This window comes from Chrysoperla carnea, chromosome 3 (assembly GCF_905475395.1).
Source record: "Chrysoperla carnea chromosome 3, inChrCarn1.1, whole genome shotgun sequence".
NCBI classification, from domain to species: Eukaryota; Metazoa; Arthropoda; class Insecta; order Neuroptera; family Chrysopidae; genus Chrysoperla; species Chrysoperla carnea.
The window spans coordinates 92,681,466-92,807,579 of NC_058339.1; the positions used below are offsets into that span (position 1 = coordinate 92,681,466).

Sequence of the window (126,114 nt, forward strand, 5' to 3'; positions counted from 1 at the left end):
ATATATGCCCTAAAGTATTTTGGTATACATTTATTTATCTTATTGAAGCTTTGAAGCTGCTTACATAACTAAAACTTCATTGCATATAAACAGCAAATAACAAGATGTCGTTTTCTTTTCATAACAAAATTGAGTTTTCCCGAACATTGTAAAATGTAATAATATTTATAACAAAACAAATACATAAACCTACGTGTAGAAAAATAGTCAATGGATAAAGAAAGGTCAAACTTTTACAAGACTATACCTGCCACTCCACCACTATCTACGAACTAAGAAGATTCAACCAAGCAAATATAGATGTATACAAGCAAGTGTGGCTATGGACCTTTAGTGACCTGGGCAATATCTTTCTAATACAATAACTTTATACCTCAAAGCTTGCGTCAAATCTGGTAGTTTTTGTTTATGCTGTTTGCCCAATAAATAATCCAAGTTTGTGACCTCAAGCGCCAAAAGCAACTTTGTCAAAGATCGAAAAAACCGTGAAAATTTTGAGTTTTTTTCCAGATTTTGGCGAATATAACCTTAAAAGAATAGTTTTTGAAAGTACCTTTTCAGGACTTTTTTACAGTAGAGTAAATTTTTTATATGAGACTTGTCTCTGTAGACCCATTAGTTTTTCAAGATAAAGCTTTTCAAAGTTCAACCACTAAAAGCATGACTGAAAAGGAAATTCTCTGGTTTCAATGATCTGGAATCTCTGGAATACATGGTATAAAATTCATCTTTTTATTATTCATTCATTTTTTCACTACCGCGGCGCTGAAATCTTAAACTTATTCTCGGATAATTTGTTTGGATAATTACATGTAAACAATTGAAAATGAGCCATCATTTTAAACAAAACGCATGATTTATTGCAAATTTTATAAGATAACAGCGCTGCAAACTACATTCCCCGCCAATACGTAGCCAAACTCGTTTTTTTAACATTATTTTAAGATTAGAACTATCACAAAAACCAACGATATTTTAAAATTTTTGATTTCGTTTCGATCGAGATGAAAAACAACAGCTTCCTATCAGAAAATTGAATACACAAAATACACTTATGTAACAATTTTCGTATTTCACAAGCAAAAATATACAATACATATGTTTCTTTCCATATTATATTGAGAAGTTTTATTTAAAATAACATTTTTCTTTCCCATTTTCAAAGAAGAGTAGAAGCGTGAGTGATTCCCTAGGGATAAAAAAGGCAGGCAGGCAGGCAGGCACTGCTGTTCAATGGATAAAAAAACAGCTTTTCCTTGTTCGTCCACAGCATGCAAACATTACTTTGTATAAATAAATATAGTTATATATACATTTTTATTTTTATTTTTGTGAAGAAGATGTAGAAAAGAAAATTAACCCTCCCACTAAAAACATTTTCATTTCTTCTGTGTATTATTTATATTGTATAGTCAATATATTATGTAAGCAACATTAGGTGGAGAAAAAAGATTATCATAGCGTGATGTCTTCTACAATAATATTTATATTTCTTTTCAATTTTTAGTACTTAAAAATAAACGTTTTATCTTTTGAAGGTTATCTCAATCTAATATTGTAAGTTTAAATATTAAATAATATTTTTATTTGTTAAGTTATACAAACAATATTCAATTTTTCTTTTTTCTTTTTGCATACCAATTTTTAAAGCTATTATTTCCTAGTTCTTCTCTGTTTGCTTAAACCGTTTTCATACCAAAACGAAAATTTTACCAAAAATTTGAAATATTATATCTTTATAAATTACTTTAATTTTTACTTTACGTCTTTATAAATTTTAAGTCGATTCTTTGTACGGTTTGCAAGAAAGTAATTATTATGTAGGCGTTATTAAAGAAGGAATTTTTCAAAATTTTCCTACCAATGATGCAAAATAGGGCATACAACTTTTTAAAATACAACAACACTACCTAGCCTTTTTCTGTAGTAATAATTTTATACTCATCAAGTAAAAACAAACAATGAACTGAGCTAATTGTTTAAATATCATATATAGACAGTGTTGACTATGGAATCTTTTTTTTTTCTTTTGTACGTCATGTAAGTAAAGAAAGATAGCCACTCTTACACACAAATCGCACTCATATAACAGTTATTCCAATACAATGCATTCTATAAAATTTGCGCCCAAGACTTATGTTACTCAATTACGAACTCAACATCACTTTTCACGTCCTAAGCACGCTATAAAAATTTCAGCTTGATATCCCTTTTGGTTTTTGAGTTATCGTATCAGATGAACGGACAACCGGAAATGATTTTTATGAACACCTATACAAAAATTTTGTTTGCAGCATGAATATTTTTAAGCGTTACAAACTTGGGACTAAACTTAATATACCTTGATATATATTACATATATACATGGTATAAAATCGTTTCTGTATGAAACTTGAGGCGATGTTACCAAAATACTTGAAAAATTTGATTATTTATTTACCAATACAAAATATAAAATAAAATATCTTAAAATACGATTGATTATGTAAAATTGAATAAACAATTAAGTGGAAATAGCATGAGCCATTTAAAAACAATTTTATTTGGATGCCTTAGAGAGAAATTGATTTTGTATTCAAAGTATGATTGATACATTTTTATATATATATATCATAATCTTTTATTATAACATATAAAAGATATGATAAAAAACGCTTGAGGTGTTCAAAGACCTCAAAGGTCAAATCAATCTCTTGTCTATATAATGTGCACATTTGATCACACAAACACAGATACACACAGAAGATACACAGCAGAGGGTGGATGATAAGTATAAAAATGTGTAGTCACAAAACACAAGATAGCATCATCTATTTTGAGGGGTTGTTGATGATTTTTTTTTATATTCCTATTTTATTATTTACCCCTAAATATAAAAAAAAATTGTACAGTATTTGGAATTATTACTCTTGAATATGATTACTTATTACTTATTATAATATGATAAGCGCGTCCAGTTTTTAGGCGAGATACACTGTAACGTTTGAATTAAACATTCAAGTTCTGAGTGTTGTATTTAAAGCATGTAATTGGGTTCAAGCAGCACTCAAAGCGCTATCAAACTGTACAGTGTCATCGCGACTCGTCAATGGGACTAGAAACAGTCTAAACAACCTGGCGAGGCACAATAAAGTCAATATTACCTGGATCCCCGGACACTCTGGTTGGAACGGTAATGAAAGAGCTGACAAGCTGGCCAAACTGGAAACCACCATGGCTCCCCACTCAAGAAAAGCTTGCGAGGATGCCATACCAAGAAGGTCTTAACAGATTAGGAGATAATCTGAAAAACCAATAATTAAAGGCATGGACCAGCTACGAGGTAGGACGAATCGCCAAAAGTCTGTTGGGTGAAGTAAACTCGCTCGGTAACAGAGCCAAGGAGATCTTGAAACTAAACAGAGCTGATATTAGAGTCATCGTAGAGTTACTTACAGGGCATGATAACCTGAACAAGTTCCAACATCAAATTGGAAAAAGACAATCTCCCGCGTGTGACAGATGCGAAGAAAATTCAAAAGAAACATCGATCCACTTTCTCTGTTACTACCCCCCGCTCATACAGCAGCGAAGGAAATGGTTTGGTCCGGCCATAGACGAACCAGACGAAATTAGGAAACTCAGCGCTAAGCAAATCCTGGGTTTCAGTACATCTGTTGGTTATAATAGCCACTGAAAAGCGTAGCGGGGATAGAGTACAAGGGTCAATTGGGCTAGGTGCTCTGAACCATTACTTCGAGGCGTGATGCTCGAGCATGGCCCGCTAACCTCCATACCATACTATACCATACCATCTATATTCTATAATACATAAAAGTTGCAAGCAAACAACTCACAAATTAATATCGACCAAGAACAATGTTATGTCTGCCATCTCTACATTCATAAATGTACTACTCACTCTATAAGTATATCAAATAGCATAGGCGTACATTCAATGCTTTTATAGAGAAAATTTTTATAATTTCAATAATCAGTATTTTATTTACTTTTTTTTTTTAATATTTTAATGTACTTTCCAATTTTGTTATTTTTAAACATATATTTTTAAAATTCATTTAAATTATTTTTATGTTTTATTATTTAATAATTAAAAGCGTTTTTCATAAATAAAACGCATTACAAAGACCCTAATGTATTTCCAACATGAAATCACTTGTCGAGAGATTTAGTCTATTTTTTTCACAGAATCAGAAGAATGTTAACTGTGAGATCCCGAAGTTACAGAATTTTTTTTCGCTTATTTCGTTTGTCGATTATACTAACTACGGTTTCTGTATTCAGTACTTAAGGTGAAATTTTTTAACCGAATCAAGAAGTTCGGCTTTAAAAGAAACTTTTTTCCGTATTTCGAATCAAAAAATATATTAAAATTAAAAATTTATTGTTTATGCTGCTTGACTGTTTTTTCATACCCACCCAAGAAAAACTTTGAATACTTTGAAATAAATTCAATCAGGCGGTTTTTGTCTTTTTAATATTAATTTTTCAATAATTCGGAGGAAATATTTGGATTAAATTTTTTCGTAATTTCTAATTTTGAGTTAAAGCTTCAAATTTGAATAGATCTACTAAATATATTTTGATAAATCTTCATAATTCAATGATTATAGCCAGATATTGTTAATTATAATAATTAATAAGATCTCAATTACTTAATAAAGCTTTTTTTTGGTATACTTATTTATATAAAAAACAATTTAGTTCGAAATTTATTATTTTTTATATAAAGTAATATTAATTTTATATAAGAAATACTGCGTCCTTTCAGTCAAACTATTTCAAATTTTCAATTTTAATTTAGAAAAATTTTCATTATGATTTCATGATGAATATTTGATTTATTTTCATTCAAGGAAAAAATTATTTTAAGGAAAACATACCTGTTTCTATTCAAATATTTTAAACCATTCAGTAATTTTATCCACTTTGAAACTTAATTCACAAAATTTTCTTTAAATTATAAGGAAAGGAAACTCATTATTTAGTTATTCACTAATTTTAAAAAAATAATTTGAACTTTTTTTTTTTTGGAAGAAAAAATTTTAATTTTCTTACACTATTCAATTTTAAATTCGAATAAAATCGTTGATGCTTAAATTTTCCACTCATTTTACTTTTATAATTAAAAATAAATTTTAAAGAATAGACAAACATAATGAAGTATATTCAAAAAATTTAATAAAACATTAGATTTTAATTTCTTTTCTTAATTAATTTTTAATACAAATAATTTTTTCTATTGAAATTAAAACAGTTTTTCGTCACTTTTTTCAAACAAAACAAATTTTTAAGAAAAATCTTATTTTTAATTTTCTAATCGCTATAAATATTAATTAATTTTTCATCCAAACAAATTTTTCCAAGCATTTAAACAATTTTTCGTCATTTTTTTTTTATAGAAAATAACAAATTTTTATAGAAAACACCTGAAATAAAATTTTCTTAAACGATACAAATATAAATTAGAATTGAAAACAAATCTTTTTTGCGTAATGATTTAAATAAAACTTTTCTTTCCTTGTAAAATTGTTCACCTCCAATTGATTGTTGAAGCAAATGAAAAGAATGACGTAATACCCATAAGTAAAATTCATATAAGATGATTGTATTCAAACTGTTTTGCATGTCTTCAACCTACGCAGTTTTCTTATGATAAAAAAGGGTGGAAACACAAAATGGCGATTCTTGAGCTAATAAATCCATCTCTGTCACCTTGTAAAAAAAGAATCAATCTACAAATGGTTTAAACAAGGTAAGAGAATACCATATACCTACATAAACTTTTCCACAATTCAAACATAGATACTGTAAAAGAGAACCCCTAATTTAAATATTTTAAAATTGATATTTACATATATGATCGCGCATACGAATATGCGCATTTGTTGCCCATTTTCCGCGTTGAAATAGTCAATAGAATTTTTCACTTTTATTTTTTGAATTAAACTCTACGAAATTTCTATTAATTTCTCATTCTAATAACAAAACACGGCACAAAAATTTAAGGAAGAAATTTTTACATCACATATTTTATGCTTTTCATGTCCTAACAGCAGAACAACTAACAACAAACAACCCTTTCACCTAAGATATCACCCCAAAAAAATTTTTTATGATACAATTTTTTTTAGTCAAAAAAAAAATTGTTTTTATCCTTGTTTAAAATTTTCAACTGAATAAACATCTATCTCTGTTTTTTGCTCTATGTTACGCCTTTTTCTAAAAGGACATGTGCCAAAAAAGTAAATAGCACTGTGATTTTTTTTCCAACCCTTTTTTAAATAAAAAAAAAGGGTGAATATTAACCCCTTTTTGCACAAGCAAAGTTTTTTTTTGTAATAAAAAATAAACTTTAATAATTTTTATTTTATTTATCATGTATATAATTCATATGATTTTACCCCAATATGTTAACGCCATTGGAAAGTAAACATAGATGAAAAATACAAGAATAATGTATAATTTTTAAATTCCTAGATTGTAAGAAATTTTGAAGATGTAATTTAAAATTTTAACTTTTTATAATTTTTTTACTTGTTTTAAGTCTGTAATAATTTTTTATTCACCCTTTTTTTAGCAATTTATATTTATAAAAAAAAAAGGGTGATTTATATAAAAAGACTATAAACCCTTTTTATTGACGTACGACAATTCAAAATATCTCTCTTAGATATAGTTTTTAAATATACCTCGGGTCGAAGTATCTAAAAATGAAAATTGTAAAAATTGTATTGATTAACTTTGTTTAATATTCTATATATAGTCGCATCAATGAATGTTTTTACTCGGAAGTCCTCAATAACAGCTCCGATTTGTATGACTTTTTTTCAAAATGATTGATTTTATGTATATTATTTAAAATCAGAAACATTTCAGATGGGGGAAATAATCTGGAGGGGGAATATGCAATATCGCGACTGATATATCGAGGCCCAGTTTAAATCGCTAATAATAGAAGTTTCGAGAAGATATTGATTTTATACTGTAGGTGTCACATAAGAAAAGATTTTTCGAAATTCATTCCCTAAAAGGGTGAAATTTGGGGATAAAAGTTTGTTTGAAAATATATAAAAACAGTCATTTTTCTCAGCTTTTCTTTATAACTGTAACAAAAGATAATTCATAAAACATGTTAGAGGTTTCACTGTAAAAGTACAGTACCTACCTAAGTACTTAAGTACTTTTCAAATCTCTAAGGTAAATAATAATTATTGACGTTCATATAAACAACAAAGTTATCTTAAACAATCAAACTTGTATATAATGTCACATAAAATTAATAACAAAAACCGTATGTATTTATACACATATACCATATACACATATACAGCGTGTTCTCAAGTTTTAATCTGAAAATTTTTTCAGATTAAATTTCTGAATTTCGTAACATATTCTTAAAAAAAACACACAAGAATTAAAAAACAACACCCTTACATTAAAAAACACACGTATGCATGTAGTTATACATATCTGTATATGTATTTGCCTATACACACATAGGCATATATTATACAAATATAAGTACATTTTCCAACTTTAATTTAGCTATAACATGAAATCCTGTCATTTCCATGACTTGTGACCATGGGAACTTTTCTTTAGAATAACTTAAACTATCATTTGGGAGAAGTATAATTTAGGAGAAGTCTTTTAATTCTTGCACTCTTAATACAACATCCTTTATACACGTATAGTCAGTATATTTTATCTTATTACTTTTTACAAAAGTTTTCGCAAACATTTCTTGGCTACATAATAGATAGACAGATAGATAGATAGACTACAGTTTAATGTACTTACTTACCAAAATAACATTTAATTGAATTAGTACTAATATTTAATAAAAATATTATATTTAATAAAATTTATTAACACGCAGATTTGACTGTTTTGATCCTATATTGATTATAGACAATAAACATTTTTATATCTACCATGTATACAGAGTGTTTTTTTTTAAGTTGACATATGCTTGAAACTCGATAAATAAACTTAATCGAGGAAAATACTTCGGACGAAAAAAAAAAAATCTCATTCTGATTCGTAACTGACAAACATTAGATAAACGCTTCAAATTAGAAAGTTGTTCTTTATGAATACGCAAAACTTTTTTTCTAAACCGAATAGTTTAGACAATAATTGCTAACAAAAATCTAGCTTTTAATTCAATATGAACAAAAATGGTCTTTATAGAAAAACAAACCACTTTTATTAGATTCATAAACATCACTGTTAACTCCTTGGGGACGCAAATTAGGTTAGAAACATTATATAGTATGTATCCAGGTCCAGATATTGTATATATTTTAAATTTATACGTACCATATATGTTTGCTTATAGTATTATACTATATCCATTGAGGAGTAAGATAATAGATAGGTACTCTGATTACTTTGTGTGTAATAGTGGATATCATTCTTTACTCACATGACGTAAAAAACAAACAATTATTTAATCAACACTATCCATATATGATATTTCAACCATTTGTTCAGTCAATTGTTTGTTTTCACTTATTTAGTTAGTTTTGTATATTCTTTTTTATATTATTACATCATGTCAATTTTCATTAACGTATAAAATACGTATCTACCACCCCCAGTCTAACTAACAAATGTAACAAACATCTAATAAGTCATATACTTAAAAAGGGTGTCCATAAAGATTAACGCAAGATTTTAATGTTTGCCCATTTGCGTGATGAAGTATTGAAGTAACATCTGGTGGTTTGGGGTTTTATTAAATGAAGGAAATGCAGCGTGGAATTTTAGCAGCTACAGAACCCGATAGTATAAACAACTATGATTGAAATGATGATATACCTTCATCAAATAGTTCTGGTCCTCTATTAAGGAAAAAAGTTTTTTGAGGTACATACTTCGTGACCATAGGGGTGGTTCGAAATGTCATCAAAAAACAAAAACAAAAATCCATCAATGTTTAGCTTTTTACGTTTTGACGCTGCCGAAGATTTTTATTTCATCCAGATGGCAAAACGGTCTAAACTGACTTTTTATCATAAAGTACAACCAAAGAATACAGAATACCTGACACCCTATTTTTTTTTATCAGGATTAATTTTGAGAGTAGTGGATAAATAAATTAATAATACATATTTTTTAATGTTTTAAAAAAACGAGAATAAAGGTTTAATTTTAAAAATTTTATTTTCAATTGATTGCCCCATTTCCATGGAATTTTTTTGAACAGTTGAAAACCATGTTATGGATATAGTTGTTTATCATCACCATGTATCTGATTAAAAATGAGATAAACTTTTTTGTTTTTTATCGCTCCTTTTTACAATTTGACGCTGGACATAGTTCTATTTTTTTCAACCAGGTGGATTCCTAATTTGACGCTTAAAGCCAGCGTCAAGCATCATCATGAAGTTACATCTTTTAAATTTGACGCTCCACATAGTTCTATTTTTTCAGCTAGATAGCATCCTAATTTGTCGCTCAAAGCCAGCGTCAGGCGTCATCATGAAATTACATCTTCTCTTGTCAGGGTTACCAACTTAGGGGTTTTCCCCCCAAATTTAGGGGTTTAAAAAGTCTAATGGGGTTTTTTTAGGGGTGTTATATTTTTAGGGGTATTTTTAGGGATTTTTTTTCAACTTCGAATATTCACTTTTTTAAGGTTTTCAGGTTAAAAAACGAATAATTATATTATTTAAATAATTCAATTTGGTATTTGATTATTGATTAATTATTTATAAACGATTATGTAATTAATGTAATAATACTTAATTGTTTATTTTATTAATAACATTTATTTAATAATGTTTTTTTTTTTTTTTTTTTTTAAGGGAATCTCGCAGCAATTGTATTTTAGGGGATTTTAGGGGTTTTTGGTTGGAGCTTTAGGGGGAAAAAATTTTGAGAGTTGGCAACACTGTCTCTTGTTGCCATTTTAACCATAGAGATAATACAGATCGATTGTATTCATATCTCCATGCTTTATGATTTGGGCACACTGTGATTTTAAGTACTTGGCACGATATGAATGAATTTTTATTATCTATGAGGCTTGAGCATGTTTGGATAATGTTGTGAAAATTTGATTAAAACAAATATTATTCCATTTTAATAAATTTTATTTTTATTTCTATTGAACATAAATAACAGATTTCTCAGTCAGTCAGTTAAATGTTAACAGAACTGGTCAGTCTGTCCTAATCCATAATATAGTACATTTTATGTCATCCTTTTTTACAAATCTACAATTCCAGTATGAATCTTTTTATGTCGAACTAAACTACTTTGTACTGTAAATGTTTTATTACAAAGATCACAAGAAAATGGTTTTTCTTCAGTGTGAATCCGTTTATGAATAGTTAAAGCGTCTTTTCGACTAAATTTTTCATTACAAAAATCACATGAAAATGGTTTTTCCCCGGTGTGAAGTATTTTATGAGTAGCTAAATTGTCTTGTCGAGTAAAATTTTTATTACAAATATCACAAGAAAATTTATTTTCGTTTGAGTAAAATGGTTTTTCTCCGGTATGACTTCGTTTATGTTTAACTAAATGATGTTGTTGAGTATATTTTTTACAACAAATATCACATGAAAATGGTTTTTCACCACTGTGAACCCGTCCATGCCGAACTAAATTGTTTTTATCAGTAAATGTTTTATTACAAAAATCACAAGAAAATGGTTTTTCACCGGTGTGAATTCGCTTATGAGTAGTTAAAGTGATTTGTTGTGTAAATTTTTTCATACAAATATCACAGGAAAATGGTTTTTCACCACTGTGAACCCTTTTATGTTTAATTAAATTACCTTGAACAGTAAATTTTTTATTACAAATATTACAAGAAAATGGTTTTTCACCAGAATGAATCAGTTTATGTCGAACTAAAGTATTATTTTGAGTAAATGCTTTATTACAAATATCACATGAAAATTGTTTTTCGCCGCTGTGAATTCGTTTATGTAAAACTAAATTACTTTTCTGATTAAAAGTTTTATTACAAACATCACATGAAAATAGTTTTTCTTGTTTTTCTCCGGTATGAATTCGTTTATGAAAATTTAACCTACTTTTTCGAGTAAATGTTTTATCACAAAAATCACATGAAAACGCTTTTTTTCCAATTGGATCTTGTTGGGTTTCTAACAAACTTTCATCTATTACTTCATCTTTGATCATTAATTCTGAATGTAATTCTTTTTCAAGTTCACTGCTATCATCTTCCCGTATTTCGTTTTTAATTCGTCCATCTTCCATTGTGTCCACTTCATCTTTTAATTCTGTATTTAAATCATTTTCAATTTTGATATTTTCGTAATTTATTGTAAATATTTGTTCTTTATTTTCATCAATGCTTTCATGTTTCATTTCTAGTAATATTTCTTCCATTCTATGATTATCATTGCTAGTATTTTCGAATAATATTTCATTTTTAATTCGACCATCTTCCATTGTAACATTGTCATCTAATTTTTCATTTTTGATGATTATGTCTGAATTTGATTGGTTTTCAAATTTAATTCTTTCTTCATTGATAAATAAATTATTATATTTAAATGAAATATTTTCCATTTTTGATTCTATATAAAATTTATTTGTCAAACTTTCCTTTTGAAGGAATGCTGGATTTTCATTAAAAGAAATAGGAATTGTTCATTTCTTGTTAATCGTGATTTGTTCCATTTATTATTTTTTATGGTTTGTTCACTTTGGACGCTCATACACTTTAAACCACGGTCCTTTAAACTAAAGTTCGAATTCGGACACATTCATCCAAGCTTGTAAGCTGGAGTGAGAACTGCCTCTCCTTCATTGGGATCTGATCATGAAGCATATAGGCAGGAGAACAATCGCTATAGAAAATATTGTACCCGAAATATGGATAAAATAAGTGAGGCGCTGCGATCAATACGTAGTATCAATAAAAGCTGGCTGTTGTGCGCTAATTTCAAATGATATATCAATTTGTACATTATGCTAACAACAACAGCTAACTTCACAGATACTACTTCTTGATGACAGCGCGGCTGGTGGCTTAAAAATGAACTATAAATGCTACAAATTTTTAGGGACAGGTACGCTAATGCTTTAGTACATAGCGATCTTTCTCCTGTTCTATAACCTTCATGGTAAAATACTATGACTTGTGCTCCACTCCACAAGTCATAGTAAAATACTATGACTTGTGCTCCACTCCACAAGTCATAGTAAAATACTATGACTTGTGCTCCACTTCACAAGTCATAGTAAAATACTTGACTTGTGCTCCATACCACAAGTCATAGTAAAATACTATGACTTGTGCTCCACTCCACAAGTCATAGTAAAATACTATGACTTGTGCTCCACTTCACAAGTCATAGTAAAATACTATGACTTGTGCTCCATACCACAAGTCATAGTAAAATACTATGACTTGTGCTCCATACCACAAGTCATAGTAAAATACTATGACTTGTGCTCCACTCCACAAGTCATAGTAAAATACTGTGACTTGTGCTCCACTCCACAAGTCATAGTAAAATACTATGACTTGTGCTCCACTCCACAAGTCATAGTAAAATACTATGACTTGTGCTCCACTTCACAAGTCATAGTAAAATACTATGACTTGTGCTCCACTTCACAAGTCATAGTAAAATACTATGACTTTTGCTCCACTCCACAAGTCATAGTAAAATACTATGACTTGTGCTCCACTCCACAAGTCATAGTAAAATACTATGACTTGTGCTCCACTTCACAAGTCATAGTAAAATACTATGACTTGTGCTCCACTTCACAAGTCATAGTAAAATACTATGACTTGTGCTCCACTCCACAAGTCATAGTAAATTACTATGACTTGTGCTCCACTCCACAAGTCATAGTAAAATACTATGACTTGTGCTCCACTTCACAAGTCATAGTAAAATACTATGACTTGTGCTCCATACCACAAGTCATAGTAAAATACTATGACTTGTGCTCCACTTCACAAGTCATAGTAAAATACTATGACTTGTGCTCCATACCACAAGTCATAGTAAAATACTATGACTTGTGTTCCACTCCACAAGTCATAGTAAAATACTGTGACTTGTGCTCCACTCCACAAGTCATAGTAAAATACTATGACTTGTGCTCCATACCACAAGTCATAGTAAAATACTATGACTTGTGCTCCACTTCACAAGTCATAGTAAAATACTATGACTTGTGCTCCATACCACAAGTCATAGTAAAATACTATGACTTGTGCTCCACTCCACAAGTCATAGTAAAATACTGTGACTTGTGCTCCACTCCACAAGTCATAGTAAAATACTATGACTTGTGCTCCACTCCACAAGTCATAGTAAAATACTATGACTTGTGCTCCACTTCACAAGTCATAGTAAAATACTATGACTTGTGCTCCACTGCACAAGTCATAGTAAAATACTATGACTTGTGCTCCACTTCACAAGTCATAGTAAAATACTATGACTTGTGCTCCACTGCACAAGTCATAGTAAAATACTATGACTTGTGCTCCACTTCACAAGTCATAGTAAAATACTATGACTTGTGCTCCATACCACAAGTCATAGTAAAATACTATGACTTGTGCTCCACTCCACAAGTCATAGTAAAATACTATGACTTGTGCTCCATACCACAAGTCATAGTAAAATACTATGACTTGTGCTCCACTCCACAAGTCATAGTAAAATACTATGACTTGTGCTCCACTTCACAAGTCATAGTAAAATACTATGACTTGTGCTCCACTTCACAAGTCATAGTAAAATACTATGACTTGTGCTCCATACCACAAGTCATAGTAAAATACTATGACTTGTGCTCCACTCCACAAGTCATAGTAAAATACTATGACTTGTGCTCCACTTCACAAGTCATAGTAAAATACTATGACTTGTGCTCCACTTCACAAGTCATAGTAAAATACTATGACTTGTGCTCCATACCACAAATCATAGTAAAATACTATGACTTGTGCTCCACTTCACAAGTCATAGTAAAATACTATGACTTGTGCTCCATACCACAAATCATAGTAAAATACTATGACTTGTGCTCCACCCCACAAGTCATAGTAAAATACTATGACTTGTGCTCCATACCACAAGTCATAGTAAAATACTATGACTTGTGCTCCACTTCACAAGTCATAGTAAAATACTATGACTTGTGCTCCACTGCACAAGTCATAGTAAAATACTATGACTTGTGCTCCACTTCACAAGTCATAGTAAAATACTATGACTTGTGCTCCACTTCACAAGTCATAGTAAAATACTATGACTTGTGCTCCACTTCACAAGTCATAGTAAAATACTATGACTTGTGCTCCACTGCACAAGTCATAGTAAAATACTATGACTTGTGCTCCACTTCACAAGTCATAGTAAAATACTATGACTTGTGCTCCACTTCACAAGTCATAGTAAAATACTATGACTTGTGCTCCACTTCACAAGTCATAGTAAAATACTATGACTTGTGCTCCATACCACAAGTCATAGTAAAAAACTATGACTTGTGCTCCACTTCACAAGTCATAGTAAAATACTATGACTTGTGCTCCACTTCACAAGTCATAGTAAAATACTATGACTTGTGCTCCATACCACAAGTCATAGTAAAATACTATAACTTGTGCTCCATACCACAAGTCATAGTAAAATACTATGACTTGTGCTCCATACCACAAGTCGTAGTAAAATACTATGACTTGTGCTCCACTCCACAAGTCATAGTAAAATAATATCCATCCTTATTCATACGGGAGAGAAAGGATCAACCAATGTGGAAAAAATTTTATTATTCTAATTTCTGTAACATATTATCAATCTATTTTATGCATATACAAGTCTGTGGTATTTGAGTTGATGTTATTCCTTCATTTTATTGACATTTCTCATCAAATAAGTCAAACAACAAACTACTTGAAATAAAAATCCCGCTAAAAATCTTAAATCGGCCGACATAAATCACCTTCATTTCGTAAACGTAAAAGAATAAATAAAATTTTGGCTAAAAAAAAAAGAAATTATTCTTAATAAACAGTGATTAGATAATTCAATTATTATTATTATTAATTAAAAGTAAACATGTGGCTTGATGATTATGATAACGCAGGTAATTCAAATTTTGATCCAACCCAAAATTCCAAAACCAAAATGTATTCTTCAAGAGTACTAAGAGAGACTTCGAGAATCAATATCTCGGGAACGTTCCAAGAAATTTTTGTTGCAATCCAATTTGTATTGTGCTTAACTCCTGGAATTATTTCAACATGAAACTAAGGCGATATTTGAAATTAAATTACTAATTGTACATGTTTGCTATTGTTTAGGTGGTCAAGGTGGAGGTGGTTTTGATGCAAATACTACAGTACAGGGTGGAACCAAACAAACGAATCGATCACGTCAATTAATGCCTATGTTTATAAAACATATGCATTTATTATCAGAAGATTTAACATTTTTTGGTCAAACGATACAAATGGTTGAATTATACGGGGTGTTACGATCACAAACAGTTTCATCCACTAAAGTCATCTATGAATTAGAAGATTTCAGTGATAAAATCATTTGTCATTTGTGGCTAGATCATGATCCTGTAAGTATTACATAATATTACTTAGAGTAGTAATTTCAAAATACAGTGTGCCCCCGTATAGAGGTAACTTTTGGCTACCCCGTACATTATTAAGAAGTTTTAAATATACCTACATACTTTTCAGAATAAGCAAAACTTCTTATAAAGAATGACTTTTTTTCTTAAAATGCAAAATATGGAAATTTACAAGTATAGTTACCTCTATCCGGGGACACACTGTATATTATCCCCAACCATTTCAAAAAATATTATCCCCAGAATTACATAATTGTATATCGAAGCGTTTTATTGTTTCTAATTTAGGATCAAGCTCCAACGATACCAAATTTAATGTTAAATGCATATTGTCGAGTTGTTGGAACACTTAAAAGTTTAGCAGAAGGACGTCGAGTTATGATTTTGAAAATAGAAAATATGAATCATCCAAATGAATTGGTCACCTTTATGCTATCAGCTATTTGTGCAAGATATGAAATCGAAAAAATGTTCAAAGAAGAGGTAAGAAAATCTAGAATATTCTAAGTATTTTTTATTTCGCAGCCGATTTCTAATTGGACGTGTTTTCACTCAAAATTACATCAGATCAAGAGTTATTAAGGGTGGAAACTTTTGAAATGAACACACTGTATATTTTACCTGTGTAAAACAATCCGTATCCCCTATTTCGAGTATTATAGAAGGAGGACAAGTGAGAAGAAGGGAACTCTCCAGCTTGGTGTTATTTTTCAACGTAAAAAAGTCGTAAGTTACGAATTCTAAATCTGAATTGTATTATTTTTAGGCGAATGGTGGTACAATGAATATAACAACAGGTGCAGGTGGAGTTGCAGGTACGAACAATGATTTAGATGATGCAAACAATATGATTGGCACACCATTCCAATATAAAGTTTATAAGGCAATTGGAAAGTGTAATGGAGAACCACATGGTGGAACTATCAAACAAATCCAAGACATTGTGAAATGTACAAAAGCTGAATTAATGTAAGTATATTTATTTATTTGCTACAGAATTTAGTGAGAATAATATTCCTTATTTATTTTGTTGTTGTTTCAGGGATACACTTGAATTCCTGACAAATGAAGGTCATGTTTATACGACCATTGATGATGACCATTATAAAGTTGCAGCGTAAACTACAATTTGTTGTTTTTTTTTGTTTCTTTAAAATATATTTCATCGTATTTTTATTAATTTTATATTCTAAGTATGTTCAATCCAATTACCTGATTTTCTTACAGGAAAAAGAATTCTCATAAACCTTATAGTCTAGGTCTTTAGGTGATAAAAGAATATAGTGTGTAAATAAATATGCCAAAATTTTTTAAGTGTAGATCCCTTGCCTCGGGAATGGAACAGTGAACCCCCTTCCCCTGTGCAAGGGTTGGGAATACGCTATACTAATCGAAATATTCGACTTTTTCAAAGTGTTGACAATCTAAGTCTGAATGTTTCCAGGAGTATTTTTCAAAATATTTAAAAGTATTGTAATAAAATATAAAAATAATATTTTTATTCAATAATAAATGATTTTTACAAAATAAAGTGTTTTTTTTATTATCCTCTGTTCTTTATCATTAAGGTATTATGAGCGCCAAGGTAAGTTTAGACTTGTGCGTGGAGGTTATAAGTTGAAGGGATCGCTAAGTTGAAAAGGAAAAAAAGCAAATAATGAAATTATTATTAATTATTATTATTATTTACTAATGAATAAATTATAAATTATCTATTCTACTTTATAAATTTGAATGGTACTAACTTCATCTACTTGTACTCATAAACAGCTAACTTCGCAGATACTACTTACCGACAACAGCGCGGCTGGTGGCTGAAAAATGAACTATAAATTCTACAAATTTTCAGGGACAGACGCGCTAATGCTTTAGCGCGTAGCGATCGTTCTCCTTCTTTATAGTTTCCATGGTATGTACCTTGGTAGAATCAGACAAAGTATGCTCTTTGTGCAAGTAGGCGTAGGGTGGGGGAATGCTCTCACTCTCGGTAATCTCTCTCACACGGTACCCAGTTACCGCCATATTGATTGCTTGTTTACATTCGAACTGTCAAGTTGATTTATTTATTTAATAATTTTTTTACATATTTACTATCAACAAATATGACATAAGCATTATGGTGGTGACTGGGTACCGTGTGAGAGAGTAAGAGACTGTCCCCAGCCTTTCATAAGAGCATAACTTGTCTGATTCTACCAAGGTATGTACTGAGTTTATTTTAGTGTTGTTTAGGTCGTGTTTATTTGTGATTATTATATAAATGGTTAGACATTGCATTTAACATACATAAAAGTAGTAAATATTTGTTAGTATTAAATGCTATTCTGTTTCAAATATTTCAATAAATTATTATTTTACTAATTCTTGTTATTGTATTTAAAAAATTTTACTTTATTTTATAAGAAGACAAATAAATATATAAAAAATTTAAAAAAAAATGATAAACTGAATAGAAATAATTCAAATAGTACATAATTCCCGCAATTTTTTTCACTTTAAGTGACTTTCTCAGGGGGTTTTTTGGACAACATTTGATGTTCAGTAGAATTGCCTATCTATTTATGTAATAAATTATAATCTGTGATCCCGACTAGTAAAGTCGCTATGTAAACTGCTGAATTTGTTTTGTTCCTTTTCAGTTTATATTTAACTCAATCGGGTTAATTTGATTTTTTAAATTATTATATTTTTATTAATAAATTTTAAATTAAAAATAAATTTGAATTAATGAAGTAGTACATAATATGTACACTATGTGGTGCTAGTATCGCTAATAAAAACAAAACTGGCGTCTATTTGACAGCTTATGATTATGAGAGAGTGTTAGTGGTGATTTCAAAGCTAAGATTTGTTCACCATTTTACTGTGATATCATAACCCTTATTATAATAATAAGTGTGTTTAAAAAAAATATGTGATTTTATTATTTTACAAGAACAGATACCGGTTCATTTTAAAAGTGAAAATGTCTCGATCAATCAGAGCTGAAACACGAAGTCGAGCCAAAGACGATATTAAACGTGTGATGCAAGTTGTTGACAAAGTTCGAAGATGGTAGGGTTATATTTATTTTTTTTACCTATATTTATTTTTTATTAATGTTTACAATCCTTTTTAAAAGGGAAAAGAAATGGGTAACAATCGGTGAAACAACCATGAAAATATATAAATGGGTTCCAATATCAACCAGTGAACAGAAGAAGAAAAAAGATATTAAAGAAAATGGTACGAGTAGAAAAACAGCCGGTTTAGATAATTCCAGTTCGAATTTCAGTTTAGCCGAAGATTCTAATACATGTAAGATGTTTTAATTTTGTCGATCTTCTTATTAATTAACTTTTTTAATTTAACGTGTAACGTAAATTATTCACATTTCTTCGAAATAATAATATGCCGAATACAATATTTCAAACAGGGTTAGTACTGCAAAATTTTGAAGAAAATTTCACAGGACTTTTTCAAACCCCTCCTCCCTCTCAAATTTGTATTAAATATAAGATGAAGACAATAATGTAAAAGCAACATCTCACTAGGGGGTAAGCTTACCAACTGAAATATTGAGAAAATCTGGAATCATTCTCATAATCGTCATTTTAAACAAATTTTGCGCCTAAAAAACAATTTAATATCGATTGTGGCTTTCCAGTAAAGAATCTACCAATACTTTTTCTCCAATTTTGTTGAAAATTGGGAAATCCTTGGGAAATTTTGTTGAAAAATGAAGGAGTTAGAGCCATTTTTTAAATTTCGAACAAGTATTGAATTCGAAGCGTCTGAGCAGGCCTGGATTTATTGATTGCGCCACATGGGCCATGCCCTTGGGCCATAAGCTTTTTGAAATAATGACGAATTCTTAAGCATGGAAGCTTTTTTGTTCAGTTCAAATTATTTATGTAATTTATTGTATTAGATCTAGCCGAAGAAACTTGGGGCGGCATTTTTTGCCATTGCCCAAGATTCGGGTGAAAATTATTGTATAATATTAAATTATTAATAATATTAAAATTTTTATTTAGGTTTTTCAATGGTAAGTGATTCACAAGGTCCAACTGATTTTTCAACACATATGGCATTTTCAGAAGACTCAAATTCACAAAGTAGTGAACCAGGAGCGAAACGTTTAAAGACTGATTGATTATATAGTTGTGGTTCTTATTTTAATTGCACTACCGCATCTGTATCAGCATCTGCATCCTCATCATGAACAAATTTATTTACTTGTTCTTAACTAAAGTATTTGTGTGTCAAGTTTTGAAGTCTGAACTCTGAACTCTCAAGTCATCCATCAATATAAATTCATGTGTGAACACCCCACGCTATATTCTATTCTTTGTTCGCCACTTCTTCGAAATCATAATAAACGATCGACGATTAATAAAAATAGTGATCAGATCTCTTGTTCATCAACAAACATGAGATCTGAGACATTCTTTATTTGCTCCCGAAAACGGCAACTTTTTTTTAGCACAGCGGGACGAAAGTTGACATTATTCCCCCACATTATTCACTCATTCGTCGCATTTTATGTTACAAAATGTTCAGAAATGTTCTAGCCATATTTCAAACAATGATACCACTCTTTTTCTAAATATAGCAATGAAAATACTGCCGTCATAACTTAAAAAAGCCCTATCACCAAAACACAAAATTTTACAGTAAGGAAAACACAATGCTTTTTGATGTGTAAAAGTTGTTTTATTGGTCAAAATACTGTGTACTGGGCACTTATACAGGGTGTTCTATAATTGACTGCAGATCTCATCGCTTCTTGAATTAGCTGAGAAAAAAAAGAAGAAAATACTCTTTACCAAATTTGGATATGAGGCCTAATTTACGAGATAATTAACCTACTCTTATTTTAATAAATTAATAAAATCTCGTAAATGAGGCATCAGGTCCAAATTTGGTAGAGAGCATTTTTTCTTATTTTTCTCAGCTTATTCAGGAAGCGATGAGGTAAGCAGTGACACATATGGCATTAAGGTATTTCTAACGATAGTAATTGTATTCAAGTACAGTAATTCTGTAATTTTGTGTGTGTAATTTTAAAATTGAACAAAATAAAAATATGTGTAAATAAAATAGTACTTAAAATTAAATACAAATTAATTAATTAATTGATCCAAACAATAAAATTGTAAATATTGTATAATAAAAAATTTATTGTATTCATGTCTTTACGTACATCAATTTAATGTTTAATTCAAGCATAATATTCATGGATTTATCATTCAAAATGCAAGGGGAATTTTATGGCAATGCTAAATCCAAGTTTTCGAACCTGGCAGACGATCAGGATATTCTCAAAAATAATAATTTTCAAAACTGATATCAGATTTTCAGATATTTTCCATCGATGTATTTCATACACATGTATTTCCTTTTTTTAAATATAATTCAGTAATTTAGAAAAATTTCAACATTTTCACTACTGTTCAAGTTTCTGATTGAGGAGGGGTCATTTCGGAATTCCTTGGCACCATTGGAGAGATAACTGACAGGAAAAGAGAGGATTTTCAAGAAAATGAAACGATTTCCACTGAAAATGATGAAATTTTTGCTAAAAGCGTCTTCTCTATGAATAGAGAATATTCATGAAATTTAAATTTTTATACGAATGTGACATCGAAGTACGGGCCTGTCAAGTTTGTTGACATACTCTATGATATTAATTACTTACATTTTATATGGTATTTCATTAAATTATATTATTCTACGGCTTTTTATTAGAAAATTTAATAATAACGAGTGTAAATTCTGTGTTGTAAATTCATTTTTTTAAAGTGTAAATTATACATTGAACTGTCATCAATTGACAGATCACGTACTTATACGTCATCAACAGAGAGCGCCAAAAAACGTTTAAATATCTCAAAATTATAATGAATTTTAAATGTTTTTTTACACTTAAATACAGCATCTCTCTCACACGGTACTCAGTTACCGTCATATTGATTGTTTGTTTACATTCGAACTGTCAAGTTGATTTATTTGTTTAATTATTTTTTTACATATTTACTGTCAACAAATATGACATAAGCAATATGGCGGTGACTGGGTACCGTGTGAGAGAGTAAGAGAATGTCCCCATCATACTCCTGCCTTTCATTAGAGCATACCTTGTCTGATTCTATCAAGGTTATAACGGTGTAAACAATGAATTAAAAATATAAAAAGAATACATGAATATTCCTTATTATGATTACATTTGATTGATCTTATTTCGTTTTGTAATAAAAACATTTAGTTGTTATTGTAATTTATTTTTTTTCTTTTACTTAATTAATAATTTCGTAATAATTGTACATAATAAAATTTAAAATATAATAATTAAAAATAGTAATTGATGCCATTCATTAGTTTAAGTTCAACTTTGAATTTATTATTTAATAATTATCAATTTTTCATTTATTTTTAAATTATGCCTACTCTTGTAATAAACACTTCCTGTAAATTTTTCGATTTACTGGAAGTACGTGTTAAGAGTCTAACAAATATGGTTTACATTTTTGTTACTCGTGGCGCTGACATCTTAGCGTTAAAATCCAATATGTTAAACACAATAATTGAATGTTTGATAAACTAAACTTTAGTTTTAAATAATTAGTGATAATAATTATTTTGTAAAATCAACATTGTTACCGTTAAATAATTAATATAATTATTAAGCTAGACTAGACTCAGTGACGGATCCACCCATATGGGCATGCCCATCATCTAAATAGAAATGACTGGCGTTTAATTTAATTTGAAGTTGTAAAAATTGCATTAAAATTGGTTCAGTAATTTAGAGTCTAAATGTGACACTGTGAGCGAAAAAACTTAACATTTTATCGGTTTATTAATTTAGAAATACACTGTAAAAAATTTTGTTGAGGGCATCATATATTTTGTATACATCTGCTTTCTAAGAATGCTCTGTATCGATCATGATCGAATTCATACTCCGATTCGCATTTGACCGATTTTCGGGTTGCTGTGCCGTGCCCATTACCTTATTCGAGGGCTGGATCCACGCTTGACTAGACTGTTGGTGATGATCAAATACAAATACTATTTTCTCTCTAGTCTTTGAACTGGACATAATTCTTTTATGTATTTGAAATTAAATGTGTATTAAATAAATTTTAAATTCTTCATTTTTAGTTCATTTTTTACCTTTAATATCTTTACAGGCCATTTAAAAACAAATAAATACTAACATTTGAAGACATATCGCAGCCATTTAGCTTAAATAGACCTCTAATTAACAGCCTAGCCTATTTATTAAATACCGCCGTTCAACTAGCGTCCTGAACCATATTCAGCCATTCAATCAAATGGTGTGGATTGATAACGTTTAACTACTTGTCAACTCTATTTATTTAAATTTTGTTCTACTTTCTGCCGCCTGATGCTGAAACCCGCACATTGTCAATATGGCTTCGACAACCAACAATATTATCGAGTGTAGTGGCAAAGAAATTGGAAGATTTCCATATAAAACATTATTTGGCAGTGAATTTAAAGCGGGTTTGAATGGATCAGATATTCTAACGCCTATAATTTTAGGAACAGAAACAGGAGCAATTGAAAACTTATATCGTCGCAACTTCATGCAATATTCGGGTGAAGAGGGCTACGGTTCTAAAGTTGTATGCGTCTTATGTCAGGCTGAACAGAATATAAATATAGAAAAGCTCAGAGTTTACAAAGGACTTAAAAAAGCAGCTAGAAATTGGTAATAGTGAGCCTCTGGAAATGAAAACTTTTCAAAGAAAAATTGTTGAACGGCGTTCATAAAATTGGAGCTAAGTGTGGTACTATTTAAAGCTGGTTTCCCTGCAAGATTTACAGTACTCAGATACACACTATCTAGAAGAAATTTCAAACAGTTAAATTTTTTTGAGAGATACTGTGGCAAGTCACCCACTTTTTGGTAGCCAGCGATTTAAAAAATTAGTTGTAGCTACAACTAGGTCTAGACCTGTTGTGACTCAACAAGGTTCTTTGCGCATCCAAATGTCATATAAGTTTAACTTTCCTTCGATTAAAATTTTCTGACGATTCTCGAGAAAATTTTTTCAATAAAAAATAAAAGTTTTTTTAAGAAAATCAACTTTCTAATTTAAAGTGTTATTCTATCTCTTATCTTTTAGCATATAAATTGACTACTAAAACTGTACTTAGAACTAGGTCAATCTTGTGTCAGAACTTGATGCCTCCCATCAAACTCTGCAACTTTTGTTAAAATTTTTTTTAGCCATAACAGATAAAATTGGTCCACCTGTATAAATGTACCTGTTTTATTATCAAAGGATGTCCTTTATGTAAAATTGTTTGCCAAAAAAATTATAATTTTCCTTTCTACGATTTTAGTATTAAAATTATTTTATAGATTTTGTATTAACCACCATTTTAAAAAACCATAGTGTAATAAGTCAAATCAATAGTTGTCTTATCTATGACCGATATTCAAATGTAAATACCCGAATAATATCTATAATATTAAAGTCGACCATAAACAGATAATGTAGTCTTCTTTACTTTATCCAATTTTCTTAATTTGACATATTCTGAAGGATTTCAATAATGGAAAATTATTAAAAATTAATAATTATTATAATATAGTGTTTAATTTCAATGATACATTTATGCTTGACGTGTAAATTACATGAACAACTAATTGCAAATCAACGCATAAGTAGACACCTTCCTAAACTCTTAATTACCTTTTCTGAGATATACATTGCGTAGTTGCTATGTCAAGTTGAAGGTCTAAAAATAAAATAACTTCATTGATACTTATTTATTTAGAAGTAAAATATTTTAAAATGGGTGGAATAATAAGTTCAATTTTAGAAATTTTTCGGCCAAAAACAAAGCCAAGAAGTAATAACATTGTGAGACATTACGAAACCAATTATGAAACAAAACCGACATTCGTATCAGAAAGTAGATCAAAATTTGTTACTAAAGAGACCTTTCAAGTGTTATATCAAAATAAACGTGTTAGTGAAAATGAATTGCCATTTGGTGATTTTAGAACTATGCGAATCATACCTACCACAAATGAAATACTTGGACCAAACGAAACAAAAATTCGACCAAATATTATCAACGGGAAATATTTAAGTGTGAATCATTATTTAGACATACATTTTCGATTATTACGAGAAGATTTTATGGCACCGTTACGTGACGATATTCAAGATTATAAGAGAAATTCAGTATCGAAATTACGAATTTACAATGTACAAATTGTATCTAGACTTTGTGTTGAACAAAATCGATTATATTTTGTAGTTAAATTGAATTTAAGTAAAAACAAATTAAAACTTTTACAAGATTCAAAAGATTTATGTTATGGTTCAATGGTTATACTTTTTCAAAAGGGTTCTTTTCAAACAATGATTATTGGTTCGGTTTCACAAAAAGATGAAAAAACTTTAGAGGATGGTGAAATATTTGTGGAACCATTAAATTTATGGGATATTAACAAATATTTTAACAAAGATTTGATAATGATTGAACCAAATTCACATTTCGAATCATATCGATATATAGCAGAAGTGTTTCAACAAATCAATGAATATTCTTTTCCAATGTCTAGATATATTTTAAAAGCTGAAGTTGCCAGTCAATTACCTGGGTAAGTTATTATTTCATGATTTTATCATATATGCCTTACGTGTCATTAAAAATATTATGGAGACACAGAACCATAACTACATTGTGTTAAGGTAGTACGAGCGCCAAGGCATAACTTTAGATTATTTGTTATGAAATTCTTTGTACTTTATTTTCAACTTTGATGATGAATTTTATGATAACTTCGTGAATGTAGACGAAAAATAAGGATACAATTTTTCGATATCTGCCTTCGAAATTGAAAATATAAAATATTTTAAGTTTTTGTTCACTACCGTGCTCATACATCCTTAATTAGTCAGACACAACGGGTTTTTTTTGCTTTCAATAATTTAATAAGGTTTTAACTTTAATTAAAATATCATCCATCTATAGCTATTTACCATAAAACCAATATTAAAAAAGGCTACTTTTGAAGTAATTTATTTATTTATATTTAATTTATAAAATTTTCTAATTTTCCCACCCAAAAACCTCGTCTCTTGCCCTTATTAGTTTAATGTTTCTAAATGCCGCTATTTTTGAACTATGGAGAGTAGAGAAAAGGAGAACCATCTTAAATGGGAATTAAAGTAAACAAGTGAAAACAAACAATTGACTGAGTTAATTGTTGAAATACCATGTATAGACAATGTATAGACACTCTTATTTGTGTTTGAAGTGAACGTCTCTTACAACTTCTTTAGATCTTTATCTTACTCTTATTACTTTGTGTTTGTTGTGAAATTCTCTTTCCTTCTCTACTAACTTGTTTAGGTCTTTATCTTTACTATTATTACTTTCTTTTAAAAATTACACTTTTGATACAGCAGCGCCATCAATTTTCTACTTTTCGGTGGACATATTTTATATACAGAGATGGTTCTCCTTATCTCTACCCTTCAATACTTTAGACTAAACTTATAATATGAATACCCTTTTTACTTAAAAATATTTAAAAAAAAGGTTTTTTTCTCTCTTAGGTATTTAACAAATAAAATATGTACAAATATTTTATCTATTCTGTTAGACTTTTCTGAACAAGTGAAATATGATTGTACCCAATATGATGCGATTAAAGCAGCTCTAACAAATGAGTTTTGTATTATCCAAGGACCACCTGGTACTGGAAAAACCTTTATTGGATTAGAAATAATTAAAATATTATTACAAAACCATACATTGTGGTGTTACAATGGACCGATTTTGATAGTGTGTAAAACAAATCATGCCTTAGATCAATTTCTAGAAGGCATTTTAAAAATAACCCATCGTCTAGCACGTGTTGGTGGTCAATCGAAAAATGATAAATTGAATGAATTTAATATTAAAGAGTTACGAAAAAATTTTAAAAGAAATCGAAATCGATCAGATTCGTTAAAGAGTATTACGGATCAAATAAAGATTTTACATTCCAAATTACTTGACGCTTATACGTATAATAGAGGTAAGATTAATGTCTTATGGTAGCATACGAAGACATACCACTCTGGTTAAATTAGAAATACCCTGTCAAACCACCTAGCCCGTTTTCAGTACTTTGTAAATTTCACTTGTTTAAATTTGTTTTAAGAAATGGACTGGGATTGGAACCCGGAAAATAATCCAGAGAAAATAATCGCTCGTATATTGACTTTAAAAAATCAATATAATGCTGTAAGTTGTAGAAATACAAATTTTATTTTCAGTAGAAGCAGATTTTGTAAAAAAAATGGTTTATTAAACAATATTAATTTATAATGAGCCTAAATGGCCGAGCGGTCTAAGGCGTCGTCTTAGAACGTTGGACTATTTAGACTTAGGTTGCGGGTTCGAATCCTGTCAGCGGCAGTGTGAAAAATTTATAATTAATGGGAGTGCAGAATTATTATTAATTTATAGGTGTCCATTATTATTAATGTATAGGTACTACAAAATAGAGATGTCGAATTATTACGACAATATCTAGTGGTGGGGATGACTACTACTGGTGCCGCTAAAAATCGTAGAGTTTTAGAAGGGCTTAGATCTCCAATAGGTAATTCTATTTTTAATTAATTTACAACAGCATAGCGTAACAAATATATTTGTTGTTTAGTATTTGTTGAAGAAGCGGCCGAAGTATTAGAATCACATATTATTATTTCGTTAACGACTGCATGCAAACATTTGATTTTAATTGGTAAGTAGTAATCTAGATTACCCATTTCTACATTTAGGGAAAAGACTAATTTATTTGGTCCATGTAAAAGTAATACTTACGAAGTTACGAATATTTTAGGTGATCATAAACAATTGCGCCCTTCTACAGCCGATTATCGTTTAGCAAAAGATTGTAAACTCGATATATCATTATTTGAACGAATGATTCTAAATGGAATGTATTGTGCGACATTAGGAGTGCAGCATCGAATGAGACCAGAATTTGCACAATTAATTGCACCATCTATTTATCCCCATTTGAGAAATCATCAATCAGTATACGCGTTCCCATCAATTATGGGAATGACAAAGAATTTATTTTTTATAAAACATACACATTTAGAGCAAGTAAGTAATGCTTTTAAGTTTTTGACAGTTCCATACACTTTTTCATTTCAATTGAGGATTGTGGTTTTTTTGGATTGCCAGGGTTGAATTTTTTATCAAACTTCTTCGTCAAAAGGCAGTTTGATGTGCACTACAAAGGACGCAACAACCGAGAAGACTATACCTGGCCCAGATAGGCGCCTTTTTTCGTGCTACCCTCTCCACTCCAATCTTACGTCCTTATTACATACGTTCACTCCTAGAAATACGATAAAAATAACAAAACAATGATTATTGTTCATCGGTTATTGTTACACGATCATCGTTAATTCAAGAGTCTTCTAAATAACAAAATTTTAACTGGGCTTAGGCGCCTGGAAATGAATTAGACACCAAGTTTTTTATGTTGAATTTTATTTTTGCTTAGGTACTAGATTCTGTTAGTAAACAAAATAACCATGAAGCTAATTTCTTGCTTCAATTATGCCGCTATTTAATTTTACAAGGATATAGTGCTAACGAAGTTACAATTTTAACAACTTACAATGGACAAGTGCAGCGTATGAAAAAAGTAAGTACACGATCTAAAATAACCTCTTATTTACTCTTACTGCCCTTACTTACTGCTTGGTGAATAATTCTACGCTAATAGGGTATTATCGTTAGTCAAAAATAAATCATGAATTTGAAAAAAGTTAAAATTTATGTAAAAATATATTTAAATATTCTGATTTCGAGTCTTAAAAGCACATTTTTCTTTTATAATATTAAATTTAAAAATCGTAATTTTTAAATTGTATATCACGTGACCTAAAACGCGGGCAAGCCCTGCTGTGATGTCATATCGGTATGAGTCATAGACCAGCAGTTACTTCAGTGTAGACAGCTGGGTATAATATACCCATAGATAATAAGTATTTATATTGATTATAATCAGATGTCTATGAATATATCTGTCAAACTTATTTGTGTTATTTCGTATAGTGATACCCATATTACGTCATCAAATTGTATGTGTCATCTATGAACACAATAGATAAGCTTATATAATCGAAATTAGAGTTTCCTAATGATAACTGGGAGTTGTAACACCGCCAACTGGCGATAATATTTCGTACTTATTAAAACAGGAAAACGCCCCATTTTCAGTAGTTCAAATTAATACTACCAGATGGCAATACTTATACTTACCATTTTTAAAGGCCAATAAAAATATTCAAATTCAAATCAGATAAATCGCGTCAATTGGCGATAATAATTCGTAGTAATTAAAACAGGAAGTGGATCCGTTTTCAGTAGAGAGTAAATTATATTTTTGTTTTATTTTTAGTTACAAAAATCCATTCCGACAATTGACAATGTACGGATTACTTCTGTAGATAATTTCCAAGGTGAAGAATGTAATATTATATTACTGTCATTGGTTAGAAGCAATGGAAAAGGAGAAATAGGATTTTTGTCCGCTGATAATAGAATTTGTGTTGCTTTATCACGAGCTAAACACGGTAATAATTTAACAAAATCAAAATCTCTTTTAATTGCATTAACACTATTCTCTTTTAATTGCGGGTAACACCGCTCTTTTTAGGCTTCTATATGATCGGTAATATGAATATTTTAGTAAAGCATACCAAATCAAAGTGGCCAGAAATTAATCAAGTGCTAATCGATAATAAAAGTATTGGAACTGATTTGGTATTGCAATGTCAAATTCATAAGGATCAACGTACAAAGGTAAGAGAGATATTTTAATTTGTAATTTAGAATTGTCTATAAGTTCGAACTCTTTGCCACCTTAAAAATAGGTGAATTGCGGAGATAATTTCAAAGTCAAATGTCCTGAAGGCGGTTGTTTGTTGCGATGTAATACAACAATGCCATGTGGACATGTTTGTGAAAGGGTATGTCACGTTCAAGATCGTGCTCATATCAAAATAATTTGTAAAAAGCCATGTTTAAGGTAAATTTTTTTAATTACTACTTATAGAAGTGTTGGACTAATCATTTAACACTTATTAACAATAGACCTTTCAGTATATTTTTCGATGTACCAAAAGCACATCGAATCGATTGTAGAGACCAAAAAAATGATTCCTATAATAAAATATTTACATTTAAAGGTGTTTTGCAATAAATATACTCGCTTAAAAAAATTGTGACATTTAAACACTTCAGAATTGTGCGCCATGATACATGGCGTTATCTGTTATGACAATTTATAGTATACCACAGAGTTTATACAACTCATTGGCTACATATTGTTTACTACGGAAGCCTGAATGGCTCACAATCAATATATGAGAAATTGGCGCTAATGTTTATTATGACGTTATAATTAGAAATCTGCACATGACAAAATACCGACTTTTTCAAAAAGGTTCGTTTCCATAATAACACAAGTCACAAGTGCACTTGTTGAAAGTGAACTAGTGGCTTTTTAAAAGTTGGTTTTATACTTGTGGGTAGTACGCATTTAAAAAGTAGTGTAGCGCCACTTTCTTATAAATTGATTGTGAGCCATTCAAGCTTCCGTAGTTTACATTATTGCTATTAAGTAAAAAAACGATTTATGGAATATTATTTAATACATTAAAAGTTATTCAAAAAGTAGAAACATCAAAAGAGACTTTATTTACATAACAAACACAGATAAAGAGTTTAATTTTGAATAAAATTAACTAAAAATTTTATTGAGTTTAATTATAATTTAAATTTAATTGCACTTTCATTTACCAATATTGTTTTTAAAGGCAAATATGTCCACAAAACAAACATCAGTGTCAGGAATTGTGCTACAAAAAATGTAGTAAATGCATTTGCTACAAGAATCGATTTGAATATGGAGGAAGCAGGAGAATAATTTATGTTAGTTAAATGAAAATATGTGGTAAGTGAAGTGGGAATATTTCGCTATTTATTAAAACAATTTTTAATTTTATTTTAGTCCAATGACACAAATATACCATCTCCTACTTTTGCTGCTTATAGATTACCACAAGTTGAAGTTGGATCGCGTTATTGGGTAGTAACCAAAAAAACAATTGTGATGATAGTCTCAACGGTAGTAAATGTATTTATGTTTTTAATTGGAAGGAGATGATGAATAAAGTTGTCAAAATTATCAGAATTTGTAAAATTTCAATGTCAATTATTTTTTCGACCTCTCCGGTGTTAGCTTTCGTTCCGCTGTGCTAAAAGAAATTGCACCTTTCCACTTCCGTTGAGCAGAAAAATAGTACATATACCAAGGGAGCAAGTAAAGATGTATAATATAGTAATTATTTCAAGGTTTATGTCTTCAAATAAATTACCGACACTAATAATTGCACATAGCACACTAAATTTATAAACTAATGTAGTATGGCAGTATCTTATATATTATTACTCTAGCAAGTTTTTTCTGCCCTATCCTTATTTTCCTTATTCCTTTATCAAATATAATGATTCACGCCTTATTTTCAAGCGTATTGTCTCTAGGTTTGGCATAATAATTCTTAGTGCTTGCTCATTTATGTTACTTAAGGAACGTGTGTACAAAATTTCATTCTTCTAGACCCAGCGGTTTAGCTGTGTGTTGAGCAGAGACTATATCAGTAAATAAGTTTTCAAAGTTAATTAAATATTATAAGTTTTCTAATGTGATGCATATAAGGTAAATACAATTTTTATGCAAGACAATAACCTTATTATTCAAGATAAGAACCTTATTATATCAGGTAATAAAGAGATCTATATAGTCGATTATACAAATTTAGTTTGCCGTTACATTCAGAGATGGCATTAAATTTCAAGCGACAAAAATTAGTATTAACTTTCCGTTCTTCTTTACCGATATATTCTCTGGTGTTGATCGATCAGTCAGCTTCCATTCTTGTACATATAGATATGTCGGTAAAGTATGTTGCTATTATTATCAACATTTTTTTGACATATGAACTCATATATGTAATACTCCTATATGGCCAGTTATGTTATAGCTATATGGTTTAGTATGAGACAGAATGTCCCAACATTACGGTGTCGACAGTATATTATTCTCTCTATCCTCCACGAGCGTTTGATAACGATGCCCATGTTTGTCAATTTGACAATATGTATAACTTAAAAATTCTTAAAATTGTAACAGTTTTTGATAATACAGGGCTAAAAACCTTTATTGATTAAACTACCAAGGCAAAAATATATCTGGTGTTTTTTTTTTGTCACAGTTGAAATAATCTTCATTAACTTTCGTACCATATGCAGTAGTTTTCTTTTAAATATTATGGAACGAACAAAAACAAAACAAAACGAAAACAATCATACACTGTATTGTTCATTATAGTTTTACTTCTAGAGCTATTAAATAGCAATAAAAATAAAATAATGTAATAAAATTTATTTATATTAAACGAAACAAATTATTGTATTGTTGATTTTATGTGAATGTGATCGACACAAAAGTACCTATGGGCTGCATAAGAGAGGCTATGTTGTTTAAATATCATCTATCTATACAAAAATCATTTTACTCTCCTCGTCTGTATGATACTATACTGTACAACATATATATATGTCGCAGCCACATAAATTAACTCGCCCTTCAATTAACAGAACAGCCTTTTTACAAAACAAGGAAGTTAAACTACCAAACTGAACGATATTTATTCAATCAAACATCTAGGCAAATGATTTGAATCGATAACGTTTAACTACTTGCATAGCCTAGTTATTTAAATTTAGTTCCATTTTCTGCTACCAGGTGCTGAAACCCACACAGTGTTAGTTTCGCGCCGGCAAAGCAACAGTTTTGTTGACGCGTCTCACATTGTGATTGCGTTGACGTAAAAAAAGAGTATAATATGAAGAGTGTAAGAGTGTGTAAAAAGTTGGAACTAAGTATTGTGGTATAAAAATTGGTTTTCATGGCAAATAATCAGATACAAAATATGGCGACAAAATTTCAGAAAGCCTAATTTCTCTTGAGAGAAGCAAAGGTAGATAAGTCACCTTTTGGGTGGCCATGAATTCTAAAAATTTATTTGTAAACCTGATGTTAATCAGTGTCGCAATTATAGACGTACTTGTTCTAAAAACTAAGTTCTTTGCGGATCTCATACCGTGGAACTTAAAACTTGGGTTAACAAATAATATTTGAATTACTTCCATGTTTACTTTGTTATTGAGTTACAATAGAAACAAATTCTAATGACAGATATTTCACCTTTTTTGTCAAGTGATCACTCTATTGTTTACGAATGGTCTAAGCATCAGTCAGCCAGTTCATTAAATATTGTATTAGACGCTACGACTGAATATTAGGCAGGCCGCTAGTTTGGCATCACCAATCAGTAAAATGATTAGGCTGTTAAAAGAACGGCTAATTAAGCTAATTGGCTTCGACAGATATACTATAGTAACTATACTATACTTTAATGGATGATACTGAACTAATGTGCCTTGGTTAGGCTGGTGTATACATGCATTCGTTTTAAATTCCGTGTTATACTCCTACTATATAAGAAAATAAAAACACGTTGAACAAGCAGCAATACACCAATTTTATCTAAAGTAACAACAAAAATCCAGTCAATTAAATCGAAGACAATTTTTTTCTGAGGCCGACCCCCCTTTTGAAAAAAATTCGAAAAATCGAAAGTAATTTTATGTCTCCAATTTCGCTCAAACTTTGTATAAAAGGTAATTTTGAGCCAAAAAATACAAAATTCGTATTCATTTGATGATTCGAATATTAGTTTCTGAGAAAATCGACCTTATGGTATAATTTTTGCCGATATTGTTGAAACTAAGCATCGAATCGTCAAATGAACACGATTTTTGTATTTTCCAGGTTGAAATTACTCTAGAAAATGATTTTTATCCAAATCGGAGCGAATCTGTTTACTCGATTTTTTTAATTTTCTGAGGCCGACCCCCCCTTTGAAAAAATTCGAAAAATCGAAAGTAGTTTTATGTCTCCAATTTCGCTCAAACTTTGTATAAAAGGTAATTTTGAGCCAAAAAATACAAAATTCGTATTCATTTGATGATTCGAATATTAGTTTCTGAGAAAATCGACCTTATGGTATAATTTTTGCCGATATTGTTGAAACTAAGCATCGAATCGTCAAATGAACACGATTTTTGTACTTTCCAGTTTGAAATTACTCTAGAAAATGATTTTTATCCAAATCGGAGCGAATCTGTTTACTCGATTTTTTTAATTTTCTGAGGCCGACCCCCTCAAAAAATACAAAATTCGTATTCATTTGATGATTCGAATATTAGTTTCTGAGAAAATCGACCTTATGGTATAATTTTTGCCGATATTGTTGAAACTAAGCATCGAATCGTCAAATGAACACGATTTTTGTATTTTCCAGGTTGAAATTACTCTAGAAAATGATTTTTATCCAAATCGGAGCGAATCTGTTTACTCGATTTTTTTAATTTTCTGAGGCCGACCCCCCCTTTGAAAAAATTCGAAAAATCGAAAGTAGTTTTATGTCTCCAATTTCGCTCAAACTTTGTATAAAAGGTAATTTTGAGCCAAAAAATACAAAATTCGTATTCATTTGATGATTCGAATATTAGTTTCTGAGAAAATCGACCTTATGGTATAATTTTTGCCGATATTGTTGAAACTAAGCATCGAATCCTCAGAAAATTGAAAAAATCGAGCAAGATAATTCTCTCCGATTTGGATAAAAATTATTTCCTAGAGTAATTTCAACCAGGAAAATACAAAAATCGTATTCATTTCATGATTGGATGCTTTGTTTCAAAAATATCGGCAAAAATTATACGAGAAGGTCAATTTTCTCATAAACTAAGAATCGAATCGTCAAATGAATACGATTTTTGTATTTTTTGGGTCCAAATTACCTTTTATACTAAGTTCGGGCGAAATTGGAGAGCCAAAACCCCTGTCGATTTTTCGAATTTTTTCTATTTGTTTTTTTATTTGTACAACGAAAATCGGATATCCAAAACACTTTTATAATTCATATTCGATTTGATAAGTTTGTGAGTGTGTGTGCTTATGTGAGAGTGTGTGTTTTGTAGGTAAGTGTATGTGTGTAGAACAAAGACAGAGCTATAGGCAACTTTGAGGTTCATGTTAGAGAAAGATGTAATCAGGTGGCATCTTATAGTTTTAGTTGCACGATTCCATCTGTACAATGGTTTATTAAGATGTAATTATGATGATGCTTGACGCTGGCTTTGAGCTACAAATTAGGATTTCACCTAGCTGAAAAAAAAAATACAACTATGTGCAGCGTCAAATTTAAAAGATGTAACTTCATGATGACGCTTGAGGCTGGCTTTGAGCGTCAAATTACGAATCCACCTAGCTAATTTTTGATGTGAAACATCTATAGCTGCACGTTAAACCGATTTCTGGTGTGGCGACACGTCACCACGCTATATGATGGTATATATATATATATATATATATATATATATATACAGTCTATATGCAGTAGTGTGTAGATGTGGAGTTCTTTTCTGCATATTACTTTTACAAAATAATGTCGATGTTTCACATCTGCCAGGCGTCCCGTGACGGCTCACATTTTTTTACAGTTTTTTTTGGTAGTCTCCCCTATATAAACAAGTGCACGCCTAACTGGTCTAATGACTTTCAGTTTTAGTACTCTGTGAGTCGATGAATTTTTCATTCGTCTTGATGAGCTTATTCAGGAAGTTCAGAGTTCTACTATACAATTAAAAAATTGAAAAAAAAAATATATATATGAACAAAATAATAGAATCGTACAAAAAAAGAGTGTATAGTTTATACACTGGAGGACTGGTTGGGTGGGTTAGCAAGACCCACCAGCAGGCGGTATCGGGTGTGTTCGGTATCCTCCCGGAAGTGCACGAATAGTTTGAACGAACGCAACAGTAGAGAACGTCTCTCATGTACCATCCGTCGGGTAAAAATAATTTTAGTGCATAGCGGGTATTTCATGAAACAAAATTCCGTTTTTATCCGTGTGAAAGTGTTTTACCTCATGTGAAATAAAAAAAAAAAAAGAAATATATACAAGTGATATTATATTGAAAAATGTGTTTATTAATACAATATTAAAATCTATTTGGAAAATATTTATGAAAATTCTGTGAGAAAATCTATGAAAATAAACATACATACAGTTTTTGTGAGTGCAGTTCCTGGTGAAAAAAAATCAATAACGTATTAGTTTTATTTTTTTGGTGTTTGTGTGATTTCTGTGTAGAAGGAAAATCAGTTTTCTAATTTTCTCTTCATATTGTGTTATTTTACGTTTTTATGTGGAAGTTTTCATTTCCGTTTTTTCACCCTTGCTGAATTATAGTCTACTTAAAAAAAGGTGCTTATGAAGTTCTAGTATTTTCCATTTAAATTACTAACAAATTTTTTAAATTATTATTTATAAAAATAATAATTTTTCATATATTTTTTTTGTTTTTATTTATAAATTAATGTTTGTAAATTTCTTATGTTTACCGGTATGGATTTGTATAATAATAAAATATGATAACTTTTTTTCTTTGAAATTTTCATTTTCGACATTTTCTTTATAACTTTTAATAAAAAATTAGATATTTTTTATTTATTTATTCTTTTAAAAAATTTTATTTTATGTAGGTATCCGATTTTTATATTTCTAGTAAAAATTTAAAAGAATTTTTCATGGAAATGTGTTCATTGCGGCCAATATTTCCTATTTATGACTACATTTATATTAAAGAGTCAAAGATTAGGCCTGGTTAGACAGAAAATTTTTTATATTCCATTTATACATTTCAATGGTTCTACTATAAGCGTTTTCGAATTAGGCCTAAAATAGATACATTTACTTTTAAGGGTGTCATGAAGAAGTTAATGACTAATTAATCACAAATTTCCATTCACTTATTCATTTAATTTAGGAACGCCCAGCCAAAACATTCCTTTTCTTGATTTTCGTAAAAAACGATGTACAAGTTAAATACATTGTATGATAGGGAAACGACGGTAAACACATTAATTTTAGGATCGTCGATCGAACTCGAGTCCCGGAAATGACAGCTTCACTACCCATTTACAAAACAATCCTGGTTTTAGTTTTTGAGATCCACGTGAACGAAGCCGTGGTGGGTTTACAAGGAATTAAATATGAATCAATAAATTTTTCTCTTTTCGAAAATACAATCTTTATTCGATGAAAGTTATCTCAAAGCAATGAGATATGCTTGGGAAATATAACAATTTGCTTTGCTCGTTGCAAGGATATATCCTTATTTTTGTATATAATGTCAAAAAGCCTTTTCCCGAGAAAATACGAAGGTTGGATTGCACTAATGTTGAGTTGCTTTTGCCTTTTGCTTTTAATTTCGCCTGTGAACTTTTTAAATAAGTAGCCTATGTTACTGTTCAGGTCAGAAGCTATGCCTCTATATGGAATTTATATTACCCGCTGCTAGGTGTAAAAGTTTCTGGACCAACTAAATGAAATTGATCAATATAAATATAGGAAAAGCCTACGGGTTGTTAACGGTAACAAAACTAAGATTAAAACCCTGGTTTTAATAATAATACAAAAGAGGGGTACTGCAATTGGGTTCTTAGCACCTAGGCCAAGGATTCCTCTGTGCCCTTCTAGAGAACAAACTGCCATCCGAAGAAGGGGAGAGGCCAGATGCCATGCAGAAAGCCCACAACTTCTCCGCCATATTTTGTTTCTTCCAGGATTTATGGATTTAATTTGGTTACGTCGTCCTCCATACAGGCCCTACAAGTAGGATCATTAGAGATCCCCATGTTATGAAGGGAGTAGTTGCATATAATCGACAGTGTCCTGTGTAGAGTCTCACCACCCTTCTGAATTGTGCTATAAAAAAACCAATAATATTGGGAATTGAAAAAAAACAGTTTTTTAAATAGACAATCTTTCGCTATTGATAAGCTTGGAATAAAATGTATGTACTGGATCTAATTTTAATTAACTATTTCGATGATTCTATTCGACTTGAAAAATTGATGAATTAGGCTTTGTATCTTTGTGTAACAAAAACGCACATTTTATTGTATATCCTCTATATAAATTCGTGCGGGTTTTGTGACACAGAGATACTTTCTGGACTCATTTGAACTGTAGAAAGAACGAATTTTGAGGCTTGTTACTCCTGTGGATTCAATTCGACTTGTGAAAAATTGGTGAATTAGACTACGTATCTCTGTGTCACAAAAAACGCACAGTATATACTCTATGTAAATCCTTGCGAGTTTTATGATACAGAGATACTTTCTGGACTCATTTGAACTACAAAAAGAACGAATTTTGACGATTTTTACTTTTGTGGATTCAATTCAATTTGAAAAATTGGTGAATTAGGCTACGTATCTCTGTGTATCACAAAAATACTCTATGTAAATCCGTGGGTTTTTTGTGACACAGAGATACTTTCTGGACTCTTTTCAACTGTAGAAAGAACAAGCTTTGTGGCTTGTATTTTTTGTGGATTGTTTTCGACTTGAAAAATTGGTTACGTATACTATTTTAACCCGATTAATTGCAAATTATTTTCTATCACGAACAAAGTCTTGTTTATAAGAAAAATATTGCTACGTGTAAGTTTTATTTTCCAAAAATTTGAACTAAACACAAACGAAAACAAACAATTGACTGAGTAAATTTTTGAAATACTCTGTGTTCAATGTCAGTGCTTGCATTATTTTTTTATAAATTTATAAATGTTTAAAAAATCAACAAGGTTTTCGAAAGTATTTTCTAGAATTTGTCTTCGTTTTTCGAGAATCTTTTACAAGACCGCTAGTTGAAGGCTACCCGCAAATTTTCAACTCTCTATTTTTTATAGTTCTAGAGAAAATGAACCACAAAGTTTTGTCTTAATTTACGCCCTCGCTGGTAATCAATGATGTTTACGAAAAAATGTTTCAAACAAAAGTTAATTTTTCTATATCTAAGACCCAAATGATTTATGTTAGGCTTTGCACTTTTTACGCATTGGGCACGCTATAAAAATTAAAGCTTGATATCTCTTTCCGTTTTTGAACTATCGTGTCGACAGATGGACAGAGACACAACGGAAGTGGACTAATTTAGATGATCTTATGAGCACCTATACCAAAGTTTTGTTTAACAAACTTGGGTCTTAACTTAGTATACCTTGATATATATTTCATATATACAGGGTATAAAAATAAGGTTTTGAACATTAAATAAAATAAGATTAGTTTGTGTCGTTTGGTATTTGAATGATAAAATTCAAGAATCGAAATACATTTTATGTTACACAATCACAGTGATTCGTAACGAGTGCCTCTAGTGACTAGAGAGTTTTGGGGTGGTAAATTGTTGCGCAGCTGCAGTTTACTGTACATTTTGGTTTGGTATGGAGTCACCTATTCGTTTGCAAGCTATAACTATTTCGTGACGATATATGGAATTTTTTTTAATTTATAAAATTGTGATTTATTTTCACATTTATTTGCTAACAATTTAAAATACAACATTTTCAATTTAAGTAAAAACATTCTCTGTATTTTCTTTTCACTTGTACGTAAAAAAAAATAGGGAGTTTTTGAGAGTAAAGATAAAATACATTACGATGTATAATTTTTATTTTCCAAGAGTTCTTTTAAAATTATGTTGAAATTGATTCTATGTACTTCTACAAATATGTTAAACTACTCTCCAAAAAAGTTTACTTTGATCAGTGGCGTAGCGAGCTTAATTCGCGCCCTGGGCACAATAACTTTTTTGCGTCCCCTCTGCCCCATTCGAAAACCATATCATATTATAAATTAAGTCATAGGCTCAAGCTATCCTTTAAATTTGAGACAAAAAATATAGTTGAGAAAACAAGAAATGTAGTTGAGAAAAGAATCTAGAATTAGTTCAAAAGATAACTATTATTTATCTCTAGCCAATTCTCCGGACATTTGTGTGGTCTTATTACACGTATTATTGTATTAATATCCCATTTTTGACGAAGAGACTTCGCCTTTTTACCTCTTCACAGAGCTTGTCTCCGAATTCGGCTAGTTGAGTCGCTAATTCAAGATCATATCTGACATATTATTTTATCAGACAAATCAAGTAAGTAATTTATGTAACCACACAGCGTAGATGCTATAAGGAAGTGCTGGCAGACACAGGTCGAGCCAGCCTTGCTAGTAGAAAAGACAAGACATTTCTATTATGAATATATTATTACAGTTTGATTTAAACTATTAGTGTTTCGTTTTTTCCTTTTTATTTACGAATTAACATTTATTATACAACTCTGGCATTCGTATATTCAGCAATTTTTTGTTTTGTGGACCATTTGGTGCCCTTTGTGAGTAGCAACCGGGGTACGATATACCTCTTGCTCCCACTCGCTATGCTACTAGTTTTAATATAAAAAAATGCTAAAAAAGAGATAGTTTGGAGTTTTCTAACCACCAATTTTTTCTTGGATACCGGGCTATCAGTACAGCGCATATTGTTGGCTATAATAATATATATGTTCACTTAAATATGAAAAGGTGAATGATCGCAAGAGAATATACCAAGTACCCAGTACAAGTAAAAAAAAAAATATGTCAAATTCAAGGTTAACCAAATGTTTTATTTAAACAAATTATTATGTGTTTAGGTACGAAATGAACATACTCTACGGTTCTACACTAAATATAATTCTAATGTACTTTTCAATTTATATTTTATAATTGCAATAGATCGAGTAGAATAACTGACTGAGTTAATTGTGAAAGTATTTTTATGTTCAAAATTGATTCTAAGACTATTTAGAATCTTAGTTTCAACGTAAGGTGATTTTGGAATTATAAATTACAAATTTTCACTGGGAAACTGTTTGCTTCTTTTTTTGACTTTTGACTTAAGCTATCTTAATCTCTATCTTTATCTTAGTCTTAAAAGAAAAGGCGCAAGTTTGCGCAAGCTTTTATTCATAAAAATGTTACAGAATACTTAAACTTTGCCCTTTTACAAAAAATTTTACCGGGTAAAAAAGGGGCACATAAACAAAAAGCTTTGAGTTTGATATAATTAATGAAAATGTTGCATTTTTAACAGCAAATATGAATCACAAATATTTAACTATATTATTAGAAACATTAAATAAATAAATCACAAACATTTGTCTTCAATATAGAAAAATCCTTACTTAATTGCACTAACAAACACAGTAAACTTAAATTTAATGACACGGTAAATCGAGAGCGGCAACAAAAATAACACATTCGTAAGAGCATGTAGATTGCGGCTTATAAAACAGTTGAAGCGCGAGGTTAAGGTAACTCAAGTGACTAAAAGTAAACAAAAGAATTGAAAAACTGACTTTTGTTCGGAAATTTGGTATAAATACTTCACTTGGAACTCCACTTGGAATTGGGTTTATTAAAAACAAAACTGCTTGTTCTTACATTTTAATAATAAAAAATGAAATAATACACAAAAGTAATAAAATAATGTAGCTCTTAGCTTCTAGGTATAGTAAGTACTTTACTGTAGGTAATGTGATGCTACGAAAAGCATGATTGGTTTACAAAAGTACAATTTATACGTAGGTACCCATTTCTTATGTGTATTTGTGTTAGATGGTATCACTGACTTGTTCGTTAAATGTGTGTTTGTTATGTTGGCATTAACTACGTAGTTAATTTAAGGTCGTTATGAAGAAAATGTTATTTAAAGATAAACTTCCAAAAAATTTACAGTCAAGATGGTAGTTACTTGATGTCGAATTTGCCATATTACACATAAAAAATGTAAAAGTCAAAAAAAGGAGCAAATAATTTTCCAGTGAAATTTTGTAACTTAAAATTCCAAAATCACCTTACGTGGAAACAAAAGCAAGCGTAGATAAGATACAAAGTGGCTCAGAAGCAAAAAAAATTGAAGAAGATTAAATAATTGGTTTTGAAGACGAATATGGTTAAAAAAACTTTTGCAAATAGTCTTTTGAATCAATTTTGAGCATAAAAATCCCTTCATTATATTTTGTTCGGAATTTTGGTATAAATACTCCAATGTGCACTGTCGTAACAACCTTATAAGAGTAGAAAGAAGAAACAAAAGAAACTAAACGTCTAAAATATGTGTTGTATTAAATCTACGTATTATAGCTAGCTGGCTGCTTGCTACCTTCAAAATAATAAAAATAAAAAATAAAATGTTCAAACCTCTCTTTAGATTTTAGACTCTAGAGAGTGATGTTTTTAAAGAAACCGGTTTATTATTTTATTATATATACAACTTAAAAATACATGGTGATATTACTACTACTAGTGTGTCTACTTGGATTTTGGATTGTCAACTTCCTAAGGGATTTATTCTAAGCATTATTATCAATCTTGTAATTAGAGTACAAATACAGGTCATATAGAAGCTCGTTACTCTCGTCCATAATGCACTAAATAACAAGAGTTATTTTTTATTTAATTAGGTTCAGTATCACGTACTGAATGTAATTGAACGAAATCCTTACAAAAATAAGCGAAGGAAGTGCCTCCATTTTGAGGAAAACCGTTTTGGGCTATATCTCCATAACCGTGCATTTTACACCTTTTTTTTGTATCGCTTTTTTTATGATTTATACAACGATTTACTTATTGATTATTTGAACGATATCTCTTCTAATAATATACAATAAAATGCTAATAACTTAACTTTTAAATCTAAAAATTTTCTAAAACAAGCCTTAAAGTTACTGAGACAAGAACAAAGTTTTCCTAATCTGTTTTTATAAAATGGATATTATGTAAAAGAAATCTTTACATCACTGATTCTTTAATTTGCCTTTACAATCAAAATTGATCTTTTCTGATGAAGCAATTTTCGTAGTGCACAATACCCGCCGAGAACATTTTTTGACCGGCCTCGTAGATATTTCCAAATACTTACACTTTAAGAATTTAAGTGTATATTGATTGTATTTATTGCACTTGCATTAAATGAATTTAATTTAATTCATAATAGTTATTATGAATTATTATAAATATGATATTTATAAATGAAATATGATACATTTTACTATTAAAAAACATAATATTCCCAAGCTTGTCAATTATACAACATATTATACGCATAATACTGATGGGACCAATGTTTATCTACAAAATTTACGAATGCGATTAAAAATGATATCGTTCAAATGAAGTGCTAACATATTGTTATGTATTAACTTAAGGACATTTTCAACGAAGTGAAGAAATTATGAGAAGTATGACGAAGTATTTGAGAATGCATTATTTGAGAAAATTTTTCGATATATCTATACCATTGTTATCGAAATATCGATGCCTAGAAGATTTATATAAAATCATTTTTAGAAGATAAAAACACAAATGCCATTCATTTTAAATGTATTTTATGAAAAAACGAGTTCTATTTGATATAATTTTCTTTGTGGGAAAATATTTCTCATTCTTTTAACTAATGAATATTAAGTTTCCAAATTAATTTTAAGGAAGTTACTCTTGTAGCATATTAAAACATCCATCCCTTTAAAAACACTTCATTAGCAAGAAAATAGTCCGTCGTATAAGTATATTAAAAACAAACCGTATAAGCCCGTTAAGGTTTTTCAGAAAGATCTTGTGGACAGATTTGACCTATTTTTTTCACAGACTCCGAATAATGTTTAGCTGTGAGATCTCGAAGTTGCAGCAAAACATGTAAAACTCACTATTCTCTTAGCTATTTTTTACGATATTAGAAAATTCTTTAGACAGAATTTAAAAACAAAGTAGAATAGAATTTTAGAATAAAAATATAACATCACGTCGTTGTTTTCGGGACTTTAATTTTGACATAATTTGGTCAAAATTTGGAAACTTAGGCTTAGGTTTAATAGTAATCCCTATTCTTGGCCTATGGAAAAAAATTCTTTAAATTCTACTGAAAAGTGGGTTTCACCATCGTTCTTAAGCATAGGAACTGCAAATAACATGCTGGAAATACCTTAAAAACAAACTTTACTTTGTCAATAAACAGTCAAATTTAACTGTAAAGTACATATTAGTGAAGTTATAGGTATTTTTCGATGTCCAAGCAAGAGTTCTACCAAAATCAAAAGTACACAAGACAAGAGGTTCGCAAAACATGTGCTTTCTATGCAAAAAGTACTCGGAATCAATGTTTTCTTTACGATAAGAGCACACTAAATTGCGTTGAATTAAACTTTAAATAGTATTCTTTTACAATAATAACACACACACCTTTGTGAAGTTAGTCATGTCATTATCTATGAATCAGAAGAACTTTATCTTTGTTAAATATACACAAAACATTACTTTATAATTCTTTAAAACTTATCATATTGGTACTATTCAAACATTACAACTGCATCACGTTCTACTGCATAAGTGGAATTTGTTTATTCAAAAAAAAAAAAAAAAGAATGAGAAGTGTCGTAGGATACTCGGTAGCAACTCTGCCCTTTCGTACCTTCGAATATTATAAATGTAGCGCTTAATTTTTTATTTACAAGATGTATTTTTGAACATTTAAGGTATTAATTTTAGAAGTCAAATACTTGTTTTACACTTTAAAGAATTTAATTTTACCCGAACATTCTGAATCTAACGCGCTGCAGATTTCTGCAGGTGCAAATTACATGTATGGAGGTTTCGTCATACTCAATATAGGTTGTACTGTCAAGAGTCCCACCACTCTTTTCAATTGTGCTCTAGTAAGTTTCAGGCGAGCACAGTCGAATGAACTAGCTGTGGTTATACACAGTTTGGCCTGTCGCATGCCCTGCGCAAAGTCTCAGTAATGAAGATGGGCTTGTCGTAGCCATTCTTTAATTCGGTAAATTATAAGAGCATCTTACGATGGAAATGACAGGCTCAGGTGAAAGGAGTGTTTGAGACGACCCCTCTCATGATAACGAGTCTGTTGCTTCATTTCCTTTAACGCCATAGTGACTCGGAACCCAGATTACCCTTACTGTAGTGTTCAGTGCCAGGTGATTCAGCTCCTCGAAGATTTTTTGGAAATAAAATATTGTAGTTATTATCCACGTTATTATATTTGACTTGTATTATAAATAAACATAATAGTATTATTATATTGTATAAGTACGTACGTATAGGTACACATTTCAAATAAAATAAATACGTCCGTACTCCAACATACAACAAACTTGAATTGGAAAAAGAAGAAGAAGAAGAAGTAGAGTAAGAGAAAGATACATATAGTACACTTAGGTAGAGAGACAGAGGTGGTATATTATATTTTATTTTGTTTGAGAGATTACTAACACATTGTAAGGTATTATCATCTATTATGGGCTAAGTTTTAAAATGAAGGCATTATGTATGAAGTCCAGTCAGTATGATTAATTTTAAAATGTAAATTCGGAAAAGAAATTAATAAGTAAAGGATCCCGCCATATTAGATTTAGAAAATGGCTTTCTGTGAAATTTTTTCTAACCCACCCAAAAATGTTCTTTGGATCATTCTGATCCAAAACTCTCACGGACATAAAAATGTTTAACGAATGGTTTTCGAGCTACGCACGCTCAAAGCTACGAATATAATATAGTTTTAGTATGTGACTAGGGAATGGCTTTCTCTGAAACTTTTTCAAACCACCCTCAAAATGTTTTTCAGTACGTTCTAATCAAAAACTCTCAAGGACACAAAAATTTTTAACGAGTAGTTTCCCTAACTAGACAGTTTCCTTTAAGTTTTCTATTTTGCAGAACTAGCAAAAACATGCTGTACTCCAAAGTACTCCAATAAGAGATAATAGTGAACTGATCAAGCGTGGAAGTTTGAAATTATCGATTCTACTGGTTCCAAAAAAAAGGAATCGATCTATACATCCATTTGAGTGTCCATAGATCTCCTGCTAGAATCAGGATTAATATAATATTTAGGAAAAGAAAAAGTCATCGTCACACAAACAAACGTTAAATTATATTCAAGGTTACGAATCGACGATAAATGTGTGGAGTGTGTGTGTGTCTGTGTGTGTGTGTGTGCTGAGCTAAGCTTGTGGTAAACGTAACATTATTATACATAACTTACTTTATAGTACGCTCTCTATAATCGGAACCAAGTCTATTCAAAATGTTATCCAATTCAATTTAACCAGTTTAAAGCAGCGGACTGCTTGAACTTTATTTGGCAAAAAACATGACAGAGCGCTAAGCCTGTCTGCTAAACACAAACTTTACTCCTATTTCAACGATCAAATATACAGTGCAAAAGAATATTTATTTTTTAGCAAACTTCCGAAGGAAATGGAGCTCTTTTATTTTGAAAAATTTCAAAATTTTGCACTTTCCGCACTCCTCACGTTAACGAGCCTGACCTTTCAAATACCAAAACTCTTCTTGATATCAAATTTTATTCAAATCGGAGTAAAATTCGACATAAACGTATACCATAATATATATACGTGTACTATACGTTTATCTGTAAACTCTCTAGCCGCAATTTTCTTCACAGAGCTTGTCTCGAATTTCGGGTAGTTTAGTCGCTAATGATTTAAGATCATATCTAAGATATTATTTTATCAGACAAATCAAGAAAGGAGATAATTTATGTAACCACACATCGTGGATGTCATAAGGCATAAGTGCTGACAGACACAGGTCAAGTTATACCTGCCAGTAGACAAGACGTGCCATTTATTTATGAATTAAAATTTGTTATATTACACTGGAACTAAATTTAAAAAATATTTTCCAAAAATCAATTATAATAGAAATAAAAATTATATAGCAATTTTTTTGTCTTGCGGACCATTTGGCGCCCTTTGTGAGTAGCACCCGGGGCATGATGCACCCCCTTACCCACCCCTCGATACGGAAAACAAAAATTATAATACATCATCGCGATTTCGTAATCTATCTTAAGTTTTAGTGCCTGTTTCTGTAAGAACGGGACTAATAAGCTTTTGGAGTTGGTAAGATTTCCAAATGATGATAGACGTACGGTCAACATCGTGGTTTAACTAGGTACAAAACACGACGGTGTATACTGTATAGTGTAGGAGGTAGAGAGAGGGTGTTTTAGATGTAGTATAGTTTTTAGTTTGGTGAGAGAGCAAGAGGAAATAATTCGCGTCAAGCAAACACACTCATAATAAAACATAACAAGTTTAGTTTTAGTTTATAAAAGCATGCACAACATACAGCATTAGCACCACCATACAAAATACAAAATACAAAATATAAATGAATATTAACTGGTTGACTGTTGAGGTTGACAGTGATGGAAGGCGGAGTTTAGATTATAAAAATTCGCATAAAATAATAATATTATTATTAATATTACGTGAACAAAACAATAAATTGTAAATATGCACATTATTACATGTTATGATAGACCTTAACTCATATTGAATGGAATTAATAATCAGTTTTTAATTTTAGAAAATCTTTTAGAAATTATCATGCTTATTGCTTTGATTTCATTCCGATAAGACCTAAGAACTAGTAATACAGGGTGGGCTATTTTAATCTATTATGACTAATTGCCCATTTTGTAGTAAACCAATAAAAAAAACAAAACTTAAAGGTTGTAGACTGATTTTGAGTTTTAGTTGTTTGTTTGAAAGGTAATTTGATCGAAAGTGTTCTTAGTTAAGTTTTAAGAAAGTCTACTCCGCCGTTTGATGATAATAGACTCTTTTCTAGTTGTTTTCAATTCCAATGATGATAAGTTTCTAAATATCTACCAAATGCTTCGTGCTCTTGCAGTTTTACCTATGACAACAGCGACGAATTAACGATCCTTTTGTATTTTGCTCAAAACGACTGAATATCGGCTAAATAGTTAAGCCTCGCTCAATATACATTACGGTATAGAAGCCGATGTGCACAGACTTTTTGGAAAGTGTTTTTCTGCACACCTCACAGAATTAACTTAATATTTTGACATAATAAAATGTTCTCTTATTCGAAAAATGAGTATATTCTCCTTCCACCACTTCTTGGATGATTCTTGCGAACGGTTCTGTAAATAAAACAATTCAAACTTTAAAATCAAAACGTCGATTTTAAAATAATATTCTCTATCACATCTGGCTGCCGTCGGCTATTCAATAATTAATATAACCACAAATGTAGATACCAGATGTGTGCGATGCGTGTGTAAAGCGTTATGCGTACCGTATCTATAAAACGTCTGAAGCAACGTATTTCTTATCTACAGATATAATTTTATTGAGATAAAATTATTTCATTGAAATATTTCATTTCAATTCAAATATTAATGCAGGACAGTGAAAATCTATTTTGTTGTAGATAAAAGGGTACCTTATAATATTTTGGCCTACATGCAGTAGTTAGTTATCTCTGCGAAAAATGTTGAATCTGAAAAATAGTAGTTCTTTTAAGTTAAACAAGTGAAAACAAACAATTGACTGATTAATTGTTGAAATACTCCATTTGTTTTGGTTTCCGAAAATTTTTGAAAGTATTTTGTAGAATTTTTTTTTGTTTTTAGAGAATATTTCACAACTATTTGAAGTTACCTACAAATTTTCAATTGCGTATCTTTTATAGTTTTGAAGAAATGGGCACCAAAGTTTTGTCCTAATTAGCACCCTCGCGGGTAAACCGTTTTAGCAAAATGACTGGACTATATATTAACAAAGCAACTAAAATTAAATGCTAGCTAGATAAAAATGAATAATATTTCATAAAAATTTAGTTTACCGTTAATAAAAATTATAAGTACATGCATACCTAGGTCGTACTTACATTTTAGATTATACTTTTAGGTTCATATAATTATGCTTAATAATGTTGGTAATATAGTCGAATGAACTATCAGGTTGTCTGATCAAAATTAATTTTATTCTAAAACAAAACGTCTGTGAAACTTTTTGCTACAATTACCTATTTACGTGTTTTAGGTATTTCTAACGATATGAGACTAAAAATATTTTTGCACGATAAGTTCCAAATATATAGTTTTCAACGTCGTAAAACTTTATAAAAGTTTTTAAGACCATACCATTGACCGTCTTTGTGCTTTAAAGCTGCTTTAAACTTTCAAAGTTATCGATATTTAACTTGTAAAGGATAGGAATCCATGTTTAGAAGATATTATTGAAAATGTAGCAAAAATTAGAATTAAATTTTTTAACACTTTTGGAGAAAAATGCAAAAACCTGTTAAAATTTCAAATGAATACATCGATTTCTTTTCGAATTTTGCGTCCGGAAATATACGAAAGTTATATTATATAAGATCTACACTAAAAAACTGTTATAAATAATAAAAAGGCAACAGCACACAATGTTATCAAGCGGTTTCCCATCCAAGTGCGAATTGTGCCTAATGTTGTTTAACTTCAGATGATCAATCGGGAATTCGTAATTGTCAAAGTAAAGTTTGTTCACCTACTAAAATAACTATTATAAATAAATCGTTGAACGCGGTTAAAGAGATTTTCATTTCAATTGGCGACTTTTATTAGACCTGTAGATTGCCTACTATAAAAATGTGAATGTTAATAATCATTATTAACGCATACATAAGTTTAATATTTATGTATTTATTTAATTAATTAATTAATTAATAATATTTCTTTATATTACAGGTATTATTCTTTCTTCGAATTAAAATCTATTCTATGCAGAATGCATTGTATTATGTAAGTAAGTATAATTTATACTAATAAAAACGTATTAACTTTTTATATCGATAACTGGGAGTTGCAACCACGCCAATTGGCGATAATAATTCGTACTAATTAAAATAAAAAGAAGACCCGAATTCAATAGAAACAATTTCGCTAATCAGGTGACAATACTTGTACTTCAATCATTTTTAAGGCCAATAAAAATATCCAAATTCAAATCAGATAAATGCCACCAACTGGCGATAAAAATTTGTACTATTAAACAGGAAGTGGACCGCTTTTTCAGTAGTTCCAATTTAGACCACCTGATTACCTACCATTTATTAAAGATTCAAAAGCTTTAAAGAGTTTTAGGCTGGGGTTTATTAATGAAGTCATATATTGAAGAGACTCAAGAAAAAAAAATGAAAACTCTGGAATGAAAATTTTAATTAATTATAGTAAGAATAATTAAAGTTTCTTAATTTGTAAATAAAAATTATTAACGGTCACCCATCTTAGAACTAAGTGTGTCTAATGTTGCTTAACTTCAGTGATCGGACGAGAACCGTTGTTTTCATTGGTCTATTTATAAAATTTAATATATATCGCTTTTAAATGTGTGCATGACTTCTGATGCCACCCTGTCCATAACAATAAGATGAGCACTTGATTGATTTTAGTTTAAGGGAGGACAATGATGATGTGATGATAATGACATCCTTGATGATTGAGAGTGAACAAAATGAAGTGTATAGGTTAGGTTAGGTTAGATTGAGTACTCAATAATAAATGTAGACCATGAACATGATGTGATAAATAATATGATGCTGATGCTGATTCTGATTTTAATAATGTTGATGCTGCAGGCGGTTTCTTTGTAGTAGATAAGATTGTATGTGAATTTTAAGAATTGTTGACTTTGTACATACATATAGACCATCGTACAGTGGAGTATTTATACCAAATTTCCGGACAAATGTCAGAAAATTCATTTCCTTTCTTTTCCATTGAAAGTTGTTTTTTGGCCTAATTATAGATAACCACTCCAGAAAAAACAGGTCACTTGAGTTACATGTTATTATTGTTTTTGCTCTCGATTTACCGTGCCATTCAATTTACGTTTACTGTGTTTGTTAATGAAATTAAGTAAGGATTTTTTTTCTTATATCGAAGACGAAGGTTTCTTGCTTTTTTGTTTTTGTGTCCCTTTTTTCACGGTAAAATTTTTTGTAACAGAGCAAAGTTTAAGTATTCCATAACATTTTATGAAAATAAATCCTGCACGAACTTGCGCCATTTCTTTTCACACTAAGATAAGGACTTGAAGATAAGGATAGAAATTAAGATAGCTCAAGTCAAAAGTCAAAAAAAAGAGATATATATATAATTTCAAAATCACATTACTAAGAAAAAAAGTGGCTCAGAAGAAAAAAAGTAAAGAAATTGAAGAAGAAAATGAGATAATTGTGTTTTAAGACAAATATGTTGACAACGAACAAATTTTGTTTTTTATTATTGCCAAATAATAAAAGTACTTTTGCATCTAAATAGTTTTTTGAATCAATTTTAAGCATTTAAATCTCTTCATTATATTTTGTCCGGAAATTTGGTATAAATACTCCACTGTGCACCGTATACTTACAGTGTATTGTTTAATTGCTTTTGCATTCTATAAAATCTAAATACATAACTTAATAGTTTGTTCTTTTTGTTTTAGAGTAGTACATACACTGAGTGTAAGTAGAAAATGATAGTCGTTAGAAAACTATTATAGTACTATCATTTTCTATTTACTCTATTTATACTCAGTGTAAATATTGTACTATACTAGTGGAAATAGTGTATAGAATTTGGCAACCATCTCTTTAGCCATTTAAAATATATAAAGTACAAAGGGTTTTTATGGACGTTCTTATGTATAAAACAAAGGTCGGGTTTTTTATTTTATAAATTATTTGCTACCGTCTAAATATTGTATATTTAAAATTCTTCTATAAATTGAGTCGTTACGTGGTTTTGTTTTTTTTTTTTTAAACATTATCTATCCAATTAGGGGAAACTTAAAAAAAAGATCCTGTACATGTATGTATATTGAATATGTAAGATAGACAAACCATTAATAAAAAGCTAAAAGCTTTTTAGATTTGGTAAAATAAAATAAACGATCAATAATAAAAATACTATCAGCTTTATATGTACTTTAACTACTATATAGATAGTATATAGGAGAGAATGTGGTACCAGATATGAAAATATATATCCCTAACTGTCCTAAAACATTTCAATATCAATTTTATTTTATTTATAAAATTATTTAATAATTCCTATAAAATAATTTTCTTCAGCATCATTTGATGTTCTTACGCAACCATTGTTGCAATCTGAGCTCACTATCAGCCCTACGTGATCGAAGAAAATTTAAATAAAAAATACTTTGCGAGGAACAAGCGTTTATTGTACTAAATAGTAGAAAATAACTTTTTCTATGAGTCACTCATACATGACTTTTTTTATACCATGTACTTATAAACAACAGACCTAATTAGGATTAATTTAATGTTGTACTGTTGTTATCAATTTGTTGATATCTTAAAAAATATTGAATAAATTAAATATCACTATTATATGATTAATCATACAATTAACTATTCTTACTTGTAGTTATAAATAAGTATAATGTATTTGTATATACAGGAGTGTTGTAAATCATCAGCCCTCATATAATTTATAATATCATCTTTAACACAAAATAGAAGCTCATAGCAAAAACTCAGGGTTAGATCTAATAGCACAGCATACCTTGTTTGATTTAGGATAAAAAATTTAGATTAAACATTACTTAAACAGAGGATATGTTTTATCATACTGTGAAGGAGTGACCTAAATACAAAATTACTACAAATTTGGTAAATAACATTTTTTTCCTTAACTTCTCAGCTTATTCAGGAAGCGAAAGTTCTGCAGACATTAATAGAATCCCTCGGTATGTATATCAAGGTATACTAAGTTTAATCTCAAGTTTTTTTAGGTATTCATAAAATCAACCGAAAAAGTCTATTTCCGGTTGTCTGGCTGTTCGTCTGTGGTCACGATAACGCAAGAACGAAAAGCGATATAAATTTTTACAACGTGCTCAGAGCAAAACCACCCCTCGAAGGGGATGGATAAACAATATAACGGTAAAAATACATTGTCAATTGATAAATAAGTAAGTATAAATATTATCAAAGATAATAAATGAGGACTCTAGGATATTTCGAAATTAATTTCGATTTTTGTGTATATTACTCGTTGCTAATTTGGTGGCGGACTGCACATTGATTTTTTCATGTATATACAATTTATATTGTTTTAAGTATCTGTTAAATTGTAATGTTAGTGACGTCAACCAATCAGCTTCATTCATATTGGTAATAATAATTCACAACATAGTTTTTAAGGTGTCTCCGGATTCTGATCTAGCTATATATCGTAAATTTTATATACAGCTATTTTGTCGAAAGTGCTTTTTATTTTGTTAAAATTTAAATATTGTTGTAATGCACGAACCATATTATTCATTCATTTGGACATTTCTTTAACTGTCTGGTAATAATGAATAATACCTAGTCCATTAAAAAATCACTTTGTCCATATAACTAACATCTTTTATATATATTATTATATTTAAAAACTGGTTTTACAAGGTTTAGAACAGAACAAAAACCAAACACACTATGTATAAGCAACCACAACAACAAAAAACAATAACAAATTTATTTTTATAATACTTTTATATTAGGTACATTTTTAAATTCAATGATAACAGAAATACTTATTATATATCGTTCTATCATTATTAATCTTTGAATTCGATTTCTTTGAATTCCGTAAAAAATAATATTCCGTAATATTAATCTTTGAATTTCGTTAAATTTTTATAACACGAGTGCTGAGGGGTTATTAACAACGTACCCTTGTGTAATTAATTAATAATATTTTTTTGCTTTAGTTTAAAAAAATGATTGTAACTCTGAATTCTTAATAACAACCGATATGAGGTTGTCTCGACCTCATCGTGAGAGCAAATGGGGCCACGAATGTATTTCAACTACCGAACGGGGTGAAGTTGACACAAAAGAATGAGTTGTTTGTATGAAAGTAATATACTGTCTAACAAATTTCAAATATTGTTGTTTTGAAATTGAACATAGTTTTAAACAATCTTTTTTTGATTGTCACAACCACATGTGCAGGTTATTAGGTTTATTTAAAAAAAAAATATATTTCTTCGAGTTGGATTTGAACCAGTAACATAGATTATGATTGATTTTAGTGTCTTAAGTCCAACGCTATACCAACTGCCTTATCGAAGGTTGTTAAATATGTTCACAAATATGCTGTATATAATTAAAATAATCAATAAGTTTATTTCAAACTCTCTGTAAATTAATAGTAACAATTTTCATGTAGTTGACACAACCACACATTGGCTAGACATGACATGTATGTGCTGGTACTAACTAAATTAAATTAATTTAAAGCAAACGCAAAAGAATATTCTTTGAATTCGTCTATTCGCTTTATTTACACGATTATATATTCCAACTAAGTATAATTTTATTTTCCATCAATAAAATACATGACTATAAACTAAAATCAATCTCTTTCATAGAAGTAATGATTTTATTTATTTAACTTTAGTGATTTTGTATCATTCAATTCATATTTTAAATTCTATCCCATTTTATTGTAAACACAAATATTATCTGTACTTGTTCCAATTATTAGGAATTTGTTTTAAAGTATTTTATTTCTTTATTTCAAAATGAAACGACCAACTTCGGAATGAGGTTTTCATTATTTTAATTTTTTTTTTTTTTTGGTAAAGGGATAATAATAATAAAAGTGATTACAACTACATAGTACAACAATTAATATCCTTACGTTTATGTATACTCTATATTATTAAAATCGCACCGATTTAAAATATTCTCATGTGTTCTAATCGCACTCGCAAGCAATGTTATAGTACTAACAATTAGAATGTTTTAACTAGTGTGATATTAAAAACAAAGAGTATACTTACACTTTATTGAACATGCAATAATATAATCTTTCATATTTAATTATATGCATAAAATTATATTTAAAGGTATAAAAATGTTATTATATTTTTTAGCTCATATACCAACCAACTAATATAACATTTTAATAATAATAATAATACTACCTATAATACTGTACCTGTAATATAAAGTATAATAAATAATCTTATATATTATTACTCTAGCAAGCTTTTTTCTGTCCTACCCTTATCTTTCTTATTTCTATATCAAACTCCATGATTCACTCCTCATTTCCAAGCTTTTTATGTCTATAGATTTAACGAAAAATATACTCACGGACTAAAAATGTATCGCTTAGGAAAAAACACGCTAGAAAAATACTTTGAACGAAAAAATTAGTTTAAATACTTGTTCTCCTAATATTAATTTAAGAACTTTTGCTTTTTTAATCACTTTTCTACGAAATTTGTTGTTTGCCGTTTTTAGCCACGGGTATAGGGTACCACGGGATGAGGTAACTACGGAATCGGAATTCCACACGGGTCGAGCTAGTATATACATATTAATATACCTGTATGTATGTAATCAAATATTTAAATTAATTTTTTTTTATTTTTAATTCTAAACAAGTGCATTCATTATTATTATAATACAACAAATAATATGTGTGTCATTACATAGGGATATACAGGATGGGTCATTTTATGCTATACACTTGAATATCTCGTTTTGTAGTTAACCAATCAAAAAAAACATCACGGTCTGACACATCAGAAGGCCGTTTTGGTAGCTCAATCTTTCGAGATATAAAGAAAAGAGCCTTGAGGTACACCAGCCTTGACATAATATTGGCTCGATGTACTTTGTTAGAGATGAATTCGGATTTTCGGTTAGAAAAATCAGAAATTTCAGATTGTAGGTAGGTATGTTAAATTTGGAAAGTTTGAGTATAAGTGCCAAACCGTATCAAAAGCCTTTTCAATGTCCAAAAGGACCATGCTATTGGATTTATTCTAGTTAAATCTAAAAGATTCACTCACTCACTGTTGTCTTCTTCGATCTGAAACCAAACTGTTGGGAAATAAATTGTCCGTTGATATCTTCATGCGACTGCCGTTTCAAAACAACTTGTTCCAAGACCTTGCTGAGAGATGGCAGCAAGCTAATGGGTAATACAATTTAAACAAATTCAAGGATATTATGTACAAAAGACTCCAACATATCTCTAGTGAGAGGAGCATAGAAGTTTTTATTTTATGAAAAACCGTTTAAACTGGTGAGTCTCGCCTGAAAATCCTTCTTATATCAGCTCGACTTGTGGAATTATTTGCAGTGTTATTGTGTGTTTTTTTTTGTTTTTTTTTTTGTTTTTGTTTTTGTTTTTTTTTTTAAACTTGGGCATGCAAAACAAAGATAAAAACAGTATAAAAAAGTGAAAAAGAGAATATAATGCACAGCAATATAACATTGTATTGTATTACAGTGAATATTATACACTTATACAATTCCAATACCTATACCGATATATTTTTCACGTTGAACAACGAACGCGGATTCTTTAATATATTCATCATTATCCAGCTATTATATTCTAAAATTATATGTACTCTGTCTCTCTGGTTATTGCATAGAGATTAAACCATAGAGATGCAAAGTCGCCGCTAAACGGTTTGATCGCAGAGAGTAGCAAATAAGATAGGTTCGTATAGTCTTCGTCTGAGGTTAGACAAACTGAGCCGAAGGATTTTAACGCTGTTTGACTGTAGGTGAAGATACTAATGCCGCTATACAGGAGAGTGCTATACATTCACATATCTCGTAAATAGCCATCACTTCGGCTTGATACACGCTACAGTGATCTAGCAGCTGGAATCCCATCCTCTTCTCTAACTTAGATTATAGCCAAAAAAGTGCATATATATATAGTTGTTGCATAGAGATAATACCGTCAAGCTGCAAAGTCTCCGCCAAACGATTTGATTGCAGTAGAGAGAGACATATCAGATAGGCGTGTATAGTAGTCTTCGTTTTTCTTATAACTGCTATAACCAAACAAATTATACAACTAGAGAACGCCACTGCCCAAAACTTGCGATATAATGAATGAGAGAGAAGACTACCAGTGAGTTATTATTGGAGAGACACAAAATCTCTATGCATCATATGGTTATGACATATGACTATGACAAGGACACAGGGGAACTCACTGGCAATCTACTCTCTCATTCATCATATCACATCCACTGACATGCTAGCGGATCTCTCGTGCTCTCTAGGTATGCAAAGACAGAATGTCTACAATTTCTGTCTCTTTTTAACTGGCCAAGACAAGAACTTTCCTATGTCCATTTAGCTCTATAGTATTATCTCTATGGATTGTTGGCGTATAATGGAATGAGAATATGAGATACCTTGTTGATAATGGAATGATGGTATTGTATTGTGTAGCTCCGCCTACAGATTTTAATTTATTCGAACTATAGGTAGTGCTTCCATGTGAGTGATTTTATAATAATATAGTTTTAGTGTATACAGAATAGAGTTGTGTTGGTTGAGTTCAAATTCAGTTGTGTTTTGTGTTTTAAAACTTGTGTGTTGTGTAGAGAGATGGAGATTTCAACTCTAACTTTTAAATTGTTGGATTTCTAGCTTTTTAAACTTACATCTGCCTGTTTTATATTAAAAATAAAAGAGTTAAAATACCCACACTATAAAAATATACTACAAAGCAACGTTTTTATTATTAATTCTGGCTAAAACAAAAATGATTTTTTTTTTGTGGTTCTACAGTTTGTGTGAAGTGCCATTTAAGTGATTAGTTATGTTATTCTGTTTTGTTTAAAAGTGTATTTACAGTGAAATTTAAAAAAAAAAAAACCAGTGATACAACAATAGTTAATTATTAGTTAGTTAATTCAGTGAGTGGTTATTTTTTTGGAAAATTAAAATGTTCTATTCTTATTTAAAGTGTGAAGTTCCCTCAAGTGATATTATGCAATATTTAGTGAAAAACTTGTGATACATCTAAGTGTTATACAGGTCACATGGTATCCTGAGCCATTTGCCAGGTAAAGTTTAAAATAGGCCGATTGAACTAAACTTACCTAAAAAAGATTGCGATCGTGGGAATAAAATTCTTTACGAAAATTGTACAAAAAGAAATGTAAACGTTAAATAAATACCTTATATACAATTTTATTAACTTACTTTTCTAAATCTGTATAATACATATAATCTGTTTTCATGGATTTAGTATTTACACACACACAGACACAACATATCTTACATACTTACGTGACAATTTCTACCAATTTGCTTAGCATGGTAAGCCGCGTTAAGGAACTTCGTTTCAAAAACTTGCTGTGTTTGGGCGCTAGATGGTTGAGGTGTTGATCTTATTTCAATTGATCTTATTTCAGATTAAACACGAAGTACTTGTTATTGAAATAAATACAACGTCACTCGAAATAAAATTGTACTCGTATATTAAGATATCTTATTTACAATTAAAAAAATATACAATATACTTACATTTCGATAAATAACGATATTTCGATTGCAACACAATCATTGTCAGTAGCTAAATTTATTCATATAACACATTTCAAATTAATTTTAACACTTTGATAACATTGTTTGTGCTTATTTTTAAGGGCACAAACAAAGGGATGGTTTACAAAAGCGATCGATTTACGGTAAATAACTCAAACTGAACATTTATTTTAATTAAAAAAAAAAAAAGAACATATAATATTAATAACCAAACAACCCAGCCAAGGATATCATAAATCACACATTTTATCATAAAATATTCTTTCAAATAAAAAATAAAAATAAAAAAGATCTCTTACACAAGTTTTTTAAGATTAAAGTTATATAATTTTTAATGTATATTTTAAATAAAAAATATTTACTGACATAGAAACTACTTTAATATTTTCTACTCAAAAAAACCCAATATTCGACTTTAAAAGATTTAACTATTTAAATTAAATAAATTAAATAAAATTTTAATTTTAATAATTAAGTATTTCTATTTTTAAATATGAAGATCAGAAAGTCTAATTTCTTTGAGAGAGGCTTTGTCAAAATAAATCCAGATATCTTTTGAATTCCAAAAAATAGTTCTAAGTCTGCTGTGAATCAGTGTCACAATAATAGCTTGTTTTAAAAACTTCTTTGTGGATCCAAATGCCATGGAAGTTTAACTTGGATTAACAAGTGATATTTTAGTAACTTACATGTGAACTATGCTATTTGATCTCATGATTACCAAATAACAATATATTATATTTTAAATTACGTAAATAAACAATTGTTAAGACAGTCTGTTCATTAAATGATGTATTAAATGCCATGGCTAAAGATCATTCAGGCCGCCAGCTGAGCGGCACTGTTTAGTAAAAAGGCTAGGCTGTTAACTGAAGGGCTAATTAAGGTATTTGGCTACGACATATATAGAAGATTTAGTACGAAGTTACAGGTATTTTTAAAATTTAACCACAATAAAATTTCCAATAATTAAAGATTTTTCCTAACTATAATATAACAATAAACATATGAGTAGGTTAGCTATTTAAATGAGATGATGCATTCGTTAAGGTTGTTGAGGCAGACACAAAAAAATTCCTAGGAATTTAATATGAATTTTAAAACAAACTATACCCATAACGAGATATTAATTTTAATAAAATTATTTAATAAACTTGCATTCGTGTCTAGAACTCGAATAGCCTAATTGGTAGGGCGCTTGACATGAATCCCAACAGTCCGGGTTCGAGTCCTGTTTCGAGTGTATTTTTTTCAATTCTCTTTAATTAAAATTATTTAGTTTTAGATTCAATACAGTTTTCATATTTAAATAGATTTATTAAATATTCTAATTTGTCTTTTTATTTTATTAATGTTTTTTGTTTTTGTTTCAGATTCATCGAAAATTCTCAACACCTTCAAATAAAATAAAGTATGGTATTAAACAATTCAGATGAATGCTTAAAATATGTGTTATTTTTCCTCCATTTATATTAGCCTTTTTATTAGGCTAAAAATTAACAAAATACATCATAAATATCACGTTGCATCTCTTGGGAATGAACGAGAGAAGTCTATAAATAGTAGAAAATTCTAAATTAGTCTTTTGATCCGATTTATTGTGAGTGCCTAGACTTCGCAGAAACTTCAGTCCGTTTTTGTCTAAACTGTTCAAACAAAAAAATTAATTTTTTAAATCAATAACTAACTTTCTAATTTAAAGTGTTCGTCTATCGATTATGGAGTACAAAGAGCTTTTCATTGAGCTTAAAAACCTAGGTAAAGTTTAATGTCTGTGTAAGATGTGCGCCTACACTCTCAACATATTTTGCTTGAAGCATTTTTATCGATAAAACTTGTATCAATCCTGTATAGCTCTCTTGAAAGAAGGCACAAGTTAAACTTTGTCATTCTTTACTTTCGATTTATTTTTACCTAAAGAATTCATTTCCATGAGACACGGTTTCAATTTCTTTGATTTTTTTTAAGATTCAATAATATATCCTACCTTTTGTTTCGTGCTGTAGCCTATTTTTCTTAAATTTGCACGTTATACAACTAAAATTTTATCATTAATCTGAATTGATAGCCGAATAATAAATAAAATTTTTTGTTTGAAGTTAAAAAGTGATTTAAAACACAGTAAAATAAAACATCAAAAAAGAGCAGCTTTAAAGGATACATTTGAAAAGTTGTTACGATTTAAATAAAAATAAAAAATAAATACAAAAGTATTTAAAATTACAAGCAACACTAACTGACATCCAGATCAGAGCAGACATGTGACATTTTTAAAGTTGATAGAACATTATGACGTATTGTGTTGTTTGAGTGAGTGAAACAGTAATACATCATACGTAACTATTCTAAAATCAATCCAACCAAAAATATATATACTTTTATCTTTATCTTACACACATACACAGTGGTTTAGTGCATCATATATATTTGTATTTGAATGTGTTTAAAAGTGTTGTAATTGTAAATAGAAAGGGCATTATAATACATTTTGGATTTATAAGCTGCATACCTGTTTTTTAAATGGACCCCTAAGTAACACTGGACTATTGCTTATTGCCAGGTAAGAATAACAATGGAATTCCAATCATTTACTTTACGTTACCCTATACCTATCATCACATCATTTCACAATTTCACATATACTAACTAATATAATTTCATTTATATTGATCTCCAGTTTTGATCGGGACACTCCCGAAATCCTGTAATCTCTCCCGATATCAACATTAATTCTCCAGAGTTCAATAAAAAAAAATTATTTTTTGTTTATTAGTTTCATATTCAGGTAAATTCTACAATTCTGAGCAGCTATATTAAATTACTTGATATTTATAAGGTTATTTGAGATAAGGCAAAGTTGAAAGTTAGCGTTCATTTGTCGCTGTGATCACCAAAGAGTTTATACAACTAGAGAACGCCAGGGCTCAAAACTTCAGATATGATGTATGAGAGAGAAGACTGCTAGTGAGTTCCCCTGTGTCCTTGTCTAATCTATATGTCATTAGCTACATATTGTTTACATTATTGCTATTATGATTATGACAAGGACACAGGAAAACTAACTGGCAGTCTACTCTCTCATTCATCATATCGCATCCCATTACAGGCTAGTAGATATCACGTTCTCTATGTATATTACTCTTTGGTTGTGACAGGTTAAACTGCCAGAACGCGATGTATTTGGTTCATATTGCGAAACGCATCTCCTTTGTCATTTTGTTGGTAAAGACATAAGCAAAATTTGATAAGAGATAGCAATGATTCAAAAATCAATCCTGTAGGGTATATCGATTGTGGTCAGGAAAGAATCTTCAATTGATTCACTCTGTACATTCGAGCGTTGAGTATGTTTTGATGCGAGTATTGGCTTGAAAATTTTTCTGGATTTTTCACCAGTATGAACTCGAAGTATTGCTCTTCAAATCGGCCTTTATTTTCAGTAGTTTGGAAGTAATTTGCAATTAAAGTGTATCTTCGTGTGAGAATGAATGAATGAATATATAAATTTCATCCTACATACAAAAATAAATAAGTATTAGTTTTGATATCACCCGCAAAGTAATTAAAACATATTATTATTAATATTAATGGTGTTGTGTGTGTTTTAAATACTTATAATTGGTAACTGAATCAAGGTCTTTCTTATTCACTAACTTACTTACTTTACTTAGTGGATGACTAATCCAAAAATATTATTATCCAACTAAATAACGGCGACGACTGACGAGTCAGAGTCACACCAACATTGTATAATCATAGAACTAGAGGAGACCAACCAATGTTTATGTAGATGAAGTCATCCACTACACAACTGTATAATACTGCAACTCCAAGGAGCAGTGTAAGAAGCACAGGGAATCAAAGTTAACTGTATAGTGTAGGCGCTGAGTGGGTTTCGTGTGCATTTACAGGTCCTACCGAACAAGGAGTATATTTCGACCCGTTGAATTCGAATTTTCAACTTGCTCATCGATCAGAGTGGGGAATATTGCATAAGGTCGTCGCGTAGCGTTGAGAAAGATTGAAAATAATTTCATTACATTCGATTCGATTTTTATAATGCTGGGGAGTTCTTGATGTGGACCTCAAGGGTCCTACCAGACTCTATCCACGGCTTGTTTATCTATTTGTTTACTATAGGTACCTTATACCCATTGCTTAGTACCTTCTTTAGTTTACATGTGCGATCTTATATACAGATAAAAATATAATTGGTTGCTTACTTATTTATTATTTCTATTGAATCGAAAGTAACTGTATTTATAAAATAATAAAATAAGTACTTTCTAATATTATTAAAATTTATCGCCAACGAATGAAATACTTTAAATTTACTATTTAAGTAAAATGGACCACTTTTCTTTATCATGTTAGGCCATAAAGACAATAAAAACAAGATATTTTGTTTTCATAGGCTTTATCTTTTAGGTTCCTTGAACTCATTCTTGACCTTAAGGTATGCACGATTTCGTTACAGATAAGAGATAGAAGATAACATTAAATTAGAAAGTTTTTCCTTCCCTTACACAAAAATCCTATCTCATGATCCAATAAATAAAAATTCCAATGTATTTTCATGCGCAGATAAATTTTTAGATCCAATTTCCGCCAAATCTATTCGTTAAAAAATTTTTTTATAGGAGAAGGCTTTTTATTTTAAAGTTTTCTTCTTTCTCTTACCTTTAATGAAATCGAGAACGCCTTTAACTGATCTTCAAGGTAAAAAGACCTTTGATACGAGCTTTTACTTGGAAAATTTTTCTGTATGAGATTGAACTTGGAAGAAAGACCATTAAAGAATATGGCGGACTTGTGAGACTGTAAATGCACATTGTGAACCAAGACACAACAGTCTCCCATAATCATAATGTGTAAAACTGTGTGAGAAATTAGTGCCCCAATCATTATTTACAAATAATATTTTATTCAAAAGTGAATAATACAAATAGACATGATTTCCTAATAAAGTCAACAATATAAGAGAGTTGAATAGAATTATTGGAGTTAAGAAAAAGAAGAATAACAAGAGCAAGATTGAGTGAGTGCAACGCCATGGATGAATCCATCTATCCAGTGTCCAGTGTCCACATAACATAAAAATCTCAAATCACGATGTTCGTTTACGCTTTCCTCCATCCGTCAGTTTTTTATGGAGAGTGTTGAAATCACTTCTAGTAAGTTCAAATACTTGTGATAGCTCGTTAGATTTGAAATGATATTTAGAAACATTTTTCGGCACAGAAAAAGTTGTAAAAGGTATAAACAATTAAAAATGATAAAAAAGGGTATTTAGTTTTTCCGTAATAGGCGAAATAGTTATTTAGTTTTTGCCTTAAAGAGGAGAAAATTACCAATAAAACTCCCATTCGCGAAAGTCTATCTCCATTGTTTATAATCCGACTTCCATATGCATGTAATGTCAGTCACGTTTGCCTTTTGTTAAATAAATCATATATCACAAAGTTTTATGAACACATTTCTTACTACAGAGGGACTAATGCATCAACCATAACTATACTAAAACAAAAATCGTTTAGGTAATTGTATGCATATTATAACACAAAATAAAACGCCTTTTTGGGTCAAATTTAGTGTCAGTCACATTGAAATCATCCAGATGTGTATTTTTTGGTCCACTTATTAAGGTTTTTTTTTTAAGAGAAAGGAATGAATTCACTTTTAAATTCTCTCGATAGATGGCAGCGTCTGTTATACAATTTCCCTCAAACAATCTTGTTTTTATTTTGTGTAAGTATTAAACAGATGGCACTGTGTTTCAATTTCAAATATTAATGAATGTGTTGAATAATTTAGTATCATATTAATTTATTCTAATATAAGTGAGTCACAACAACGTATGAACGGGTCAGCTAGTTGATATATAAGATAAAGACTTGACAAAATGAACTGATCTTTAAAGTTGACATTCATCAAACTATAAATAGAAGGACTGTATTTTTTATTTATAGACATTACATTATTATTACATTATATTGTATAATGTATGATGTACGGTGTATGATGAATATATACATTTTTAAAAAAAAGTTTCATTTGTGTGTGTCTGTTTAGTTTTGATAACATTCCACATTTATATCCATATCGATATCCATATCCACATCCGGCATTCAATATTTGTTTGTATGTGATTTAATTCATTTTTATATTACTGCTTTTTTTTCTATACCTATCTATGTATTAAGGATTTTTCCAAATTAGTGTATGAAATTAATTGAGACTTACGTTTCAAATTTTTAGAGTGGATTCTGTTAAAACTTAGGAAAAAATTTGACGAAAATTAAGAGTGAAATTTTTCGATATTTACCATAGTTTTTGAAGTCTATGTGTGATGTGATGTGAGTGATGCCTAAAGATTTAGAGAAAATCAGTTATAGAAGAAATAACACACAAATGTCATTTATTTTTTCATCACTTTAAAAGTATTTTATGGAAAAACCAGTGTCGCTTGTTTGATTTTCTTTATAGGAAAATATTTGTCATGCTTTTAACTAATGAATATTACTTTTTCAAAGTTATCCTAAGATAATTAGTCTTGTTACATAATAAAACATACCTTTAAAAAAACTTTAAAATTGCCTTGGCGCTTGTCCATGCTTAAGAGTGAATATTTCGATTAAAATTTGTCTAAAATGATTTATTTTAATATTTCTTATAAAAATATATTTGAAATCTAGATAGCAAATTCGAAGGCTAATAAGTAAATTATGTTAAAATTTAAAAAAAAAAAAAGAATTTGTTTGATGTTAGAGCGTCAATGAAACAAGTTGTACTGATAATGATAAAAAAAATCTTATATATTAATACTCTAGCAAGTTTTTTTCTGTCATACCCTTATCTTACTTATGCCTTAATAAACTTCTATGAATTATCCCTCACTTTCAAGCTTATTATGTTTAGGTTTGACGAAAAGTATACACACGGTCTAAAAATGTAACGCTTAGGAAAAAACACGCTAGACAGAGAGAACGTAATTCGGCACGAGTCGAACTAGTACATATAATTGTAGTTTAGTTATTAATAATAAATATTAAGTAAGTTTTGTTATTTAGTAAAATGTAAGTTAAATAATAAATAATTGATTTATGAGTTTTAATCAGTTCACTTACAATCAATAATTTTTATTGCATTTGTATAATGATGCGACCTTAAACATATAAAATCTAAATGTTTATATTTTTAAATATTATTGGCGTCTAAACCACCTCTAACTTAGTATTTATATTAGTTAGTTATTATTATATAGAACATTAATTAGAATACATATACAGATGGGTATGGGTATGGAGGTTAGCGGGCCATGCTCGAGCATCGGGCCTCGAAACAATGGTTCAGAGCACCTAGCCAAATAGACCCTCTATATATAATAGTACTCTATCCCCGCTACGCTTTTCAGTGGCTATTATAACCAACTGATGTACTGAAACCCAGGATCTGCCTAGCGCTGAGTTTCCTAATTTCTTCTGGTTCGACTATGGCCGGACCAATCCATTTCCTTCGCTGCTGTATGAGCGCCGGGCAGTAACAGAGAAAGTGAATCGATGTTTCTTCTAAATTTTCTCCGCTTCTGTCACACGCGGGAGATTGTCTCTTTCCAATCTGATGTTGGACAGGTTATCATGCCCTGTGAGTAACTCTACGATGACTCTAATATCAGCTCTGTTTAGTTTCAAGATCTCCTCGGCTCTGTTACATATGCAGATACAATTTAAAGATGATTCTAAGAAAATTAGATTTTTTTGGGAACGTCCTTAAAACAATAATTTGTTTGCGTTGATTAGTTTCGATGAATTATTTTAGAAATTATTTGCACTGTGCACTTGCATTGGTCGTAGGTAAACTTTACAATATTCTCAGCACGCACGAATGCATCCATCATTGATTGTCTTAACTGAACATTTAAAAATTCCTTTGTCAATAAAAGAATCAGTTCAACAAGTATCTGGAATGTTTTATTTTGTTTTGTTTTATTTAATTCATTCAAATAACCAACAACTTTATAAATAAATCATTTTAATTGTTTGCAATTTTTACTTCACTCGACTACAGTTCTCTCTGCAAAGTAACTAACTCAAATATTTGCACCTGCTAAGCGAATTATAATAACTTCAAATCATTTGGATTGCACACTGAAAAACATTATCCAACGTAAACATAACAGATTCATTTTTATTCACTTCAAGGTAAATTTTTTTATATGGTTTATACAAATTTAATTAATCATTATTTTTAAACGCTATGAAAAGAAATTTTTAAAATAAACAAGTGAAAACAAACAATTGACTGAGTAAATTGTTTAAATACCATATATAGATTGTGTTGAATACTCTGTCACATTACACATTCATGTATATCACACACATATAATTGATATACCCATATAATACATAATATACATTTTGCGCATAATTAGCGCTCTCACGGGTAAACAGTGATGTTTACGAAAAAATGTTTCAAACAAAATTTGTTTATTTTTTTATAAGGAACATTTTTTACATTTAAACTTTTGTTCTATCTCTAACAGTTTACTCGTCAAGTTCGAAAATGTTGCTCATTTACGAACTTCACCTCATTTTTTACGCCCTGAGCACGCTATAAAAATTTCAGCTTGATATCTCTTTTCGTTTTTGAGTAATCGTAATGACAGACGAACAGACGACAGACAGACACACAACCGGAAAATGAACTAATTAGGTGATTTCATGAACACCTATACCAAAATTTTGTTCATAGCAGCAATATTTTTAAGCGTTACAAACTTGGGACCAAACTTAATATACTATGCATATATCATATATACATGGTATAAAAATTTAGTACAAAGTTGCCGACGGAACCAGTTCAATTGTTCATTCAGTGTAGCTAGATAGTCCAATTAATCTACAGTCCAATATTTTTGACAAAATTGCTATCAGAAAACATATACTTAATGCAAAATTAAGACTTAAATGATTTCCTCATAAATGCCATTATCAAAACTGAACCATATTGAAATGGGACAATACGGGAAGCACCAGCTATCAAATAAAAAAAGAACCATCAAATCGATTCATCCAGTCGAAAGTTGTAACAAACATAAAAAAAAAGTCTAATTGAGAACCTTCTTTTTTTTTAATCGATTTAAAAAACATGGAATTCATATTTTCTAAATTTTGAACTCACTTTTTCAGTGTAAAATTTTCATCCAACTAACCTGGATGAACATATCTTTCATTAGATTCCTCGGTACAGATTTATTGATTGACAAAAATTCATAACTTTTTAACTATTTTATATTAAAGATTTTGAAAACGATTCAAAAATACATAAAAGATTTGTATAAAATGCAGGAACCTAATAAATTCAATCAGTAATTCTATTTCCGTACAAAAATAACATAAATTTATGAATTTTATTTATTTATTTTTTTTAAGTTAATTTAAAAGAAAATAAAAATTGTATGACATTTATTTGTCAAATTGTAATTTATATAAACCATTGAGTTTTTATTTAATATTATAGTGCTATAAAATATTGTAATGTATGAGTTTGGAAACTGTCTACGAATTATTATAAACATTCATGTAATAAAGGATGTTCTACAAAAATTCGTAGCGTAGGAGAAACGTTAGCTAAGCGAATTCTCTCAAAGATTGAAAAAAATAACACATTGTCTTAATATCGAATATTCTATTTTTAATTTTTCAATCCTTTTTATTTCGAAAACTAAGCGTCTAGAAAAAAAATCATAGAAGTACTTTTTTTTATTTTTTATTTTGAAATAATTCAAAATTTGGTACTTTGGGCACTCCTCCACCCCTTGTTTATCGGCCGAACCTGACTTTTCTAATATCAAAACCCTTCTTGATACCAAATTTTATTCAAATCGGACTTAAATTGCGACCGCTAGATAATTTACAGACAAATAAAGGCATAAATAAATTTTTGACATCTAGTAGTCATTTTTTACATCTATTTGGTAAGATCGATGACCAATTGAAGAAATTTATTCAAAATTCCATCAGCAGTACAAAAATAAAAGCTTCATTTCCTTCGGAAATTCTCTAAAAAATAGATAAAATAAAATAAGACAAATAAAAATAATGTCTGAAACTTTTATCAGTAGATTTTCTCCAATAAGAATATCCCAGGGTAGAATATAGCATCGAAATTTTGTCCAATTTTGATAAACCATGTATGTAATCCTACTAAATTTAGGCCATATTTTTCAAATTTATGACCAAAAATAACCTAGCTCTATTAGATTTCAAGAATGTGGAGGTCTTGTCCCGGAATTAAGCACATAAGTGATAACTAGCGAAAAACTGACATCACAGCTGAAAATAATGACCCAAAATTAGTGGGTTTCAAAAAAAATTCCAATAAGATCGGATCAAAATTGCCTGTGTTATTTAAAAAATCGAATTTTTGAACTTGATGACGTCATCAAAATTCAAAATATTTAATTTTGCTCTATTACATTGAAATTTTATCCAATTTTGACAAACCAAGTATGTAATTCTACAAAATTTGGGCCATACTTTTCAAATTTGTGGTCAAAATTAACCTAGCACTAATAAGTTTCAAGAATGTGGAGGTCTGGTTTCGGAATTAAGCACTTAAGTGATATAAGACCTTTATTTATAGCATGGTAAATGACCTTTTTCAATATCAACACAACCTCTCACTTTTGCGACTTTTTAAACAATGTATGATAATAAACAATAAATAGTAATTTTTACACTTTTAAAGTACTTCGGCCACATGCTATACGGGCTAACAACCCGATAGTATTGGAATCGCCCATATGTGACTACGGGCCTGGCCCGGGCAGTGAGAATTCTTCCCCTTAACTGATAAAAGAATTTAGTCACCAACCATATGGTCTAATTTTCAACATAATTCAATTTTGAACAACTCTTTGCTATACAGTTCTTTTTTCGCTGGAGGAAATCATTCATGACATAAGCGTTTTGTTTAGCAGCAAAAAAAACTACTGAATATTTGACGTAATTTGTCCAATTTTTAATAAATTTAATTCTGAACAGTTGTGAAGGTATGAAATTTTCTAAATACAAAATTTACTGCCCTTTCTGGCCTCGTTACTTATGAGACCCCCCATAAGTAAGTATACATACATAAGTTTTTTGAACACATGAGTGTAGCAGCTGCACAAATAAACTGAGAATGTCAATTTATATGATTACTGTTTCATTTTAATATTTTTGTATGATACAAATCATCTCATCACATGCACACCAAAACACTTTTAAAAAAAAACTTTTGACACAATCCTTTAAGCTTTTATTTTCAATTTTTTCAAAAACATTTATTGTACCAGAGGTGCTAGAAATTCATTGATAAACTTTATATTATGTTTGAAGTCCTGTGATATTTTTGTATGATACAAAGTATCTCATCTAGTACCCGAGGGTATTGATAAACATGAGATTTGAGTGACACATTCTTTACTTGCTCCCGGCACTATTTTCCTGCTCGGCGGGACGACAGTTGACACTTGAAAGTTGAAGCTTTAAAATAAGGAGTAAATCATGAAATTTGATAGAGGAGTAAAGAAAATATCGCCCACGTACGTTTAAAGGTAATCAAAAAAATCGAGAAAAAACCGTAATTTTGACCCAGAAAACACAAAAATCGCGTTTATTTTCTGATTGGATATGTAATTTCTGAGAAAATCGCTTTTCGTATGCGATTTTCGTTGGTATTTCAGAAAATACTCAACCTAACGTAAAATGAACACGATTTTTGAACTTTTTGGGTCAAAATTACCTTTAATACTGAGTTTTATCGAAATTGGAGACAACAAAATTTTTTCGATTTTTTGAAGGGCCCTTTAAAAAAAATCGAAAAAAAATTTTTGAGGCCATGAAGATATGACATAATTGTCATGAAAACAATATTATTATTTTTTATATGATATTATAATTATTACTGCAGGTCACGAAATTATTATATTGATAAAAAACTAATTAAATAATATTAGAAAAAAAAATTTATAAAAAAGATAATAAATAATGATAATTAACATTCATCTTTATGATATAGTAGACACATATATACCGGGTGTCAAGCTAAGTTGGCTACATATGGAAAACTTTTTTATTATAAGGTTTATAACCAAATAAATTTATTCTTTAAAAAAAGCTCTGCTTTCAAAACTATTAACATTAACATTCAGCTATTCACTCTTGACAAAGAATGCCACAAAGGTGTCCACAAATTGAGAAAGTTCCATAAAATATTTGATAATTTTCACTTGGTACGAATAAACAGAATTGAATTTTGTTCAAAAATTCAAGGTATAACTTTGGATATTGCACTTTGTTTAGTAAAACAAGTTATTAAAAGAAACAAGTGAAAACAAACAATTGACTGGGTTAATTATTGAAATACCATGTATAGACAGTGTTGATGACACAATCATTCGTTTTTTGACGACACGTAAGTACAGAAAGATATCCACTTTTAGATAGCCACACATTCATAACTGATATTCCCATATAATACATACTACTTACCTCGTGGGTAAACAGTGATGTTTACAAAAAAAATGTTTCCAACAAAGTTGCTTAGTTTTTTATAAGGAACATTTTTTACATTTAAGCTTTTGTTCTACCTCTAATGATTTACAAGATAGGTCCTACGGACCCAAGACCCAATTGACACATGTTGCTCATTTACGAATTCGAACTCACTTTTTACGACCTAAGCACGCTGTTAAAATTTCAACTTAACATCTTTTTTAGTTTTTGAGTTATCAAAAGAAATGGACTAATTAGGTGATTTTATGACTACTTATACCAAAATTTTATTCCTAGCATCAATATTTGTAAGCTCTAGTTACAAACTTGGGACTAAACTTATTAGTAAGTATACCTTGATATATTTCATATATACATGGTATAAAAAGATCGATTCACATTATATTTATTTCTTTGCACTATACTGTAGTACCTATTTATAGGTAATAAATAAATATTAAAAATAATAAATGATATTTGCATATTAATAATAATAATAATAATAATAAAATATTGTGCAACACACAATATTCATATTGATATGTAATTATTTATGTAAATTAAATAAAGAATACAGAATAAAACAGGTGTGCATAAATTAATTAATAAATATATTTATAAACACAAAACTATATTATATTGTTTATGGTACCTGTACCTGTACCTTAACTAATCCAATCAACCCTCTAACTTTCTATCGTCAACACAATTATATTAAGTATATACTCTAGAAATCGTTGAGTACGGTATCGAAGAAAAGGTAATCTGACAAAGTTGGAAAAATTTGAAAAAAAAAATTAATTAGGTATATGGAAAATTTTATCAGGAAATCTTTATTAACTTCCCTAAAATTTTGAAAATCCCCAGTTTTACATATTTCCGCGGTTTCAAGGGCTTTATATCCGAATCAAACCTTTTCAATATGATGTCTGTGTGTGTGTTTGTGTGTATGTGCGTATGTTTGTTCGGATTATTTGGCCTCGATTATCTTGCGAACCACTTCTGACATTACCACGTGACTGGGCTATTCGATTTTCAGCAGAATTAATTGAGCCGTTTATTAATGGCAATACAAAAACTGAATAAACAGAATCTGGAAAGATCTGAAAAGTGGATAAAATACATCATTTATCTATGGAGATAATGATCGTTCCAGTATAAGCTCCGGTTAATGTTCGAAGAATAATCTATGAAAGCTAACAAGACCTTTTTTTTTTTTTTATTTTTTCCTCTGGGAAGTTAGTCGTGTGGACTACAGGGGTCGCACTCACATGACTTCAGTACCACACCGACTATGTACTGTCAATTTATTAAAAAAATGGGAATATTTTTATCCAGGTGTTCCCTTATATCTACGCTTCTTAAAAATCATAGAGTTTTCCTATTCGAGATAATTTCTTATAATCAATATTTCAATTAGTCCGTCATAGATGGCCATAAATCTTAATTAGTGAGCTTTAATTCGTGAACTAAACGCTTTAATTCGTGAAGTAAAAGGTATTATAATTTGTGTTGTGTTGTGTATTACGCGGCGTCATTAAATGGTAAAGAATACCAAACACAATCACCTCCATCCAAGTCTTACCTCCACCATTGTATCGTATCGCATCGCATCGCAACACGATGACGATGATCGGTGAAGTGAGTGTATGACGTAATAAGGTAGAATGTTTTAAGGCGCATAAAACCATAAACCGGTTACGGGCATCATAGTAATAATAATAATATACCTTTTAGTTGTATGTGTGGTAGAAATCAGCAGCTATGAAATACGTCAATTATAGTTTAGTCTAGTTCTTAACTTGACATGTACGTAAATCTCGAAAAATAAGTTTAATCGAGGAAAATGCTTCAAATGAAAAATGTTAGTTTCAAAGGCACACAACATCCTTTATACAAGCATTGAGTTCGATCTAAGTTTTAAGGTTTCAATTAAAACTTCACTCTGATTCATACCTGGCAAATTCTTCTTTATAAAAACGCAAACCAAATAGTTTAGAAAGTAATTGTTTCCAAAAATTTAGCCTTTTGCACGTTTCTTTATTAAATTTCAAACAAAAATGGTCCTTTTAGAAAGACAAACCACTTGTATTGGAAATTACGTAGAGTGTTTCAACAATTAATTCAGTCAATTGTTTATTTTCACTTGTTTTTATTTAAATATGATATAAAAGAATCAAATTAATGCTGACAAATCACTCACTAGAAAATATTTCAACCACATTACAGAAATAATAAATTGTAAGATGGAAAACCTGTTGAAAACTTGTAGTATTATTCAAGGGCTTCTTTTAAACGCATAAATTTAGGTTTGCATTATTTGTATTCATTAACTTTTTCACATTAAGTCCTTATAAACCATGATATGTTATTCTCTTCTTAGCTTTAGATATAATTTTCAACGAATATTTAAGATGGCATATTTGTTTTCGCTGTTTTTTGGTATCTAACGTTATGGAGATCTGTTAGAGACGAGTTTCTTTTATTTATTTGCAAATTTTACAGTTTTGTGAATATGAATAATCTTTATATAAGATATAAATGTAATCGAAACAATAATATTTATATTTAGATAGGTGGAACAAAATCACCAAGGTGATAGATTCTTTGTTAGGAATTTCTGATGTGTTTTTTTCTTTGAAAACGAGTTTTTATCATTCACAAATCAATCTCTAATCGATACCTAAGCATGACATACTGGAAATTAAAATCAAGTGAAAACAAACAACTAACTCAGTTAATTGTAGAACTACCATGTATAGACAGTATTGATTCCGAAATCGTTTGTCATGTAAGTAGCTAGCCATACAAAACTGTTATTCCCATATAATATATACTATATAATACGCACCTGATTTGCGCCCTCATGGCTAAACAGTGATGTTTACGAAAAAGTGATTCAAACAAAAGTATTTTTTTAAAAGAAACTTTTTTTACATTTAAACTTTTGTTCTATCTCTAACGGTTTACAGGATAGATCCTACGAACCCAAGACCCAGTTGATGTATGGTGCTCATTTACGAATTCCACCTAACTTTTTACGTCCTTAGCACGTTATATTGAGCTTAATATCTCTTTTCGTTTTTGAGTTATCATGTTAACAGACAACCGAAAATGGACTAATTAGGTGATTTTGAGCATTACAAACTTGGGACTAAACTTGGTATACCTTGATATATTTCATATATACATGGTATAATTATGTAGGTAAAAGATATTTATGTCGAAAAATTTCATGAAATAATTAATATTGTTAAATAAGTTGATCTGAATAATGTGGTTACATTATTTTGTTAAAAATGAATAAATTTACTGATTTAGAAGTCTTCGAATTTTCAACCTTGGTGATTTTGTACCAAGTGTATTACATTTACAATATTGTTTATAAATCTGTCATTTACAACATTCTTATTAAACTTTAGAATAAATCCAAACGCAAGTATAACTTATTATCTCTTTATTATTCTTGTTGCGTAATTCTAGATGGCTATAACAAAAGTACTACTTCGAACACAAAACTGATTTTACTGATTTTCTCACACTAATAAGTAAATCTGGCGGTTTATAGCCTAGCATGCTGTAAAATTGAACAAGCTATAGTACTTAAGCAAAAAATTATTTTTCATACAAATCGAAAATCATTGATTCATTTCATGGAAATCGAAAATAAAAGCGCTTATGGATTCATTTGCAGAGTTTAAAAAAAATGATTCAATTAATTATAAATATATTTACACAATTATATTAAATTCATGATTATATAAAATAAAATAATATTTAATTTAGCATGACAATTTTAATTTTTATTAATTTTATTTATTATTATTAATAATAAAGTAGACATAACAGTACAATAGTCGCTACCTACATATGAGGGACAGCTATAGCTTTTGTTCTGCTTCTAAAAATATGCTATTGCATTTTAGGGCAGGTGCTGGAGGGAGTTCAATATAAAAAATATAAAGTAATCAGCAAGAAGAATCATTCTTTAGTTTTTCATCATTTCTCCAAAGATTATTAGCATTTATCCAAAGTCCTGGATCAAATAGCAAACAATTTAGAATTATGTGGTGGATCTTTACTATCCTTAAGAGTAGAGTTTGGTGCGACCCTTGGGGTTCACTCGAATAACACTCCAGCATAATAAATAGTTATAAAAAAAAAAAAAACTCGACAACTCAGCCGACTCAAAAAAACTCGAACGAATGTTATGAAATTCTTTTCGGGTCATATTGCCGTTAATACGGTGTTGAAAATTTCGATTTCGAAAATCGGACCCATCAGGTCCCAATTAGGGCTGAGGAATTAGAATCTAAGCGTAGCTAACACTGATTTTCTTTTAAATACAAAACTGAATCTAGCGCCTGCACTAAGTAAAGAACGTTTACTGCCCCTATAATAATACAGTATCCGGGTTTTTAGTTGTACAAAACTTAACTCAAACAATTTATATTATTATTTATAGCATTGTGCATCCCTGGAACCAAATGAATCATTCAAAAATAAACTTTTAAGTACTTCACTTTAACAAACATATACAGGCTGACCCGTGACTCGAGGGACATAGCTTAAGAGCGTATTCTTTGGGTAATTTTAAGTCGAAAGTAGCTTTTATACTTTTGTCCAAAACTCTATGGTTAAGGAGTTATGAGCACTGTGGAATTTAACCAATAAAGATATTATTGAGTTAAGTAGTTTAATGTTTAAAAAATTTTCTTTGTATACAATTAGACGGACTATTTTCGACAATTTCGACTTCGTTGGAAAGATCTTGATGCACGGGACGTTGTGCATTAGCCTTAAGAAAATTATCTTTTTCTGCCAGTTTTTAGTAACAATTTCGTTTTAGTATCGAAACATCTTAAGTTTACTCCTCTTAAATATTATCTATAATAGTGCACATAACTCCTTTAACTATTGGGTTTTGGACAAAAGTATAGAAGGCACTAATCTTAAGTATATAATCCTAATCCAGCAAAGTAACATTTTCCAAATTGATTACTTGTTATAAATTATTAAAGCATCTAATTTTGATGGATTTGTGGTTGAATTAATTTCTCATCATCTTTCATAGAAAATCTAATTAAAAACAGCTTCAAACAAAACCATAAAAGATTTTGCTTGACTCATCATTTTTGTCGAAAAGAATTTTCTTCTTTGTTTAGTAAATAAATATATTTATTCTATTTCTATAACGTTGCACTACGTTGCGTTGCGTTGCGCATTACATTCCTTTGTTCTGTTACAATTTCAGAACTAATAAAATGTAAAGAGGGTGCACAATATATAGGGGTTGTTTGTGTTAGATTGAATACGTCAAGAGAAGAGGGTTTCATATTTGACAAGGAATAAAATGAAATAGTTTTGTTAGGCTTATACTACATATATAAACTAGGGTTGTCTTCAATGTAATCAGCTGTCCAAAAGGGATCCTTAATTTTCCTATTTCCTCCTCATTAAAATTTTACTAAAGCAAAAATCCACAAAGTTGTACTATCCCCGACTATTTTGGATATAAACTTCCAAAGAAGAATTGCAAAATACTAAATTAATCTTAGTTACTTAAAAGTTTTGAAGAAAGTGGGGTCCTGGTACCAATATTTCGCACAAAAACGAATGTAAGCTTAAAATTAACATCAAAAATGAAAAGTTTGGCCTAAAATTAGTGGGTTTCAAAAAATATTCCATTGAAATTGGATACTATTTAGGTGTATTTTGAAAAAAATTGATTTTTTGTACTTGATCACGTTATCAAAATAAATAAAAATTGAACTCTAAAATTTTGGGTATCAATATCTCTAAAACTATGGTACATATCGAAAAATTTTAGTCTTGATTTTTCATCCAATTTTTCGCAGGTTCATCCATCCTCAAAATTTGAAATGTAATTCTCAAATATTTCCAGACACTCAATTTTTTGGAAACATCTGTAATAAAATCTTCAAAACGTAAAATTAGTATTTTTCCAATTTAATTATAGCAAAGATATTTCATTTTTTTAACGTTTTTCGACTTACTTAGAGAAAAAGCGATCCGTCGGACAAAACAAAATAACTGGACAAAAAATTAAGATTTTGGCATGACACATTTCCTTGTCACCCGCACTCGCTACGGTACTAATAAAATAAAGTCAAAATACAAAAGCTGACGAACTAATCACAGGACAATAGAGCAACTTTGATTCATTTTGATTGTGATTCGTAAATAAATGAGTTCTTTTGAAACGTTCGGAAACCCTAGTACACATTTAATTATTATTTTTTTTTGTAAAAGAACACATAATTAAGTATATTGGGGGATTTCTAAATATGTATGTAGCAATTTTATTCGTAATAAGGGAATTTTAATTGCGCATGCTATTAAAATTATTAATTTCAATTTTAGTAGCAATTTTAAATCTTATTTATAACACATTAACACTAACTCATTATGTGTGTAGTTTTAAACTATAGCTTGTTAACTAATTGGCCAGTATTTTTACGGTGGTTTAAAAAGATTCGGTTTCTTAATTTTGTTAAAAGACTATGCGGTTTTATATTATTCGGCATTAATATTTACAATAAACAGGTAAAACTTATAGCTCAGTCGCATAAAATATGAAAAGTTTACAACCCAACCCCCATCCCCCGAAACATCGACAGAAACCTCCCAAAATTACGTGTTTCAATTCTATGGCAATGAATTATTCGGTGTTAAATCTTATGAAAGACATCTGAAGAAAGATTTGTTTATTGCAAATATGTCAAAAGTGATTAGAAAGAATTTTATAGAAAATTTAGATTATTTTTACCATATCTTCGTTTGTTTGTGAGATATTTTCAAAAGAGTAATTTTGGGGGTAGTTTTTAATATTTTTCTAGCACCTTAATAGAAATCAATATTTTTTAACTATGTTTACATCAAATTTATGTCAAAACGAACTTATATTCAAAAATTCAGGCTTATGTTTTGATGGTAGTTTAAATCTTCATTTTATTGAGCGAATCAAAGTAGTTGGTTTAGCTTAGCTTACACCATATTTAAGAGTGAATATTGTATATCTGTACATTAGTACACCCTGTATAACTATGAATCATCCCCTACAATAAAAATAATAATAATATACAAATGTGTATGTTTTCACATAGATTCACTAACGTACCCTCTTCAAAAACGATGTATGTACGTGGGAGGATGACATTTGTGACGGTCTAATGTTGTTCTAGATCGAGCGATTTTAACCCGAAAAATGGAATAGTGGATAACAGTCTCTCCGTGATACTCCAAGAAGATAGCACGCACCCCAAAATGTGAATTTTTCATAAAACGCTAATTTGATTCGTTTGTCTAATTGAAAGTCATGACACAATTAAAAATTATGACATCAGCACATCACCAGATGCAAATTTTCATAAAATGTAGGTGTCATTTGCCTGACAATAATTCGTAGGAAATTAATATTTACTTCAGCAACCCCAAGATTGAATTGTCAAAAAAAAATGCCATTCGTTAGGTAAAGGTTTATTCACTTAAAAGTTTTGTTACAAAGTTTGTTTTCTACATTTTAAGTTTTCAGAACAAGGACCAGATTCTACCCCAACAAACTCTTGATTTTTGATTAAACTCTTGATTTGACAAACTCTTGATTAAAGGGCGTTAATGAGGATATATATTAACGATTTAAAGATAATCCTAAAAAAGCAAGAAAATTTGACGCATGTGCTGAACGCGTGAGAAAATTTCTTATCACGGGACTAAAAGATTACCGAAGAACGGTTGATGCGAGTGCTGAGGGGTAAACGAGCCACAGAAACGCTTGGTCGCTTATTGTTATTATTATATAATTTTCAAATTACATGTAGATATAGATAGATTTGTTAATCACACTAAATTAAAATAATAAACATTCTTACAATTTTTTAAAATGAAGTCATCGAACTGAACGAAAATTTATACTTTTATTCACAAAATATTAATGATAATAAAAATATAAAATTTAAACAAAACACAATTAAATTCTGTGTCTTTTATTTCATTTTTATGAAGTTTTATTTAACAAAAATGTTTTTGTACAAAATTTTATTAACGATTTCTTTCTTTTGTGTGTTTCCTGTTTACGAAAATTATAAAATTATGTTAATTTTTATTTTTATTATCTTCATGTTTTTATTGCTTTACAAGCTTAAAATTTTTCTTTAAATGTTAAATTTTGTATTCAAAGACTAATTAAACATAAATTTATCCACACGTTAAGAAATGTATGGCGTTTATTATAATGCTGGTAGTATGGTACAGGGACAGATACTCAAAAAGTATATGGTAATACTCTCAATAATATTGCCGTAAAATCCATAACTATGCCTTATTTACAATACTGAATGGTATAATAACTTTGGCGCCACTTATAGTAGTAAACAGGGCAATGCATATTGTTTTTCCCGCTATGATTTTTGGGGCGTTAATCAATACGTGCAGGATCATTTTTTATTACAATTTTAATCATATCTTTCGAAATCCACTCAGCGCTTACACTAATATTTTTTAACTAACATTGGCTGCGAAAGGACGTCCTTAATATGTGTTATGTATGTTGTATTGTAAAAGGATTGAATACCATCTTTTAGTTATGTTACCTTCCTTATGCATCAACGCACGTCTTCTTCAGCTTTGTCTTTGTTTTATTTCTTATTAACATTCACTTTTGTTATTCTAAACAACGATGAACGAACGCTTCGGTTGCCTCCTGCATGTTATTATTGTTTGTGGAATGCTTCAGACACGTCTAACGTCGTCCCATTGCTTTGTCAGAGCACCACGTTACCGACAATTATTATATTATTGTTTTGTTACAATACAAATAATACAGTAAATGAACCTTTTTAATTGCAAACTATTTCGCGTAAACAAAAAGGAAAACACTCCCAAATTTTACATCTTTTATATCCAGATATCGAAAAATTGTATGCTCACTTTTATAAAACATTTATTTTTTTAAATCTGTGTCCCTACTAGCGTGCTCATACATCCTTAATTAGTCGGGCACATCAGTTATTTTGGTTTGTTTATTTCGACCGTTTTGTTTTGAAGAAATCTATGAAAACATATCATCCATCTACCGTTTTCCCAATGCCTACTTTTGAAGTCATTTATTTATTTAAATAATCAGGCAACCCTTAAAATTGCCATAGTGCTCGTACATCCTTAAAACAATTTTCTTCATTTTAGAACAATTTTTTTTTATAGTTTTTTGTTTATAATAATTCCATATTGATTAAATTTTATGATATACAATAAAAGTTGTTATTATCCATCCATTGCAATGGATTGCATCGTTATCATTTATCGACTATATCTATCTATCTGTAAAGTGTACTTCTGTTTTTCTACTTTAAAAAACAGCAGCTGTTTCCTATAAAAAGTCAACTTTTATAATCTTTATGACAGAGTATTAACAACATTAAAACTTACTTGCATGTAATAGACCGTAAGTCCAACTCTAAATCATTGACTTCTACATTGTTTACATCGAAAAAATTGAATATATCTATCTAAATTTTTGAAATGAAAACTTCTATAGGCACGTTAGATAATTTTTGGTGGGGTAAAATCTTATCTATTCGTGGTAGCAATGCTACGTTATTTCTATTATCATCGTCATCTGAATTTTTGAAATGAAAACTTCTCGTCAGCATCGTCGGCAACATGCTATGCATATACCTACAGATATATCACTGTAACCTAGGAAACTAAATCTTTTGTCAATTAAACAACGATAACTATGTAATAAAAATTAAAGCTGTACAAATAATTATTAACTAAGTGATTCTGATCTTTGGTAACTTCTGATTACTGTTCATAGATGGTGATACTATGATTTGTTTATATTCTATAATTATTATTATTATTATTATTATTCTTTATTCACAAGCAGTAAAAATAATCTGGCAAAATTTTGAGCTTCATTTTAGGCTCACGGTCTGTATATACCTGTGACTAACTTTTATTATTACTACAATATTTTAAGTAGTATCACCTGTTAAAATAGCGATAACTATACTGACTGAATCCATTCAGCTATAGTTTAACAGATAAATTAAAGGTAAAGTAACAAAAACCTAGCTTTAATTTATTTGAGCAAATGTTAATTATTTATAAAAATTGTTAATTACTTCTATTTTATTACTAATAAACTTTTTATTTAAATTTATGATATTTTTTCATGAAAATTATTTGTCTAGCGTGTTTTTTCCTAAGCGGTACACTTTTATGCCGTGAGTACATTTTTCGTCACATAATAAGCTTGAAAATTAGAGCTGAATAATGGAATTTGATAAAGTAATAGGTAAGATAAGGGCCGAATAGAAAAAAAAAACTTGCTATAGTTGCTAATATTATTAACACAATAATTTGTGCTTACTTCACTAAAACGTTAGAAAAGATTAAATTTTGTTAATATTATCAGTTTTTTTTTATTTATATAAGCAGTAAAATGTGAATTCCATTCGTGAAGTACAGTTGAACCTCAGTCAATATGGTATTAGAATGTTTGAAAAAATACTAAAAATGTTGATTTTCCTAATAAAAAGCCACAAAAAACTATAAACAAGTTTTCTTGCCATAAAATTAAATCAAATTTGAAACCATTTTTAAACTCCTGATTTTTATCCTGTTTCATTTGAGGTTATTAAGTGATAAAAAACAGTTTTTCTTGTAGCATAATCTGAATTAAATAATAATAATAGTAAGACGTGATATTGCACGTTGAACTACACATAAGTCATACATAATAAATATTTAATATATATAAAAACAAGTTTGAATTTTAAACTTTTTGTTGTGAAATTTGTAAAATATTTGAAGTTAAAAGTTTTTAAATTAGTCAAATTCCAATTTAGTAGATAGTTATTATAAATGTTATTTTAACGTTTTAATTTTAAATACCTTATGAGGTTAATTTTGTTACGCTTTTTTTTATTGGGTTTTTGCAGTCAAAAAAAATATACTAATTTCTGCACTGATCTACGCACCAGAACTTTGAAAATAGTCTAACTGTGAATACGCATGATGCAAAAATGATTTTATTGTAAAGATTTTTGAAAAATCTTTACAATGCTCTACCAAATATAGTTTAGCTCAAAATAAGTCGATTTAGCTAAACATGCCCTAGTAAAAGTTGCTCCGCTTTGTCGCTATACGCTCTTGAAGTTTTGGAAGTCTTGAAGCAATTTTGAAATTAACTTTAAAACGGATAGTGTGATTTTGATAAAATTTGGTTCATACAAAATAACTCATATTAACCTTATAAGTAATATTCTTATAATTCATAGGCGTAAAATCCCCCAAATTTTTACGTCCATAAAAGAAAAGAAGCATTTTTTACTAGGGTTATATTTATACTTAATCCAGTCATAAAGGACCTAAATTTATATATTTCGACTTACTTGGATCAAAATTTCAATTTTTTGTACAGTCATGGCACTCTCGATGGAAAATCGAAAAAATTGCAAAAAATTTTTTTTCTATCAAAATTGTCAAATTTGATCATTTTTGGCTTATTTATACTTAATCCAGTCATAAATGACCTAAATGTATATATTTCGACTTACTTGGATCGAAATTTCAATTTGTTTTATGGTCATGGCACTCTTGATGGAAAATCGAAAATTTAAAAAAAAAATTTTTCTATCGAAAAATGTCAAATTTGATCATTTTTTGCTTATTTATACTTAATCCAGTCATAAAGGACCTAAATGTATATATTTCGACTTACTTGGATCAAAATTTCAATTTTTTGTAGTCACGGCACTCTTGATGGAAAATCGAAAATTTTCAAAAAAATATTTTTCTATCGAAAAATATCAAATTTGATCATTTTTGGCTTATTTATACTTAATCCAGTCATAAAGGACCTAAATATATATATTTCGACTTACTTGGATAAAAATTTCAATTTTTTGTATGGTCACGGCACTCTTGATGGAAAATCGAAAATTTAAAAAAAAATTTTTTCTATCGAAAAATGTCAAATTTGATCAATTTGGCTAATTTATACTTAATCCAGTCAAAAAGGACCTAAATATATATATTTCGACTTGGATCAAAATTTCAAGTTTTTCTATAGTCATTATATATAAGATAGACTAATAAAATTTAAACAAGTGACATAAGCGAATATGAATGAAGAGGCCCTTTTTGGGGAATGCATATTTTATCCCAATGTTTTATTAATTTAATGACGTGTAAATCCTCTAAGCTTGTATGGTGGTAGCCTAGGCAACGCCACAACTAAAGTTGTCTTTACACCCTACATTCATAGAACGAGAATGTATTTGATGTCTCCTTTAGTGTGTACACAACAGTAAAGGAATTGTCTCATAGCCTCTAGCAATCCTCGAATCAATAATAATACTGATAGGCCAGTACCAATGTTTGAAATAGGAAAATGTTTATCATGTAGCGAGTCTAAAAGTGCCTTTGCCACGCAGTACGGAGTACAAAGGAAAAATCATCGAATTAATAACTGGGTAGAAATTTAATTAACGTTTTAAGTTGTGTGTAAAAAAATAATGCTCTAGAAACGAAATAGATAATTCAGAAATTATACAACTATTAAAACAGTATTAATTCAATTGATTCTTTTAATTGATATCAATATTCATTTTTTTAAATTTTATTTATAAACAAAAATATTAAACCTTTATTATTTACTATGTAATTCATATACAATAAGTATTTTATACCTTTTTGACAAAATGAATAAAAATAAATTACATAACAAAAATTGTTGTAACCAGTTTTTTGTATTTTGATATAAAATCATAGCAAAGATAGGTAAATAAACCAAATTTTAAGTTTTTATCAAAATAAATATTATTTTAAGAAATATAAAATTATTTAACAACCACTAAATTAATTATTTAAATACTCTGAGCATATTTATTCATGTAATTATTAAAAAGGTGGATTCTATATGTGACTGACCACTCCAAAAATCAAAATTTTTCTGATAATAAATAAAGTAATTAATAATACAGAGTAATACAAATAAAATTGGATTAAAATTGTTGTTACTATTAACATATTCGCTGTTCATTAAAATATATCAAAAACATACCATTTTGGCAATTTTGATAAACCAAGTATGTAATCCTACTAAACTTGAGTCATACTTTTCAAATTTGTGATCAAAATTAACCTAGCTCTAATAGGTTTCAAGAATTTGGAGTCCTGGGCTCGGAATTAAGCACATGAATGACAGCTAGCAAAAAACTAACATCATAAATGAAAAATATGACCCAAAATTAGTGGGTTTCAAAAAAAAAAATTCCAAAAAAATCGAATCAAACTTGACTGTGCTCAAAGTACTATAGTGTTGGCACCATACTAAAGTTTTTTTTATTATAAAAAACAGCGATATTTTTTTTTTATTTCATGGTATAATTTTTCATGGAATCACCCCAATAATATATTAAAAGTTTGTCCTAAGGATTAGATAAAGTGTAAGCTTAATTCTCAACGGGTTTTCACTTAAAAACACACATAAAATGCATGCATTCATAGACTATACAAGAACTAAACAATACAAAATACTGATAGAATTTTATTTGTTTGATTGTTACAGAAAGGTGCGGTGGCTGCAGCCGGCCTGTGATGCTGGGCAGCCCCGCCGCAACGGGTCCAGGAGGAGGAGGTGACCGTGCAGCCACCCTCTGGCCCCCAACACCACCCGCATCTATATATCCACCATCACATCATCATCCACATCATCAACAACATCATACAACAGTCAGTAGTGGCATCACTACCTCTGTGGGGGCCACACCACTTGCTGCCCCCGCTTGCATCTCTAGCGGTACTAATAATTCCAGTACTGCTGAAGGTTAGTATTTTATTTTTTATTTCAAATTTATTTTATACAGGATTATTCATGGTTATCGATACGAAAGATTAAGGCTAAAAACACTATTCATCCGAAGGGAAGAAAAAATCATATATACTGATTTCTGTTGAAATACTTTTGTCAGGGTTTGCAAAAGGGTGACTGAAATAGAAAGTACAATATCGATACCTTAATTCGCAAACCAGCTACACTTAATACATTAAAAAATTAATATTTCTCCCCTCCGAGGAATATGATATACATGGTATCGCTAAAATGTCTTTACGCTCTCTACAACGCTCTAACAGATATATAGAGTAGCTGAAATATTTAGCTAAGCATGCTAGTAAAAGTTATTCCGTTTTGGCGCCATAAGCTGTTGAAGTAGAAATTTGGAAATCATTTTTCTTTCACGACTTTAAAACCGATAGCACGATTTTGATAATATTTAGTATATATGGTGATACTGTTTTTTCATATAAAACAGGTAATGTCAATCTTTTAAGTATTATCAATTCATGGGCGAAAAATGTGGGGTTTTTGGTAACTGAAACGAATTAAAGGATTTTAGGATTAAAGGAGGTAAATGATTTTAAGTATGGAATTTTGATGAAGTATACTGTTTTCTACAAAAACCGTGCTTTTCATAAACATCGATTCTCATGGTTTAATCAAAATTTCTCTCACGACCACAACACTTTTTAACGAGTAGTTTTCAAGTTACGGGCAATTAAAGCTACACATATAACATATTTATTGTACGTATACGATTAGGAAAAAGGTTTCGGTGAAAATTGTTCTGCTCAAAATCTCTCATGACCACAAAATTTTTTTTAATCAGTATGATTCAAATATCATTTTAAGGTGAGTTAGAAAATGCTTTACAGAAAGTCATTTTCCTATCATATATTGCGGGGTTCTTTGAAAGATTTTTTTTCCTATTCAAACAATTTGATACTTTTTTGGCAAAAAGAGTAGCCAACTTCTTTTTGTCAAAAAAAGTTGGCAACCCTAACTGTAACTGTAAATATAACACTATCAATAAATAATTACATAGATACATTTATACTAAAAACTAAACTATTCATTCATAGGCTTATTATATTTGACTATTATTTATATTTATTTTAATTTCAGCATTTAGCCGATACGGTTTGTATTCGGTATTCCCTGGTGGAGCAGCAGCCGCCGCTGGAGCATTCTATTCACACGCTGCCGCCGCCACTGCGGGAGCGTTCGGACGTCCACCGACTGCTGCCACATACTACGCACAACATAAATGTAAGTATAATATAACTATAACATATTATATAATAGCTTAGCCAGATTATAAACCAGATAGTAAAATCATAATTTTTCCTCCAAAAAAAATAAAGAAAGAAAGAACCGAAATTTATACCAACCCGAGCGAATTAACACAGGTTGAAGGTTTGGTAGCTTTAGTGATAAGAGGATGAAATTGTGGCGACGATATATACAGTGTTCTCAACCAAAGTATTAAGGAAGTTCATTCACCAACCTGTTTTGCTATGTGCGTTCATAGGGAAACAGTATATAAATTTTGAAATTTTTTCAACTTAGGTATCCATGCAAATTTTTAAGAGAAAAATCATTGAAAACCGAAATAAAATAAATCGAGATATTGTGAAAGTTTTTGATAATTTTCACTTCGAACAAATGAAAACAAACTTTTTCTTCTTTTTTGGAAACAAAAAATCTTTTGAAAGTTGATCTTTTCCATTATTTGCAATCGTCATTATCGACCATGAATTTTAAAGGGCTCTGAGATATTGACTAACGAAAACAGTTTTTAATTAGTTTTAATCCAACCTGTAACTTAAGGATGTATGAGCATGACAACAATGTTTGATTTAAAGGCTCAAAATTTGTTTGTAGGTAGTCTTTTACTCAAAGAATATGTTGTTAAAATTTCAGCTTAGGTATCCGTGCAAATTTTTAAGAAAAAAGTCATTAAAAATCGATATAAAATACATTGGCTCTTATGGAGGAATCTCAAAAAACGACATATTTTGGAAGTTTTTGATAATTTTCATTTGGAATGAATGAAAACAAATTAAAAAAAAACTTTTTAATAGAAAGTAAACATATTAGCAATGAATTAGAAAAGAAAAAAAACTAAGTGTCACCTTCCATATAAGGGATGTAAGAGCAGGGTAGATTAAGGGTTGAAATTATTTTTATCTTATTTTCAACTTTGATGATGAATTTTGTTATAACTTCATGAATGTAGACGAAAAATAAGAATACAATTTTTCGATATGTGTCTTGGTTTTCGAAATATTGAAAGCTAAATAATTAAACAAAATTTTCAATTTTCGATATTTTGAAAATTAAGCCAGATATCGAAAAATTGTATTCTTACTTTTCATCTTATATCGTCAAGTAATAATATTAATTTAATATAAATATTAATAATATTTAATCATCAAAATTGAAAATATCTATTTTTAAATTTGTGCCCCCACTACCATGCTCATACATCCTTAATAGCGTATTCTTCGTATAATTTTAAGTCAAAAGTTCCTTACATATTTTTGTCCAAAACCAAATAGTTGAGGAGTGCGTGCCCGGGACCTCTAGACAGTTGCTTTCTCTTCTTAATTCTTAATTCCAAGCCTGATTATAGTGAGTACGAATAAGATTTTGTAGTATAAGAAAGTATAATATAATGTATTATATTATATTAATTGTCCACTATATAGGTATATAATTAGATAGGTACACTCACTGTCAGAAAAAGTGCCACAGTTAAAACATTCTAAGCGTACGCATCATATGTTATGTTATAATAGTAACACTTAGAATGTTTTAAAACGAGCATTTTTTGTGACATTGAGTATAGGTAGGTACTGTACTGCATTGTAGTTATACATGAAATAGGCGTTCATTAAATTTAATGTAATATGTAAGTATAGAAGGTATACATATTATAGGAAAAGGTTTCAAGTCATGCATTCAAATTCACAATAGAAAATTTTACTGTACTGTGTTAAAGCACTGTTATTCCCTCACACTATTTTTTTAAACAATTTAAATATGAAAAAGTATCGATAAAAACATGTGAATCATGTCACATCAGGTGTGATCCATGGTACATTATTATAATATATCTAAAATCTCCACTCTTAGTTAAATGTTTGTGAAGATAAAAAGACTTATTTATAGCATAATTGTTTTATTTTATATAAACTATTATAAAATTTACAACTAGCTTAACTTCAACTGCAACTTTTAGTAGTACAACACGCGGTGCAATGCAAAGTAATTCAATATAGAAGAAATCAATCAAAAGATTCGATATAAGAACTAAAAAGCGAATTCTATTCACGAACTATACATGTCATTACATTACTTACTTTTACAATTTATACCATTTACAAAGTATTTCAAAAAATATCTGTCCCTTTTGTAACTTAATTATGATTTGACAATTATTTAAGATTTATAATGTTGTAAATGTGATCTAAATTGTACAACCACTCTAAAATATCATTCTGTAACTTAATATAACATAGCATTTGATTAATGACCAACTAAGTTTTAGGAACGTTCATCAAAATTTCATCTCTGGTTCTCAGAATTAAAAAAAGTGCAAAATTAGTGGGTTTCAAAAAAATTCCAATAAGATCGGATCAAAATTGCCTGTGTTATTTAAAAAAATCGAATTTTTGAACTTGATGGCGTAATCAAAATTCAAAATATTTAATTTTGCTCTATTACATCGAAATTTTATCCAATTTTGACAAACCAAGTATGTAATTCTACTAAATTTGTGCCATACTTTTCAAATTTTTGGTCAAAATTTACCTAGCACTTATAGGTTTCAAGAATGTGGAGGTCTGGTTTCGGAATTAAGCACATAAGTGATAACTAGCGAAAAACTGACATCACAGCTGAAAAGAATGACCCAAAATTAGTGGGTTTCAAAAAAAATTCCAATAAGATCGGATCAAAATTGCCTGTGTTATTAAAAAAATCGAATTTTTGAACTTGATGACGTCATCAAAATTCAAAATATTTAATTTTGCTCTATCATATCCAAATTTTATCCAATTTTGATAAACCAAGTATGTAATTCTACTAAATTTGGGCCATATTTTTCAAATTTATGATCAAAATTAACCTAGCTTTAATAGGTTTCAAGAATATGGAGTCCTGATGCCGGAATTAAGCACATGAGTGATAACTAGCGAAAAACTGACATCACAGCTGAAAAGAATGACCCAAAATTAGTGGGTTTCAAAAAAAATTCCAATAAGATCGGATCAAAATTGCCTGTGTTATTAAAAAAATTGAATTTTTGAACTTGATGACGTCATCAAAATTCAAAATATTTAATTTTGCTCTATTACATCGAAATTTTATCCAATTTTGACAAACCAAGTATGTAATTCTACTAAATTTGGGCCATACTTTTCAAATTTGTGGTCAAAATTAACCTAGCACTAATAGATTTCAAGAGTGTGGAGGTATGTTTTCGGAATTAAGCACATAAGTGATAACTAGCGAAAAACTGACATCACAGTTGAAAAGAATGACCCAAAATTAGTGGGTTTCAAAAAAAATTCCAATAAGATCGGATCAAAATTGCCTGTGTTATTAAAAAAATCGAATTTTTGAACTTGATGACGTCATCAAAATTCAAAATATTTAATTTTGCTCTATCATATCCAAATTTTATCCAATTTTGATAAACCAAGTATGTAATTCTACTAAATTTGGGCCATATTTTTCAAATTTATGATCAAAATTAACCTAGCTTTAATAGGTTTCAAGAATATGGAGTCCTGATGCCGGAATTAAGCACATGAGTGATAACTAGCGAAAAACTGACATCACAGCTGAAAAGAATGACCCAAAATTAGTGGGTTTCAAAAAAAATTCCAATAAGATCGGATCAAAATTGCCTGTGTTATTAAAAAAATTGAATTTTTGAACTTGATGACGTCATCAAAATTCAAAATATTTAATTTTGCTCTATTACATCGAAATTTTATCCAATTTTGACAAACCAAGTATGTAATTCTACTAAATTTGGGCCATACTTTTCAAATTTGTGGTCAAAATTAACCTAGCACTAATAGATTTCAAGAGTGTGGAGGTATGTTTTCGGAATTAAGCACATAAGTGATAACTAGCGAAAAACTGACATCACAGTTGAAAAGAATGACCCAAAATTAGTGGGTTTCAAAAAAAATTCCAATAAGATCGGATCAAAATTGCCTGTGTTATTAAAAAAATCGAATTTTTGAACTTGATGACGTCATCAAAATTCAAAATATTTAATTTTGCTCTATCACATCCAAATTTTATCCAATTTTGATAAACCAAGTATGTAATTCTACTAAATTTGGGCCATATTTTTCAAATTTATGATCAAAATTAACCTAGCTTTAATAGGTTTCAAGAATATGGAGTCCTGATGCCGGAATTAAGCACATGAGTGATAACTAGCGAAAAACTGACATCACAGCTGAAAAGAATGACCCAAAATTAGTGGGTTTCAAAAAAAATTCCAATAAGATCGGATCAGAATTGCCTGTGTTATTAAAAAAATCGAATTTTTGAACTTGATGACGTCATCAAAATTCAAAATATTTAATTTTGCTCTATCACATCCAAATTTTATCCAATTTTGACAAATCAAGTGTGTAATTCTACTAAATTTGGGCCATACTTTTCAAATTTATGAGCAAAAATAACCTAGCTCTATTAGATTTCAAGAATGTGGAGGTCTGGTCCCGGAATTAAGCACATAAGTGATAACTAGCGAAAAACTGACATCACAGCTGAAAAGAATGACCCAAAATTAGTGGGTTTCAAGAAAAATTCCAATAAGATCCGGTCAAATTTGCTTGTGTTACCAAAAAAATCGAATTTATATACCGAAATTCTATATTTTTTAACTGTTGGGTTGGGTTGGGTTGGTATTAAACCAACCAACAAATTGAGAATCAATTCTTGCATACACGGTGTATGATACACCTTTTTTGAAACCCTCTGTAAGACTACTATTAGTAGGTACATGGTTTATATATTACTTGTAAGTACGGTATATTTGTATTTGTATAATGTTTCACTAAGTGAAGCATGTTATTACCGGAAATCTAATGTACCAGACCTACCTGAGATTCGACCAACACAAATTACTTCACTTTCAATATTCATTTGATTATATTCATTGGAATATTGAAGGTATTAAATTAAATTAAATTAAAATATAAATAAGAAGGAAGTACTAAGAATGGCTTGGACCCAGTGTATTTCTGGCAATAAATGGACTCAATGGACATAGCTTAAGAGCGTATTCTTTGGACAATTTTAAGTCGAAATTGTCTTATATACTTATTGATCCAAAACTCAATAGTTAAGGATTAATTAGGAGGAATAAACTTAAGACATTTTCGAGTAAAGTAGTATAATATTTTATTAATTAAACATTTTCCCTCGTACACTACTACTAGAAAAGACTATTTTCGCCCATGTTTAGGATGTCTTTTAGGGAAGTTTTTGCTGTATGGTACGTTCTCATTTTTTTTTGGAAACATCTTTAAGTTTATATAAAATAATTCGTTTGGTTAAAAGCATACAGTATGCATATCATCAATGTAGTTAATGTCGTCTCCTGAGCCATTCGTAGTCGAAGTCAGACCACACATATAACTGACCATGCAACTTCTTACCAATAGTAATGTATTATTGTTTGAGTTCTTACTTTGTAGCTTACTTGTAAATAAAAATAGTGTTTATTTCCAACGAACAAACAGATTCCAGCATGCAACGCTCTCTATCGAGCATTCGAGTATAGTTATCGCTCTCCTTTTTTTTTCGTGTTACATATACGATGGAAGTAAGGTTAGGGTAGGTATATTGGCTGTCCAACTTACAAGATGGAAGTGTGATGAAATAAAATACAGCATCATTTTTAAGGACTTTCCCAAAAAAATGAGTGTATGAAAATATTTGAGACTTACGTTTCAAATTTTGAGGGTGAACTCTATTAGAACCTGGGAATAATACACGAAAATTGAGCGAAATTTTTCTATAAATACCATAGTTTTAAGAACACTTCAATATAGGATTTACATTTAAAAAAAACAAACTTTAACAGCTTAAATTAGGTGACCCGACAAACTTCGTTTCACCTCAAATTTATTTGATTGTAACTTTTGATATGTGATTATCAAAATCTTAATTAACTTTTGCCCGGTAACCATTTAAAATACCCGAAAAACAGGTTTTCTGGCGTCAAAATTCGCTATTGTTTAACAATATCAAAAATTTTTTTAAAATAAATAATTAAAAACTGATAATAATTGAATTAGTTAATTAATTAATAAAATATTTAATATATTTTATACACACAATTGAATTAAAATGAATTGTTAAATAATGTTTTAATGTAGTTCGGCTATTTGAGCTCTTACAGATTCTGTTTATGCAAAAAAAACTTTACCTTACGGCACATTCTAAAAAGAAAACATAAAAAAACTTAGATTTCTGACGCTTTTTCCTTATTTTTTTACATTTAAGTCATACAAATTGCCTAGTTTACGATATTTTTATAACATTTTCTTATACTTACTTCATCCAAATTGCCTAGTCACGTGACAGCCGAACCACTTTAACCGCCAACTGTAGTGTCAGTCACATATGGAATGTGTTTTCTTTTAAAAAATAAATTGTTTTTATTTCAGTAATCTCAGAAACGGCTGGATGTTACTCATTTGGGGCACCAACACCTCCACCTGGTTCACCATACTCCCCGTTACCAGTCACACATTTAGAATTACTTGCAAAAAGTTTTAACAATAATAGTATTATCATACAACAAACACCACAAGATTTTACAAGTGCTACATTACAACAACAACAATTACAACAACAACAACAAAATATAACATTTAATAATAACAATATTATTAATTCAATAAATAACAATAACAACAATAACAATAACAATTATAACAATTTAAAATTACAAAAAGATAATAATAATACAATAATAACAACGGATAAACAACAACAACAACAACGAATGCTTGCATTGGATGAACAACAGCCTCAATTAAAGCGATGGATGAATACATGTTCAACATTATCACCATTATCTGTTAAAACTGAGAATAACTGTTATTCACCAATAACAACAACAATTAATTCAAACAATAACAATTGTAATAACAACAACTCAGCGAAGGCCCAACAACGTTCAGTTTGTGGCTGTCGCAATAATATTGCATCACCATCACATAAAAATAAATTAGTGGACGGGGGGTGTAGTCGTACAAACCCGTGGACACCATCATCAGGTTTGCAGGCTTGCAGTGATAAACATCAAGCCGTAGTGACTGGAAGCGGAGGAGGGACAGGATTAATTGGACCGATACACGTACAAGTGAAACGTGAACCAGCAACAACACCTGCATGTCAAGTGGCTGAGATCACGACAAGTAATAATCATCATACGAATGCAATTGTAAAAGTTGAAGCGCCATCACCGACAAGCGTTACGACTTTATCACCAAATATCACTGATAATAATAGTTCGTCAATTGTACAAACTATGTCGTCAATTACAACATGTACCAGTAAGTTTTTAATTCATTCTTTAACACCGTTTGTGGGTCATTCTCTAGTATTTTAGCTTTTAGATTAAGTTTTAGCACATCATCCGAATTCAATATTATACCTATAACTCTTAGAACACTGTTTATGAGCAGTTTAGACAGTGTGCTTATAATTGCACGTCCCAATTCCAGGCATGTGTCTCAAATTAATTTGTTGCAAGGATGGGAGGGCTTAGATCTAACTGAAATAAAAAAAATAGCTAGAAGATAGTTGTTACGGCTTCCTAGTTAATTCCTAAGCTCTACTTGCGTGTCAATAGTCTTGGAATAAATCACAGACTTTCCATACAAAAAATGTTTCTTTTCTGCTAGACAACACAAAATGCCTAAAGTGTCCCGAAATTTTGAGTAGATTCTCAGGAGTCCATTCTAGCTTATCACAACTCTTGTCAAACTCTTGTTTTGCACAGTGCCAGTGGTGACATCTATTGAAGTAGACTAGAATTGCAATAGACAGTTCAATCCATTCTCTTGTCTATGAATAGACAGTGGTACGAAACACAAATATCACAGAGTAATATACGATTTAACGTGCACTATGCTTTTTTTTCGTCGCATTGTGCAAGACGTGAGGCCGCAGGCGGTTACCTACACCTTATGAAATATCATATTTTTTGGTAAAATTGATCCAAAGAGTAGTGTCAACCAGTATCAGTTCCGTGGATTTATGATCGTAGTGGATAGAAATCTGGGCTAAATATGTCTTCCGTTTCTCAAAATTATCTTCTCTCAGCGATTTTGCAAAGTCCTTACATGAATGACTTACCCTTTTAGAACTACTGACTGCATTCAAGTTATTAGACTAGTTGTGCAAAAATTACAATTTTTTTCCCAATTTTAGCTGGTAATGGAACGATTCCAGTTGGTATTGCAGTTGCAAGGCAACGACTGCAACAAGAGCTTACACCAACGTTACAGCCTTCTGGTGGATTACTTACAACAGCAACTGGTCCTGCTCAAATTAAAGAAATTGGTAAGTGCTGGTTCAATTTAAATTTTGTATAGAATTAAGATCTCTGTCTAATTAACTAGTATTTTTAAATGCTTATATCCTACATCTTTTAATCATCTCCTTTATGATATTTTCATATTTTGTTAAGAAATTCGGAAAATTTGTTTCTAGGAAACCTTACGAATATGCTATTGTTTGTGTTTGAATTTTGTTTGGCTCTAGGCAAACCCAGAGGCTTGCTGACTGATTGAGGATTATTTATGTTTCTAGACAACCTTATAAATATGCTACTGTTATTAGAATTGTGTTTGAATTTTGTTTGCTTCTAGACAAGCCCGGAAATATGCTACTATTAGAATTTATTTGATTTATGTTTGAATTTGGTTGGCCTTTAAACAATCCCAGAGGCGTGCTAATGATTGCGGCTAGACCATAGTTGTCTTGGTCTTGATCTAAACGATTTAATCTTGGCATTAGTCTTGCATTATTTATTCTAGTCTTGATCTTGGTCTTGCAGAGCTGAGCCTTGATCTTAATCTTGCAAAAAGAATCTCAGTCTTGGTCAGTTTAGTCTTGTTTGTGATCTTGCATTAGCTATGTTTTGTTATATTCAAACTATGTTATACCGAATGTTAGGAGATTATTTATTGTTTTTTTCTGTGCTTTTCCTGAAAATGCGAAAGATAAATTTATTCAGGCATAATAAAAAAGCACATTGTAAAATTCTCTACGGGATTCATTAATCATTTTCAACAGTAAGTTTGATAAAAGTCTTGTTGTGAGTCTTGGTCTTGTAGAGTTAGGTCTTAAGCTGTGATCTGAATTCATTTAGATAGTGCTTTGGTATTGATCTTGTCGAAGTGCTACTAAATTAGACTTGGCTTGCAAAACCGAGACTAATTTTGATCATCTTTAATTGAGGTTTAGTTATATTTCTAAGCAAAAATGACGTTTGGGCGTAGAAGGGCAGGTATTTGAGTTTGATTGGATGGGATAGAAGGAACATACTATAATGATTTATCTGATGTATATTATAATCGTAAATGTTTGGATGGATGAATGTTTGTTACTCTTTCACGCAAAAACTATCGAACGGATTTCGATGAAATTTGGCAAAGAGGTAGATTATAGTCTGGAAAAGCACATAGGCTTCTTTAGGCGCGGGATAGATGGTAGTGGTAGTTTAGGGCTCAGAAAATAACCATCGGCTAATTTTTATTCCGGGAAAATACATGGTGCCTACGGGATATCATACAGGAACCGTGTTTTTTAAAGGGTTTTGTACTCTCAAAATCTCTTAGTGCGGGCCGCAGCTAGTAAGGATTTATAATTAATATAATAATAATTGAATAACTAACTATAGCTAAAATATAAAATATTTATTTTTCATAATTTATAGATTCAGCATCAGTTGCAGCTGCAGCCATGACAGTAGGTGTTACAACAAATGGAGGTGGTTCAATTGTACAATGTGGTGATGATCGTACAAATAATATGACATCATGGCCGCTCCCATCAGCGCATGGCTCCACCTTGGCCGCGCCTACTCTATGGCAATATCCTGGTAAGCATTATAATATATTATTTCTTTTTTACCTTCTTCTTCTTCTTTTTTTTTTGTTTATATTCAATAATAATAATAATCATAATCATAATAATAATGTATGTATATGTTGTTGTGTTGTAAATGTTCTGCTCTGCCACATATCCGTAATAGTCCGTCAGACAGACAGACTTACAGTCAGTTAGACCGCTCGCTGTTCGTATGATAATCGTTAATGTTCGTTTAATATCGTATCAATGTTGTGTTTATTTTATACTTAGAATATATTACGTACATTTTAATATTTTGTTTCATTACACACTAATTATAACGTCACTATAAGATTGTATGAGTGCTCTCTTCATATTACGTCATAGTTTTCTTGTTGTTGTTATTGTTTGTATCTTTATCTATTTTATTCAATTTACTTATTTATTTCTTCCCTATTTACGTTTCCATTATTTAAATCATTGTAAAATGTCACCCAATGAAAATTTTTTTAAGCTAATTATAACCCACAATTATGGGGCTTACTATCGTAAGCTAATTGTGCCTAAGATGGTCCAATTTCAATATCTCTTACTTTTAAACATTCGAATAAATTTAAATTTCGCGCTAATGTTCAATTGGCGCCATAGATGAAACTCCTTAGTTCATATTTGTAGATGGTACTATCAGGAGAAACACCTTTACTTCGGTTGTAGAAGCTGAAAATGAAATAATAAACAATAAAACTTTTCCGCGTTTCCGATCATTTTGTATATTACGAAAGTAATTTTAAACAATCCTGTATATTTAGCAATAACCATAAGGAACAAAGTTTGGAACGCTATAAATAAAAATCTATGCATTATACAGAGAAAAGTTTCAAATAAAAGTTATTTTCTACAAAAATAATTTCAGGAGTTGTCACAGTGATGAGGAGGAGGACACAATGTCTTATCTTCTCTGTCACTGCCCAGCTCTTGCCAAGGGAAGATGGACTTACTTGAGTCAGCCTTTCTTTGACGACCTCTCCGACCTAAAGTACATCGAGGTCAAAGCACTCCTGCTGTTCTTAAACAGTTCCACATGATTCATGGAGTAGTGGCCGGGGCCAACCTTTTTTCGGTATCACAATAGACCCTATGGTCTAAGTGTGTCCCACCCCAGGACAGCCACTCTAACCTAACCTAACCTACAAAAATGATTTTTATCGTACGATGCAAGGTTCACGATAAAACATGTTTTCACAAGATGGCGGCTAAAGCCGCGCTTACACCCCCCCGTTTAGCCAACTTGGGTTTACATTTAGGAAATACTTCTGAACATGTTTCAACTATAAAACATTTCTGCATTAAATTGCAGAAAATAAGTAGCCAGTTATTGGCCTACAATAAATCTTTTAGTGGTTTTCTATCGTCTGTTTAGTGGGCTTGAGAAGTTGGCAACACTGGTGTTAGGCATTAGGTAGATATGTAGGTAGATAGGTAATCATGTTGTGTGGTCTTGTAATTATTTTAATTACAAGAAATAATTTCTTTTCTAATAAGTAATCGTATTTTATTTATTTCACAGTCATACTTTGTTAAAATAATAATTAAATGCTACTTATTATGCATTCGTATTAATTAAATGCATTTATTTGTTTATTGTTTAATGTTTAAACTAATTAAATTATGTAATATTATTCTAAATATTTTATAAAATACCTATCTTTAACTTTATTCGATTCGATCAGTCAGTCATGAGTTTAGGTAATATATCAGGATACTTTATACCGGGTGTATAAGAACACTTGGTCAGGAAATATTTAAGGAATGCGAAGGATATATATCTGCCATCATAAGTTAAAAAGCCCTATATCCAAAAAACAAAATTATACAGTAAATAACAGTCCCAAGTTTGTATCGCTTAGTAAAATTGACTTTGGTATAGGTGTTCATAAAATATTAGTCCAATTAGTAACCTAATTAGTCCAATTCCGGTTGTATACTAATCTGTCTGTGGGCACGATAGCTTAAAACGAAAAGAGATATCAAGCTGAAATTTTTATAGCGTGCTCAAGACGTAATAAGTCAAGTGGTTCTTTAGTTTGTAGGACCCATCTTCTAAACCGTTAGAAATATGACAAAAATTTAAAACCATCATTTTTTTCTCGTGAGGAAGCAAATTAAGGCAAAAATTTGGGGCATCAGCCAGTTAAAATAACTATAATAATGTAAACATGCAAACAATATCACCAACAAAACATAACTCTCTAAATCTAAGTATACAGTGTGTCCCATAATTATCGCACGCTTTTGTTGCATCAGGTAGAAAATAATATTCTAGAGTCCTCGTTCATTTTTAGTTACAATGCTTCTGATTGGTTGGCTATTTTAATTAATAGCTAACTATCTGTGCATCGAATCAAGAAATGAAAGAGGACTTTTCGTCTTAGAATTTTATTTTCTATCTGATGTGACAAAAAAGTGCGGTACTTGTGAGTCACCCTGTATCAATATTTTTATTAAGGTTTCTTGAAACAGCTTCTTGAATGTATTCACAAGATAAAGAATGTTTTAGACAAAATTATAATTTTGCTTTATTATTATTTGTCGTTGTTTGTGGATGTAAGTGTGTAATTATTTATTTAAATGTTTGTGTAGTAGTTTAAACGTAACATTTTTTCCAAATATTTGACGCAGCAGCACCAGTACCTATGGAACCAATGTTACCAGTACCAGTACCAATGCCACCTGTTGGATTCCAACTGGTTAGAGATCCAACAACTGGACATTTCTTCGTAATACCAACAACTAGTTTTGGTAAGATGATTAGGTATTATTTTTAACGAAGTGACTGCTATCTTTATAACAAATATAATAATTTATTAATAATGTAAACAAATAATACATACTCAAGTTAACCTATGGTTAACCTAAATGTTTTTTGCTTAATTGTGATTGGGATATTGGTCACTGCGTTTTTTTTTTATTAATTACAAAAATTCGCATATATTTTATTTTAGCAAGCATGAATTTAAACAGAAATATAGTGGTTAAAATTTTCTACTATATTTTAGTAATTATTTTTTCTTAGAAAATATTATGCATTTTTCTTGTCTTGTTCTCGCAATTTTTTCAATAACGCCAAAAACAAAACACAATTGTACAAAAACAAAAATTCAAAATATATTTCTAGAAGTACATATAAGTCGTTTTTTCTCGCATGTTTTAATATAATATATGCATTCGTTATAAAAGAAATTTATTGATATTTAGTTTTTTTCTTAAAATTCATAAAAAAAATTCATCAAAAATAATCTTTTTTAAAATTTATTTGTAGAGAACTATTTTATTTTATAAACCAGATATTTAAAAAATTAATTATTGGGAAGAATACAAGTTTATTAAATGTCACCTTGAATAATAAACGATAAAATCGCATAAAAGTTTATTTATTTATTTATTTTTTTCGAACATTAATTACACTTTTGCAAAAAACTTAAAACTGTTTTGGTCGGACCGACCAAACTGAGCCGGGCGTCAAAAATACAATCGAAGCATTCGATATTTTGCGACGAAATATCGCTCCTTTTTAACTTTGCGTCGCCTCAAAACTTACTTTAGGTGGGCTAAACGGCCCCGCTCAATATAAATCGCTATATAGAAGTCGATTTTGACATAATAAAATGTTCTCTTTATGATGATTCCAGGGTACTCAAATTTATTCAGCCTCCGGAAGGCAAAAAAGAGGCGCTTGTTTTTAGAGACAATTTCCACAGAACTACAAAATTAGTAAAATGGTCGAGTTCAAAACATTTAAACAAATTGTAGAAAATTTAATATATTTTGGTGTAGTTATATTCGAAAAATTAGCCTCTCCGCGTTAAACTCGTTTTAGGGATTTTTGACCATGTTGCGTTCGTTGCTTGAGGTCGCAAATTTGTATTGCAGCAACATGATTTGAGACAAGAAAGTTATTATATTACCGAAAAATTAAATACCTATAATACATGAAATCAATTCAATTCAATTTTATTTATTCTTTTTTTTTCTTTAACAATACAATCATGGTACAGAACATGTCATAAATGGGATTGGGAAATTGAAAAGAAGGGTGAACTTTTCTTGGCTTTACTTCCCAACCAGCAAACAAATCAGTACGATAACGTAAAATACGGAACACAGTTCCAAAAAGTTCCGCCACATTTTAACAATAAAAAAAAAACGATTTTAAAAACCTAAAAAATATTTAATGAATAAATAAAATAATTTTCAGACCAACTTCAACAAGCTGTTGTGTGGCCCAGTTATCCACAACCATCGTCCCACGTACTTTTACCACCTATTCCACCACCACCGTTGGCGCCACTACAATTATTGGGCTCCACGACATCCGATTATTTAGCAACGGCCTCAACTACATTACATCAACATACACAGACGCATAGTACACGATTGGTGGCATTAACAACCGATAACAATAATAAAAGAAAACCAATATCATTACCATCACATACTCTCATTAAAATTGAATCCGATTGTACACCCTCGGATCAACAAACAACGAAAACCTTACAAACGTTACAATCAACAATGGCGGCTACAAACACAGGCTGTAATGCTACAACAATGTTTACCGATCAAAGCATAACACCATTATTGACAACACATGTCTTCTATCAACATCCAACGAATTTAATACAAATTGCACCACAGGCGTCGGTTCAACCGACTGTGGAAGCTGTTTGTCGTTCCCAAGCGACATCTCCTGTAGCATGTCTAACACCTCCACCAGAGACTAGTATGCAGGAAGCAGATGATAGTACTTGTTTACCTGGGGTACAAGATGCAAGCAATCAAACTGATACACCAATATGTAGTGAGGATGATAATACCACACCAAACGAACGTGATAATTACTATATAGGTGAGTAATTCACAGGGCTGTTTCTAGTCCTTCACCGACTAGACTAATCTTTGGCGAATTCAGTGTAATTCTAATCGATAAATAGTAACTTTTAAATTTCATGAAAGAACATTCTCATATGATTTAATGCAATTTTTACCAGTAGAATATAAATTTTGATATGCTTAATGTTTGGGACATTGCCTGCTAAATTTCTGATGTTTTTGTCCAAAAGAATGTAATTTATCGATTAGAATCAAAATTAGCCTTCATTAACAATTTATCGCTTATTCATTCAAACCAGATGTCTTAAACGATTTTATTTCTCACCCTATATAGCTCCAACATCAGACCATCAACCTCAAACGCCATTACAACAAATGCAAGACTTAAAAATACCAGTTATTGTACCACCAACTTCAACAATAATGACACCGAACACACCGAATACACCGAATAACGACGTTAAAATACAAATATCTACGGCAATAACAACAACACAAATTACGGAAATGAGACAATGCCTACCAATCACAATCATGTCACAAATTGAACCCACGAAACCATCCACGAAGATTGTTGAAATCGTTGAACCAGAATCATCAACGAAGGAGATTGATTCTGCGCCAACATCCTGCAATACTAGTTTGGAAAATGATGGGGGAGAACAAGTAGTTTCAACGACGACCGCAAGTAATACAACTTACTCGAATGTTGATATTAGTGGCTTAGAATTACTATCAAATAGTATTGTTGAGCTAGAAAATTATCGAAATAGTTTTGATGCAACTCCTGTTAAGATTGAAAAAGATCTTGATGAAGAAATCAAAACTAATGAAACAGAAGCAGAAGAATATCAGAAAACTCCCGGAGAGGATGTGGTTGTAAAGAAAATCGCTGACATGTCAATAACAGATAAAAATAAAGGTAAAGATAGTGAAGTATGTGGTGAAGAACAAACGGATGATTTAGGCGGCTTAGGTTTATTATGTGCTTTAGCCGAACAACGTATTATGGAAGAAGTCACCGAAAAAACGATTCCAACGCAACCAATTAAATTTGAAAAACATGTCGACATTGATTGCAAGAAAAAATTGAAGCGTTGTCTCGAAGAACGATATAGTTTAGACAGTAATAAAAAATTTAAAGTTGGTGATTTTGAATTTGAACGTAAACCACAAATCAAAACAGTTCCGGAGGAAAAACTTATAGAAAAACCATGTGATAAAGAAATTGAACAAACGGAGGAGAAAATAACAAGTGATGTATCCGAATCCATAAAACCATGTTGTAATAAAAGTGATTGGTCGAAAATGAACGAGCTAGAAAAAGATATGCGATTACGTTTAGCGGAATTACAACGGCAGTGTAATGAAAAACAAATGGAATTAAAAAAACTAGCACCACAGATTGATGTTATGGAACAGAATAAAAAGACACTAAGAAAGTCGAAATCAAAATCGTTAGATTGCGATAGACGATCTTTATCTCCACCGAAATTGGAAAAACAAGAACCAATAAGAACCGAAACAACCGATTTATTAAAACCGCCAGTTTTGAATACAATTGGAAACCATGGAGAAATATCACATAAACGAAAACTTTCGCCACCAGAGCTAAGTGAAGTATTAAGTGATTCAACCACACCCTTTGAAAAATTCTCTTCATCGAAAAAACGTAAGGTTGGTCGACCAAAAAAACTATCAACGCCTGATTTATGTGAGGCAACTGAAATGATTGTTGCAAAAAAACCAAAAAGTCTTGTCGGGTATTTATTAGCCGCAAAGAATCGATTACACTCACAAAGTAAAAGTTGTTCAAATTCTTCAAGTCCTCCACGGTACAATATTGAAGACTCCCCAAGTCCAAAACCGAAATCTAAATCACATAAAAGATCGAAATCAATTTCGAAATCCGAAAAAAAGAAGAAATCATTGAATAAAAAACGTGATAAACATAATGGTAGCAGTAAAGTACGTCCAAAATTAAAAGCCGAACCAAAAGTGAAATTATTCTCTGATGAAGAAGAGAACTCATCTTCGGAATGGTCACCAGAAGATTCATCTCGAATGGAAGAAGATGATGATTATGAAGATGAAGAGGAGGAAGATAAAGATGACACTGAAGTTGATGATAAAAATGATGATTTTGATGAATCATCGAATGTGTCCGATGAAACAAATGAAACGGAAACAAAAGACATGCGATGTGTTTTAACTTCTGAACACTTAGAAATAGATAAACTAAGGGTATTAACTTCTATGGGTGGACTCTTTTATGCGGGGGTATTAAGTGCTATTCAAGCACCAGATATTTATGCAATAACTTTAGATGGTGAGAGAGGTAACAGACCACATATTATGTCAAGAGAAGAGATACTTAGAGATGCGGTAAGTGACAAGCACATATCAAAATATTTTATTATTTATATCACTTTTTTATTCATATTACTTATTAAACATTATGTTTACTCTGGTGGTGATTGGTGGTATCATTTATGTTTAATCTGTTTTTTGATTTCTTTGTCTGTTTTATAAATTGGTATGAGTAACACATCAAGTGGTACGTCACAGGAAAACTGAAAATTTCATTGGTGTAAGCTTAATCCGCGCCCTCATTCGTAAGCTTATTCCGCGATCTCATAGCGGGGGGCGGGGCTTTGGCCTCGATCAAGTGGTAAAGATGTAGCGTCTGCCTCAAGTTTGAACTAGTGCACTAAGGACTGGAGCCGATTTTAATCGTTAGATATTCGAAAAAAATATAGTCGATGAGTGATCATTCATAATGGTAGTAAGGAGGGGTGGGTTTAGTTGGCCCGCAACGCTAACTATGTCGGTTCTGTCTCATCAGGAAACCGGTAAAGTGTCAAAGTTTTAGCGTCAATCTCAATTTGAACTGATACCGGAAAGACGAGTCCGCAATGGAAGTGAGAGGGAGGGAGGGTTAAAGCCTCCAACACTAATTCTGTCGGTTCTGTCCCATCAGAATTTCAGAATGGCTGAAAAGCTGCTCACATGAAAAATTATGCATAAAAAATACACTTGGCTCCAGATCTATTACTATTTGGTTTTGGCTGGTTTTGTGCGAAAGTTTGTGAAAATCCATGGCAAAAACTGGACGGTGACAGAGAAGATGAGACGTTGTTTCCTTCTTCTTTCCATTGTTATAGCTCCTGCAATAATCGTGATGTACTGGTAGGCCTAGTCGTTCAGCGTGCCTGTCGCCTAGCCAGTTTCCTGTAATAGCCGTAACGATTTTGCTCTTTGGAGCAACATAATTTCTTCGGAACGCCTACGATTTTACTCAGTTCATACCTGTCTTTTAGTACGACAATTGCGTTCCTCCTTCCATTAAAGATATGTCTTCTTTAAGATATCCTCATTCAGGCACAGCTTATATTTCACAAACGGAACTTCCGAATGCGTGTTGATGCTTATGTCCGGCAGCTTTGTGTCATTTCTAGCAAGCTTGCCGACTTCACAATTCCGTGGAATGTCTCGGGGATAATTGTGCAAATTGAGCGTGCAAACTGATGTGTTACTCAACCTAAACTTAAAATTTTATTAGCATACTTATTTTAATATTTTTGTGGTATATTTCAAAAATGAACTACCAATTTGCTACCTCCAATATTTTAAAAATAAAATGGTAGCTTTTGTATTTATATACAAACGATTGAAAAAAATTATAAAATAACATTTTTATGATTAAATTATTTCAAATAAATTATATTATTTTTAGCTTTTGTTATTTTTAAGTACAAACAGCACATAGATTCGAATCACGTACTTTGATATTCTTGTGCCAATTAAATATTTTAACAAGTGTTATTTACAAAATTAAAAACAAACTCCCGACAACGGAAACATAGTTAAAAACACTTTCCATTAAATTGCCTTTAAAAAAAATTCCAAATTGATCCATCCGTTTAGGAGCTACAATTCGACAGACAGACACATATAGCGATCAAACACCCCTCTTTTTTACGTCGGGGGTTAAAAAAAACGACCATGGACTACTATATATGGAAAATAGATAATTTTTCTTGCCATTCTGAACAAATATGACTTTATGTATTAACATATAAAGTCTATATATAGAATGTATTAGACAATTGAATTATAATAATAAGGTTGCTGAGGAAGTCATAAATATATGACGAAACGTTCAATTTATTTAAATTAATTCATTTATTCTCCTTGTTCTATTTCCTACGTATTGATTAGTAATTTATTAGATATTTCTTCTATTGGTGCTTTTTTAAATGATTTGTGTAATTAATGAAAATCAATGTCAAAAAATTATGTGATTTTGTACGCTATGGTGCTCTAGTAGCTGAACAGAAAATTTGTATACATTTAATAACATTTTGTTAAAATTTTAAAATAACATTTATATAATTTTTTTTAGAAAATTTACAGAGAAAATTGTAAGAAATATAAAAAAATAGAATAATATTAAAATATTTGTGCATAAAATTTTAAGTTTTTTGAAACAATAACAAAGTGTCTTCCTTAAAAGTCTTACTTCATGCAAAGTAAACAAAATTAAATGATAAAACTAAATTTATTTAAATAATTAGGAAATTGTGGAAAACATCTTCTGGGTAATACCTTTTTTCAATAATGTTACTCATTATTGTAGCGTTCTTTCATAAAAGAAAAGGAAATAAGTTTGAATAAGTTACACTTATTCGGTAATAACAAATATAATAATTTATAAATAATGTAAACGAACCTATCTACCTGTGTCTATTGTATGTGACATTTCGTTTATCGACTAATTTCATGGTTTTTAAAATTATAACTAATTTCATCATGTAGTTTGCCAGTCAGTCTGTGCGCGCGCATCTTTTAAATTTACTCTCTAGACTATTTTTTCTTAACGCGCCTAGACAAATTAAAAAAAAAAAAAATATTTGTGGTAAGACAGTAAGACTTTTAACGAAGACTACTTAAAACTAATTTAATAAAAATTATCTCATTTACAAACAAAATTCATATTTTGGTATTTTTAATTATAATTAAAATTTTAAATTCATAATTATTGAAAGACAAATGAATTTAAATTAGCATGAATTTTAGAGATTTTCAGTATAAACAAAATTTCATGCTGCAGACATAAAAAAAGAAAGGAACAAAAAATTTAATCGACCAAAAAAATAACTAAAATCCATATTATCGAATCGATATAATTTTACAATATTTTTGGGGGCATTATTCATATATAAAAATGATTTCTTTAATGTATTCTTAAAAATAGACGTATAGAAAAATATAGAATTCGACAAATATGGGCCATAGTAACCATATCGAAGTGAAACTACCTTTTACATAAAAAGAGTGTGGTCGTGAGAACCCGACAGGAACGAAGTTCTTTACATAATCTGTAAAATGCAGTACACACGCATGTCTCACATGATTATGTGACGATTTCTACCAGTTTGGTTTCCAACCTTAAGTCAAGTGAAGTGTAAATAACAAACTTTAATGTTAGTTGAGTCTTAAGAACTCAAATTAATTAAAAATGAAAAGAATTGTTAATGCAAACTTTTCATAATTATAAATTATATCTTAATAATTTCTGAATAAAGAGTTCGTCAAAAATGAAGGTATATAAGGCGAAGCCTTTTTCCGTACAAATTTGTGCCAAAAAAGGTTAACTATTTTTGTTCTTACGGAATACGGATATAACTAAAATAATATTTTGGTCTTCGCAACCACCGAGTTCAATCAATGGTTTACTGATGTAATCTATAGTTTTTGAATTCACAGTGTGTGAAATTATTCCGTTTCCGTTCCGTTTGGTACTATTAACAAAAACACAGCGTGTTTTGTAGTGTGATGAAAAACTTTGAAAAACAAATTGTTACATATTTAAAAACAAATGAATAATCATTTGATGTAACCGTGTCCAGATTGAATATCAGACACGAAAAATAAATTAATTTTGTTACAAACATTTCTTGGGAAGTTTCACTTCAATAATAAAGGTTTTAAAGAATTATCTTGCTACATACTTCGAAAATAAATGCATTTAAAATAAATAAAATTATAATTAATTTTATACCAAAATAATAATAGAGTAAAAAGTTATACTTCTTTAATAATAACAAATATAATAATTTAAAAATAATGTAATCAAACACTACATACTCCAGTTAACATCAAGAATATTTATAGAAAATTGTAATTTCGATTATACTATATGTTTTGTAAATCATTAAGCAATTGGGATTTTGAACCAAATTTTTTTTTTTTGACAATGGAAAGATCATAAATAAGTTTTATAACCAAACTGTTTTTATTTTTTCATGATAATTTTAAAGATATAGCCCATTTTGAAAGAACCTTTCTAAAGAGAAACGAAAACGCCTGACAAAAAAATATTCGTAAAACATCGTTGTGACGTAATAATGTTAATTAACATTATGACGACAACATTTTTTTTTGTCTTTTCGTTTCTCTTTTGAAAAGTTCTTTTAAAACAGACTGTAACTTTAAAATGATCATGAAAAAATAAAAACAATTTTGTTATAAAACTTAAATATAATCTTACCATTTTTGTCAAAAAAAAAGAAAAAAATTTTTTTTCACTTATCTTTGTCTATTGTGAGTGACAATTCGTTTTTCGGCAACTTCATGGTTTTAAGAAATTGTAAGTTCAACATGTAGTTTTCACTTTCAATTATTTTTTTATAACGCAACTAAAGAAGTATAATTTCAACAAAAAATAAAAACAAATTAAATGCTTTGCCGACGTTATTAATATGTAAGTACTTTGAAATTTAAATAATTCTTATTGTTAATGTAAGTAACAAAAAAAAGACGGTTGTGCTCCTTTTAACAATAACAGAAAAATAACTAGTGAATCAGTCTCTATTTTAACCTTATTATCACATTAAGGGTTAAAAAAAATGAAATACTCTAATATTTAGTTATTAAATAAGTGTCCTTTGGCATAAGTTTGAAGATAAAACGCAGACAAGTCCAACGACACAAAAATCATCAAATTTAAATGAGTAGAACGCAAGATATGGGCCAAAACGCAAAAAAGTCATTTTCCAAGATGGCTCTAAACAGTTCCCAGTGTTACCATCTTTTGGGACAGTCCGTAACTGCACTGGTGTATAATAATTTACGTCAAATAATGCCTATATCTTAGATAATCAGATAACAATTAATCTGCAGTGTTGCCAACTTTCAACTCTAAGGCCCACTAAACAGGCGATAGAAAACCACTAAAAAATTACTAGAGAGCAATAATATTGCCAGAAATGATATTAAAATATTAAATTATTTAAATTATTTTCCCACTAAAGGTAGAAAAAAGGTAGAAAAAAACCACTAGTTTTAGTGGTAAAACTACTAAGTTGGCAACACTGTTAATCTGTCATATATCTATCCTTGTCTATTGTGAGTGACATTTCGTTTATCTAATAACTTCATGGTGTTAAACAATTTTAACTAAGCAATATGTAGTTTTCGCATCACCCTGTGCATGCGCACAATAAAAATTCACTCTCTTCATTTTTTCATTACACGTTTTAAGAAGTAAAACTACAAAACCTCCTTGACCTTCGATATGTAAGACAATATTTTTTACATAAGTCTATGTTTTCGGTAAAAATTAGACTGAAGGCAGGATTTTTGAGTGTCTTTTCAAAACAAACAGCATACGAAAAGATAAGAAAATTTGAAGGACAAGAAAAGACGAGGCTACAATTTGCCAAATATAGCAAAAAAAATACAAGAAATATTCGTAAAATTCGAATTTAAACATGTTGTTACAGAAGTAACTGTAAATTATAGAAATATATTTTCTAAAGAAAATAATAAATCAAAAAAAAAAGGAACGCATCTAAAATGAAATTTCTATAAAATAAATTTTTTATTTTTTGTTAATTCTAGATAAAAAAATAATGAATTTTTATATGTTCACATATCATAATTTTAATTTGAAACTAATGAATGCAATTATCAAAATTTATTCATCAGAATAGTTGATTTATTTAATTATTTGCATAATTTTTGAATTTTGAAGTTCAAATAATTTATAATTTATGAAAACAATTTTTAAATTGGATTACTTTAGTGGTATATCTCACTGCATAAATGTTAAATAATTAACAACATATTAATTAAAAACAAAACAATATGGACGCATGTCATTTGAACATGTTAAAGACTGAATAAACTGAAATAAAATAAATGTCTTCAGGTGTTTCAAGAAATTATATCCTAGTCCAGGGAGTCTAGAAATGATAAAGTCCTAAAGCTTGCTATCGAGAAACAAAAAATTTGGTAGAGTAGAACATAAATTCCAAGAAAGATAGTTGTTGTCGAACATAGCCTAAAAAATTGAAAAAAAGATTTTTAGCAATCTTCAAAAAAAGTAAAATGAGAAAGTTGTAGATAATAAAACAACTTGTCTGGTGACATAGACTGGTAAAGATTTCGTAGGCTATTCCTCGAAAAAAATGCGAAACTTAAAAATTGTCGATTATTCGAGAAATAAATGTCTTGAAAAATGAATTTCAATAAGCGATAAGCTAACACATATCAATTAATTTAATATTTGCAGTGAGATCATATTATGGGTAGTAAACAATTTTACAATGAATTTTATTCAAGGAAAGTCCACTGAATTTTGAAAAACATATAATTCATGAATACGAGTTTACTACTAAGGTGTTCGTGAGAAAACAAATAACATGTAAATAAGTTTAATTGGAAATTAAAAAATCAATCGGCTGATTATATAAAAATCCAAAAATATTTTGGTTAAGAATGTTGCAAAGTGGCAATGAGAGTAAAGACTTGCAAGCAATTGCAAGAAAGCGTTGATCTAATCAATCCCATCAATGATTACCTAATATATAATAATTGTATTGATTGGAAATTTTTCTATCAATATCGAAATAATATCTTGGCAGAGCAATAAGACAGAACAAATATTTAAAAGAATTTCTGTTTTTATAGAAATATAATACAATTAAAAAGTATAAAAATTAAATTTAGTGGATTATAGAACTTAAAATAAAATTCGAATAAAATATATAACAACTATAAATCATTGTAATTATGATTTTATAGGAAATAAAACAATTATTGATTGAGCCATTATGAAATGGCTAATATGTATACAGAGCGCAGCGCAAACTCTATAAACATTAAGAATACCGATCATTTTTATAGAGAATAGTGCTCTAAATCAATAGATTTTTATAGAGTATAAAGCACTTCGTACACGGGCTAACTCTTCAGGCACCCGAAATTCATTCGAGACAAAGTGTGTCTCAAAAACCTCAAAACGAATTGAGGTTAGTTACATTTACTTTGAACCGTCTGTCAAACTAGAATAGATGTTATGAATAGTAATATTAGTTTAAAAAAGACATACTTCTGATTTAGTAGTCAATCCAATATGTGCGTACATTACCTACATTTTGTTTGATTAGGATATTTATTAGGAAATAACATGAAATTTCCTTGTACCTACTTTAAATTATCTCTATTATGTTTAACTTCTGGTAACTCACTTTTACAACTCAGTTTTTATTTCATGGTAAGCTGAATCGATTGAAAAAGGTCGGTTATTGGTGTCGATTTTTTTGATTTTACCTCCCAATTCGCAAACAAATCAGAGAACGTACTATAAAGAAAAGTCTATCTAAAGATTGAAATATTTTTCATCATGAAAAAAGCTTGAGTTTTTGAGTATTGGCTACTTAAAATAGGACCGTGTGCGAAAGGCTTAGTACTCTTAAGAAATTTTTTTTAAATATGTAAAGTAATTGAACTTCATTTTATATTAAAAATATTACAATTCTATAACAAAACCTACGAAAAAATAAATTTTAACCTACGTATGACACAGAATGGAATACATTTGGGCTCACGAAATATTAAAAAGTTTATATTACATACATTAAAAAACAATTATGGGCCGTAAAATAAAAATATAGTAAAACGAAATATATTTTCAAAAAAAATGAAAATCTCTAGAAATATGGGAAAATTTATGATTAACAATTTCATTGTATTAAAAAAAAATTACGATCATTATTCTGGGTGAACATTAATATTATTTTTTTAGTCTAAATATTATTTCAAATCATATTTTCACAAACACTTTTCATTCATTTATCAAAATGAAAATGAATTTGAAATGGTATTGTGAAAATTGATTCAATTCATGTATAGCGGAATGCATCATGTATCACGAGTAGTTCCATTTTACATTTTGTATTGTTTTTAAAAAAAATATGAGTTTATGTCGAAAATGATCAACAGCTAATTATTTAATTTGATAAAATAGTGCGCCTTTGTCTGTACATATATAAACGCAATGTATCTCCGATACCCTGATACTATAAAAATTACAATATAAAGTTGCCGGACTAGTTTATGTATACATACCACATTTAATTTACTGTCGGCTTTTATTTCATTAATATTCTCTAATACTTTTTTCTACAAATTATGACAAGTATATAATGTTGAATTTTATATTATATAAGTTGATCATTAACGAAATAAGTTCATATTTTGTCCACACATTATAATCATATTATACCAAATAAATGGTGCTTTAGTTCATGTAATTTTATATGTCATTATAGACTGGTATCAAACAACACTTTGGATTTTACAAAAAATGTTTCAAACAAAAGTTTTTTTTTTATAAAGAATATACTCCAATCAAATTAGATGAAACTCAATGAAATCTGAAAAAGCAACAATGCCGTCACCTCAGCCAAATTTTAGCTTTTTACCATTAGAATAAAAATTTAATTCTCTTTTACAATAATTACTAGGTCATTTCAAAAGTTTTGTCCGTTTTATGAGTCTACTGTAATATTTATTCAATCAGTGCATTTTTTCCAATGGAACACAAGTCGATTTATTCCGTCTGCATAAAAATTAGGTGCTCGAGATTCGATGAATTCGACGAAAGCTTCATCATTTTTGACTGGTCTTGCTCGGCGAAGGTTCAACTGGTGTGAGAAAGTTATTGAAGTACTTGAAAAGAGGGTAGTCAGTTGGCGAGCAATCCTGGAAGGTGAGGCAGAACTTCGCCACTCAATTCGTTTAATTTTCGGACGGTGATTTGTGAAACGTACGGACGGGCGTTGTCATGGAGCAGGATTAGACCACTTCTGTTGACCAGTGTCGGCTGTTGCTGTTTTATTATATTTCGTCGATTTCCTCACAATAGGATTCTGCTGTGATGGTTTTGGCCCGGTTGCAGAAAGTTATAGTGTACCCACTTTTCCAATACAATTGAACACATCAAAGAGGCAAAAAATTTAAAATTTAGGAAAAAATGAAGACATTAAAACGGACAAAGCTTTTGGAACAACCTAATAAATGCCTACATTAATTATTGGTGGCATTGTTTATAAGACGTTTGAAAGTGTTGTTAGCTAACGGTCTTCAACTTTATTATTAGTTATTAGTGTGCTATTTAATTTATTTATTATTGTTAATTGCATTCTTCTTTCTAAGTTTTAATACGCATGACAATTTTACAATCATATTATATTACAACATACAACAACAACAAACAACAAAAAAACACTCTTTAATTCGCACGTTAATTGTAATTTATGATTTTAATTCGCTGACACATTTTAACAACAACTATTTCTATAAATGTATAATTATTTTATTTATATACAGAGGATAGGAGCTTTTGTAAAATAAAATTGGCATTAATTTGTAAAACGAGTGTAGAAACGAGGTTTTTCTGATTCAAAATTTTCCCTTTAAAAATTTATTTCTTACTGACATTACCTATTTTAACCCATTTTTATGAAGGAATATTGGTACTAGGTATATGTTAATAAAAAGAATTAGGGGTACTTTGTGCCTAAATAGGATGAAATTGACCGTTTAGTTTACGAAAAAACAATAAACAAAGACTACGTTCTAAGATATCGCGTACTTTCTTATCGCGTTAGAAATATTTGTAGTGAAATTTAGGATTTTTTAGGACGCGCTTATCATATTCAGAAGTAGGTATTGTATAAAACAACTGAAAAGGAGCTATTTATGTCAGTTTGAATATTCAATAAACTTTAATACAAAAGTTCCATTTCCAAAAACTTGATTTTAATAACCTTATTTAATATTAATTTTTTTCTCATTGTTTATAACGGATTAATATTCCATTGAAATCATCAAATTTTAATTAATAAATCGAAGTCCTCTAAGGCTATTGATAATTGGAAGTTGCAACCCCCCAACTGGCGATATTAATTCGTATTAATTAAAGCAGGAAGTAGTTGTAATTTAAACTGCCAGATGGCAATACTTGTAAAATTTTCGCTTAAAGAATCAAATTCTAAGAAGGAAATTTCTTGGTCTTTTTTTGATCCGATGTAGGGCCTCGTTAATTATCATTTGAAATTATATTATAATTTTAGTTCATTTCAGTTCATTGAACGTAAATATAAAGACAGTTAACTCAAAATGGAATATTAATAGCGTTAGAAAACAAGTACATATTTTTTTAAAACTAATTTATTACCTCCTGAAATATTTACAGCAAATTTTTTCCAAGCTCAGTAGTTTCGCATGCTTTTCTCTTTAATGTGTAAATAAAAATACATTTTAAAGATTTTTAATTAAGAAAAATGTTTTTTGTTCAATATCCAGATATTGGAAGTATCACCAGCCACTACTCAAGAACTGTTACCCGGCACTCGATTATGTGCATATTGGAGTCAACAATATCGATGTTTATATCCTGGAACGGTAGCTGAACCAGGTACTCCTGATCCGACATTAGATGATCGATTTGTATGTGTTGAATTCGATGACGGTGATAGTGGGCGTATTGCTTTAGAAGATATTCGATTGCTACAAGCTGATTATCCAATTGTTGGTAAGTAAAATTACTTTTAGAAAAGTTCAACCAGTCTTTAACTCCTTTGAGAGTGTCTTCGGGAAGCTATATGATTCTGTTGAGCCCAACTTCTTCGCCGGAATCTCTCCCAGGATTGATAAATCCAAAGTTTCGGACTCGAACATTCTGAATCTTACGCTCGGCAGATTTCTGTAAGTGCAAATAATATATATGGAGATTTCCTCGTCCTCCATACAAACCCTGCAAGTGGGATGGTCGTAGATTCCCATGTTATGAAGATGATAGTTCAATCGATAGTGTCCTGTCAAGAATTCCACTTCCCTTCTCAACTGTGCTCTAGTAAGTTTCAGACAAGTGCAGTCGAAGAATCTAGCTGTGGTTATCTACAGTTTGGCCTAACACGGATCATTAAATTAAAATTTGTTTTCAGTTCATGACTTGTCTTCTAGGGGGCGCCATATTTAATTTAATGTGACGTATTATAGCCCACAACCAACGGACGATCAAGAAGTTTTGAGAGATACCTCATTTGTCAAATTAAGATGAGTAGTTTAGAAGTAGAAAACAAATACAGGTCAAACAAAAAACCTTCGACGGGGTAAAAAAAACTAGGATAGCTGTGGCTAGATTCATTTTATTTTATTTCCGGAAAAGGAAGTTTGTGATCAATTTAAAAACACACATTAAATAAATTTTTTGTTACAGAATACGATCCAAATCCCCTACTAAGTTTAAGTAAACGTAAGCGACGAATTTCCATGAATAGTAATGTCGAAGAACGTCGACTGAATGTACAATCTACAAACGTATTAAACACAGATTCTAAAACAAATACAGAAATGAAAATAAAATCAGATAGTCGAAATGAAAATAACATGTGTACTAAACTGAAACCGACTAAGAAACATCGCAAAGAACGTAAGAAGTTGAAGAAACACCGCCGTGATAAATTGAAAAAATTAATGAGAAATGGTGAAGAAAAGAAACGAAAGAAGAAGCATAAATGTTGTGATGAACATTGTAAGCATCGTCGACATCATAAGAAACATCGAAAACATAGAAAGCATCATCATAGCAATAAAAATAGAAATGGTGACAGTAACATGACAAATAATGTTACAATCATTGATGAGACTGAAAATGATTTAGTTGAGTATGACGAGCAAGCTCTTGAAGAAAATGCCATACAAGAAAACCCATCAGATAGCTACGAAGAAGAAAATGTTGCATCTGAACAAGACGATGTTGAACAAGAGGATAATGAAGATAATGATGACGATGACGAAGAAGACGAAGTAGAGGAGGAAGAAGAAGAAGAGGCAGAAGAGGAAGAACAAGATAATAATGAGGACGATGGAGACATAGAATCAGACAACACAGTTTCTGAGAAGGTAAAATATACAGGATGTCTATTTTAAACTGTTTTAAACTTTACTAAACTTTTAACGTTTTAGAAATCTAAAAAAGTAAGAGAAAGACAAGAATCTGTGGAAAGTAGAAGTAAAATGGCAGCATTTTTACCAGCACGACAGTTATGGGGTTGGTCTGGTAAAGGTTATAAACGACCTGGTGCTAAAGGACGAGCTAGAAAACAGTTTTTCAAAACTATACAGCGTGGAAAAGAAACTATTTCGGTAAGAAACTTTGATTATGATATAAACAAATTTTTCCCAATAAATAAATTAAAAAAACTCGACATCGTAATTAAACATGAATACCAATTTTCGAAGGGCAAAGCCTCCTCGACCCATTTGTATGTGTGTAAAGTATTACTTTTAAATAATTTTAGGTTGGAGATGCTGCTGTATTTTTATCAACTGGACGACCAGATCGACCATACATCGGTCGTATAGAAGCAATGTGGGAATCATTACGAAACAGTATGGTCGTTAAAGTTAAATGGTTTTACCATCCAGAAGAAACAGTTGGATGTCCATTAAATTTACAATACCCGGTAAGTTTTTTTTTTTTTAATATTCAAAATAAGAAATAATCCAAATTTATCTATGGATAGAAACATTTATATGAATGTGTGTTTTCACTTGTTTAAAAATATTTTTTAACTTTCAACTAAAATAAAAAAAAATCCTAAATTTAACATTTATAATTTGTTTACAGGGTGCTCTATTTGAATCACCACATGTAGATGAAAATGATGTACAAACGATCTCACATAAATGTGAAGTATTACCATTAAAAGATTACACTAATAAATTAGGATCAGATCCACAACGTTACGAAACAATATACGATAATAATGATATTTATTATCGAGCTGGTTACTATGATCCAACAACGACCACTTTAAAAATGGAACCAGATATTCCATTGGCTGCTGTTGAATAGCATACCGCTCAACATATTAGAATCAAGATAATAAATGGTCATATTGACCACAGTGAGGATAATTAAAAATAATAAAACCCAAGTACAAACCTTCAGACAATTTTAATAAAGTTCCATTGAATCATGATGGGTCCAACATCGTTATTTATTATGTTGGATACATCATGTTCGATGAATCAACTTAACAAAACTTTTAAAAGACTGTGCTTATAACCAAGTTGTACAAATTAAAATTAATTCAACAAAATATTTTAACAACAAAAAAAAAACTGTAAATTTTTTGTGTGACAAAAAAAAGACAACTTAACGTCAATGTTTTCGTTTAATTTTGTTTTTTGTTTTTTTAAGTTGTGCCAATCTAAGAAAAAAAAAGTTTTATTTTTTTTTTGAACAACTTTGTGTGTTGCCCTAAAAATAAAGTTTACGCTTATCAAAGATTTTTTATTTATTTAATTTTTTTGCGTGAAAGTGTAAATATTGGAATTGAGACCAAGATGAAATAAAAATTTTGTGAGAACAGTATTTTTTAAACAAAAAAAAAAGACATCCATGACATTTTGTGAAATGTAAATAAATAAATATTTTTATTTTTTAATTTTATTTTTTTAATTAAAAGAATGGTGCTGCTTCAAATATAAGTCTATAGGTATTATTAGTTTTTAAGTACATTTATTTTTAATTTAACAAAGTTCCGTTTTACAAATCAAATAAAAATAAAGTTGCGTTTATACTTACAAATCAAATAAAAACGTCAAAGTTTTCACTTACTTACTTCGTTGAAATATTATTATTATTAACGCCTAGTACTTAGTTTTTACACAGACTGTTATTTATCGTTATTTGTTATTGTGATTTTTATTAACTAATTACACTAATTACGCATTCATTTCAGTTAAATTGATTATAAGTTTTTATTAATTAATACAAATACTCTTGATATCACTTTACTTATTTTAATTTTTCTTGACTTGACAGCGCGACATGCCTGACTCTACAATTTCAATTCCCTCCATAATAATATAAAAAAGAATAATATCTATCATAATAAATGCTAACAAAAATGGGTTTCTTACATTGACTCTAGAGTATACATAGACTTTAAAGTATACATAGCATCGCTTAACTTTCCAAACAGTGAGAAACGTGCCAACAACTAAGGTAATTGCTTAGGTCAGCTTGGGATATTTATTTTAAAAAAAATACATTGATATACATCCCATTTATTTCTGCCTTAAGTCTGGGAGGAAAACAATCAATTTGGGAGCCCTTTATTTAAATAAATAATAAAACAACAATAATAGTAAATTAAATACGGTTTACGGCCTAGAGTAATCTATAAAATAAAATGTTTTAAAAATAAATTTAATGAATCAAATTATCTTCTACAATTTAAAAAAACGAGAGGTGTAGTGGGATATCCGGTAGGAACTATATTCCTTTTGAACCTTCGTACACAATAAACGTAGCGCTTACTTCTTTAACATACAATTTAATTTTACTTACTTTTAATTATCTCTATTGTCTTTTACTTCTGATAACTTACTTTTACAACTAAATTTTTTACAATAAAGTTTTGACAAATTATAAAAATATTTTTGTTTTTTCTTAAAATTCTTGGAATTGGTTGAAACAGTTTTAGTTTCCTAGGTGACCTAAGTGGTTGCTGATTGGTTTTACCTCCCACCTAGCAAACAAATCAGAACGATAAAGTGCGATAAGTAACCTAGTCCCAAAAAGCTGGTAATGTGTACGTTAAGGTGATATTAATTTAACTTAAATGAATGTAACTTAATTAATAAATTGCTCACATTAATATGTTTTTTTTTTTTTTTAAAAAAGAAGCTACTTATGGAGTGATTTATTTTTGATTTTTATTTAAATAATTATTTGATCTTGTGTAATAAAACAAATAAACAAAACTAAAATAATAATAAAACTACACTTTAAAAACTATAAAATAAAAATCTGTGAGCAATATTTTTACACCGTTTTGTTTACACACGTGTAACAAAATTAATTAAATGTTAAAATTAATTAAAAAACAAAAATGTAAGAGATAAAAAAGTAAATATCATAAACTGTTTTCAGTTTAACAACAAATCATTTCAAAGCACAAATACATTTTTAGCCTGTAAAAAAAAAATATGTGCAATTAATTGTTAATAAAATATGTGTATTATTATTTAAAACAAATATTGTTAAAAATTTTTATGCTTCTAATTAATTGCAATTTAGAGTTTCAAAACATTCAAATAGTATTATTTAGACCATGATCTTATATAAGAGAATGGCGCAGCCGGTAGGGTTTGATCTATAATAAGCGATCATAAAGGTTTTACAATATGTAAATAGATCATGATTTCGGTATTTGATAAAATAAAAAGTCCAAAGAAATTATTAGGCCGTCCAAAATTATTTAATTCTAAATTGCATTTATTAGAAGTATTATAAAATTAAGAATCTATAAAATAAGTTTTGGAATTTATAAACTCTTAAATATTAGGTACTTACTTTTTTATATCAGAAAAATGCATTCCCTTGAATTTTTGAAAATCCCTGTGAAAAGTACTAACAAATAATTTTACAGACCTTATACGTTACAATGTAATTTTTACAAAAAATATTATTTTTAATCATCTCTTTGAAATAATTAATCAATTTAAAATAAAAATAATTTGTTTATTTAAAGTTGGCAGCAAATACTTTATTCTCCATTTTCATAACAACCTTAACAATTTTACCTCAACTTATTTTATAGATTCATTAAACTAAAAAAATAAAACTGTATAAAATCAAATAATTGCTTCATAGATTTGTGAAAACATTTTACAAAAACTAGAGCAAAACTTGAGCTATGAATTTCAAATATTTTTATGTTTATTGAAATTTACTTGAATATAATGTAAAACTTTTTTCGAATTTTATTTATGAAAATGGCTGTAGAATTCTAATTGACTATTAAATGTTTGATGTTTAACTATTAAAAAAAAAATTAACAGTGTCTTGAAATCAAATTTCTAGGAGTAATACAATCAATCAAATCAATTACCTTTTAAAAAAAAAGCAATACTTTGAATGTTTTTACAAAAATTTTTGATATTCGGATTTACTTAATGTGATTCAATCAACAAACGTAGATATATTTAAAAAAAAAAAACTATAGAAATAGGTTTTAAAACCATTCACGTAGTTTTAACTTAATTAGACTTACCAATCGATTACTTTCATCAGATATGATCAAATTCAAACTTTCTTAAACTAGTTGTGCTGTAATTTATACAGAATTCAAACTGTCGTTATACAAATGAAAAGAAAGCTGACCCGTTTTGAGTAGTTATAATTTTGACTACCAGATGACAATACTTGTACTTGTCATTTATCAGATAACTAGGAGTTGCATCCCCGCCAAGTGGCGATAATAATTTTACTAATTAAAATAGGAAGCTGACCCGTTTTGAGTAGTTCCAACTAAGATTATCAGGTTACTCTGATATTTTAAGTTTTTAATATCTATAGGGGCTAACATATATAGTTCTTTTTTCTATCGCTAGATAGAGTCTTTCTTAGCATCAAAATCATCATCAGTCTTTCTTAGCAGCAATAGTCGGTCTAAACCGCCGCTTAAGATGATTCACATCAAATATTGTATGTAACTTTAATATACTACAAGCCTTTGCTAAAATTTTTCGGGTGAAATGAATCACCAGGAATTATGTCAAAAAAGACACTCCTATATGTAAAAGAAAGTTTAAGCACCATGGCATCAGTTTTGCGCGTTACAGAGGGTAAAAGTGAGGATATAAATGTCACACTCCTTAGTGTCTCAATCCTGCACCAGCAAAATATGTACGAAGTTCCTGAATACTTTGCATAAGTATTCGAAGCGAATTACATATTTGCTGGAGCAGTAGTGAGACATTCATATTATCACCGGTACTCATTTGTACCCCACACAAAAATGACGGTATTATCTGATGAAAGTGACAGATGTTCATAAAACCGTGTGCCATTATTATATGTAAATATCATTATTTATTATTCTAGTAAAACGATGTTCATTTGATCGAATCATCGATATCGTATATAGAATTTTTTTCTAAGTAAATTTCAATTACATTTTGAATATTTTTTAGCATATAACTAAAAAAAATAGGCAAATTGGAAAACAAATCGAACCAACTTCAATCCATTATAAGGCAACTTCGTTTTAATAAACTCGTTTTAAAAGTGAAATTTAAATGATTCTTTGAAATCTTTTTTTAAATATCACCTTTAATTTGGCATTATCTCACTTACAACGCGATTTTCCTACAATTTAATGAAAATTTCCAGATTATTTTTACCTCCTTTCCTTTCCCAGTGAAAAAATTACGTTAAAATATGCCATACATTAATTAATTTTCAAATTATTCTCCAATTTGTTTATAAATTAAATTATTTAAGTGCTTTTTCCTGTATAAAAACATTTTTTTCTATGTCGAATTTAATATGAAAAGTTAAAATTAAAAGGACACTTTCCGACGACAATATTTAAATTAAAAAATAAAAATTCATTTTCACAATGGATTATCTTACAACAATTCGTTGTCAAATTATTATTTTGTAATTATTTGGATTAAAATTACAAAAAAAAAAAAAACTGTACTTATAGTGATCAAATATAAATTATACTCTTTATAAAAATATAATATTTTTAATTCATAATATATTTATTTATTTAAAATATTATTATTTTAAATATAAATACTCGATAAAATTTATAAAAATCAATTATATATTTATGTTCAAAGCCTCTACTTCATGGTGCGATGCGACCTTCAATTCAAACGTGTTTCAGAAGCTTTACTTTGTTGTCATACTGAAAAAGGATTGGATCATCCCCGGCCACTACTCCTTGAATCATTTAGACCTGTTTTAGAACAGCAGGATGGGTTTGGCGTCAACTGACTGAAAATCGGAGACGTCGTCAAAGAAAGGCTGAGTTATGTGAGTCCATCTCTCATCGCAAGAGGTGCACAATGACAGAGAAGATGAAACATCGTTTCTTCACCCTTTCCACACTGACAGCTCGTGAAATATTCGTGATGCACCGGTATCTCAGTCGTTCAGCGTGCCTGCCGCCTAGTGTCCTGTAATAGCCGCAACGATTTTGCTTATAGAAATCATTTAAAGCGATATAAGGCCTTCGGAATATATTCGAATGTACTCAACCCATATCTACCTTGTAGTATCACAAGTACGTTCCTCCTTCCATCTAGAGAGCTGCTTGAAGTTCACAAACGGAACTCTCGGATGTCTATTAATGCTTGTGTCCGAAAGCCTTGTGCTATTTCTAGCAAGCTCATCGGCGTGACAATTCCCTGGAATGTCTCTGTGGTCCGGTGCTCGTATCAAGTTTAAATTCATTTGTTCTACCAACTCATTTAAGGGCGTTCGGAAATCCTGTGCCACCTTTGAGGTTACATAGAGAGAGTTGAATAATGTAAGCGTTGTTTGGCTTTCGGTGAGGATAGTAATGTCGCTGCACATGAAAGTGGTCAGTCTTATCCATTCGTATCCCTTGTAAATAACCATCACTTGATACACGCTACAGTGATCTAGGAGAGACAGCCATAAATCTAGATTTTCAATGATTTCTCATTATCTTGTGGAGCCATTAGATGATCGCAGTCTTCTGGAACTGTTCTTCAAGACGTTCTGGACAGTGTCTCAATTGTGTGTCGTGACATTACCTGTAGTAGCGGTTTTGACAATTTTTAGTGAAGACGAGAGCAAATAATATACGACGATTATCTTCTGGTTGAGAGCCGAATTTGAAGGCGAATTGATGCGCTCATTTTAAGAGTAAGGGTAAGAATAGAAATCCTTTTACTTTTATTCACTTAGAAGATGAGTAAATAATGATTTATAAAAAAAAAAACTATATTTGGAATTACTCTTTTGAATTTTTTTCGATGAATCGATAATTCACAATTTTTGGAAAATTTTTATGGTCAATTTCTTTGGAGGTACAATTTTGAATAAAAAAACTTTCACTCAAAGTAAAAATCAAAAGATGTACATTTTTTATTGATCAAAAACTTGTGGCTAACGAATTCTGAATGGCCTATATTTATGTGAGGTACGAGTCTTCTTGTACTAGTTTTCGTAAGGTAACTGACTGATCCTTGGACTAATTAAATTTAGTTTCAATTATATTCTTCGACTTTTATCATAATCTGTAAATACTTAAAATTTCTATCAAATAGTTTGATTCTTAATCTCTTATTTACTCTTTGATAACTCTTTGACGTGTTTCAAAATCTTTCTTTTCTAGTCGCGAATTTATTTTATTAATTTTTTTATCTAAATTTTATAAGTTTTAAAAAAGTGGTACAAGATTCTGATTTCATTTTTAGTAAAATTCTGCGAAAAAGTTCCCGGCTTAGGTGTTTTGATAAATAATGAGTAAAAAATTATCCTTTAGATATCATGTCGATGTTGCGAAATATGAATATTTTTCCTGACTGTATCGCTTTCTGTGTCCTTGAGATGAAAAGCGATGAATACAAAAACTTTTTGCACAGAACGTCCCTCGACTGTTATAACAATTTTACTTATCATAAGAATTTCAGATGAGAATATTTTCTTGTTTCATGCTTTTTAGAGGGTGATTTTGTAAAGGTCGAAGTTTTAGTTTTTAAACAGTCCGGTAACTAAAAGAAGTAATTTTTACCACTTTCAAAAACAAATTCTTTCCTTGCAAACTTAGTTAGCAAAGAAATTTACTAAGTTTCCAAATATATTTGGAAAAAAGTTTTCGAGATAATTTTTACAATATCAAAGAATTTTTTCTTAAATAAAATTCGAAAAAATGTTTTTTATACAACAATTTTACAAGTTTGTATTTATTATATATCGGTACAAGTAATTTTGTGATTAATGAGATAATAAAAGATGCTCTCACTCTGATACAATTAATATTTATTATTCAAAAATAAAATAAATAAATAAATAAAATAATAAATATATATATTTTTATATAATTTCTAAAAAAAAAATAGAAACAAGATAATCCATTAAGATCCAATTTAATCATTAATTATTAAGTAAAAAATATTTTATAGTATTACGTGAAAGAAATTTTTGTAAATAAAATATTTTTTCATTAAATATTGTATTATATAATCTTGTATGTCTAATAAATATATTAAAATAGGTGCTAATTACTCAATAAATAATAGTCGAAAAATTAGTAGTTGCCCCAAAAATTAACACCCAATTTTCAACAATTTCATTTGGTTTTTTTTTTTGTAATTAGTGTGACAGAGTTGATGTATAATGAAAGAATGAAAAAAGTTGTAATTAATATTTAATTAGAATTGTAAGATTAAAAAAAAATTATTTTCTCAGACAGACATTTTGTAACGCCAAAATTACTTGCAGTGTTGCCAACTTTCAATTCTCAAGATTACAAAACAGACGATAGAAAATCACTAAAAAACGACTAAACATCCGTTTATTTATCAGAATATTTTTCGTGGCATAAATGATATTAAAAAATTAAATTATAAGCCAACTAAAAAGTTTTTTCTAGAAAAAACTTTTTTTTCCTACTAAAAGAAAGAGTAAAATTGTTAGTTTTAGTAATAAAACTACTAAGTTCGCAACACTGCATACATGTTACCAACATGAATACATTCCCTAATAGTGATTAAACCAGTGAATGTCAAAATAGAAAAAAAAAAGGTCCAAATAAGTTGGAATAACAAAATCAAATATTAAAATTGGGTGTAATTTTTCATGGGTCTACTAACTCTTGTAAAAAAAATAGTTTAGAATATAGAATTTTATGATTTTCCCTCGAATCAATTTTGGTAACATTTTTTACTCGTTTAAATTTGACATCAGAGAGCAATAATTAAAATTTTTTAATGACAAAATGAAAAAATGTCTATTATACGGGAAAAAATTTTTGCTTTTGAGTATAGAATGTTTTCAAATTTTTGATGGATGATTATATAACTAAAAAAAAAAAGATTCCAAGAACACAATAACTTTTTTTTATAAAAATATTAATTTTAGATGAGTATAGAGGATGTTACGTAACGATATACAGGGTTGTTTACAAGAAAGTGTGGCATATTTATCGAATGATGAATTTATTTCATACATTGTAATTAAAATCGACATATTAATTTTATGAATTTAAAATAAAAAAAATCTTTTGTACATATTTATTATTATTATTATAATTATAAATAGCTTTACAACATTTTGTCTCTTGCCTGTAAATAATACAAATCATATACAATAATGATGCTTGCTTTTTAAATAAAAAAAAGGATTCATTCTAAAATTGTTTTGTTTTTATTTTTGCACCTCTGATTTTAAACTGATACCTTCTTTATATTCTAGGAAATGGCTCGGCAAAAATCTATGGACCCCAACTTTCTGTGCCGCGATAAATAAGCTTTTGAGTCGCTGTGGAACAGGTTAAGACAACCTCATCTTTCGTTATTTATAAGAATATCGAAGGGTACTTAACCAAAAGCTGAACTTGAAACTCAGCCTACTACAAATTCACAAATACAGCCGATTCTTAATATTTTGCCTAGCGCCAGAGATGGTTAGAGATATCGATAATATCATATTATTCACCGGGTCTTCTCCACATCTTCACTCGTACATCATCTGGGATTAAGCCAATCTCGAGTCATCTGTGAAAAGCACACCAGCCCAATCGCTGTCTGCCCATGCGCGATGATTACGTGCAAATGTAAATAGAATAACTCGATGACTTCAGGTCAATACTGGATCTTTCAAAGCTGTGTGAGATGTTAGTCCGACTTTTTTAATCCTTATTTTTACTGTTTTTGAACTAAAAAATAATATTTACATCCCGATGTTCCTGCAATTCATTTCTTATCTCAGTTTCGTAGACGGTGCGATTTCTACTACCATAAATCGGTTGTTTCTGGGTGTTGGTTTTTGTTTTCAATCTTATCCACTACGTCTTTTGTAGAGTTCCGTCTGCTGATTACGTTTGACATTCCGAAAAACTACCGATGAAAAACTTAGACTTAAAATTGTCTTATTGCAGGAATGGGACAGGATATTTCAGGAATTCATTGAAAATTTATTTAGAAAAGTGCCAAGAAGGCTAGAATGTGTCATAAAAGTAAGTAAACAAAAAAAAGATTTTCATTATACTTTTTTTGTAAGAAATTTTATTTTTATTTGTTTTTCCGTAATAAAAATGAAAATTTTGATGTTTTCTAATTAACTTACATTGCAGAATCTTTTATTCAAGCTTAAGGTAAGTTGCATTCAGGCATTTTCCAGCCAGACTTTTTAATACAAAGAAAGATGTTTTTTTTAAAAGCATTCCTCTAAATAGTGTGGTAGCGTTCCTACAGAGTGTCGCATTTAAGTTGAAAACACCCTCATATTTTCGTTTTTTATAAAAATTTCAATTTGAAATTTTGTACAGTTATACTGAATTTTTAAGTCAGCCTACCAAAAATAGACAAATAGGCCTGATTCTTATTATTTTGTCTAGCGTCAGATATGGTTAGAGATATCAAAAAAAAAGTAATGGGAAAAGTTCTTGAAGTGTTTTTATACCTACACCGATTTTCACGACAAATTTCTGAAGAACTTGAAAAAATAAATTTTTAAAGCTAATAGATAAGTTGAAAAAATTCTGAAAATTTCATAATTCGAAAATAGATATTATTATATGAAAATAGAAAAAGTTTCAACCACATAAACCATTTGAAAAATAAAAGTTATTTATATTTTTAATCATGCATAAGCAAAATATTCATAACACGAGTGCTGACGGGTTAAAAGCTTATACATAGTGAATACAAATAAGCATTTTTTTTATTCAAATACCTATATACAAGTTTAAATCTATATTAAGTTAGTAGGACCACTTTTCGTATTTTCTAACTTTTCGATATCCAGAATTTGATGTATTTTATCCGCAAATTAATAATGTAGGCGCTTAATTATTTAAAAATCGGGTAAATTTGGGAATTGGGGAGTTTTTTTTTAAAGTTGGAAAAGTGGTCCGCGAATTTAATGTCAGGACACTACTGGGTTACTTGAAAAGTAAATTGACTGCTAAACCAGAAATTCTACGAATAAGTTATGGGTAAAAAACGGCTAGTTCTCAGTATAGTAAAGTTGGAAAATTAAAAAAAATGGTCGCCTAACTTAATATAGATCTAGTTGAACGAATTTAATAAATTTTTGTATATCACTGGCAGGTATATTTTGTACCATATGAATATGAATCACGTATTCCAAATATTTATAATGGACTTTAATTAAAAAAGTTATTATGAATTTTTTTCCAATAGAAATAGTCTTTATGAAATTAATTCATAAATTTATGAATTATTGATTGAATCCAAACCAGATCAAAAATATTTTATTTACACGCTACTAGTACAGTGTGTTTTACTGATTTTTGAAAAAAACATATCAAATTTTTTCATTGATTTCTTAGTTCTTGGCAAAAATTTTTGAAAATTTGGGAAACATATTGTCTTAAAGAAATAGAAAAGTATATGAAAATTTGTGTTTAAGGATGTAC

General features: G+C 29.7%; 5 protein-coding genes and 1 long non-coding RNA gene across 8 annotated transcripts; 4 read left to right on the forward strand and 2 right to left on the reverse strand.

Moving 5' to 3' along the window:
• Positions 1-10,218: 10,218 nt before the first annotated feature.
• On the reverse strand, positions 10,219-11,436 carry LOC123296359 (gastrula zinc finger protein XlCGF8.2DB-like). Its single transcript, XM_044877821.1, has 3 exons — positions 11,340-11,436; positions 11,055-11,264; positions 10,219-10,793 (listed from the first exon to the last, which is right to left on the reverse strand). Exons 1-3 carry the CDS (start codon positions 11,434-11,436, stop codon positions 10,219-10,221), a joined length of 882 nt encoding a protein of 293 aa, XP_044733756.1.
• Positions 11,437-14,899: 3,463 nt separating this feature from the next.
• On the forward strand, positions 14,900-17,047 carry LOC123295556 (replication protein A 32 kDa subunit-B). Its single transcript, XM_044876945.1, has 5 exons — positions 14,900-15,108; positions 15,326-15,591; positions 15,895-16,089; positions 16,373-16,575; positions 16,649-17,047. The coding sequence occupies exons 1-5, from the start codon at positions 15,081-15,083 to the stop codon at positions 16,725-16,727; spliced, it is 771 nt and encodes a 256-aa protein (XP_044732880.1). The 5' UTR covers positions 14,900-15,080; the 3' UTR covers positions 16,728-17,047.
• A 1,390-nt stretch (positions 17,048-18,437) lies between these two features.
• LOC123295198 (B-cell CLL/lymphoma 7 protein family member B) lies at positions 18,438-20,443 on the forward strand. The gene is made up of 3 exons (XM_044876448.1): positions 18,438-18,660; positions 18,728-18,903; positions 19,623-20,443. The coding sequence occupies exons 1-3, from the start codon at positions 18,572-18,574 to the stop codon at positions 19,739-19,741; spliced, it is 384 nt and encodes a 127-aa protein (XP_044732383.1). The 5' UTR covers positions 18,438-18,571; the 3' UTR covers positions 19,742-20,443.
• Positions 20,444-24,381: 3,938 nt separating this feature from the next.
• Positions 24,382-30,859, forward strand: LOC123294454 (NFX1-type zinc finger-containing protein 1-like). 2 transcript variants are annotated; one of them, XM_044875488.1, is made up of 12 exons: positions 24,382-25,237; positions 26,199-26,662; positions 26,789-26,871; positions 27,121-27,232; positions 27,293-27,376; positions 27,476-27,744; positions 28,151-28,294; positions 29,054-29,228; positions 29,312-29,457; positions 29,529-29,683; positions 30,474-30,610; positions 30,712-30,859. In XM_044875488.1, exons 1-11 carry the CDS (start codon positions 24,420-24,422, stop codon positions 30,595-30,597), a joined length of 2,574 nt encoding a protein of 857 aa, XP_044731423.1. In that variant the 5' UTR covers positions 24,382-24,419; the 3' UTR covers positions 30,598-30,610; positions 30,712-30,859. The 2 variants fall into 2 exon arrangements, with proteins under 2 accessions (XP_044731423.1, XP_044731422.1); XM_044875487.1 differs by having other exon boundaries at positions 24,383-25,237; positions 30,474-30,588; positions 30,668-30,859.
• Positions 30,860-55,181: 24,322 nt separating this feature from the next.
• On the reverse strand, positions 55,182-61,861 carry LOC123294509. Its single transcript, XR_006535105.1, has 3 exons — positions 61,762-61,861; positions 61,547-61,553; positions 55,182-55,192 (listed from the first exon to the last, which is right to left on the reverse strand). It is a non-coding gene; the product is annotated as an uncharacterized LOC123294509 (long non-coding RNA).
• LOC123294507 (protein winged eye) lies at positions 60,005-115,730 on the forward strand. 2 transcript variants are annotated; one of them, XM_044875558.1, is made up of 14 exons: positions 60,005-60,452; positions 84,032-84,289; positions 85,427-85,570; positions 92,008-92,901; positions 93,782-93,913; positions 95,292-95,456; positions 98,105-98,224; positions 99,681-100,331; positions 100,650-102,700; positions 112,973-113,201; positions 113,889-114,574; positions 114,638-114,817; positions 114,973-115,137; positions 115,302-115,730. In XM_044875558.1, the coding sequence occupies exons 2-14, from the start codon at positions 84,061-84,063 to the stop codon at positions 115,527-115,529; spliced, it is 5,874 nt and encodes a 1,957-aa protein (XP_044731493.1). In that variant the 5' UTR covers positions 60,005-60,452; positions 84,032-84,060; the 3' UTR covers positions 115,530-115,730. The 2 variants fall into 2 exon arrangements, with proteins under 2 accessions (XP_044731493.1, XP_044731494.1); XM_044875559.1 differs by having other exon boundaries at positions 98,108-98,224.
• The last annotated feature ends 10,384 nt before the right edge of the window (positions 115,731-126,114 follow it).

Excerpts from the sequence above, each read along its gene's own strand:
- LOC123295556 (XM_044876945.1), top strand. The coding sequence starts at position 15,081 with ATGTGGCTTGATGATTATGATAACGCAG. Across the intron at positions 15,592-15,894 it reads TGTGGCTAGATCATGATCCT|GATCAAGCTCCAACGATACC; the intron begins GTAAGTATTACA and ends TTTCTAATTTAG. Across the intron at positions 16,576-16,648 it reads TGTACAAAAGCTGAATTAAT|GGATACACTTGAATTCCTGA; the intron begins GTAAGTATATTT and ends TTGTTGTTTCAG.
- LOC123294454 (XM_044875487.1), top strand. The coding sequence starts at position 24,420 with ATGGGTGGAATAATAAGTTCAATTTTAGAAATTTTTCGGCCAAAAACA. Across the intron at positions 26,663-26,788 it reads CGCTTATACGTATAATAGAG|AAATGGACTGGGATTGGAAC; the intron begins GTAAGATTAATG and ends ATTTGTTTTAAG. Across the intron at positions 26,872-27,120 it reads TAAAAAATCAATATAATGCT|GTACTACAAAATAGAGATGT; the intron begins GTAAGTTGTAGA and ends ATTAATGTATAG.
- LOC123296359 (XM_044877821.1), bottom strand. The coding sequence starts at position 11,436 with ATGGAAGATGGTCGAATTAAAAATGAAATATTATTCGAAAATACTAGC. Across the intron at positions 11,265-11,339 it reads ACTAGAAATGAAACATGAAA|AATTAAAAGATGAAGTGGAC; the intron begins GCATTGATGAAA and ends ATTTAAATACAG. Across the intron at positions 10,794-11,054 it reads TAAAACATTTACTCGAAAAA|GTAATTTAATTAAACATAAA; the intron begins GTAGGTTAAATT and ends TTACTGTTCAAG.
- LOC123295198 (XM_044876448.1), top strand. The coding sequence starts at position 18,572 with ATGTCTCGATCAATCAGAGCTGAAACACGAAGTCGAGCCAAAGACGAT. Across the intron at positions 18,661-18,727 it reads GTTGACAAAGTTCGAAGATG|GGAAAAGAAATGGGTAACAA; the intron begins GTAGGGTTATAT and ends CCTTTTTAAAAG. Across the intron at positions 18,904-19,622 it reads AGCCGAAGATTCTAATACAT|GTTTTTCAATGGTAAGTGAT; the intron begins GTAAGATGTTTT and ends ATTTTTATTTAG.
- LOC123294507 (XM_044875558.1), top strand. The coding sequence starts at position 84,061 with ATGCTGGGCAGCCCCGCCGCAACGGGTCCAGGAGGAGGAGGTGACCGT. Across the intron at positions 93,914-95,291 it reads TGCTCAAATTAAAGAAATTG|ATTCAGCATCAGTTGCAGCT; the intron begins GTAAGTGCTGGT and ends CATAATTTATAG. Across the intron at positions 102,701-112,972 it reads AAGAGATACTTAGAGATGCG|ATATTGGAAGTATCACCAGC; the intron begins GTAAGTGACAAG and ends TTCAATATCCAG.